We start from the raw sequence: 137,502 nt of genomic DNA, 5'->3' as shown, positions 1-137,502 counted from the left end.
GCCTGTGGCTCTGGAGGGGCAGCCGTGCAGCTCTGTGCTCCCGTGGCTGGGTTCTCAGCCCAGCTTCCTCGGTGCCGAAAAAGCAGGGATGGGGAAGGCAGGAGGAGACCAGAGGCAGGGCCCAGGCGTCTGTTTTCCTGCCATGGGAACATCTCACCCTGCCCTGGGCATCACCTGGGAAACAAAAATCCCCGCAGGAGCTTCCCAGGGCCCCTCAGGCGAGGCCGTCCCAGGGCCCAGGGCAGGGCGTGAGGGTTGACCTGCAACACTCACCAGAAAATAAGAGGGGAAATTAAAATAAACCCCATCAGAGCCTGGTTTGAAAGGACGGGGTCTTGGCAGCTCGGTGGGGATTTGGAAATCCAACCTGTCCTCCTGCTCCAGACCTCGGAGTGCAATTTGGGGCTCCCCTGCCTCGGGATGGGCTCTGCTCCCGGCGGGAATCGCTGCCTCCCTGGCTCTGACAGAGGCTGGACCCGCCACCCAGTCACTAGAAGAGTTTCCCCCCATGTGTCTGATTCCCTGAGGTTTCTTGGGAAGGTTCAGGCAGAAGGAGCCTGCCTGGGGATGGAGGCATGAGGCAGCTTTGCTCTACCCCCACCCCATATCCACAGACCCACACGGCTCCGTCCCAGCTCCTTTTTGGAGCTGAGATGTCCAAATTGCTGAGGCTTAGCGTGAAGCTGAGGCTTAAATGAACCCAGGATGTGTCTCATCAGCCTGGGATGTGTCCCATCAGCCTGGGATGTGTCCCATCAGCCCAGGATGGATGTGTCCCATCAGCCTGGGATGTGTCCCATCAGCCTGGGATGTGTCCCATCAGCCCGGGATGGATGTGTCCCATCAGCCCAGGATGTGCTCTTGGCCCCTGCCCTGCTCCTGCACGGCACCAACGGCAGCACCGAGGGGTTGGGGCCAAGCCCTGCCTTTGAAAACTGGCCAAAAAGGGAAGTTGGAGCCAAAAATGTTCCCCTCCAGCCCATCCATCCTGAGCCAAAAGCGGTGCAATGAGAGTGATGCAGGAATGTGCAGTGGCAGCGAGGGGCTGGGGAGCAGCTGGCAGCAGGGCTTGGCAGGGAGTGCATTTATTGCTGGCTCCGTGCAGGGCCGTGGCCATCAAGCAGCAAATTTTGCTGATTTAATGGAAATTCAAAAATCTCGTTAATACCTCGAATGATACAGAGCATCTCCAGCAAGATGTAAACCAGGGCAGGGTTGGACAGGAGAGAAATGGATTTTTAAAACATTGGGGGTCGTTAAATAATAGTGAAACAAAAAGGTAACGTGGATTCTCTGGTGCTGGAAGGAGGGACCACTTAAAAAATAAAGACCCAATATTAAAATTGAGGGGCAGGATTTCAAGAATGACCTCAATAACTCAACCTTAACACGGAGATTTGTTCCATCAGGGATCTGCACCGACGCTCTGAGCACTGCTGGTCTCTGCAGTGCAAGAGGAGGAGGATCAGAAATCATTTAAAAGGGATTTGATGGGTTCAGGGTGTTCAGTGAGTGGAGAAGTTGGGGTTCAGGTGTTTCAAGGGTGGTGAAGTTGGGACACAGAGAAGGCAATGATTTGTCAGAGCAAAAATGGGGCTCTGGCTGCAGGATGCTCACATTCCCTGTCCCCATCCCGCCGGGGGTACCAAATGTTTGCCCTCTCATTTGGGATCAGAGAATTCTTTCTTCACCTTCCCATCCCCAGGGTTTTGCCTCCAAGCCCTTCCCTGCAGGACTCTGGTGCTCCAACCAAACCCTGCCCTGGTTTCCTCCACGTGGGAGGACTCGGTGTCACTGCGACATGAGTTTGGGGAGCTGGGGGGTGGAATTTTGGGGGAGCTGGGGGGTGGAATTTTGGGGAGCTGGGGGTGGAATTTTGGGGAGCTGGGGGGTGGAATTTCAGGGAGCTGGGGGTGGAATTTTGGGGAGCTGGGGGGTGGAATTTCAGGGAGCTGGGGGTGGAATTTCAGGGAGCTGGGGGTGGAATTTCAGGGAGCTGGGGGTGGAATTTTCTCCCTGGTCTCTGACCCAGGGAATGGCAGATGCCACCACCACTGCCCTGTGTTGGACACGACCCGGACCCGCCGTCCTGCCTCGGTTCTGTGTCTCTGTGATTGTCCCTCCTCTGCTTCTGCTCCCAAAGCCAAGGCACAGAAATCACCATCAGGAGTGAATCCCCTGGGATATGGGAAGCCTTGTCACCCCTGAGAGACTGGGGGTGGCTCAGCTCTGCCCAGCCTGGGAGAAGGAGGTGGAAAATCCCTGTATGGAGCAGGAGCCTGAAGAGGGGAAAGCAGGAGCTGCTGTGGGAAGGCTGGGATTGGCTGAATCTCCTTTCTTGTAGGAAAATCCCAACATCCTGACTGGAAAAAAAATGAAGGAAGAGCAGGTTGCAGCTTTTTCTGCTGCTGCTGGCACGGGCAGTGGTACCAAGGCAGGGCTCTGCAGGACAAGGCAGTGAGGGGAGCAGGGGGGCTGCTGGTCTCCCACCCAGCCTGGAGGAGAAATGAGGTCTCCAGCTGTTGGATGAACCCAGGGAGCCCTAAATATTGGGGGCTGGCAGGGTTGGGGTGTGCTGAGAGGGCTCAGTGTGTGGCACAGCTCTGAGGACACAGCTGGGAACGTGATGCACCAGGTTCGGCTGTCAGGGACCCTATAAAAAACCCAAATACGCCAAAATTAGCAGAAACACCTCATGCCAAAGTCTTCAGAGGTGATGGTGACCCCAAGGAACCCCCACAGCAGCGCCTGGCACGGGGAGGGCACAGCCTGGGGAGGCCAAGATCCGTGGCAAGGTCGGCTCTGGCCGCTGGGAACCGTCCCAAAACCTCGTCCCCCCTCCCCACACCAAGTGGCCGAAGGGACACGAGCCGTGACGTGGCCGTGGGTTGAGAGGTCGAGCCTCCACAGATCCCCCCCGCACCTCCACAAATCCCCCCCGCGCCTCCACAGATCCCCCCCGCGCCTCCACAAATCCCCCCCGCGCCTCAGGTCCCCCAAGGAAGGAGCGGGGATGAGGCTGCTCTGACAGAGTGTGGGTGAGGAAAACAGCAGCGGGTTATTAAATCCCAGGAACTCCGGGGTGCCACGAGCAGGCTGAGCCTTTCAGCTGGCAGATGAGCTCCGGGGGATGCCCCTTCGCTCCTCTCGGCCGATAAAGAGCAGGTAACGAGCAAACTCTCTCCATTAGGGATAAATTTGCAAGTGTATTGGGAGCTGCTGACGGGCGATACCATCGGGGCTGACAGAGATCTCAGCGGCTCGGCTCTGCCGCCGGGAATGCTGCTCCCGCTGCGGAGCATCCCAGAGCCCGGCACGGGACTGGCAGGCACGACATTCCACCCCTCAGAACCTTTCGGGGGGTCTGGCCCTACTCTGTGGTTTTTTTCTCAATTTTTGAGGGTCCCTTGTTCGCCCTGGACCATCCGCTGGATAAATTACAGGAGAGGATCTCCACTGGGTTTTACTGGGTGGATGGACAAGCATCTGGTCCAGTTTGTCCCAAAGGTGATGCTTGATGTGGTTTTTGCTTCCAAATCCCCCCTGGGATGGGGGGTCCCTTCCCCATCCACCTCCCGGCTCCCGGGGGGTGAGGAGGAGGAGGGAGGTGGGATGGTGCCTTTGGAGTCTCCCCAAGGGAGGGCGTCTGGAAATGGATCCCTGGATCAATGCCTGATGTTAATTCTCTTTTTTGGGGGGCCAAACTTGAGGATTTTAATGACATTTCTCAAGTGGAAGGCAGCGATCCTGATATTCCCTGATATTCCTACCCTGATATTCCCAGGGGAGCTCCTGCACAGGAGGCTCCTGCTGGATCCCCCAAAGCCACTCACCCACACAGGGGCAGCCGGAAAAAAAGAGAAAGTGGAAAAGAAATCATCCAAATCAGGGCACTTATTCAAGGAATGCTGATTTCAAACCAGCTCGCTTTTCCTGGAGAAAACCTGGATGCATCTCCCCAAAGCCGACACAGCCTTTTCCACCCCAAATCCACGCCCCCCAGTCAACCCTCTGCCTCCAGCACCTCCGAGGGAAACACAGAGGATTTATTTGCTCTGGGTTTTGACGCTGCCCCGCTGGTGGGTGCTGGGGGTGAGCTGGGCCCTTCAGCCTCGGGGAGGGGGGGTCACAGCACCGTCACCCTCCTGGAAAAGGGACCTCAGGGGGACATTTGGGGAACTCGGGGGCTCAGAGATCCCTCCCGAGCTCCTGCCCGGGGCTTTCCCGGGCTGTTTGTGGAGGGTTTGTGTTTGCCCCGGCCATGGATTCACTCCAGCGGGGTCCCGGGGGCCGGGGGTGGGCCGGGGCAGCCCCTGGGCAGCGTCACCGTCACCGGGCAGAGACTCCCTTGGTGCCTCCTGTCCCTCGGAACGGGACGGAACGGGCAGGAAGGGAAGGGGGGACTAACGAGGGAAACAAAGGCGCTGCTGGGGTTGGGCTTGGGCAGAGCTGTGACACCCGCGGGTCCCTTCGCTCCCTCCTCTGCCTCCCTTTGCTCTTCCTTCTCCTCGTTTCCTTTTTCCCTTTTCTTTTTCTTTTTTTTCTTTACTTTTTCCTCTTTTTTCTCTTTTTCTCCCCCCCCTTTTTTCCCTTCTCCTTTAAGTTTTCTTTTCTTTTCCCTTTTTCTTTCCCCTTTTCCTATATTTATCTTTTTATTTTCTCCCTTTTTCCTCATATTTCTTTTTTCTTTTATCTTTTTTTCTTCTTTCTTCCTTTTTTCTTACGTATTTTTCTGTCCTATTTTTATTTTTAATTTTATTATTTTTATTTTTTCTTCTGAATCTCCTTTTCCTTTTCTTCCTTTTCCCTTTCTCCCTTTTCCTTGTCTGCCTTTTCCTTTGCTTCTTCTGCCTTTTTCTTTTCTTCCTTTTCCTTTGCTTCTTCTGCCTTTTTCTTTTCTTCCTTTTCCTTTGCTTCTTCTGCCTTTTTCTTTTCTTCCTTTTCCTTTGCTTCTTCTGCCTTTTTCTTTTCATTTTCTTCCTTTTCCTTTTTTCCTTTTTTCCTTTTCTCCCTTTTCCTTTTCTTCTTTTGCCTTTTCCTTTTCATTTTCTCCTGCCTTTTCCCTTTCTTCCTTTTCATTTTCTTCCTTTTCCTTTTTTTCTTCTTCTGCCTTTTCCTTTTCTTCTTCTACCTTTTCCTTTTCTTCTTCTGCCTTTTCCTTTTCTTCTTCTACCTTTTCCTTTTCTTCTTCTGCCTTTTCCTTTTCTTCTTCTGCCTTTTCCTTTTCTGCCTTTTGCTTTTTTTCTTCCTCCTTCTTTTTCTTTTCTCTTCCTTTTCTCTTTTCTCATTTCTCTTGACACTTACCTCTTTCCTCTCTTTTTTTCTTCTCTGTTTTTCCCCCTCTCCTCTTTCTCCTTTTTTCCTTCTCAACCCATTTTACCCCCCAACCCCTTTCCCAGCCAGCAATGAAATCCTCCCGAGAGAAACCACCCCTTTAACCCCGACCCCCCCCAACCTTCTTCCCCCGTGTGTGCCGCCACATTTCATCCTCCCTCCTCCGGGGAGAAGCCCCGGGGAACGGGCAGCTCCCAGCGCGGGGAATAACGCCGGGAATAACGCGGGAATAACCCCCCATTCCCGCAGCCCTCCCTGCAAACCTGCCCGCGAGCTCCCGCCGGTCACGTCGCCATCAAAGTGATGTGCCAGCAATATCCAACACGCGGCTAAAGCCACTCGTGGGAGTTTCAATACAATCGATCCGGGAGGATCAATGGGCTGCGCTGGCCCCAGCCCCACTTGGGGGGCAGGAAAAACACCCAGGGCTGCGGAACGGGGGCGGTGGGAGGGGGAGCTGATTACAAATCTATCCCATACTCGCCGTGATTAATTGCTGCTTTACCAGAAGGAACAGCTCGGGGTGGGGGTCATTTTTAAAGGGAACGCTGGGGGTGGGGGGGGGCTTTCTCTGCTGCGTTTGGATGGGAGGAAGCTCCAGCCCTTCTTCCCATGGATTTCCCTCCCGGCAGGACAGGAGGCACAGCCCAGGGTGGCCGTTCGATCCCTCCAGCAGAGATCTGGGGGTCGGAAAGGTGGGAAAAGCCCCCTCCCAGCTGCTCGGGGGATGCTGAGCCCCATCCAGCCGGGATCCCTGGTGTCCCAGCGCTGGGACTCCATCAAAAAGCCGGCCCAGCTCCCAGCCAGGGCATCACCTGGTGCTCGGTCACCCGGTCGGATTCAGGTTTCTGGCTGCTCCTCACTCCAAAAACCCTCCCCCGGGCAGCCCCTTCCCTCCCGCCGGGCTCTGCGTCCCCCCCGGCGCTCGGGGGGTCTCGGTCCCGCCCTGCCCTCCCCGGAGGGGCCCGGCTCAAATTAAAACATCATCCATCGTTACAGTGGCAGCGCATAATCCCTGGCAGATCAGTGCAATTACTGCGGGAGACGCCTGGGGACCCCAACTAATAACGCCGGAGCGGTGTATTAAGAGTCACTGGCTTAGCGCCGGCCCCACGCGTGGGGGCCGTGGGGGGACCCCCGGGGGACAGGGGGGGCCTGGAGGGGCCGGGGGTGCCGGTGGTGCGGCTGGGTGGGGGCGATGGGGGGTTTTTCCTGCTCCTGCCCGTGTTTGTGGAGCGGTGATGGGGCAGTGATGGGGGAGTCACGGGGCACTGATGGGACACGCGAGAGGGTGACAGTGGAGCAGCCGTGGGGCAGGGTTGGGGCAGGGTTGGGGCGGTGTTGGGGCAGGGTTGGGGCAGGGTTGGGGCAGGGTTGGGGCAGGTTGGGGCAGTGTTGGGGCAGGTTGGGGTGGTGTTGGGGCAGGGTTGGGGCAGGTTTGGGGCAGGTTGGGAGAGGTTTGGGGCAGGGTTGGGGCAGTGTTGGGGCAGGTTTGGGGCAGTGTTGGGGCAGGGTTGGGGCAGGGTTGGGGCAGGGTTGGGGCAGGGTTGGGGCGGTGTTGGGGCAGGTTTGGGGCAGTTTTGAGGCAGGGACGGGGAAGAGATGGGGCAGAGATTGGGCAGTGATGGGGCAGAGATGGGGCTGTAGAGAGGGTGGCGATGAGCAGCCATGGGGCAGTGATGGGGAAACGATAGAACAGTGGTGGGGCAGCGGGACATCTGTGGGACACTGATGGGGCAGTTTTGGGGCAGTGATAGGGCTGTGATGGAGCTGTGATGGAGCTGTGATGAGACAATTTTGGGGCAGTGATGGGGCAGTTTTGGGGCAGTGATAGGGCTGTGACAGAGCAGTGATGAGACAGTTTTGGGGCAGTGATGGGGCAGTTTGGGGGCAGTGATGGGGCAATTTTTGTGCAATTTTTGGGCAGTGATGGGGCAGAGATTGGGCGGCGATGGGGCAGTGGTGGAGCTGTGATGGGGCACTGTGGGGCAGTGATGGGGCAGTGATGGAACGGCCATGGGGCAGAGACGGGGCAGCGTTGGGACAATAATGGGGTGCTGTGTGGCAGTGATGTGACAGCGACGGGGCACTGACAGAGCACCGAAAGGCAGGGATGGAGCTGGGATGGAACACGCGGAGCTCCCGGGCCGGGCAGTGCCATTCCCGCCTTCCCCCTGCCCCCCCCGCGGGACGTGCATGGACCGCTCCACCCCGCGCGCCCGGAGCGGCCGGACCGGCCCATTGCACCGAGCGGGGGGGGCAGGGCCGAGCCATTGGGCAGCGGCGGGGGGGGCGGGCGGTACCACCGGCACCGCCCCGGGGGGGGGAACGCCCGACCATCCGCAGGGGGGCGCCAGAGCGGCGGGGACGGACCATGGCGGCTGCGGGGGGGGAAGGGCGGGGAGGAACAAACCATTCCCGGCGGCGGGGGTGGGAGGGAGCAGCGCTCTGGAATGGGGGGGTCTGGGACCCCCCCTCAGCTGTCACCGTGTGCCAGGGACACACCTGAGGGGCCAGGCTGGGGCACCACGGGGCCACCCCAGCCCCGAGCAGCCCCCAGACCCTCAGAGCTGCAGAGTGGGGGCCTGTCACTGTCATGGAATCCTGGGATGGTTTGGGTTGGGAGGGACCTCAAAGCCCATCCAGTGCCACCCCTGCCATGGGCAGGGACACCTTTCACTAGCCCAGGTGGCTCCAACCTGGCTTTGGACACCTCCAGGGATGGGGCAGCCACAGCTGCTCTGGGAATTCCATCCCAGCCCCTCCCCACCCTCACAGCCAACAATCCCTTCCCAATATCCCACCTAACCCTGCCCTCTGGTACTGGGAAGCCATTCCCTGTGTCCTGTCCCTCCATCCCTTGTCCCCAGTCCCTCTCCAGCTCTCCTGGAGCCCCTTTAGGCCCTGCCAGGGGCTCTCAGCTCTCCATGGATCCTTCTCTCCTCCAGGTGAACCCCCCCAGCTCTCCCAGCCTGGCTCCAGAGCAGAGGGGCTCCAGCCCTTGGAGCATCTCCGTGGCCTCCTCTGGACTCTCTCCAGCAGCTCCACGTCCCTGTGCTGTTGTTCCCCAGGGCTGGAGGCAGCTCTGCAGGGGGGTCTCACCTGAGGGGGCAGAGGGGCAGAATCCCCCCCTCCCCTGCTGCCCCTCTGTGGGACCAGCCCAGGGCAGGGGGGGTTTCTGGGTGCCAGCACACGTGGTCAGGGTGTGTGGAGCTTCTCATCCCCTGCACCCCAAATCCTTCTGCTCAGGGCTGCTCTCCATGAGTTCCTCTCCCAGTCCGTGCTCGTGGCTGGGATTGCCCAGATCCCTCCTCAGTGCATGGAATTCAGGCTGGGTGTGTGCCTGCTGGAACTGAGGGATAACCTGGAGCAGCCGCTGTCCCTGTCAGGCCATCCCAGAGGGTTCTGGAGACACGAACCTGGGACACTGCAACCTGCAGGATTACAGACTGTGCTGGTTCTCACTGCACCACAGGGCAAGAAATCCAGCAGCCAACTGAGGATCGACTCAGCCAAACCCCGAGGGGCCTTCCCATCTCACACCCGATAAATGCAGATTTAATCAGGAAATGCAGAAAACTCTCAGGCTGTTTTCCCCCACTGCTTTTCCCCTCTCTCCAGCACATGTTCCGTGGCTCATGATGGCTCTGGGCCCTCTCTGGGCACAGTTTCTGCTGAGGGAACCTCAGGAACAACACAAGCTCCAATGAAATACACGTCGTTGATGTGTCTGTTCCTCATCCCAGCCCAGAGTGCAGATCCAGGAGCTGCTGAAGGCAGGAACAGGCTGATGGGAATCACTGAGCCCGAGGTGATGCTGAAGGGACATCCCTGCTGCTGCTTTCCTGCACGAATGAGCAAGGACAGAGTGGAAGGCACAGGATCCACAACCACGGGGGTCACGGGGGTGTCGCTCATCCCAGATTCCCATCACAGGCTTCGTGTCCAGCATTACTTGGTTCTCACAGAATCACAGAATCCTGGAATATCCTGAGCTTCCTGTGGGAAGGGACCCACAAGGATCATCCAGTCCAACACCTGGCCCTGCCCAGGACACCCCAACAATCCCCCCCTGTCCCTCAGAGCATTGTCCAAACGCTCCTGGAGCTCTGGCAGCCTTGGGGCCGTGCCCACTGCCCTGGGGAGCCTGGGCAGTGCCCCAGCACCCTGTGGGGGAAGAACCTTTCCCTGGGATCCATCCCAACCCACCCACCACCAAATCCAACCTCAAACTCCCCCTTTCCCCTCTGGTTCTGCCTCTGGGGCTCTCGTGCCAGAACTGAGCACCAGCATCCCCGACTCCAAGGAACATTTATTTCGGGAGATTGGGGTTTTCCGGCTGCACCCCCCCCCCCATCCCTAGATCCTCCCTCTCTCCCAGGAGGCAACGACCTTCCCCCGCCGCTGCCGTCCCTCGCGGCGCTGCCGGCCCTGCCCGACTCCGGCACTTCATTAGCACCAATTTGCTGCCGTCACACTAAGTAGCTGTGACTCGGGAGGAGAGTGAGGACGAGGAGCAGCCGGGAGCGCTCCCGGGGCTCCTCTGCCCGGCCCTGCACCTCTCCTGGCAGCTGCTGCAGTCCCGGGCCGTGCTGGCAGCCTGAGCCCCGAGCAGCTCGTGACAGTTGTGATCTCCACCGGAGCAATAAAAGCGGCCAATCCTGGCCCGAAAAACAAAAAAAAAAATCTAAAAAAGGAGGAAATAGGACAAAAAAGGGGAAGCAACTTTCCAGGAGATGTGAGGGCACAGCTGGGGCTGAGCCTGGTTCCCCGGGGGCTGTGGAGAGCAGAGGGAGCCACCAGGTCCCCTTTTATGAAAGTGTCTGGAAAAGCAAGTGAAAAATGAAACCTCTGCAGAAAAGAAGGTGATTTTAACAACGAACTCACCTTTTTAAGTCATCTGAGACTGTCTGTGTGTCCCTGAGAGGGGTCTGGTGCAGCTGGCTCAGCCCGGGGCCGGGAGCAGCTCCCCCGGCAAGGGCAGGGCAGGTGTGGGGGGATGGAGCCGAGCACGGCTGGAGCCACCACAGCTTCTTTGTGTCCCTTCCCCCGCCCTCGGACCAGACAAACTCCTCTGCTTTCCGGGCTGAAAAATGCCTGGAAATGCCACCCATGAAAAATCAGACAAAGCCGGAGAAGTGCAAGAGAGAAACGAGGTGTCCTGGGGGCTGGAGTCACTGCTCTGCTGCTCTCCAGCAGCCTCTGCTGATCCCGGCTCGGGAAGAGATGGGACCCCCCTCTCAGGAAGGACCATTGCCACCCGAGCAGAGGACAGAGGACCTGTGCTTCCATTTCCAGCCCTTTCCCTCCACCTGCCAGCCCCTGGAAGCCCCCGGACTGTTGGAATGTGCCCGGGAGGTCGGCGTGGGCCATAAGGTGGCTCAGAGGTGCTCCCTGGAACGAGCCACCGAAGCCCTCGGCCGGGGAAGGAAAATGCACATAACGAGCGCTTTGTCTCAGCTCATCTCCTCATTTGCAGCGTTCAGAGGAAGATTTAATTTGCTGGGCTCGGGGAAGCTGCTCCCCCTGCAGCACTGGCTGCATACCAATGACCAGGGGCTCTCCCCGGCCTCGGCACTCAAACTCCAGCAGCAGCCAGGGGGGAGCAGGGCCCCGTGTCCCTGTGCCCCCAGGAGGGAGCAGGGCCCCGTGGCACAGGGACACGCGTGGCACCGGCAGCTCTGGCCAGGGCAGGGCCACTCCAGGCCGGCAGGAATGTGAGGCTGCAGCTCTGCAGGCACATCACAGCTCCCAACCACTCTCTCGGCCTCTGACCTGTGTTTTTACTCCAGAGCTGTCAGGTGCTGTGGGACCACGGTAGTCAAAGCTCCCCACAGGTTTTGGAGCCCCAAAGGTGTATTTTTTTTACATCGTGTGCTGCTGAAATTTGAGGAATCACAGGGATGGGCAGTGAGGGGACAGGCTCTGCCCCAGTTGTTCTGTGGTTGACACCATGACCCCTTTGCCCTGTGTGTTTGTCAGTGTTTGGGATCAAATGGGGTCTCAGCAAAAACAAAAAAAAAAAAAAGGGGGGAGAGAAGAAAGTGGGGTTTGGTTTTTGAACACTCTGCCTGCCCTGTGCACTGCTGACTGTCCTGTCAGCACTGTGTCCTCCCTGCTGGAGGAGACCCAAATTTCTGCTGGAGATGCTAATTTGTGGCAGATCTCTTTGGGCTCTTTTCCTGCAATGCAAAGAGAAGTCAAACCAACCTCTCACTGTTGCCTCAGCGCCCCAACCAGCTCCAGTGTGGACCAAAGGATTTCTGTTTTGCAGATGAAAGCCCCTGATCTCTGCTCCTCAGGATCAGACTCTGTGTGGGGCTCTGGGCTCATCCCTGTTTGCCCAGAGCTGCAGCTCCCAAACCTTCCAGAATATTGGGACAGGGGCTGAACCAGCAACAGGCACTGCAAACCCTACACCCACCCCCCTGCTTGGTGAGAGTGAGATCACAGGACCGTGGGATCGCTGGAAAACACCTTTAGGATCAAGTCCAACCACCACCACCATGGTCACCACTAAACCACATCCTCAAGTGCCACATCCACACAACACTTCCAGGGATGGTGACTCCACCACTTCCCTTGGCACCTTGTTCCAATGATTTACAACCCTTCCCATGAAGAAATTTTCCCTAATACCAAATCTAGACCTCCCCTGGTGCAACTTGAGGTCGTTTCCTCCTGTTCTGTCACTTGTTACCTGGGACAAAAGATTGATCCCCACCTGGCTACAACCTCCTCTCAGATCCCTCTGCCCCTCCAAGGAGAGGGGGAAGCTGAGGCAGCCCACGGGCTGGACCCACGTTGAAGTCAAGGAGAGAAACCAGCTTTGCTCGGGGCCGTTTTCCCACCCAGTGCCCACCAGTGGAACGAGCCCATCCCACCTCTGCACCACAGAAACCCGTCCTGACCCGGACAACCACCTCCAGGCTCCCCCTCTGCACCCCTTTGAGCCCCTAAATGCTCCCCGGGTCCCCTTCCACCCCCGGAAGATGATTTGACAAGGAGAAAAAGAGAAAAGCCGGTGGGGTTTGTGTTTTTTTTCCTTCCTCCCCCTACCCTCGCTTACAGCCGGCACGCTGGCTCCGAGAGCCCCTGGCTGTCTTTTGTGATTTCAACAAATCACCAGCACTTAAGCAAAGTGGGCAGAAAATTACAGGTTGTATTGCAAGTGAATGGAGAGGGAGAGCGCGCCGGGGCCGAGAAAACAGAGGTTTGCGGGTATAACAGAGAAAGCAGGGGCTGGCGGGGCTGGGAGCCGGCAAAGCCATCGGGTATTAGTTAAATGCTTCGCGGAGTTCACGCTGCGAGGCATAATCGCAGCTTCTGAGCAGCAGCCATTTGATTGTGTCTATTATGGTCCCTCCTGAAATGATTCGGGAGATGTTTCGCTCGGAGCTGTCAAGGTTAAGCCAAGGAAAAGGCGCTCCCTCTGACGGGAGGCTCCGGGGAGCAGAAACCCTCCGCAGAACTGGGTGGGATGCCTCTGCTCCCGGGGCTCTGTCCTCCTGCTTTTCCCCTCGAGGTTTTCCTCCTTGCCTTTGCTCCCCGTGGTTTTTCCACAGCTGGATCGGCTGCGCAAGGGTTGGGATATGGCTTGGATGGTAGGCGGAAGGAAGGGGGTCCGGGGGGTTGCTGTCCCATCCCGCCGTGTCTGCCGTCCCCTCCTCGTCCCTTCGGGGCTCCTCGGCTGGTTTTGGAGGCGGAATGAGCTGGGGAGAGATGGGGGGAGGAGAAAACCTCCCTTGTGGGAGAGCTCGACCCCTCACTGGCCAACAGAGCGTCACCCTGGCCACGGGAGACCTCAGTGCACCCCTCCCACTGTCGGTCCTGGTCCCCCCGGGATCTCCCGTGCCCTGGAGGAGCAGCACAAGCTTTGGGGGGGGGGGGTTGGAATCGTGTCCCCATCCCCAGGGTCCGCGGCCGAGCCCAGAGACCCGGGAAGGACGAGACAGAAAAACAAAAGCGTTGAGCCAGGGATGGGTCGTTTGGATCTTAGAACTTGTGGGGGGAAAAAAAAGGGATTTTGAAGCACAAAGAAACCCCCTCACCCAGCGCTGGCCTGGGCGGGGGTCGGAGCCGTGCCCTGCTGCCCCCACCCCAGCGCCTGCAGGGACACGGGGACGGGCCCCCCTCTCCAGCTTTCCCGGGAAAGCAGCGCCCAGGGGAGGGGGAATAGGAAAAAGATCCTCCGCTGGGGGGTTGATGGCCCCGTAAATAGATCGGAGCAGCGTCACTATCGATCCCGGCCGCGCGGAGCTGTAATTAGATTGAGCCGGGGGAGAGGGCTGGGGGGCTGCGTCAGCACAAACCGAAATTAATAAATAAACAAAACGAGCGCAGGAAATGTGCGAGGGGGCCGAAAATAACGGGGGGATGGGGGGCGTGGAGCGGGGAGTCACCCGCGTGTGAGCAACGCCCGGCACCGGGTTTGCTGCGGGAGCCCAGTTTTGGCAGCAAGGCCCTGGTGGTTCGTGTTTGCCTCGGAGCTCTGAGTTATTAATGGGAGACTGGCTGGTAATAATCACTCCTAAAAATGGGATGGGGGCGGGGAGGGGGGGAGGAATGCGAGGTTGGAAAGCTGGAACGCGGGGTCTGAGGCTGCCTGGGGAGTGGGTGCCGAGGGGCAGCCTGGATCCCGGGGGGTTTGCCGGCGGGGTCACGTCCCCCGCAGGTCCCGCGGGGCGTGGGGGGGATGTTTGCACACCCCTAAAGCCGGCCGTGTGTCCCGGGGGATGTTTGCACACCCCTAAAGCCGGCCGTGTGTCCCGGGGAATGTTTGCACACCCTTAAAACCGGCCGTGTGTCCCGGGGGATGTCTGCACACCCCTAAAGCCGGCCGTGTGTCCCGGGGGATGTTCACACACCCCTCCAGCCCGCCGTGTGTCCCGGGGGATGTTCACACACCCCTCCAGCTCGCTGTGTGTCCCCGGGGGATGTTTGCACCCACCTCCAGCCCACCGTGTGTCCCGGGGGATGTTCACACACCCCTCCAGCCCGCCGTGTGTCCCGGGGGGTGTTTGCAGACACCTCCAGCCCACCGTGTGTCCCGGGGGATGTCTGCACACCCCTCCAGCCCGCCGTGTGTCCCGGGGGATGTCTGCACACCCCTCCAGCCCGCCGTGTGTCCCGGGGGATGTTCACACACCCCTCCAGCCTGCCGTGTGTCCCGGGGGATGTTCACACACCCCTAAAGCCGGCCGTGTGTCCCGGGGGATGTTCACACACCCCTCCAGCCTGCCGTTTGTCCCGGGGGATGTTCACACACCCCTCCAGCCCGCCGTGTGTCCCGGGGGATGTCTGCACACCCCTCCAGCCCGCCGTGTGTCCCCGGAGATGTTTGCAGACCCCCCCAGCCCGCCGTGTGTCCCGGGGCAGAGATCCCCCCCGGAGTGGAGCCGTGCTCGGGGAGCCCCGTGAGGAGCCCGCGAGGTTCCAGCAGTGCCACCAGCACCAGGCTGGGGTTGAACGTGCTGGGGGGACCCCGGGGGGGGCTCTGGGGGGACCCCGGGAGGATTCCGGGAGGGCACGTGGTGGGTGGGCAAGGGGCAGCCCAGGGGGAGGATGGGCTGCTCCAAAGGTGCACGTGCAGTGGTGTGGGGGGGACTTTTTTCACTTTGTTGTTCGATTTGGGGGGTGGAGTGTGGGCGGGTCTTTGGTTTTGTGGGTTTTCTTTTCTTTTTTTTTTTTTTTTTTTTTGAATTCATGTCTGGGAAAAAAAAAAAAAAAGTCAAATTTTCTATAAAGGCTTTTTTTTGTTTGTTCTTTTTGCAAGCATCTGATGGTCATAGGGTAGGTTTCCACATTCTCTGCTGGCTGTTTGAGTAAGGTACCCCTGGGACAGGGTCCCCCCCGGCACCACCAGGGCTCAGACTGTCCCTTTGTCCCTAAGGATGGTGGTTTGCAGCCAAACCTGTCTGGGGGAGGAGAAGGGGAGGGGAAGGTTCTCCACTAAGCAGGGACAGCTGATTTGGACTGAGTGGGGTTGGTTGTGCCCAGCTTGGTGCCTCCTGTCCCCTGTCCCAGCAGCAGTGGGACCAGTGACTCCACGTGGGGACAGGGCAGGGGCCAAGCCCAGCAGCTGGGGAAAGTGTTGGATGAATTCCCTGCTTCCCTGAGCTCTAGTTCTCCCCGGCTGTGGGTGGAAGGGGTGGATATCATCCTTCCCTGTTAGTTCAGGGGGGGTGAAGAACACTTGCAGTGGAGGCAGCTGAAGGCAAATCAGAGAAGCCCTTGCTTGTTTTCCAGTGAGGAAGAAATGACTTCAGCACCCTCCTGTTCCTCCTGGACCACAACCTACCTCCCCTTCCCCTCAGCTGGCTGTAGGGGTGTGTTTGGGAGCAGGAAGGTCGTTGGCCCCAGGGGAATCCCTGCCCCTGGGACATGAGATGCCACCATGAGCTTTCAGCCCTGGCCTCTGGCCCCTCCAAGGCCTGGGCACCAGGTCAAAGAGGCTCCTGGAAGTGCCTGAGAGAAGCAGCCTCAGACAGCACCCAGACAGCAAATATCTCAGGACCTGTGCCCTCCTTGTAAAATCCTTTGGAAGGTCTGAACCAAGAAACCCCAAAGGCTGAAAAAGTGCTGCTGCCCTGGGCAAGAGTGGGACTGCCTTTGGAAAGTCTTTAGCCCGTGGTTTGCTCAGTCTTTTCTGAGCTTTCCAGGAGGAAATGTTTTGTCCCCAGCCTCGCAGGGCCAGATCCATGCCCTGCCTTGCCCGTGGCATCTCACCCTCCTGCAGTGCCCACACAGGTCTGGTTGAGTCCTGCACAGTCCCTGAGCACCCTGATTGAACCCTGGCAGCTTCAAGGCTGGCCCTGCTTCGAGCAGGGACTGGATCAGCCACCTCCACCATTCTGGAATTTTCTAGGAAAATACCTTTTCTCACCTCTTCCACCAACAGTGTGCTTGATATTCCCACAATCAAAATTCATGTATTTGTCAGTACTTGCCTCCCTCCCTCCCTTCATGCAGCCTGGTGGGGCCAGGGGGGCTTTCCTGCCTCTCACAGTCCATCCCTGTGTGACAGCCCCTCTGTGCTGACCTTAAGCCAAACCTGTAGGGTTTGAATTCAGTGCTGACACATGTGCCAAAGGATCTGTGGCAAAGGCACGCAGAGAAGATGGAATTCCCTGGAGCTTCAATGGTTCAGGCTGTTCTCCAGCCTCCAGAGTCAGGAAAACCCCTTCCCAGAGCAGGTGGAACCACGAAACTGCAATTAGTCCTTCCAGGCTGATGGGACACGGAGGCTGCAGACAGACCTTTCCATGACATCCCTGTGTCCCTCCTGCATTCCAGAGCTGGGATGTGATGGCCAAGGGACACCCATTCCCTGAGTCCCCAGTGAGATCCTCAGAGGTGACAAGGAGGCAAGGGAGACCATTCCAGGGTGCAGCAAGGGATGGAGGCCCCTGGGCAACCCCAAAACTTAGGGATGGAGCAGGTCCCAGCAGCCAGAGCAGTCCAGGAGCTTCCTCAGTCTCTAATCTCAGGGTCAGCTGAACATGCTGAGACTTTAAGCTTTTCCTGGGCACCTGATGGGCTTCCCCCAGGCTTTTGTCACGCCGGTGTCACCAAATGACGCTCAGAAGGCTCAGAAGGCGCAGGGGAGGAAGAGGAGGGAGGTGGCCTGGGGCGTGGTGGGCAAGGAGCCAGCAAGTTCCCTGGTTTTCGGGAGGTCCCTGCAAGCGGGCCGGGGCGGTGGGCGCCGATTAACGGCCCTGTTCTCTCTTTTGAACCCCCCCCAGCTTGCAAACGCAAGGAGCAGGAGCAGCAGAAGGACAGGAGCCTGCAGCCCAAGAAGCAGCGGCTGGTCTTCACGGACCTCCAGCGCCGCACCCTGATCGCCATCTTCAAGGAGAACAAGCGCCCGTCCAAGGAGATGCAGATGACCATCTCCCAGCAGCTGGGCCTGGAGCTCAACACCGTCAGCAACTTCTTCATGAACGCCCGCCGGCGGTGCATGAACCGCTGGCAGGAGGAGCCAGGCGCCAACCCCGGAGTCCCCTCGTCTTCTACAAGCACTTTCTCCAAAGCATGATGTCCCCCTGGCCCTCCCCGCCCCTTTCTGGACACCCCCCTCATGACAAAGCCAACCCCAGACTCACACACGTGTCCCGAGCCGGCCGGGGTGGGTGCTTTTGGGTACTGGGGGTCCATCGGCCTCCCTGACCCTCGGGTGGGCGTCGTCCACGGGCGTGGGGCCTCGTGCCACGTCCTGCTGCCTCGTCCTCCCGGCTCCTTGGGCAGGGACAGGGTTTGCCACCAGGTCAGCTCCGTCCCCGGGAGGGCTCAGAGGAAACCCGTGTGGAGCGAGGGATGACGTGGAGTGGAGAGAGAGAGGGAGAGAGAGGGAGAGAGAGAGGGAGGTGCTGTTTGGAAGCATCCCTGGTCCTTGGGGATCACAGACCCTTCTCTTCACCTGCCCACGAGGGTTTTTGGAGAGAGAGGCGCACCCTGATCCCCCAACCGACCTTGACCTCGGTCACAGCCACCCTGGTGGCTCCCACAGTGGAGGGGTAGAGCTGGGGGACATACAAGAAGTGGCCTCATGGGCTGGGCTGTGGCCCAGCCCCGCTGAACCAGGCCCGTGGTTGGGATGAGGATGAGCAGGACAACGCTCCTTCCGTGCCTGGAGCGTGACCAGGCTCCTGCCAGCTCTCTGGCTGCTGAAGCTTTTTACCCCCCTGAGGTTCCCCAAGGCAGTCAGACCCTCCCTACCACCAACACGTGGCACTTCCCTCCCTGGAGGGTTGTTTGAGGCCATCCCACCTCCTCCACGGGCACCTTCCCCTCATCCTCCCCGGGACGCCCCAAGAGCACCCACCCCCCGGCCCCCCACGCACACCCCCCCGACCCCCTGAGAGCCCCCCCATCCCAGATCCCTCCCGGAGAACCTCCCTGGCCAAGGAGTCGCCTCCACGGACCCGAACGTCCCCCCAGGCTGCCCCGCGTCGCCTGGCGCCCAAGCAGGTCAGAGAAGCACATTTTAGCTACAGAAATCGGGTATTTGGAATTAATAATTGTCCGGAAGGAGACGGGAGGAGAGACTTGGAGCGAAGGATCTGATCTCTCCCTGGCGATTGGCTCCACCTTTCGCCGCTGGATTTCTGGTTTCGCTTTTGGGGTGAGGATCGGACACGGACAAAGCGGATCTGCTGCCTTTGTGTCTCGCCCCATCCGCCCCTCCACACACACTGTGGCCCCTTCCCGTCCCCCCCTTCTTCATCTCTGTTACCAAAGAAATCGCAAAACCAAAAACCCAACAACAACAACGAAACCAACGAAACCAAATTTCCCTCCCGGGAACCAACGTCGGCGTTCGGTGGGAAAAGAAAAATCCGAGGGATCTGGTGGCAAAATCCAGCCCTGGGTGTGAGAAGGGGGGGAAAAAACTCCCCCGATGAGATCGAAAGGGAAAAAAAACAACCCTCCAAAACCAAAAAAGGAATAACAACAGAAACCACAACCAAACAAGCTCGACTCCAAGATCGGCAACTCACCAAAAAGACAGCAGATTTTTTTTTTTTTTTTTGTGCCAATTAACAACCTGCCTTAAATCGCGAATTTCTGGAGCAAAAGGTACTTAAGCTTCAAAGGGATCGTTTCCTCCGAGCTCTCGATGGTGACTTGTGCCATATAAAAAAGCAATCACGAGGCCAAACCCTCGCAATCAGCCCTTGTCCCACCCCCCGTGGGCTCCTTGCCAGCCTGGGGGTCCTTGGGAGGAGCAGGAGGTGCCGCTGCCCGGGACAGGGAAGGGCTGGGAGAGGCTTGGGGATGGACGGGGAGGCAAGGTCCCCTCCTTCCCCCACCAGTTGGGGAAAAAAAAAACCACCAACAAACCAAAAACCAAATCCTCCAAAACCAACCGTCAATTAAAAAAAAAAAGAAAAAAAAAGAAAAAAAAAAGGGACACTCTTGAATTTATGCGGGTAAAACAGTCCCATCTGTGTTCTAGCGCTCCGGTTTCTTCGATTCACTTTACTTTGCGAGTGATCAGTTGTGTCACAGGAAGGCACCTTGTTGAAAAGAAGGAAAAAAAAAAAAAGAGAAAAAGAAAACGAAAGGGTACGTGTTCACCAAAAAAAACCACCACAAAACCCAAACGAAAAACCAAAAAAACGACGACGACGACAACAAAAAAAAACCCAAACGAAAAAAAACAAAACCAAAAACAAAAAGCACCCCCACCAAAAAAAAAAAAAAAAAAAAAAAAAAAAAGAGGAAAGAAAGGACAAAAGGATGAAGAGAGAAAGAAAAAAAACCCCAAACAAACCCTGCACACGAAGCCCTGCCCGGCGGGGTCGGAGGACGTCGGTAACCAAAGAGCTCCTGGGGTAGGTGGGCGGTGGAGGGGCCGGGGGTGTCCGATGGACACGGTCACACCAAACTGAACCCATCATGGATTGCTGGAGAGAGAGGGCGGGAGAGAGGGGTGGAGAGAGGGAGAGGCGGGAAGGGGCCGGTGCCGCAGCGTGTTTTGCCACCCACATCCCAAAAAAACTGACGGCAAAGCCAATCCCACCCCCCCTTCCCCGGGATCCCGCTCCCCCCGCCGCTGAGTTTTTTCCCCTGATGTTGTTTCTTCTTGTCTTGTCGTGACGTGGTGACGATGGCGGTGGATTCCTGAACCCCATCGAGTAGTATTCAAGGGCTGAAAAGCCAGGAAGGGGGCCTTGGTTTGGGAAGTGAAAAAAAAAAAACACCAAAAACAAAAAAACACACACGGGAGAAAAAAAAAATAATGGGAAAAAAAGGAAAAGAAAGAAAAAGGAAAAAAAAAAAAAAAGGAAAAGAAAAAAAAAAAGAGTAAATGCCACAGGCCCTCAAGGATGCAAAGACATTTCTAGTGAGAACCCGAGACTAAAGGCTACCTCACTTGAGTTTTCAATTTTTGTGATTTGAAAATCACGTCTGATACCAAAGATTTTGTTGCCTTGTCTGGTCTGTGCTGGAAACGCCACTTTCCCTGCTCCCCAAAACCCCGGCCGAGAGCCCCCTGCCACCCCCAACCCCCCCCCCAGCCCCGAGAGTCCCCAGAGAGCGAGGGAGGAGGCGAGCGAGCGGCTCCGGGATGGCAGCGTGGTAGATGAGTGCCTTTTTCTTGTACCAAAGGTGTGTGGCCATTTCTTTGCTCCTCTGCTTCGACCCTAAAGACTCACTGTTACCTCAGCTCTCCGAAGGGACGGGATTCCAACAGCTCTTGTAGTCTTTGGGTGTTGGGATGAAGGAAAGGACCCCACCCCGTGTCCTGATGGAAGAGGAAGAACATCCCCCTCGCCGCCCGCTGCGGGAAAGGTGCTGGTCCCCCGGCGTGTCCCCCCTCTCAGATGTCCCCGTGTCCCCCAGCCTGGGACCCCCATCGAGCCCCCCTTGCCCCAGGAGCACTGCCCCGCTGTCTGGGGACACTGTTCCCTGGAAAAGGCTTTGCTCCATGTCTTTCTCCAGCCCAGCTCCACGAGGGGACAACACGAGTGTCCTCGGGGGGTGTTTGTTCCCTGCTCAGCTCAGACCTGGGCTTTGCTTTCCCCTTTTGGCAGCACAGGGAAGGGTTTGTGGCCTTTCTGTTTGGAGAGACAAAGGCAGGAGCGGTGGGGAAGCCTCACCCTGGGCTTTCTCCAAACCCTTCCTGTAGGGAATGCTCTGGAGCTGTGGGACCTTTCGGCAGGAGCCTTTTCCGTGCCCTCAGAGGGTGGTTTTGGCTCGCTGGGGAAGGTCAGCACAGCCAGGTCTGCTCCACTCTGACTCTTGGCGTTGGCCAAAGGCAGCAGGAGGACCCACTGGAGAAGATGCTCTTCCAGATCAGCCTCCAGAATTCAGGGAACCCTGGGGCTGAGCAGCACCCCCCGCTCCAGGCTCCGGCCAAGGCGGCTCCTCTGGGGCTGGACCAAACTCGCCCAGGGCCAGCCCTGGTGTGACTCTTGGGGTTGGCACAACAGCAGGGCCAGGAGCTGCAGTGGGTGACCCTCGTGGGTCCCTTCCAACCCAGGAGATTGTGTGATTCAATCATTTTAGGGTTCTAACCCCCCCTGGTGAGAGCAAACCCGCCTGGGACCCCCCCCAGGGTCCTCTGTACCGCTGGGCAACCTGAGAGGGCAGGTCAGAGCCACCCTGACCCCGTCCCCTCCCTGTCCCCCCCTGCCCCCCCTCCACACTATTGCCTTGGCCAGGTCTTGCCCGACCCCCTGGCCACGCCACCCCCCTTCTGCCCCATTCCCACACGGCTTGTGATACCAAAGATGTTCTCTATGCAGGAGAAAGCCTTCTTTTCCACCCAGCACAGACCTTACAAGCCTTTGACAATGTTCTCTGAAATACCTCAAAATATTTAATGTATAGTTTATGTGATAAAAAAAAAAAAAAATTACTTAGCTAGTTTTTGGAATTTGTGACTTGAAGCTTTATACTGTTAAATTATAATTTTGCAGAAGACGGCATGTTCTTATTTCTTTGACGCGTTCAATGGGAGACATATTGAATGTTAAGGAAATGAAAGCTGGATAGTTTCAAGATTTAAAAAAAAAAAAAAAGAGAGAGAAAGAGAGAGAGAGAAAGAGAGAGAGAGAAAGATTAAAAAAAAAAAAAAAGGACCCTTGGAGTTTACAGATTTCATATTTAAACAAGTCCTTTTAAAAAAAAAAAAAGAAAAAAAAAAGAAAAACTAATAATGATGACGATACCTTTGCGTTCAGATGTGTTACTTTTCTCTGAGTCATGTCGTACAAGAGTATTTATTATATGTGTTCTGTGTTCAAATGTAATTTAAAGAAGACAAAAAAAAAAAAAAAAGACCAAAAAAAAAAAAAGACAAGATGAGAATTTGATTTATGCATGAAAAAAATATACTCTTTCTTGAAGTAATGTAATAATTATTCGGGGAGGGGTGGTCGGGTGGGAGGGGAGGGGACAAACTGTGCTTTTTTTTTTTTTTTTTTTTTTTTTTTTTTGGTCCACGAGTTTTCGGTTGATGAAGATTTCTCTGCATGGATCACAGCTCTCTCTTTTCCCACTCACAGCCGCGGGGAAGTCGTTGTTTACCCCCTTTGGTTTCTTCCTTCGCCTCCTTCTCTTCCTTCCCTCCCCCGGGAGCCGCAGCAGCAGCAGCAGCAGCAGGGGGGGGAGGCAGGGGTTGCTCGGGGGGACCCCCGGCCAGGGTGGGGTGCAAGGCACACCCCGGATCCCACCCCTCACCCTGGGCCTGGCTCCTCACCCCTGCTTTGTCTTTGGGGTTTTTTGTTTGGTTTGGTGTTTGGTTTTTGGGGTGTTTTTTTTTGCTTTATGCAGCTCTGGGGCTCAAACCCCAAGTGCAGACGAGAGAAGGAGAGAGACAATCAGCCCCCACGACCCGAGCTGGCCAAGCCTGGGGCTCCTCGTGTGCTCTGGGACAAGGGAAACGGCCCCAGGCACCCCAAACCTTCCCTCAGGGCTGGGACCTCGCCGGGGGCTGACCCCAAATCCCCCTCCCTTGGGGAGACCTCCTAGACCTCCCCCTGCCCTCGCCCTGCCTGCAGGGAGGTGCTGCTGCACCCACACCCCTCTGCACCCCAGGAGGGACCCATTTCTGAGGTTTTTCTCCCCAGGAACGTGGTTTGGGTCAGAGGCACACCCAGCACAGTGTCTGCCCCTGCCAGGCTTCCCCTGCCACCCAGCCTGGCTCTCACCTGCTCTGGCTGAAGAGGAAGGAGAGTGCAGCCCGTGGGGGAGGTCCTGGAGGACCCCAGCCCGCTGTCAGCTCTCGGGGGACTTTGGAAGGTCTTTGGAGCTTTCTGCAGGTGCCCAGAGTCCATCCCCCGAATGGCTGCATCCCCTGCTCCTTCCTCCTCCTGCTCCTCATCCTCTCCCCAGTCAAAGATGGGAGGAGAGCAGCAGGAAGGAGTCACAGCCCTGGAGGTCAGGAGGGTGATGGGGGCAGTGGTTCAGTTCACTGCCATTCCCAGAGCATCCACCCGAAAATTCCTCAGCCCTCTCCAGCCTCTTCCCCGCTCCATCCTTTCCCTCCATCACTAGGGGTGGATCCAAAGTCCAGCCCCCTGTGAGGAAGGAGATCTCAGCATCTCCAGGCCCTGCCAAAGTGGCCCCCAGAAGCCAAGGGGGTGCTTTTCCGTCTCTTTTCCGATGCCGTGTCCCTGCACCCTTTGCCTTCGTGGGCAGCCCCGAGAGGCTCAGTCCCAGCTGGGGGTGGGAGACGTGGACACCCTGACTGAGGACGTGGGTTTTAGGAAGAGATGGTGCTGATTCCAGCAGCACCACTCACCTCCTGACCAGCCCTCCTGTCCTCTGGGAGCCTTTGCATCCCATTTCCTCCCGCAAGACCTTCTCGAGCACAGGAAGCTTTTGGTGCTTGGAGGCCAAGACCTCGACTCCAGCTGCAAGAAGGTCTCACCAGGCTTGGATACAACCCACAGCCACAAGTCCAGGGGCCTTACAGAGACCAGTTGGTTTCCATCCTGGGGAGCCATGGCTCAGGACACCCCAAGAAGCCAAGATCTGAGCTCTCCCCCCTGTCCTGCCCACACCAGACCCGGCCGTGCCTGCTGCCCACACCCACCAAAACGCCTTGAGGAGCAACTTGCAACGATACCAAAGATTTTTTTTTCCCCTGCAGGTAATGACAATCTGAGTTCTGTCCTAAAGACAATTCTCTTGACCAGGGTTGCACCCAAAGGGCATTTTTGTGCTGTGGGGAGCAGGAGCCAAACCGGGGCCCGGGGACACCCCCGAGGGTGATGGAGGATGAGGAAGAGGAGGAGAGCTGGGCTCTCCCACTGAGACCCGCTGGTTCAGCCTGGCCACTGTCTCCTACTTCAGCTGTGGAAGTTTTCAGGGATTTGGGTCATTTCATTGCCTCTGACACCTCCCAGTCCCCCCAGTTCTACCTTGGGTGGAAGTTTTCCATCGACGGCTTTTAAGCTCTGAAGACCCACATCCAGCAGTGGGGCAGCTCTGCCCCATCCCACGGGGCAAGCAGGAGGAACAGGGGCTCTTGGGGATGCCCAGCTGGGTTTTAACCATTATTTCCCTGCTATGGCACATCCAGAGCTGAGCTTTTCCTGCCCTAACCACATCAGCATCCAGAGGTTTGGGAGCCAAGAAACAGCTTCACCCAAAAAAATCACCACTCACCCCTTTTCCTGAACATCTGGGTGGGGAAGGCTCCTAGTTACCTCTCCCCCAGCCCTCTTTGGGCACCATTGGGTTGTCCCCATGCCCAGCACACCCCAGAACCGAGTCAGCTCCTTTCCCTTGTCTCAGAGGACACCAGAGATGGGGTTGGACCTGCAGGCGCTGCCACGTGGAATCCGGTTCCTCTCGTGTCGTTCTTTGGGGTGTTTTTAAAGAGAGGAAATGAAAAATGTAAAGAACAGATATTGGGGTTTAGTGTGGGTTTTTTTGTTTGTTTGTTTTTGTTCTTTTTCTTTTTTTCCCCCTTCACTTTTTAAAGGCAAGGAAGAGCTCAGACAGAATTAACCCCAGCCAGGGAGAACCCCCAGCCTCTGGTCTGCCAGCCCAGCCCCCCTCCAGAAAATGTGGCTCATTTTTCTGTATAGCAATAGGTGACACTTGCCCTCACCCCACACGGTCTGAGGGCCACACATCTCTGAGTTTTTAAATGACTTTTTCCTTCTAATTCAATTAATTTAATTTTTTAATTTTTTTTTTTTTTTGCTGCTGCTGCTGCTTCATTGTTACTCTCATGGGATGGGTTTTACTCTACAGCAAAATGCAATTGTTACTCCTCTGTGTCTTGCAACTATATTTGTTTAAGCTATTTACAAAGGTTAAAAAAGAAAAAAAAATAAAATAAAAAAGAGTCTTATGTGTCAGGCACTTTATCCAAACTGTGCTCTGTGCTCTGGAGTTTGTTCCTCGTTCTTTGCAATGACTCATGCAGGGGAAGTTATCAGGAAATTTAACTCCAGCCTGTCAACAGGTTTTAAAAGAGAGAAAAAAAATTAATCTCTATTTGTTCATCCTCTACTGGTCATGACTGTGTTGTGTATTTCTGCAGCTTTCTGTTTCTTCAATAAATTATTTTCTAGTCATTCACCCTGGCGTGTGTGTGTGTCCCACAGGGGGGTCACTTCCCTCCTGATGCCCCATTTTGACCACCTCAGCTCCTCTCCCTAAACCTGCCCTGGCAGCACCAGGATGGAGGTTTGGGGATCGTGCCCAGGCAGCTGGGAAAAGTTCCTCCCCATTTTCCACCTCTTGGTTGCAGGGGTGAGAGCTTTCCTAGAGGAGAGACTTTTATTTCTTGGCACCGTCCAGACCCTCCTGGCCAGAGCCCAAGGAAAACACTTTAATTCTCACAAACTCAGTGCAGACGAGGCCAAAGCACTTGTTAAACAAACCCATCGAGTCATGTGTGCTGCAGGCAGGGCCAAGTCCCCGTGGCTGATTGAATTTGGTGTCATTTTCCCCAAATGTCTTGTCCTCCTGTGCATTTTACCACGGCACAAGCACCAGTCACACACACACACAGAGGGACCACAGGACCTTTCTGTGCAGCTTTTGCCCTTTGTGGCGTAGCAGAGATTTACAGGAGAGGAGAGAAAAGCTAAAATCCTTTATTTTAAAAAATAAGAACAATAAAAAGGGTGACCCAGTCACCAGTCAGTTGCTCACACACAACTTCTCCAGCAGAATGTGCAGGAATGTGCCCCGTGCCCGGCGGGCAGAGCTGACCCATGGCCCCCTCAGTGCTTCAGCCTCCCCCAGGAGTTCTTTTTGGGGCTTTGCAGGGGCCACAACCTGTGGCCACAAGTTGTCCCCAAAGGGGGAACGGTGTGGAGCTGGCACATGGTGCCCCTTGTGCAGGGATGGCAAAGGCAAGGAGGTGGGAAGGGTGGGAAAGGTGGGGAGGGACGAGGAGAGGCTGCAGGAGCCTGGTTTGGCTGGGGGAGGAAAACCTGCAGGGGATCCACCAACCACACATGGATCCTCCTCCAGAAAACAGGAGGCATTTCAAAACCACACTGCTCAGGTCTGAGCAACCTGGGCTAGTGGGAGGAGTCCCTGCCCGAGGCAGGGCGTGGAGAGAGATGAGCTTTAAGATCCTCCAACCCCAACCACTCAGGGAGTCTGGGATCCTGTGGTCTGTGGGGTTGATGCTCGTGAAAGCCACGTGGTAGAAACCAACCCTGCATGGGGCACAGGAGACAAAGGTCTGAAGCTCAGCCCACGCTGGGGGTGAGCAGGGTGAGGGGCTGCACCCACCACCCACCAGGGCATTTAATTAATTCAGAGGTGGGATAATGACTCGGGGGCAGCCCCCTCGCTGTCTGTGGCCCCAGCCAGGAGCAGGAGCAGCCTCAGCCAGGAGGAAGGCCCAGCTCTGGGGGGCTCAGTGGAGGGGAGGGGGCTGAGGTGCCAGCCAGGGGGTCACAGGGTGAGGGGACCAGCCTGGTGGCAGCACTCAGTGGCTTTCACAGCTTGGCAGCCTCCTGCCAAGCCCATGCACACACTGGGTGGGGGTGACCTCAGAGGTCCCTTCCAGCCCTAATGAAGTGATTCTGTGAGGTGGAGCCACTGCAGGACACAGCCCAGGGCTCAGCTGGGCCAGCCCCTCTGCAGCCACGGGGGCTGCAAAACCATCCAATGAGACTAAAAGGTGGCCCAGAAGAGGAGAGAACCAGCCAGCTGTGTGCCTGTGACACTCCTCCATGTCCCAGCAGGGTGGGAGGTCGGTGCCAGCCAGGGCAGCTACACCGAGGGGCTGGCGGGGGGTGACATGGCCAGGGTCCCCTCTGGGATGCTGCTGCGGGTGGCCCTGGCCTTCAGGCTGTCCCCAGGGCTGGCCCTGGTCTTCAGGCTGTCCCCAGGGCTGGCCCTGACCCTCAGGCTGTCCCCAGGGCTGGCCCTGACCCTCAGGCTGTCCCCCCTGGTGATGAGCCCAGCGTAGCCCTCCTGGTGGGAGAAGGCGTAGCTGGAGCGGCGGCAGAAGGAGCCCCGAGGGACGTGGGCCTTCAGCTCCACCGAGGGCTCCGGCTCCTTCTTGGCCTTCAAGTGGATCTTCTGCAAGGAGGGGGGAGATCAGGGCTGAGGGCACCTCCCAGGTGAGCCCTCACCCCGAGGGGGGACACGCAGGGAGCACAGGGGGCACCTCCACCGGGACACGGTTTGGCTCCCAGCTCCAGCACGACCTGATTTTGGGGATGGTGGGTGGGGTGAGGAATGTGGGGACTCTCCCAGGGGTCTGCAGAGCTCGTGGAGCTCTGGAGCATGATCTCAATCCCTGCACCCCTCTGGGACTCTTTGTAGCACCAGAAAGGTGTAACCCAGGTGGGGATGAGCTCTACCAAGGCTGGGGTGGCACCAAGACCTCCAGCAGAGCCCAGAGCCTCATGGGAGGTCCTGGAGGCCAGTTCCCTACTGCAGCCAAAAGCAGACCCTCTCCAAGAGTTGGGGCAGGTCTCTTTGCCCAGGGCCTCCTGCTGGGCCCTGGAATAATCTGGGAAGAGGGCCCTGGAGTCAGAGTTGGCGCCAGCGTCATGGAAGACCACCACGACTGGTGCCAGCACGGAAAGGTGACATCCCACCACTGCAATCCAGGCTTCCTGGGGGACCTCACCCTTCCCATCAGCAATCCCAGACACCAAGAGCAGTGGGAGGCATCCCCCCCATGCCAGCCCCTCCCAGCCCTCACCTGCTGGGTGGTGGCTTTGCCCACGGTGGCACAGAACGCGTGGACGGTGAGTGAGGGGAGGGTGTTCACCACCAGGGACAGCAGGACCACCAGCAGGACGTAGGGGTCAGTGAAGGCATTCCAGCTGGCATCTGTCAGCACGAGAATTTGGGGGGGATGTTTGAGTAGGGAAGGGGGAGAGGGCAGAGGGAACAACTGCTGGGGGACAGGAGCCCACCCGTGGAGGTGCTGGGGGCTCTGAAGAAGAGATGGCACCTAAAGTGGAGTCAAACATCAAGATGGCAAGATTGGGAAGTGGCAAAAAGGAGACGATCCACAGAGTGGGAAACAGGTCATAGCACCAAGGCCAGGCTGGGCTCTCCTGGCTGGGGAAGGGCATCCCCAGGGCAGCTCACCTGGGAAGCAGAAGATGGCAGGGGCTATCCTGAAGGCATCAATACTTTGGGTCAGGAAGGAGAAGAGGCAGAAGAACAGCAGGCTGGCTGTGACCATCAGGAAGGACAAGACTGTCCAGAACTTGGTGTCCAGGACGATCTGGGGGGACAGGAGCAGAGCACGCAGTGTCTCATGGGGGCCGTGGTGGCCCTTTTGTCCCAGATTCCTCCTCCATCCCAAGGTGATCATCCCCCAGCCATGAAGCCACTGGGGAAGGTGTCAGAGCCCAGAGCTGCAGACCCTAAACATCTGCTGTGGGGACCCTAAACATCTGGGTTTGGGGAGGAGCAGATCCACACTCACCTCCACGAGGACCGAGAGCAGCGCCGACACGGCCACGGTGACGGAGAAGGACTCGTAGTCCCCGACAGCTTTGCTGCCAACGTGGTCCTCGAAGGCCCAGAGGGCGATGTAGAAGCTGGTGAGTGAAGTGCCAACCCCGTGCAGGAGGGTGACCCCGAAGACACGGTAGTTGAAGAGCTCGTCCTGCTGCCCAGTCACGTAGAGCTCAGGGAACTCCAGGCTCTTCTTGGCACTCACGTCCTGCCAGGAGGGCGCCGGGCATCACAGAGGGGCTGCAGGGACTGGGGGAGCAGGATGGGGCCACCCCACCCCACATCCCCCCCGGGGGAGCTGCAGGGGGTCCCTCTCCCAGCGGCTCTGGGGTGGTGGGGAACAGGCACCCCAGGACTGGGGAGCTCCACGTGCCCCTCGAGCTGCCAGTACCACACCAAGGGTGGTGCAGATGGGGTGCAAGGACTGCCGGCTCATTGCCACCCCCCAGGGATGCAGCCTTGGGCACAGGGAGGAGCCCAGTAAATCCATACCTGCTCCAGGAGGCCCACAGACAGCACGGGGTAGGAAGTGTAGAAAATGTTGTAGAGTGCGAGGAACCAGCCCTCAAACAGGGGCTGGAAGGGAAGAGGAAGCAGCTGTGAGCTCAGAGGTGCTTTGGAAAGGCTCAGAAAGGAAGCTCAAGCCCCAGGGGTGAGTCCAAGAGACACATCCAAACATGGAAATTCCCATGGGCTTGGCCCAGGTTCTGCATCAGCCCCACAGACAACGTGCTGTGGGGCAGGTAGAGGTGGGGGCTGGAGCTCTGCAGTGCTGCCCAAGTGCCACTGATGGCCTTGGGGAGAAAAGCTCCTATTTCGGAAGAAACCACGTGGGATCTTTCCCTGCGTCTGTCCAAGGCTGAGCTGCAGCTCACAGGGACATCCTGAACCTCCCCAGGGTGCTTCTCCCAGTCCAGCCAGGTAAAAAGCAGACAACCAGTTACAGCTCACCCAGGTAACCCCAAAAAATCAGACATGGCAAAGGAGAGAGAGGACCAGGGTGCTCACACTGTGGTGAAGCTTTTTTGCAAGACACAGGAGGCACCTCTGGCACAGCACAGTGTGTGTGGAACTGCTTGGAAAAGCGTATGAGGCAAAAATGAGAAAATGTAGCAGGATTTGTTCTTTGACTAGACCTTGCTGGATTTACCCTCTTAGTTCTAGACTTGCCATATACTGAGAATGCATAGAATTGTTTGGTTGGGAAGGTTGGAAGGACCTTTAAAGCCCATCCAGCACAACCTTCCCATCACAGGCAGGGACATCTTGCCCTAGATCAGGTCGCTCCCAGCCCTGTTCAACCCGGCCTCGGACACTTTCCTTGGTGGAGCGTCCACCAGGCCCCGTCCCCGCGGGGGATCCTGGGTGACCCCCCCAAACCTCTGCAGCCCTCACCTGAGCCGTGAACCCGCTGTGGAAGGCGAACCAGACCTGGGCCATGAGTCCAGCGAAGGTCTTGTAGAAGAAGAGGCGGAGGAACTTGCAGACGCGCAGGTAGGCCCAGCGGCCGTGCACGAGCAGCAGGCGCTGCAGGTGCGAGAACTGGGCCAGGGCGTAGTCGCTGCACTGCACGGCCTGCAGGCCCTCCAGCCCGCTCAGCCCCACGCCGACGTCCGCGGCTGGGGGGACACGTGGGGAGGGTTTGGGGGAGCTGGGGGCTGGATTTTCACACTGATCCCCACCCCAGTGTCTGCAGCTGGGAGGGGGAAACGCACGTGGGGAGGGGATTGGGGAGCTGGGGGCTGGATTTCCCCACTGATCCCCGTCCCGATGTCTGCAGTTGGTGGGGGGGAAATGCATGTAGGGAGGGTTTTGGGGGAGCTGGGGGCTGGATTTTCACACTGATCCCCATCCCGATGTCTGCCAGGGTTTTGGGGCGCTGGTGGTTGGATTTCCCTGCTGATCCCCACCCTGATATTCACAGCTGAGAGGGCAAAATGCTCGTGGGGAGGGTTTTGGGGGGCTGGGGGCTGGATTTCCCTGCTGATCCCAACCCCAGTGTCTGCAGCTGGGAGGGGGAAATGCTCGTGGGGAGGGGATTGGGGAGCTGGGGGCTGGATTTCCCCGCTGATCCCCATCCCGATGTCTGCAGTTGGTGGGGGGGAAATGCACGTGGGGAGGGTTTTGGGGGAGCTGGTGGTTGGATTTCCCTGCTGATCCCAACCCTGATATTCGCGGCTGAGGGGGGGGAAATGCACATGGGAAGTTTTTGGGGGAGCTGGGGGCTTGATTTCCACGCTGATCCCCACCCCGATATCCACAGCTGAGAGGGCAAAATGCACGTTGGGAGGGTTTTGGGGAGCTGAGGGCTGGATTTCCCTACCGATCCCCACCCCGATGTCTGCAGTTGGTGGGGGGGAAATGCACTCACTTTTGATCATGTTGACGTCGTTGGCCCCGTCCCCAATGGCCAGGGTGACGGCCTTCTTGTGCTTCTTCACCAGCTGAACAATGAGGGCCTTCTGCTTGGGGGTCACCCTGCAGCAGATCACTGCCTGGCAGCTGGTGGCCAAGTCCACAAAGGCCTTCTCCACCAGGCTCCCCTGCTCCTGGGAGCCCCCAGTCCTGCCACGGGGCAGCCACCGCCACGGCCACCCCTTCTTCTCCTTCAGCACCTCTCCCTTGTGCAGGATTTTGTCCTTAGGGGAGAGCACACGTGGCTGGGACCTCACCCCCAGCCTTCAGAGCCTGGGGGCCCCCAGCTCCTCCAGGATGCTCTTACATCTTGTAAATACCACAAAAAAAGTGGCTCTGGTTTTCTCCAAGCTTACCACACAGCAGACACTGTGACCACGGGACCAGTATGGCCCAGTTTGACCAGAAGAGCCACCCGTGGCTGTGCCATCCCAGAGGACTTGGCTGGGCAGGTGTTCCCCTCTCCACTCTTCATTCCCCAGCCCCAAATGGGCTTTTCCCACCCCTTGGGCAGGAGGGACATCATGTCCTCCACCTGCAGGTGCCACCCAGGGCAGAAACAACCCTCTGCCAGCACAGCCAGGGAGCAGAGAGGAGCATCCAGGTGCCACCTTACCAGGAAGTCCCCGCTGATGATGATGGCTCTCCTCCTGTGGCACGAAGCCTCTGGGCACTGCTGGGACAGGGGGCTGCTGCCTGGGCCTTCCCCACTGCCACTGAGGTTGTTGTTGCTCGCCCAGTAAGCCTGGAGGATCTCACTGTGTGAGGAAGGGGTGGTTGGAGCTGAGCTGAGGGCACCAGGCAGGCTGCCTGGCTTGAACTGAGACCCACGGTGGGCCTTTGGCATCTCAGAGCCAGGGAGAGGGGACTGGTACCCAGCAGTGGGAACAGGGGGGTAGAGAGGGAACCCCAGGGGCTCACTGATATCAGAAATCAGCCTCTCTGCCTGTGGCTGGAGAGAAGCTTGAACCTTTCCTGCTCCAAGCCTGCCAAGGAGGAGCTGCTGTGACAGGGGGAGGCCTGGGAAAGCCTCGGCAGGTGGGACCGTGGACACGCAGGCTGGGACAGGGGAGCAGAAGCATCTCTGGCTGAGTTCAGCTCTGCCTCCCCTGCCCTGGTTCCTGAGCCCTCAGGTGTCCCGTGCAGGGACAGTGAACCAGGAGGTCACAGTTCCTCACCTGATCTCCTTCTCCTCCAGGATCTCGGTGTCGTCTGTCAGCAGTCTGCAGGCGTAGCCGATGTTCGTGGCAGTCTCTGCAGCACACGGGGTCAGTGGTGCTGCTCCCCCACCCAGGGCACCCCCAGCCCTCGGGCCCAGCAGCTGCTGGGGGCTCTGCTCCAGCCCCAGCCATCCCAGCGGGGGCTTCCCCTGCCTCAGTTTTCCATGGGCAACCTGGTCTGTGGGAGACCTGATCCCAGTGGGACTCTGCTGCTGTATGAAGGGAGCAGCAGAACCCAGTTCCTTCCCACTCCCAGGATCCCTTCTCCTCTCTGGTCACAGAACCAACTGGGTTGGAAAAGACCTCTGAGATCATCGAGTCCAACCTCTGACCCAACACCTCATTGTCTACTCGATCGTGGCCCTGATGCCACATCCAGCCTGTCCTTAAACACCTCCAGGGACAGTCCTGGAGAGGGGAGGAGCTGATATTTGTTTGTGGAGTCTGTGGCTGCCTTCACTGACCTCGTTTGTCTCCTGTCAGCACCCACACTTTGATGTTGCCCAGTTTCAGCAGCTGGATGGTCTCAGGGACTCCATCCTGCAGCTTGTCCTCGATGGCCGTGGCCCCGAGCAGCTGGAAGGAGGGAGAAGGGGTATCATGGCACCAGGCAGGGCAAGAGGAGCTGGGAATTACCCCTGGATGAAGGAGGGTGAATGGGTGTCATGGTTTGGGGCAGGGCAAGAGAAGGAGCTGGGAATTACCCCTGGATCCAACCAGCAGCCCTTGCTGTGGGTGGACATGACCTGACAGGTACCTACCCCAGTGTCTATGGGCACAGAGTCACACCTGGGGGGATTTCCACCTGTCCTCCCACCCAGGGGGTGGGTGTTGGGCTGGACACTTCACCCCCTCATCCCAGAGAGCTGAACCCCACCCTCCTGCCCTCTGGGGCCGCTGCAGACGGGTCCTCCCAGCCCGTGTCCTCCTCCCACCTGCAGGTTCTGCTCCATCTCCTCGTACAGCCTGTCCAGCTCCTGGGCACGGCCCTGCAGCAGCACAGCGGCCTCGTGGTGCCTCCTGCCCCACTCCTGGTACTCGGCCTCGCCCACCTCCTTGCTGGCCAGGCACAGTGTCCTCAGGGTCTCCTCTGCAAAGAGCTGCAGGGAGGAGACATCAGGACTCCCATGGTAACCATGGGTAGAGCCAGGGACAGTCCAGGACCTGAGGGTCTCTCTCTGGGCTCTGACTCCCTCCCCCATCCTAAAGCACCCCCACGAGCATCCCTGCAGTGCAGCTGGTCCGTGCAGAACACCAGAGGTGGGTTTGGTGCCCTCTTACCCCCTGTCCCAAAGCAGGTGAGGCTCCCAGAGCAGAGGGAAGAAAGTACCAAAATCCTGAAGCCAGAGGGAGAAAGAGCAGCTCGGGACACTCTGGGACACCCAGCCCAAAGGCAGCAGGAGGGAGAGCAGTGCTGGGGGGGACTCACATCCAGGGCCCTCTCGGTGAAGGCCTCGCTGCGGCCCCGTCTCCGCAGCCGCTCCAGGACGACGGTGTCGGCTCCCTTGGTGTACAGCCGGATGCTGCCCTGGGGGTCTCGCACTGGGAGGGGGGGGAAGCACAGCTTAGGCCCCCTCAGAGGCAGCTCCCACCCACCACCCCTGAACAAGGGCCCCGCTGAGCCCTGTCGTCCCCAAGAAGGCACCGCGGGGCTCGCTGGTGCTTTTCCACGGGAAGCACGGGAGTTTCCTGGGGCCTTCATTGCCACGAGGCAGGATCAGGCCTCAGGGACTGTCAGTTCCTCACACACCTCCTCTGGGCCCTGGATTTACTTGTTTTGTCTTGGTCAAACCCTTCTCAGATGCCTTCACCGAGGTATCAGGTGAGCAGAACCTCAGGGGTGACCAGGGTGATCCTCAGGAGCCCCAGTGCCAGTTTGGGTCACAGAATCACAGAATCATTTTGGTTGGAAAAGACCCCTGAGATCATCGAGTCTGACCAGTGACCCAACACCACTGTGCCACCCAGACCATGGCACTGATGCCACGTCCAGTCTGTCCTTACACACCTCCAGGGACGGTGCCTCCACCCCCTCCCTGGGCAGCCCCTTCCAATGCTCAGTCACCCCAGTGCTCAGTCACATCCATCCCAGTGCCATCCCTTGCAGGGCTGAGGATGGAAGGGACCCTCCATGTCCCCACAGGGGCTCCCTGAGACCCCCCAGCCCCCTCACCCAGGACAGACATCCTCTTGCGGTCGCTGTTGAAGTCCAGCATGGCCAGCACTTGGTAGGTCCTCGTCCTCCCCAGCTCACTGATGGTGATGGTGTCCTGTGTTCGGGCCAGAAACACGTACCCCAAGCTCCTGGCTGCCAACACCAGGGCTTCCTCATCCGGGGAGGCTGCCTGGTAAACCAGCTGGCCTGCAGAGAGGAGGGAAGGCTGGACATGGAGACTCCCGGGCAGACAATGCCTGGGCTTCTTGTCCAGCACCAGCATGAGTGGGGGAAATCCCAAAGTCCAAGATAACAGGCCAGGGAAACTCAATCCTACTTGTCTCTTCTGGAGAAGGACTTTGGACAAGGGCCTGGAGGGACAGGACACAGGGAATGGCTTCCCACTGCCAGAGGGCAGGGTTAGGTGGGATATTGGGAAGGAATTGTTGGCTGTGAGGGTGGGGAGGCCCTGGCACAGGTTGCCCAGAGCAGCTGTGGCTGCCCCATCCCTGGAAGTGTCCAAGGCCAGGACAGGGCTTGGAGCAACCTGGGCTGGTGGAAGGTGTCCCTGCCCATGGCAGGGGGTGGGGCTGGATGGGCTTTAATGTCCCTTCCAACCCAAACCAGTCTGGGATTCCATGATCCCTTCCACTCATTGCCCCAGACAGGACAAATGTCCAGACAGGGACGGATTGTCCCCCTGTGCTTCTCTTCCCCCTGGTGAGCTTTAGAACCCATCCAAAGGCACATGTCCATGACAAAGGGACAGTGGCACGAGCCACCCCCAGGCTCTCACCCCCCCTGCTCCCCACAGCTGAGCTCTGCTGGGCTCTGCAAAGAGCCACCCCAGCCTCGGTGCCCCGAGGGGCAGCTCGGCCCCACTCCGAGCACTCAACCCACCGCCCCTCTCCTCCACCATGACCGTGTGGCACAGGGCCAGCAGCCTCAGGAACTCCCTCAGCACGGGGTCACTGTCCCTCTGGGCGGCTTCCAACAGCATCACGTCCACCTTCTGCTCCCCGTGGTGGTCCCAGGCCGACCCCGACCCCTGCGGGAGGCACAGGTGGAGATGGGGCCCAGGGGATGTGACACAGCGAGGCTGAGCTGGCCCAGAGCCAGCCCTGCACTGCCCACACCCGGAGTGTGACCAGGTTGGGAATGAAAAAACCAAAATATGAGAACTGTGTTATTTTCCAACCCCCCCTTTCCCTGTCCTTCCCTGGCAGCTGAGGACGGGCAGGGATCATTGCCTGCTCCAGCCTGAGGGAGCACAGCCCACTCTCAGAGCCTGGGACACACAGGGCTGGGGTGACACTTGGTGTTCTGGGGCAGGGGGAGTTACTCACTGGTGGCTGTTTGTTCTCATGGCCTGTGCCTGGACCTGCCAAAATAAAAACACTTCAGTTAATCGGGAGTGTCACCAGCGGGGCTTGGAGCAGCTTCTCCAGAGGGGTTCCTGCTCCTGGGGGCCAACAAACGGCCGAAGGGCAGAGCTTTGGGATCGGGGTCAGGCTCCACCGGGATATCCAGGCCTGATCTTTCTGGCTTTGGGGCTGTTCAGAGTTTTGATACGATTTTAATGTTAAAAATTCAGCTCTACTTTCCCCTGCATTTCCTGGGAGATTGGCCAGAGGCTGCCGGGAGCAGGAAGGTGCTGCTCCAAGTGGTGCACCCTGACACATCAGAGAGGGCAAAATTGGGGTTATTCCTGCTTTAAAACTTTGCTAGATTTTTTTTCCCCTCCTTTCTTTTTGCTTTTATCACTGTCCATTTGTCTCAAGCACCTGAGACAAACTTTCCCTTATCTCAGGAAAAAGAGCTCTGTGCTAAAGCTCTGGCTCACTCCACCACTAAATTTCACTCGTTAAGCACCAAGACAGCTCCCAAAAATGAGCCAAGAGCTCAAGTAAGTGTGGCAAGAATAGAAGGGACTTGGAAATTGTCAAGTTTTTAAGGGGAAAACCAGGCAGAGTCATTAAAAATATCAATTAAAAAAATTAAAATAAAAAGAAAAATGAAGGGCAATTTCACACATTCACTCTAATTAAACAACTTAAATGGAATGATAATTTCTTTGCCTCCTCCATAGGTCACCTGAAAGCCTCCAGGTGCCCAGATTTGGAAACCAAGCTGGAGATTCACCAGAAAATGATGCAAAGAAGAAAAGCAACATCTTTTCTCCACAAGACCTTAACGGAAAATAAAAATCCGTGGGCTTCTCTGGCCCTTCTCCTGCTACTCTTCTGCCTGGAGCTGATGATTCCAGGTGGGATCCCCCTCACCCAGGCTCTGTGTTTGCAGCTGGGTTGGGCTCCTCTCCCAGGCTCCTTTTTTTATCAGGGGAAATCTCACTGATCTCAGCTGAGTTTGGGCCATGAAGCCTCTCCACTGCCAGAGGGCAGAGCTGTGCCCTGGTTCCATGTGCTGGGAACACCAGGCCAGTGGGACCTGGGCCGTGGTGGCACCGGTGACGTGGGACATCAGAACGAGCTGAGTCCCTGCAGCATCATCTGTCTCCATGCTGGACCACCACGGTCACTCCACGTGCCCTGGGCTCCCTGGCCAGGCAGGAGGAGTGGGAAAGAACCAGTTCCAGGCCCACACAACCCCTCCAAACTCGCTCCCAGCCGAGGTTACCGTAGATGGTGCCGTTGACACAGCACTTCTTGAAGGTCATGATGTTCTGTGTCAGGGTGCCAGTCTTGTCTGAGAAGATGTACTCGATCTGGCCCAGCTGGTCGTTGAGGCTGGTGCTCCTGGCCTTGGCTGGGATGTCCTTCACAGCATAATACATCTCCAGGTCCCAGTTGATAAAGAAGCTGTTCACCAGGTAGATGAATTCCAGCCTGGGGAGAAGAAAACAGGGAGAAGGAGACTGTGTTCCTCACATCCCAGGGGCACCTGGGCACCTGACCCGGGAAGGAAGGGCAGGGGGGAACTCCCCACCTGGGTCTGGCTGCTCTGGGCTGGGGGAGACAAGAGGGTTTCTGAAGCTCAGGGCCAGGTTTCCAGAAGGTTCATCACCCACCCAGGCAGCTGGGCTCCCCTCTGGAATTCTGGCCCTTGATGACAGAATTCACAGATCTGGAGATTCAGTGAAGGGCCAGAAAGTTTGGAAAATGCTTTTTTTTCCCAGCACAAACTGTGATCGTTGCCTGCTCACGGCGACTGTGCCCTTCTCTCCCCCGCCCTGGGAAGCAGCACCTTCACCAGCCTCCCCCTCGGCCTGCCAGTGATTCCCAACATCAGAGCAGATCCCTATCCTGGTTTTCCTCGGGGAATACCTCAAAGCACATCCTCAATGTTTGTAGGGTACACACCCACCCACCCTCCCCCTCTCCTGGATAAGGGAACACTTGGGAATGAGGTGCCCCAGGCCACACCCTGACCTTCAGTGCAGCCCCAGTTTGGGGCTGTGACCCCAGTTTGGGGCTGTGACCCCAGTGGCACGTGGTGGGCGAGGGCAGGGGGTGGGGTCCCGAGCCCTGGTCACCTCCCAGCTCCGTGATCCTTACGTGATGTACATGGACATGGGAATGATGACGCTCAGGAGGATGGTGAAGCCCCAGAAGGTGAGGAAGGCCTGCTGGGCAGGGCTGGTGTTCCTGTAGACAGCAGCCAGGTAGCTGTGCTTCTCCTGGAACGTCCGGGCCCAGAACCCAGAGGCAACGGCGAGGCCGAGGGACGTGACCAACAGCAGCAGGAAGATCTGGGGAGGGAAAACGGGATGGGAACGTCCCAGGATGGGAATGTCCCGGGATGAGAACATCCCACCACAGAGGCCACCGCTTTTCTAGGACCAACGTTGCTTTGAGCACCCTGGTCCAGTGGAAGGTGTCCCTGCCCATGGCAGGGGGTTGGAATGAGATGGGCTTTAAGGTCCCTTCCAACCCGAACCGTTCTCTGATTCTGTGAATGTGTCAAACTTAAGGTATTTCAGGCAAAATATTGCAAGCTGAAGAAAATCAGCATCACCCAAGCAAGCGGCCTCTCATGAGGAGGCAGGTGAGCAGCCCCAGGAGGCTGGTGGAGCAGGGCAGAGGTGTTGGCACCACACTCACCACCACCACCAGCCGGTCCATCATGCGGTCCAGCTTGGTTTTCTTCCGCTTGATCTTCCCGCAGTTCCTCATGATTTTGGAATCAAATCCTGGACAGGGAATGTTTTAGAAGTAAAAACGCGAGTCCACAGCCCCCCAGAAGGTTGGCTTGCAGCTGAGTGACGGGGGTTTCCTCCACAGCAACATCTCCCCTCCTCTGGAGGCTTTGGAGGACCATTCTCCGAGCAGTGCTGCTGACACCACATCTCCCCCACAGCCAAACCCTCAGTGCCTTGACCTACGACGTGCAGAGGACCCAGGGCGTGGTGCAGGTGAGATATCACCTGGCAGAGGTTTGATGCCACCACACCGTGTCCCTGCCAGCGAGCCCGACACCAGCGAGGCTCGGGACAAACATCTGGGGCTTGGCTGAGGCAGCAGCTCCTCCACCTTGTCTCTGCTGGGAACGGGACCTGCTGGTGCCAGAAGTGCTTGGGCAGCTCTTGTTTTGTGCCCCTGTGCCCGGGGGTGCTCTCACCAGCGTAGATCACCAGCCCGTAGCAGACGTCGGTGTTGCGGATCCTGCAGCCCCTCAGCAGGATCCTCTCGCTGTCCAGGGAGTGGGTCTGTCCCCTCCACTCCAGGGTGCCCGTGAAGCTGTGCATGCGGCTGTTGGGCTCCTCACAGGTCACCCTCCCTGCAGGAGAGGGCACAGCTCAGGGGCAAGCACAAGGACCTTCCAAAGAGGGGTCTGGGGGCCTCTCGGGGAGATTCAGGCTTTGCCAGGGCATCTCTTGGGATGCAGCCTCAGGAATGCCAATAATGCCTCTGCCAACTCCAGCAGCTTTTATTCTCCTGTCTCTAGTGCCATAACAGACAGTGCCAAGGCAGAGGGCTTGGCTTTAGAAAACATGATGCTGCACTGGCAGGCCTTAAGCTGAGTCTCAAGGCTCTCAAAATTAAGGCACTTTCTCCTTTCCCAGCTTAAATTCCCGGGAATGAGTGCGGGATACAGCTGCAGGAATTGGAAGGCTGCTGTAGCTTTGACTTCCCAACACAGCTTCTCCAGTGTAATTTTCTCCATCCTCCTCACATCAGAAACAGTGAACCTGTACTGGCTTGTCTGAATTAGGTCAGTGACTAAGGGCACATTTCTCTCCTTCTGGTGCCTTCACAGCCCAGTTGAAGCAGCCAAGTGGAGCTGATTTGGAGGCTCAAATTCGGGTGAGGCTGGAAGTGCTGGGAGTCACTCAGTGCAGGATCTGCACTGGGATAGGAACTAGAGGAGGGACCAACACAGCACCCCCAGAGCCTCTGAGAGGGGAGACTGAATCCTGGGGAGGAGCAGAGGAAAAAAAGCCTGGGGTCTGAGCTCAGGTTTGGGAACCAATATATTGATTCCAAGTGGGAAAATCAAGATCCAGGGCAGGGGGAAAGGTGCACAACCCTGATGGGCCCATCACAGAGCCACTCAGCCGGGGAAGCACCTCCACCCAAGGTCTTGGTGTCCTGGCAGGCAGGAGGAACTGATGCATGGACTGACAGGGACAAGGGATCGGGGATCACTTCCCAAGGCTGAACCCATCCCATCCCAGTGGGATGGTCCTGGACACTCACCATCGAAGGCAGCCATGCTCTCCTCGCTGCCCAGCTCCTGGTGGGTGACCAGAAGGGCTTGCCTGAACTTCAGGTTTGTTTCCCTGTGAACAAGAGCCAGGGAAAATAAAACAACCCTGTGGGGTGACAGAGCCATTAATCCTGCTGTGAGAGCCGTGGGACAGAGGTGGCCATTAATTACCAGGTGATTGCAGGAGTGATGGCAATGAAATGCCAGATGGGGACTTATTGTGCCAGACTTGGGGCACCTGTGCAGGAAGAGCCCTGGCCTGGGGTCTCTGCCTTTAAATCATCCTGCAGATGGAGGGACAGGGAGCCACTGTGCTCCTGCAGCTGGGAGGGACTGAGACATGGAGACACAGCCACAAGCCACTCTGTGGAAACCTCACGAGGGGTTTCAGACTCCCATTTTCAAAATTTGGGGCTCAAATTCCATTTCTAGGGTGCCTGTGGGTTTGGGGTTTTGGAGGATCCCCCACATGCTTTGGTTTCTGCTGAGCCCTCACAGGGTGTCCATCGCTGGGGGGTCCCCAAGACCGGGGACTTCAGCCTCTGCCCCTCTCCCCCCATGGCCCTGTCTGCTCCTCACTGCATGGCCACAATGTCCCCTGTCCACTCCTCCCCCCATGGCCATGTTGTTCCCTGTCCCCTCCTCACTCCATGGCCACGGGGTGCCCTTTCCCCTCCTCCCCCATGGCCACAATGTCCCCTGTCCCTTCCTTCCCCCATGGCCACAATGTCCCCGGTCCCCTCCTCACTCCATGGCCATAGTGTCCTCTGTCCCCTCCTCACTCCATGGCCACGGTGTCCCCTGTCCCCTCCTCCCCCCATGGCAATGGAATGCCCTGTCCCCTTTTCCCCTCATTGCCACGGGGTCCCTTGTCCCCTCCTCACTCCATGACCACGATGTCCCCTGTCTCCTCTCACTCCATGTTTTTGGTGTCCCCTGTCCCCTCTCACTCCATGTTTTTGGTGTCCCCTGTCCCCTCCTCACTCCATGTTTTTGGTGTCCCCTGTTCCCTCCTCACCCGTCGATGTCCGCCGTCTCCACGTAGCACAGGCTGCTGGGCTCGGAGCTGCACAGCAGGAGCACGTCAGCCTTGAGGAGCCCAAAGGAGGAGAGAGGAGCCGGGTGAGCCCTCCCTGCTCACCACCAACCCCCCCGTGCCCAGCCAGCCCCGGGCTCACCGGGACCACGCTGTCCTTGCGCAGCCGGACGATGTCCCCGACGCGGATGTGGCACCACTTCTGCTGCTGGAACCTGCGGGGATTTGGGGAGGGGGGGAATGTTTGTCCCTGCAGAGCAGGGGTTGGACACCCTGGGTGTTTCTGCCCATGCCTGCCCCAGATTCCTGTGGGAATGGGGTCTCCGGGTTCCTGTGCTGCAGGAGCGAGGGGTGGCTGAGCACTGAGGGTGGCACAGGAGCCACCTGTCACATCCCTCTACCCACAGGTGACGGGGACTTTCAGCCCCTGGACTGGTGCTGAGCAGGGACACGACTCTGTGGGTTAGATCTGGTGACCTGGAGGGGTTCTGTGGCCAAGGGAACCCCGCTGCCAGCACAGCCCAGGGGGGCTCTCCTAGACCTGCTGTCCATGACCGGAATGGGATCGTCCCTACGGGGGAACAGTTGGACCTGCAGCAGGTTTGGGAGCCAATGGGAGTGTGCAGAGCCAGGGACAGTCCCAGCAAAACCCTTCCCAGCTGCTCAAGGATTCTCAGCCCTTCAGATGATCCACAGTGTGGAAAACACGGGCACAGCTCCCCAGAGCCCCTCACCTCTTCCCACAGAGGATTTCACAGGACCTGCTGTTGATGCTCCTGTCGCTTTGGTGACGGCCCTGCACAGAGGGGAGAGAGAGAGGGAGGCCAAAGCAAAGGGATGGGCCATGCCAGGCTGCCCTGTCCCAAAAAACAACCCCCTCAATGCCACCACCTGCCTCCTCAGCCCCAGGGCAGGACCTGCCTTCTGAGCTGTCTGGAGTTGTGTTCTGATTAATAAAAGGGCTGAATTCCCCCCCCCCCAGGTGCTTCAGAGGACCAGCCTGGCAATACAGCCAGTGGTTAAGGTGTTGAAGATGACAGAAATGGGGGTCTAGACCCCCGAAAAAGCACCCAGCTGGTCACATCCTTCCCAAGGGAGGATCAAAGCATCGTGGATGTGGTGCAGTTGTTGATACCTCAAGAACTATGGACAACAGCAACTCCTGAGTTTCTCAGCTCACCTGACAGCAAGGGGCCCCTCTCTGCTCCTGTCCCCCAGGCCCCACATCCCACCCCACATCCCACCCCACACCCCACACCCCACATCCCACATGCCACCCCCACTCACGATGTCATCGATCAGGTCCCGCAGGCCCCGGATGACGAGGAGGCAGCTCAGGGGGAGCAGCAGAGTGTACCAGGGCACCGTGGAGATCTCGGGGAAGGTCTAGAGGAGGAGAATGTTACACCACTGACACGACTTTCACCCCACCTTGGGACTCCTGTGGTGGCTGAGAAACCCCCTCACTCCCCAGCCAGGGCCTGAGGGTGGCAGGGACCTGCCTGGGAACCATCGGATCAGCATCTCTGCCTGCAGAGACCTGGATGGCTGCATTCCTACCCCCTTTTGAAGGGAAATGTGTGGAATGTGTCGTGGGTCTCTGGAGGGTTGGATTTCTGTTTTGGTCTGTGTGAGCTCTGGCTACATCCAAGCCCAGTGAATGTCACTGAATCCCAGAATGGTTTGGGTTGGAAGGGACCTCAAAGCTCATCCAGTGCCACCCCCTGCCATGGGCAGGGACACCTCCCACCAGCCCAGGTGGCTCCAAGCACCCTCCAACCTGGCCTTGGACACTTCCAGGGATCCAGGGGTAGCCACAGCTGCTCTGGGAAACCTGTGCCAGGGCCTCCCCATCCTCACAGCCAACAATTCCTGCCCAATATCCCATCTCACCCTGCCCTCTGGCACTGGGAATCCACTTCCCCTTACCCTGTCCCTCCCTTGTCCCCAGTCCCTCTCCAGCTCTCCTGGAGCCCCTTTAGGCCCTGCAAGGGGCTCTCAGCTCTCCCTGGAGCCTTCTCTCCTCCAGGTGAACCCCCCCAGCTCTCCCAGCCTGGCTCCAGAGCAGAGGGGCTCCAGCCCTTGGAGCATCTCTGGGGCCTCCTCTGGACTCTCTCCAGCAGCTCCACATCCCACTGACGTTGGGAAAATTTAATTTAAAGTAACCAAACAACACGGGTTAAACCCCTCAGAGTTCACGAAAGACACTGGACACCAGGGAAAAGCAACATCCCTGGAGAGCTTTTAGACCTGAGTTCCCCCCTTTAAGCTCCAGAGAACCCTCCTCCCCCACACCCCCCTGGTGTCCCTGTCACCTGCAGGAGGATGACGAAGACGAAGTAGACGTTGGCCATCCTGTGGAACTGCTCGTAGAGGTTCAGGGGCAGGAAGGTGAGCAGGTTGTACTTGGCTGTTTTGATGGCATTGCCCTGCAGGGGAAAGGCAGGTCACAAATCAAGGATCTGCTTTGTGAATCCCCAAAACATTCCGGTGTTTGTGGGACTTTTCCTGGGGTAAGAGGTGCCTTAAAAAATAACCAAAGCCACGGGGAAAAAATAAGGGGGATTTATTAGAGCAAAGGGCCACATAAATTTGAAACAAAATAATTGCTTTTTGATCATCTAAAGCCCAGCTGACTGACCCCAAACAGATGGCCATTATTTAGCTAAAATAAAAAAAAAAATCTGATTTTGTTCAATTAAAACTTTTTGAAAAATCTTTTTATTTGACCATCAGACTGAAAAGTTTCCTTCACAGAGTTGTGGTCCTTGTCTGACAGTTTTAGGGGCACCTGAGAGGGAGGGAGCAGGTCCTCACTGAGGACTATGGATGGGACTCTCCACCCCACTGGAGACCCTTCTGGAGTATCTCTGTCATGTCCCCCCCACCCACCACAGGCTCAGGAGTGAGGGAACGGCCCAGGCTGGGCTGGGCTGGCTCACCCTGTACTTCTTCCTGCTCAGGCAGAAGGCAAATTTCTTCTTGGACTGTGCATGGTACCGTCGGTCGTTGGCCCTCACCTGCCACGTGAAGGCTGGGAAAGCAAGAGGACACCCCCAGCTCCCACCAGAGCCAGGACACCCCCAGCTCCCACCAGAGCCAGACCCCCAGCTCCCACCAGAGCCAGACCCCCAGCTCCCACCAGAACCAGGACACCCCCCCAGAGCCAGGACACTCCCAGCTCCCACCAGAACCAGGACACCCCCAGCTCCCACCAGAGCCAGGACACCCCCAGCTCCCACCACAGCCAGGACACCCCCAGCTCCCACCAGAGCCAGGACACCCCCCAGCTCCCACCAGAGCCAGGACACCCCCAGCTCCTCCCAGAGGGCACCAGGACCAGCGATGGTCCCACTGGGCTCGTGGTGACCCACTGGTGGGGTGGGAATTCCAGTTTGAGGGGTGCTGCTGGAGGCACAGCTGGGACAGGAGTGGGGGACAGGGCCAGGACAGGAGAGCAGAAGCTTCCAGAAGTGCAGGACCACTGGAAAACACCCCGCTCCCACCCCAAGCCTTGGGCTCACCCTTTGGGCTCAGGGTTTGGTTTGTCAGGGACTGCAGGATGAGTCCCCCCAAGCACAGTCTGTTCTGAAGTCCTGCTGGTTCCTCTCCTGATTTCATCTTTGCCATCCCAATGTTTTGCTGTCCCAAATTTTACCATCCCAGTATTTCGCAGACCCTGCCAAGCAGGGGACATTCCCAGCCGTGTTCCCAGTGCCTTCCCCACAGCTGGACATTCCATCCTCACCTCAGATCTGCCTCTTGCCCACCTCACAGCCCTGTCCCACGCTCAGATTTCTCACAAACCATCTAAAAAAGCCCAAGATAAGATCCCCAACCCCCCCCGGTTGCACACTGACCTGGCAGCTCCTTCTTCCCCCGTGGGCAGCCCGTGCCTGGGTCCTGCTCAGCCATGGTGGCCCCAGTGCCAGGAGCTGGGAACAAGGACAACCCCAGAGGTGTGAAATGTGTGCAGGGACAGCAGGATCCCACCAGGATCCCTCCCAAAGCTGGGCCCTCCACCCCTCCAGGGCAGGACACCAGGCAGAGAGGACACTATTCCCAGCAGCCTTTACCCAGCCCCTGGGACAGCTCAAAGACATTTTTCCCTCTGAGGGAGTTCTGGGCAATCACTGGAAGCTGTGGGTGAGGAACTGGAGCCCTCCCTGTCCTGCCCTCACAGCCCAGCACCCGTCAGGCTGAGGGAGCAGCCACCTCCATCAATGCCAACGTTCCCCTGAGCTCAGTGACCTTCCTGCAGGGATGGTGGGGAAGATTAATTAATGCTTGTGAAGAGCTTTGTGATCCTTACATGAAAGGAGCCAGTGAGGGATAAAGCATTAATTACCTTATTATTAAATAATCCCACCAGAAGTCTGTCCCTGCCATTATTGCTTATCCCACTCCTTTGATCACCACTTTATTCCCCGTTCTTTTACTGAAGTATCTCCTTCCCTCTTGCTCCTCGTGGATGTTGGTTTGCCCCAACACACTCACAGGTGCCACCAGCTGGACACCCATCCTCATCCAGGTCACCTCATCCTGGCTCCCATCCCAGCTCCAAGAGACCCTGAGCTCCAACCTGGGCAGCACCTCTGCCCCTGCAGCCCAGAAAAACCTTGGATCCACGACATCATCCTTCCTTACCACCAAGGACTCGTGTGCCACCGTCCCTGGATCCCAAATGACACCCAGGCTTGGGTTGGGTTGGGAGGGACCTTAAAGCCCACCCAGTGCCACCCCCTGCCATGGGCAGGGACACCTCCCACTAGCCCAGGTTGCTCCAAGCCCCGTCCAACCTGGCCTTGGGCACTCCCAGGGATGGGGCAGCCACAACTTCCCTGGGCAAATTTGACCCCCAATATTTGGGGCCCATCCTTGTTTTGGCAGCACAGCTGAGGAGGAAGGAGCTGCTGTGTGTGGTGGGACACTCCTGCTACGTCTCACAGCTCCCACTACCATTTGTCCCACGGATAGGAGGGAGTGGGAAGCACAGGGGTGCCTGGAGGGATGAGATTTCTCCCAGGAGGAAAACCCACAGAAGCCCCTCGGTGCCCTGATTGGCCCTTCCCCTTTGCTTTGCTGAGGCAAAATAGGATTTGGCCCAGGGTCAGGTGCAAATCTCCACATCTTCCTCCCTGCTGTGACCCCACTGGTGCCCTTGTCCCAGGGGCACTGTCAGCTGGGGACACCTTTCCCTGCAGACAGACTGTCCTGGACTGGGTCTGGTTGGAAAGGGCCAAAGGGGGCACAACAAATCCCTCCCTCCCCAGCTCCTGGCAGGCACATTTCCCTGCCTCCTCCTGCCAGAGGGATGGGCTCCCCTGACCACAGCAGGAGCCTCCTCCTCAGGGGCCATAAATGGGATCCAGGCTCAGGGGAGACACCTGCTCCATGGAGAGCATCCAACAGGAGACCAGAGGAACCTCAGGGTGTCCAGTCACTTGCTCCCAGCCCTCCCAGCCAGCCAGTGCCCCGTGGTTTGTCCTGGTGGAGGTGACAATCCCTGCCCTGACCCCAGCCCTGGGAGTGTCCAAGGCCAGGTTGGATGGAGCTTGGAGCACCCTGGACTGGTGGAAGGTGCCCCTGCCCATGGTAGGGGGTGGGAACCAGCTGAGCTCCCTCCCAACCCAAACCATTCCAAGGTTCTAACCTGGAGCACTCAGGACAGAGCCAGGGGGGGCAGTTGGGGTCAGCCCCGAGCCTGGACCTCTGGGCAAGCTTGTGATGATGAGGCAGGTCCAGATTCAAGCTTGCAAGTCCACAGCCAGGATGACAAAGGAGACAAAGGGCAGGGTGAGAGGGTGAGACAGAGCCCATCCTTTGGGACAGGACAGCCCCAAGGGGCAGGGACAGGGCTGGGCCCATGGCCAGGCAGGGGTGTGTGGCCAAGCTGGAGACAGATCCACCTACCTGGGGGCTTGGTCTAGAACTGACCCTGGGCTGAGCTTCCCAAGCCCACAGTGATGGGTGAGGGGTCCCAGTGAGGCTGCTCAGGGCCATTAACTCCTGTTCATGCCCTCGGGGTCCTGGCCCTGGGCTCAGAGCATCTCCTGACCTTGCCCCCTTCTCCAGGACACCAGCCCTGGAGGTGAGGCTGGCAGTGATCAGTGCCAAGGTGTTTTCCTGGGCTCTCTCCTTCCAGACCAGCAGTGGTGGTCAAAGGGTGGGGCCCTGTCCTGCTTCTCAGAGACACACCCGGAGACCTGGGTTTGTCTGTGGTTGTCCCAGTGCCCCCTGTGCTCAGGATCTGGCCTGGAGCTGGTGATCCATCACATCCCCACTGTGCCTGGCATCTCTGAGCCCCATTGTACCCAGCAAGGCTCCAAAGTGTCCCTGTTCCCAAACAGTGCCAAACAAAAGTGTGGCTTATTAAGCACCTGCACTTGGCAGATGTGGGACACTCCAGGGGCTGAGAGCTGTGCAAAGGCAGCCAGGAAAAAAATGCCTCTTGTGGGGCCCAGAGCGGGGGGGAAGGGAGGGGAAAAGGGTGATCTAAAGCACTTGAAAAATAATTTCACGGAGGTATCCAAGAAACCTCAGTTCCAAGAAGGCTCTCGACAAACCTCACTCATCGCCTCAGTAATTAGAAATAAAACCTGCACTCTGGGGAGGCAGGAACAGCCTGGGAGTGGGTGCCAGGGCCCCCTGCCAGCCCCAGCCCTGCGGGCCCACGGCCAGACCCTGCCTGGGGCTTCCCAGGACACCCTCTGAGCACTGCCCCACAGCTCAGAGCCCAGCAGTGATTTCCTAACCCATGGGCTGTTCCACCAACCCAACACCAGGATGATCCAGCTGGTCCATCCAGCCCGGCAGGGAATGTCCCATCCTGCCAATCTCTGAGGTTTCCAGCTGCAAAACAGCCCCACGGTGCTGCTGGGTGCTAACAGGACCCAAAGAAGGGCTTCCTCCCCCCAGCAGTGCAGTTCTGGGCCGTTGGGGGTTTGCAGGGCTGAACAAAAATCAGGTTTAAGCAGGGCTGGGCGCTGAGCCACGAGGGTTTGGCCCAGGCTGGGGAAACACGTGGAGATTTATGTCCCTCACTGACCCGACCCCGCTGCCAACGGGGCTTCTGGGGCCGTGCTGTTCCTGAAGGCACTGGCTCAATGTGGGGCTGTTGCCCGGTGCAGGAATTAGTTGGGTTCCCTGGGAGCACCCGGGAGATCCGGCACGGCCGGGGGGTCCCTGCTCACCTCTGTGCCCTCCTGCTCCTTCCCAGACAAAATCCAGGAGGGTCGGGACCAGCCTGACCCTCGTCCCTGTCCCGGTGCTGGCACAGGATCCCGTAACCATCCCCGGGAGCGCTGCTGTTGTTTACCTGATCCCAGTGCCCCGTGGGACCCCCTCACCGCCAACCCCGCTCCAGCAGCGCCCCGGGCCAGCCCGTGTCACCCATCGCGACATCCGACAGTGACACAGGACACGCCGAGCGGGTGGGTGGGGGCCTCCCCCGCCCTCGTCACGCCGGAAACGCCCCCGCGCTTGGTGCATCACGGCTCATTAAAAGCCTCTCGGGGTTTATTTCCCCACTCCGAGGACGTGCCCGAGCCATGAGTTTCCCTCCGCTCGCCCTGTTTTTCCACCTGCTTTGATGTGGTTTCAGGTGAAAAGGCGGCTCCGCCGATCCCAAGATGTGCCGACATCCCGATCCCCGCTCCCAGCATCCCGATCCCCGCTCCCAGCATCCCGATCCCCGCTCCCAGCATCCCGTGCCCGGCATCCTTAGGGTGGACCGCCCTGGGTACCCCCCTTCTCCACGGGGTCCACGGGGAGAGGCGCAGCTCTCCGGGGAGCCCCAGATCTGCCCACCGTGACCCCTCGCTGCCCCGGGGGGGTGTGGGTGGCTCGGTGCCACCCTGCTCTGCTCCCCCCGGGGTCCCGGTACCTGCAGCGATCCCCGGCTCCGGGCAGCGCCGAGCTCCTGCCAGCTCGCCCCGGGCGGGACTGCTGCCACCCGTCCTGCCCCACGCGGGGACAGCCCACGCCACACCTCCAGCCCTGGCTCCGCAGAGACCTGCCCGCCCTCCCTCCCTGCCCGTCCCTGTCCCTGCCCGGGCACCCCCGGCTGCCCCTCCTCGCTGCCCGCGTTTATCGTCTCTGTTCCGAACACCTCGAGCCGCTCCCGTGGGATCTGCCGGGGCTCGGGGCCGCTCGGGGTGTCCCTGTCACCGTCCTGCTGCACAGTCGGGGGGTCCCAAATGGGGCCAGGGCACGGGTGGGCACGGGCACCGCAGGGCGGGGGGCAGCGGGTTTGGGCACCCCCGGGGCCGAGCTGCTCTCGCCGGGGAGCGCTGGGCTCTCGGGGGCTCTCGGGGGCTCTCGGGGGCTCTCGGGGGCTCCCAGGGCCTGGCGCAGCTCTGCGGGGCTCGGGCAGAGCCCTGAGGAGCGAGGAAGGAGAGAGGAAGAGGCCGAAGGCACCAACGAGCCCCAGAGCCTTCGAGCACCGGGAACCGGCCGGGGACAGAGGCCACCTCGCTGGCGACAAACCAGCGAGGCCAGAGCCAGCCCGGTGCCTGCCCTGTGCCCTGCACTCATCCTGCACCCCCGCAGTGGCTCTGCCTCCCCCGTCATTACATTAATTGCCGGCCGTAATTAACCACAGACACCCGGGGGCGATTCCCCAGCGCGGCCCCACAGTCCATAAAGCATTTACTGCTCAGCCAGGAATGGCTCCTTCCAGCCCCAGAAACAGCACCTGCCGTGTCTCTGTGTTCCCAAATGTGTCCCCTGTCCCCATACGTGTCCTTGTGCCCCCATGTCCCCATGTGTGTCCCCACGGCTCTGGGTCCTCATGTCTGCAAACACGCCCCCTGTCCCCCTGTCCCCATGTTCGTGTCCTCATGTTCCCAGAAGTGTCCCCACATGTTTTCCCATGTCCCCGTGTCCTCACACATGTCTCTCCATGTCCCCTGTCCCGATGTCCCTGTATGTGTCCTCATATCCCCAATAAGTGTTCCCATTTCCCCATATATGTTCTCATGCCCCCATAAGTGTCCCTGTGTCCCCATATGTGTCCCTGTGTCCCCATATGTGTTCTCATGCCCCCATAAGTGTCCCTATGTCCCCATATGTGTTCTCATGTCCCCATAAGTGTCCCCGTTCCCCCACATGTCTTCCCATGGCTCCAAACATGTCCACATATCCCCATAAGTGTCCCCACATCCCCAGATGTGTTCTCGTGTCCCTATGTCCCCATGTCCCCATACATGTCCTCATGTCCCCATAAGTGTCCCCACATCCCCAGATGTGTTCTCATGTCCCCATAAGTGTCCCCATGTCCCCATACATGTCACTATGGCCCTGTGTCCCCATAGGTCATCATGTCCCCCCGTTCCCATGTCCCCATATGTGTTCCCATGTCCCTGTGTCCCCATGTCCCTGTGTCCCCATGTCCCCACAGTGCCTGGGTGACACTGGCAGCACCTGACCTACAGCAGTGGGGGCAGATTTGGGCACATCCCCATCCTGGGGCTGCTCCTCACCTCCTGGAAAAGGAGGGAAAAGCCCCTCCCAAGGGGCTGGTGACAGTGACACACGTTTGGAGACAAAGCACGGTGGCTGCTGAGGGGGGTCCAGCTCCAGGGGACGGGCCTGGGGCACAAGGGGCAGGAGGGGACTGAAGGGGGTCCAGCTCCAGGGGATGGATTTGGGGCACAAGGGGCAGGAGGGGACGTTTGTCTGGAGAGAGAGGGCAAGGCCAGAGTGGGGCTGGGCTGGGGAGTCCTGGAGTCAGGACTGGTTGAGGTTGGGAGGGACCTTAAAGCTCACCCAGTTCCACCCCCTGCCATGGGCAGGGACACCTCCCACTACTCCAGGTTGCTCCCAGCTCCTTCTCCCTTCCCTCTCCCCAAGTCCCTCCCTGCCCACGGCCCCTTCCTGCTCCCACGGCGATCCCTGTGGATCCAGCAGGGCTGGTGTCCAGCCCTGGAGCAGCACCCAGGAGGGAATTCAGCATCTTGGCCCTCACCTGCCACCTCCCACCCTCTGCTCCCCCTGCAGCACCAGAACCTGCCAACCCCCCTCAGACCAAGGTGGCACCCCCGGGAAGGGCCAGTGGCCACCAGGGCATAGCAGCGACAGGCCCGGCCCCAAACTCAGTCACTCTGCCTCCTGCAGCAGCAGACTGGATTTGGAGGATGGAAAGGGATTTCCACAGCCCACCCCTGTGTCCCTCCTCCCTCTGCAGGGGCACGGAGGGGGTGGCTTTGGGCACCCGGAACACCAGAGAGTGGCCGAGGTCACCCTGGCAACAGAGGCCAGGAGGTGACATTTCACCAATCAATCACCCCTGCAATTAGTGACCCCCCGGGCAATTAAGGGAGCGCCGGGAGGCCGGGCAGAGGATGCTCCTGGGGCGCCACAGTGGCTGTCCTGGTGTGTCCCCTCTCCTGCCACTCCAGTGGCTGTCCCAGTGAATCCATTCCCTCTCCTTCCATCACAGTGGCTGTCCTGGTGTGTCCCTTCTGTCACCACAGTGGCTGTCCTGGTGTGTCCCCTCTCCTGCTGCTCCAGTGGCTATCCCAGTGAATCCATTCCCTCTCCTGCCACTCCAATGGCTGTCCCAGTTTGACCCTCTCTGGGCACCCCAGTGGCTGTCCCAGTGCAGGCATCACCCCTACAACCACCACAATAACTGTCCCAGCCTGTCCCCGTCCCTGCCACCCCAAAGGCTGTCCCAGTGAATCCCTTCCCTCTCCTGCCACCCCAAAGGCTGTCCCAGTGAATCCATTCCCTCTCCTGCCACCCCAAAGGCTGTCCCAGTGAATCCCTTCCCTCTCCTGCCACCCCAAAGGCTGTCTCAGTGAATCCCTTCCCTCTCCTGCCACCCCAAAGGCTGTCCCAGTGAATCCCTTCCCTCTCCTGCCACCCCAAAGGCTGTCCCAGCGTGTCCCCTCTCCGGGTGCAGGAGACCCTTGGTGGGAGCTGCCCCGTGGCAGCCCCTGCCCCCTCACAGGGCAGAGTTAAACCTGGAGCCTGGTTTTCCCCCCTCCTCAGGCTGCTCCAGGTGCCCCGTTCCGAGCGGCCGAGCAGCTACAAAGCCCCGTTTGTTCGGGAGAAAATAATAATAATAATTTAGGAGCGTTTCCCTGCGGGACAGGGGTTGTTTCTCAGCCTGGGAGCAGCCTCGGGTGCAGCCCACGGCCTCCTCCAGGCTGGCACCTCCCAGGCTCCCACTGATGTCCCAAACTCCGTTCTGGAGGCGGCGGCAGGAGCGAGCGGTGCCCCAGTACCCACCTCCATCACCGAGAACTCCCCTCCCAAAACCTGCACAACCAGTCCCTGCTGCCCTTCTCCCTGCTCCTTCCACCCTCCTCTTCCACCTCCTCCCCTGTTCCAGGCCACCCTGCAGCCACCTCAGGCCAGGGGAGGGGACAGGGCTGGTCACTGGTGCTGACCCTGTTTCTCGCCTCTGCTGCCCAGTGTGGCCAGTTCCTCTCTCTCACTGGTGGCTGGAGGGTGCAGGAGGATCCCAGTCCCTGCAGTGACACAAGTGTCACCCACCTCACCCTGTGGTGGGTTTAGGGCTGGGGACAAGGACCCCAATGTCTGGGGAGTGTCACAGACCCCCTGCCCTGCACTTCGGGGGCACAGGGCCATGGAGGGGCACAGGGTGATCCATGGAAGGGCACAGAGTCATGGAGGGGCACAAGGTGATCCATGGAGGGGCACAGGGTGATCCACAGAGGGGCACAGGGCCATGGAGGGGCACAAGGTGATCCATGGAGGGGCACAGGGTGATCCACAGAGGGGCACAGGGTGATCCATGGAAGAGCACAGAGTCATGGAGGGGCACAGGGTGATCCATGGAGGGGCACAGGGTGATCCATGGAGGGGCACAGGGCCATGGAGGGGCACAGGGTGAACCATGGAAGGGCACAAGGTGATCCATGGAGGGGCACGGGGCCATTGGGGGGGGCACATGGCCATGGAGGGGCAGAGGGTGATCCATGGAGGGGCAGAGGGCCATGGGGGGGGCACAGGGTGATCCATGGAAGGGCACAGGGCCATTGGGGGGGGCACAGGGCCATTGGGGGGGCACAGGTATCCCCCGTTGCCACCCAGGAGAATCCCTGTCCCCACTGGCAGTGGCAGATGTGCCTCACCACGCCAACATCACCACATGAGGAGCTTTGCTGCCTGCACACAGGACCCTGACACGTGTTGGACACTCATCCCTTCATCCCCTGCCTCAGCCCTCAGCCCTCACCCTCCCGGAGGGTCCGGACAAACCGGGATAAAAAGGTTTTTAGAGAGAGGGTCAATGGCCACGGTCACCTCTGAGCTGTGCCAGGAGGTTCAGTGGCAGGGACTGACACACAGACACCCCTGGGATGCCCCTTGCTGGGGGAAGGTGCTGCAGGACAAGGCAGAGCCCACCCCAAGCCCTGGAGCACAAAGGCACACAAAGGGGGCAAAGGTTTCAGAGAGCAGGAAAGCCCCTCACTGGGGTTCTGGTGGCAGCTCTGGCAGTGCCCCTGGGAGACAGGACCTCCCAGGGAAAAACAAGGGTCACAGAGCTCTGAGGCAGATCCTGAGCACACATCTGGGGCACTGGTCCCTGAATCCCAGCCTGGTTTGGGTTGGGAAGGACCTTAAACTTCATCCAGTGCCACCCTCTGCCATGGGCAGGGACACCTCCCACTAGCCCAGGTTGCTCCAAGCCCTGTCCAGTCTTGTGTCCATCTGTCCCTCCACATGTCTGGGCTGCTCCCCTGGGATCAGGGCTCTCATAATCCTAAAAGCTCCCCCTGCCTCCACCCTGGGCCCCGAGGAGCCTCGGAGGGTCCCTGTCACCCTCCAGGCTCCAAAACAACAACAAAGCCAAGTGCTCTGGGCACCCCGGGGGCTCCCAGGTGTCACCTCGGGGTGTCACCCCCTGCCAGCACCCCTGCATGGCAGCAGGTGACCTGCAAAGGGGGGACACGGCGGGGGAGAGGGAGCAGCCACCCCCAGGGGATGGGATGGCACCTGGAGGTTGATGCCACAGCACCCAGTGCCCCAAAGGCCCGGGGAGGTGGCAGAGAACAGGAGTCAGGCGTGACTTTTACAGCCTCCCGAGCACCCCCTGCCATCAGCAGCACGTTAAATAAAACACATTGCCAGTGAGGTCATCTAATGGGCCATTATTTCTTTATTTGAACTTTTTACCTTCACCTCTTCCTCTGTGCTGAGTCAGCTCCTTGGCTTGGCACTTTAATTCCTGCCCCATTTGGGAGATTGATTCGGGCTCTGGGGGGATGCAGAGGCTCCATCCCAGCTCCAGGACAGAGGCAGGAGGAGCCAGGACCTGCCCTGCTCTTGGGGCACCTCTGGGGGCAGGAAGGGTTTGCACAGAGGGAGGGAATGGCTGTGGCACCCCCGGGCACCTCCTCCTTGGGCACTCCAAGCTGGGATGGGCACCAGTTTCACCCCTTGTCCTCAGGCCCCTCTGCTCCCCCCGGTGCTGGTGGGTCATGGAGGGGCAGAGAGCTGGGAAAGGTGTGGGATCTGCTCCAGAGCCACTGGGGGGACAGGGAGGGATTAACAGCAGCTGCAAGTTGAAGGGATCATGGAATCCTGGAATGGTTTGGGTCGGAAGGGACCTTAAAGCTCATCCAGTGCCATCCCCTGCCATGGGCAGGGACACCTTCCACTAGCCCAGGTTGCTCCAAGCCCCGTCCAACCTGGCCTTGGACACTTACAGGGATGGGGCAGCCACAGCTTCTCTGGGAAACCTGGGACAGCCCCTCCCCACCCTCACAGCCAAGAATCCCTTCCCAATCTCCCATCTCACCCTGCCCTCTGGCACTGGGAAGCCATTCCCCTTGTCCTGTCCCTCTATCCCTTGTCCCAAGTCCCTCTCCAGCTCTCCTGGAGCCCCTTTAGGCCCTGCAAGGGGCTCTCAGCTCTCCATGGATCCTTCTCTCCTCCAGGTGAACCCCCCCAGCTCTCCCAGCCTGGCTCCAGAGCAGAGGGGCTCCAGCCCTTGGAGCATCTCTGTGGCCTCCTCTGGACTCTCTCCAGCAGCTCCACGTCCCTGTGCTGTTGTTCCCCAGGGCTGGAGGCAGCTCTGCAGGGGGGTCTCACCTGAGGGGGCAGAGGGGCAGAATCCCCCCTCCCCTGCTGCCCACACTGTGGGACCAGTCCAGGGCTGGGGTTTCTGGGTGCCAGCACACACGGCCGGGGCATTTGGAGCTTCTCATCCCCTGCACCCCAAGTCCTCCCCAGGGCTGCTCTCCGTGAGTTCCTCTCCCAGTCCATGCTCGTGGCTGCACCTGCCCCAACCCCATTGCTCTGGGACAGCTGAACCCTCTTCTCCAGCCCAGGCTGTTCCAGGGAAGCCTGTCCAGGCCCCCCCCAGCTCCAGGATGGCTCCAGCACCCCCAACCCCAACCTGTCCGCAGGCAGAGCAGTCCCACACGCAGGAACGTGCATCTAGTCAACACCCTTTTATTAAAAACAATTACAAAAAGTTACAGGTTACAGTCGTTCTGTACAACCCAAACAGCTCTTGCCCACCACAAAGCCCCGGGCTGGCAGTGCCAGGGTGCCCATGGGGGTCCCTGGGGAGGCCACGGCAGGACCTGCTCTGCCACCCCCACGGCGTGGCTGGACGTGGTTCTGCTTCCCCACAGAACAGGCAACCTCCCCACACACCAACCCCAGAAGCCTCATTTCAGGGGGTCCCAGCTGGGTAAGGAAGGGGAAATCTCCTGGCCTGGCAGGATTCCTGCCTGGAGGAACATCCTGCCTCCCCCGAGCCCAGGCAGTGGGATCAAGCCAAGCAACCAGCTCCTGCCTCGGGGGGTCCATGTTAGAATGTTCCAGCTTTTCCAGGGCAGGAGCTGCTGTGGGAGGCCTGGAGAGAGGGGGCTGCCTGTCAAGGAACGGGGGAACCTCGAGGCAAGAGCCAGGTCTGAAATGAGTGGTTGCTCCAGGTACATTCCATGGCTGCAGCCAGGGGTGAAGATAAATGGGGGATAAACATGGGAAAGGAGGCAGAAGCAGGAACAAACCTTCCCTCCCTGGTCAGGAAGCACTGAACTATGTCTCTCCCACAGCCTGGGCAGGAACAGCACCATTCCCAGCAGGACATGGGAGAGGGGGACAGGCCAAGCTGTCCCAGGGCTGCAGGGCTGGATGTGGAGCACTGGGGCAGGGAGCTGCATTCCCAAAACCTGGGGTAAGGAACAGGAGCACAGATGGGCTCAGCAGCAACAGGAACCTTCACAGCCCCCACTTCTCCTGGTGGCTCCAGGAGGATTTGGCAGAACAGCCCCCTCCTCGCTCCGAGGGCAGCAGTGGGATGGGAGACCCTGCTGGGTGTGCCCACAACAGCCCCTGCAGCCCAGGAGGGGCTGGGGCAGATCTGCCACCCCTGCCCAGGGCACAGAGCCCAGGCCATGCTCCCCAGGGGTGGGACAGGCCAGCAGGGCGTGCTGGGGACACTCACTACGTCCCCAAACCCTGAGCCCAGCGGGGTACAAAGGAGTGAGCAGGACCCAGCTCTGACAGGAACCAAACCCCAGCAGGTCCCAGGCCCCTCTGCCCCCAGAGGGACACAATCAGCCCATGGCAGGGACATGGGGACCACAGCAGCCCCCAGGGGACCCAACTCCAGTGCCACCAGGGTGGTGAGGGGGTCACTGCTCTGACAACAGGGCAAAACTGCTGCCTGAGCCCAGCTGAGAGACCCCATCCATGGGGACTGTCCCACTGAGCTCTGCTGTCCCCTGACAGCCCCAGTCTGGGTGCAGGGACCACCAGTGCCACCCAGTCTGCCCCAGTCACACCAGGGTGACAGTCACACTCTCAGCAGCTGCTTTTCTGCAGGGGTCAGACAGGCAACAATGGGGTCCTTTGCTCTTCTCAAACCACCCAACATGTAAACCAGTTTAAAAGGAGGATTTTTCCCTATTGCTTTTGCTCCTGCCTGCACAGAGTCCCTGCCTGAGGGACAGGCTGTGGGGAGTCCTGCAGAGGGCCGAGGCCACCCTCAGGTGCAATCTGAGCTGCACCCAAGTCCCCCCAAAACCTTGATCCCTGCACAGCTCGCTGGGGACCTGCTGGGAGCTCAGGGCTGGGGAGGGACAGGGGGCCTGCTCTCCTGCCTGGCTCTGGGAGCTCTTTGTCCCTGTGTCACCACACGGCTCCCTGAGCTCTGGGCAAGGTGTGACACCCGTGGCTGCCCTGCAGAACCAGGTGCCAGCCAGCCCTCCCCTGGGTCACAGCACGTGGCAATTCCCCAGTCCCCCCTCGTTCCTCTCCCACCTCCTGCTCAGAGCCTCCCCCTCCTGCAGCTCCACAGGGTCTCTTCCCAGGTGCCTGAGCCTCAGCTCCTGCCTCCCAGCCACACACCAACTCTGCAATCCACTCACTCACAGCTTCCTGCACGACCTCCTTCCACCTCCCCCATCTCCAAACACTGTGGGAACCACCCAGCTCTGGAGCTCAGAGGCAACTGAAGCTACACTTGGAAAAAAAACAAACGTACGAGATCTACCTTTAACTGAACCAAAAAGATCCTTCTGCACATATCCAACCTACCTCTACAAGCCTCTCCTAGGAACCAACGAGTTCTCCCTGGTTGTGCTACTCAAAACCACCTTGCTGGGCCCACAAGGCAGCTGCTGGAGCCGAGAGTGCCCCGGGGGGAGCACGAGGAGGGTCCCAGAGCCCTGCCCGGGCAGGGGGTGTGAGCTGAGCCGTGCCCACAGCAGTGCAGGGGTCCCATGGATGCTGGGAGGGCCGGGGAATGCTGAGCATGCTGCTGTGCACGGGTGGACAGTGTCACTCTGAGCAATTATTGCACTGCTTCACGGAGGCGCAGGAGGAGCAGGACAGGGACGGGGCGAGTCATCGCTTCACCTTCGCGTCTTCGCGGATCTTCCACACCATCAGCTCCATGCAGGCCCGGGCGTCCTCGCTGGAGTCGTGGCCTTCCACTGGGGACACAGAGACAAGGCTGGCATGTGGAATCATTCAGGCTGGAAAAGCCCTCCAAGCCCAACCCTGGACCAAACCCCGCTGTGCCCACTAATCCACACCACAACGGGCCACCTCTGCCTGCTTTCTGAACACTTCCAGGGATGGCAATCCCACCACTGCCCTGGGCAGCCTGGGCCAATTCTTGACCACTCTTTCAGCGAAGAAATTTTTCCCAATATCCAACCTGAACCTTCCCTGGTGCCTCAAGTTTTGAGGCCGTTTCCTCTTATCCTGTCCCTTGTTCCCTGGGAGCAGAGCCCAACCCCCCCCAAATCCCCCCTCCTGTCAGGGAGTTCAGAGAGGGAGAAGGTCCCCCCTGAGCCTCCTTTTCTCCAGGCTGGGCCCCCCCAATTCCCTCAGAAGTTCTTCAGACCCTTCTCCTGGTGCTCCAGCCCATTCCCCAGCTCCATTCCCTTCCCTGGACACTCTCCAGCCCCTCAATGTCCCTCTTGTCCTGAGGGGCCCAGAGCTGCCCCCAGGATTGGAGGTGTGGCCTCAGCAGCGCCAGCACAGGGGGACAGTCACTGCCCTGGTCAGGGAGGACAGAAAGGAACAGGCCACACTTCAAACAGGAAGGTCAATCTGAGTTGACCACAGAGAGGAGGGAGGGCAGGACCTGACCTTGGCAGAGCCACCCCCAGCCTTCTCACCCCCACTGGTGCCCCCCTGGCCCAGGGAAGGACCCAGAGAGCGCCGCTGCCCCTGGCACAGGGCTCACACTGCACAGGGCAGAGACTCCACATGGGGAACACTCCCAGGCACTGCCAGGGGAAAAAAGATTAGGAGCAGGAGGATGGGAGCAGAGGCAGGCAGAGCCAAGGAGCCTGGAGGCAGGAGGAGCCCCCCAGCCTCACCGTTGTCCTGGATGATGCGCTTGAGGTAGTCGGCCATGAGCGTGCGCAGGGCCCGCTTGTAGGGCAGCCCCAGGCGGTGGGGGAACACGATGGCTGTGTCCACCACGGTGCCGTGGATCAGCTGCAGGAGGGAGGGAGCACCAGGGAGAGGGGGTTACTGTCCCACTCCCACACGGACAGACGCTCCTCAGCACTGACCGACCTCCCGGCCAGGCCCCGGGGCCGCCAGCAACTCCCAACCCAACCAGTCCTGCAGGAAGGGTGATTCCCCCTTGGAGAGTGCTGTGCCAGGCAGACACCTGCCCCCAGAGCCCTGCCCATCCCACATCCAAGGCAGCAGAGATTCAGGGCTGACTCAGTTCATGGAACTCAACAGGACAGGTCAGTCCTTAATATCCTGGCCAAGCTGGAATAACTCTCAGAGTCTTTCACAATGAAGAACTAAACTGGGGAATCAGTTGACCTCACAACCTTGTAACAGCCTTTCAACTGCTTCTCAAGATGAAGCAGCTTGACCTAGTGAGTGGCAGCCTGACCCAGAGAGTGCCATCCCTGCCCATGGCAGGGGCTTGGAACCAGATGATCTTTAAGGTCCCTTCCAACCCAAACCATCCTGGGATGATGCTAAGATGTGGACAGAAGTGGGGAAGATGAGCAAGACAGAACTGCACCTGACCCAGTGCACATCACCTGCTGCTACAGAGCAGGCCTGACCTTCAGGGTGCAAACAACCCGAAATCCTCCCGTCCCTCAGCAGTGAGTCACCAGGAAGCTTTTAACCAGCACCAGCTCAGCCAGGATGAGGTGGGACAGGGAGATCCTATCACTGAATCACATCAGAGAATGGCTTGGGTAGGAAGGGACTTCCAACCCTCTGCCATGGGCAGGGACACCTTCCACTAGCCCAGGTTGCTCCAAGCCCTGTCCAACCTGGCCTTAGACACTTACAGGGATGGGGCAGCCACAGCTGCTCTGGGCAACCTGTGCCAGGGCCTCACCACCCTCACAGCCAACAATTCCTGCCCAATATCCCATCTCACCCTGCCCTCTGGCACTGGGAAGCCATTCCCCCTTGTCCTGTCCCTCCATCCCTTGTCCCCAGTCCCTCTCCAGCTCTTGGAGCCCCTTTAGGCCCTGCAATGGGCTCTCAGATCTTTCTGGATCCTTCTCTCCTCCAGGTGAACCCCCCCAGCTCTCCCAGCCTGGCTCCAGAGCAGAGGGGCTCCAGCCCCCTAATCTGATGCTGCAGCTGTGAAGTGACATCCTGCTGGAGGAACTGAGGTCCATGTGCTCCCTGCCCTGCACCAAGGGCCTGGGATGGCCAGGAGGCACCACCTGCCCAAGTCCACAATCACAGGGTAGGCTGGCTTTTTTCACACTAATTTCTAACTCTCAGGCTAAGACAAGAGCAATCCTTTCCTGCCAAGAACTGTGTTCAGTGAGAGCTAAAGGGAGGTGGATGAAGGCAATCCCACATCTTGAGCACAGGAATAAAATGCAGGGTCTAAAAGATAAACTTGCATCTGACCAAGAGACGGCTCTGCAAGTCTCGACACGGGATGACTCCTACAGGACCCTGATAATCCCATCTCCCTGCCTGCCTCAACTCTTCTGAGGCACCAGCTAATACTGCAGGACAACCTGTAGCTCCATCACTAACAGCTCCACAGCCCAGCTCCAAAAAAAATGCCCGAGAACAGCCGCACTCGAACAGAAACAACCTGCCACGCTCTCCGAGTGTAAAACTGCCAACGGTATGGATAATCTGTCCTGGGCTGCACTCAGCTCTGGCACCATCCCAGGCACAATGGTAATTACTTATGTAGATCAGGAAGGCTGAGGAAAGGGGATAATAAAGCTTTAAATAAAACTTGAAGTGCTATCACCATTTGGAGCTGGCCACGGCCATTAGCGAGATGTCGACTTTACTGCCACAGCCATTAAAACCTGACATCCCACTGCCTGTCAGGCCCTGCTGGATGGCTCTGGGCTCCTTCCCTTGGCAGTGCTGAGAGGAAATCATGCCTCTAAGAGGCCAAGGCAGTCATCTCGAGCTGATAAAACTGTGAATGATGTTTTTGTGATGATGATGAAGTCTCTCCCGGGCTGGGATAAAGGGTGCCACGGAGAGGTAAAGTGTTTTACAGGCATTTAAAACCTCCTGCTTCCAACCCAGAGCTGTGAGCTGGCAGTCACAGCTGCAGCAGCAGGGGGGCTGTGGGATGAAGGATGGCTGGAGGAAGTTCTGGCCTGTGAGCACAGAGCAAAGACTCAGCTCCTGCCTCCCACACGCTTTCTCAGTGGCCCTGGACAAGGCCCTGGGATCCATGTGCAGGGGGTAAGGGGAGGGGACAGACCTTCCTGGCAGGACAGCAGGATAGCTGAGGGATGTGCAGACCAGGCTGACGAGGGCCAGGCAGGAAACGAGACAGAGAAGGGGTCAAAATAGTGACCCAAAGTGCTCAAAGTAACCCCACAAATCCCAGCAAAGCAGGCAGAGAGCAGAGAACAAACGTGGCAGAGGTGAAAGGCAAATGATTTCAGATCAGTCACAGAATACATGGAATGGTTTGAGTTGGAAGGGACCTTAAAGCTCATCTCATTCCATGGGCAGGGACACCTTCCACCAGACCAGGCTGCTCCGAGCCCATCCAACCCTGTCACCTCCAGACAGGTCTGTCACCCTGGGCAGCACCAGCACTAAAAGCTGGGCTGACACCACGAGTGACACACGACCCCTCCCCTGCTCTGCCACCACAGACAGGAGCCCACCAGCTCAGAGATCAGATCTGCCCTTGGAAATGAACACCTCCTAAACTGCAAGGAGGCACTGAACAGCCCCAGGGGAGAGGGGAAGGCAGGACACCGAGTTACCTTTAGTGCAAACAGGTCGCTCTCCAAGCTGTGCCCTATCAGGATGGTGTCTGCACTGAACATGTTCAGGAGCACGGCCTGGACGTCCCGCAGGGTGATGCTCGTGTTCTCCAGGTCCTCCTCTGTCACACCTGAGAATCTGCAGAGCAAGAGGAGGGAGCTGGGAGGGAGGAGACACCTCAAGGCCCCACAGCACCTCAGCTGTTAGGAAGTGGTGGTCAGTGGTTTCAAGGAGCACTCCCAGCCATCCCTCCAGGTTCTGGCAGAGCACAGAGCTCTGTCCCAAGGAAGAACCACCCTTGCCTGGTGTTCCAGTCCTTCTCTGGTGTTCCAGTCCTTACCTGGTGTTATAATCCACCACCTTGGAGTCTGGTTTGACGAAGGTGTCGTACACCACCTTCAGGTCCGAGTTGATCACAGTTACTCTTGTCAGCTCCAGCCCTTGCTTCGTGTAGCACTGCAAGGAACAGGGCAGGAGTGAAGGGCAGCACACACCAACCCCCTGGGGACCCCCCTGGTCATCCTGAAAGCCTCCCCTGCAGCAGGTTCTGAAGGTCAAGGGGGAGCAGGAACAAGGAACTGAGGATGAGGCAGAGGCTGTGACTGCCCTTTAGCCCCCTGACACGGTTTTGGCCAAATGGAACTCCCCCAAGTGCTGCAGTTCCCAAAATGCAGCAGAGAGTGCAGAGAGACCAGGCAGCAAACACTGCTCAGGGTGGGCCAGTCAGCCACGGGTCCCCAGATCAATCACAGCAATTCCTAATTTGCATGAACAGGACCAATCTGATTTAGAGTCCACAGGAGAACGGAGAGAAGAAGGTCAGGAAACAGAGCTTGGCCTTCCCCAGAAAGCTTCATGGACCCACCATTTCACAGTCTAAGGCGTAGATCCCAGGGTACCCATCAGTTGTAGGCAGCTTCTCAAAAGTCTTCACAAAGCCATCCAGGCTCTCCTTCCTCCCATCATGGACATGTTGCTTAAAGGAATAAAAAAAAAGGATTTGTTGATGATAAAAACAAGAACCCAAAAAGTCCACTTGAGAAAAAATGTTTTTTTAATCATTTCTAAAGGTTAACAGGGAGTAAGTTTTGCCTACAGTGGGTCTGCAAAGTTCACCACAGCAGCAAACACGGCCATGTGCAACCCCAGCTCCAGATCAGGGCTGGTGGACAAGGAGCTTTCAGTCTGGAGTAGAATTAGTCAGGAAGGGACATGCTGAGGTCTTACAGTGATCTAACTCCAGCTCCTGGTTCCCGTGGCCACGACGTGCCCAGGTGCAGGATTCTGATCCCAGGAACCCCTGTGTGAGCAGGAGCATCAGGGGCAGATGCCATGAGAAACCGGTGTAACTGAGCACCAGAAAACGTCAAAGTGTGCATAAAATCAAAGCCACTGTGTTCCAAACCCAGCCAGCTCACACAAAAACAGGAGCTACAGCCCACAGCACTTGAGGCAACAGAGGGTATTTCCAACCACTCCTGTTATTCCCAGCTAAAGCTCTAAAGGTCAACAAGATCCAGCAGGAAAACTCAGGGAGTGATTTCACAATCAGCTTAAGCCAATGCAAGACTGAGCTGCTGTTGCAACAGGTACTCCCACACTGCTCCCCAGCCACTGATCCCACCCCTGGGGATCCTGGAAGCCCTCCCTGCAGCAGGAATTCTGAACTGGATGGAGTTTGAAGGGGAGGCAGGACCTGAGGGCACGGCCCAGGCTGGGGCTGCCCTTTTGCCCTGACATGGTGTGAAGGCAGACTGGGGTGCAGCACCACACCCAGAGGTGTTGCCCTCCCTCCCTCACCCCCCAGTGGCTCTTGGTTGTGTTTCAGTTTTGTCTGTCCCTAAATCTCAGTGTATTTGTGCACAATCACAGCAGCCTGGGCACAGCCTCCTGCACTGTGCTTAGGATCATGGAATCCCAGAAGATCCAAGACCCCAAAGATTACCAAGTCAGCCCAGCCCCACCACTGTGGCCACCACTAACCCCTGTCCCCAAGGGCCACATCCACATGTTTTTTGAACAGTCAGGGATGGTGACTCCACCACTGCCCTGGGCAGCCTGTTCAATGCCTGACCATCTCTTCCATGAAGGAATTTTCCCTAATCTCCCACCTGACCCTCCCTGGCACAGCTTGGGGCCGTTCCCTCTCCTCCTGTCCCTTGTTCCCTGGCAGCAGAGCCCGACCCCCCCCAACTCCCCCCTCCTGTCAGGGGGTTGCAGAGCCAGAATGTCCCCCCTGAGCCTCCTTTTCTCCAGGCTGAGCCCCCCCAGCTCCCTCAGCCCCTCCTGCTGCTCCAGCCCCTTCCCCAGCTCCGTTCCCTTCCCTGCACACGCTCCAGCCCCTCCATGTCCCTCTTGTCCTGAGGGGCCCAGAACTGCCCCCAGGGTTCAAGGTGGTGCCTCAGCAGTGCCAGCACAGGGCAGAGCTTCCCACAGACCTCACCCCAGCAGGAATCAAACTGTGCTGGTTTGTCTCAGGACCAAGGGTTGGAGAGGTGAGGAACTGAGGCCCCTGTGAAGCTGCAGTGTGTAGGCAGAGGGGTAACCAGAGCAGGATTTGCATATTTTCCTGCACAGGTCACTGCTGCAGGTGCAGCCAGAGACAGGAACTGCACCATTTGGAGTTAATGAGGTGGCTGGGCCAACTCTGAGGCCAACTCTGCCTGGATCCAAAGCCAGCACTGCTCAAAGGCCTCGTGGTTCGCTCCTTCCCAGGAGCAAGAGGCCACACTTGGCCATTCTGCATCCATGGCATGGATCCCACTGTTCTGCTGAGGGAATGGGCAGAGCAGCTCACCAGCCAGGAGACAGTAAACACTTCTCTCCCTGGCACCCTGAGCCCTCCCCTTCCTTTGCAATACAACAACACTGGGCAGTGATGGAAAGAAAAAAAACCAATTAGGTGTTTTTCTATGCTGTAGTTGTTGTTCTGCAACGTCCCAGCTCCTCCTGGCTGGGAGGAGGGCAGAGAAGCTGCTCCTGTTTTTCAGACCAGAGGAAGCAGCAGGCTCGGGAGTCACAAAGGGCCACTCCGGGCTCCCCGGGAGCAGCACAGCTCCATCCTGCCACCTCCTGCCTCCCTGCCTAACTGCAGGACACCCGGCCAGGCACAGCCACAGCCTTTGGGAAGACACACACGTGCTTTCCCAGGTCCAGTTACTGAGAACAGCGTCCCATTACAAACAGTTTCTGGTTTCAGTGCCCTCCTTCCAAGCTGGAAGATGCTGTGCTCCCCAGCATCCCACCATCTCTCTGTGCACTGCCCCTGAGCAGGCTGTGGATCCAGCCTTAAACCTACCAAAGGATGCTGGGAAAACTGGGGGCTTAGAAAAAGGAGGGAGAGGGACTTTTTATACTGGTATGGAGTGACAGGGCAAGGGGGAATGGCTTCCCACTGCCAGAGGGCAGGGGGAGATGGGATACTGGGATGGAATCCTGCCCTGGGAGGGTGGGGAGGCCCTGGCACGGGTTGCCCAGAGGAGCTGTGTTTTTATAGCCCCACCAAATCCTCCTGTCATCCCTGCTGGAGGGGGGGGTTTTTTGAACACTGACTAAAAAAAGAACCTCATTTTACATTAAACAAGAAGAGAAGTAGCAGGCTGAGCCCATCCATGCTTCCAGCTGTGCAGGGCAGGCTTTTATGGTGCCCAGACAGAAAACTCTTCCTATTTTAACAAACCTTGACTTTCCCACCTCTGGCTTTTGGTTCTCCCCTGCATGGCAGCTCCAAATATAAAAATGCCACTAAAACAAGTGACAAGGAGCATCCCCAGAGAGCTGAGGGAGAGGCAAAAGAGAGATTTGCTCCCTTCAGCCCATGGTTTGAGAGGACTGGTGATGCCAGGCTGGGAACCAACTCTCCTGCTGCCTGAGGAAAGCAAAAAACACCTGTGCAAAGGTATCCAAAACAATGCTCAGCTTTATCCAAGGACAAAACTCCACTCCTGAGCAGGATTTTCATTCTGTTTTCTAGTGCTGGGCTCCCTCCTCAGGAGAAGTGATATTTATGAGTTACAACAGGCTCCTTGGGAAGGTTCCTCCCCTGACTGCAACAAAGGGAAGGCAGCAAGCAAAGCTTAGAAAAGACATAACCTACAGCAGAAAATTACCTTTAGCATGGGAATCTGGGAAAGGAAAAGATGGGAAAAAGGTTTTGGCACACTGTTGTCAAGGCTCTGAGACTGCTCCTCAGAAGGAAATCTCTTATTTCTCATTTCTGTGACTCCCTGAAGAACAGGATCTTCTGTGCACCCCTCAAGGAGAGGAGCTTTTTGGGCAGCTGAGGATCAATGGAATCACCTCACTCCACACAGCTGAGTGCCAAACACTGGATTTTCCTACCTTTGCAGAGCAAAAAATATTTAAGTGGCACTTGTTTTCCTCCCTTAAGGGAAGGCACTGCTCTTCCAAAGGCTTAAACAAGTGTTTCCCAGCCACTGCCACTGTCAGCAGAGCACAAATGCCACTGAGAATAAAAAGGTTCTGCTCAATGACTTACTTTAGCAACCTGGCAGCCTGGTGAGCCCACAGCTCCTGAGCAGCAGCTGTAATGAGTTTCCCATCCACCTGGCACTGCAAGAGCAAGAGATTCAGAGTCAAAAAGTCTCGTTACCAAGAGGCCTGAACTTCAGCTCTCACTGAGAGATACCCTGGAAGAGCACAGCAACACTGAGGTGTCAGACACAGGGGGGAAATAACTCTGGATTCACAGGCAGCAATCTGAGGAGTTCAAGCCTCTCGTGCTCAGCCAGACAAACTCCAGAAGCCACCTGGATAATGTGATGGAAAACCAGAGCAGAGCTCAAACTAGGTTAGTGTCTCACTGCAAATGAATTCAACCAAGGGCAGCAAACTCTCCTGGGAGGGACAGACCTTTAGAGCTCCCAGCCAGCCTCCTAGAAGGCTGATTTTTTTTTTTCAAAAGGCACAGGAAGGTTCAATTTTTCTTCTACTTCTTTTAAACACAGATGAACCACCTCTGCTGCACCCCCAGTGTCACGGTTTGGGGACTGTCCCACTGCACAGCAGCTCTTTGCAAGGCCATTGCAGCAGCAGCAGGGCCACCAGTGACAGGGCCAGGAAGTGCCAAGCCCCCAAATGAGGACTGCTGTGTGTTTGGAGCTGGGCACAGCCCCCCTGGCAGGGACTGACCTCTCTGCTTGCGCAGCCTCCCCCAGTGATGGACACACTCCTCCTTGCGGATGCAGTTCCCCGAGGCTGAGACCATGTACTCGGTGCCACAGCGACAGCAGATCCTGCAGGAGGCTTGGGGAGAGCAGAGAAACAACAGTCAGGTCACCAGAAACCCCTCAGCCAAAGCACAGCCAGGTCACACTCACTCAGACTCATTCAAACAGCAGCGAAACGTCTTCTGTTAGAAAGGATTCCAAATGTTGTTCCCAACTCCCACAGAGCCACAGCAATCCCTCTGAAAATCCTCTCCCGCAGCATCTGCCCCTCTAAACGCTTCCCAGAGGTGAATCACAGGACTCTCTGCTGGGTTTGGTGCACAGCAGCAGCTGCACCACAGCTCCATCAGCATTTGCTGCACTGTTTCCCCGTCCACAGCAAATTACGTTGGACTCTAACACAGTTATTTTAAGAAACAGGATAAATAAGTCATTCTTTGGACATCAGGGCTAATGAGGCCTGGTTTCCAGGGGATCTGTGCCTTGTCACTTCCAAATGACATTTCAGTCCTTCCAGGGCACAGCTTTCCTGCAAGGATTACCAGCACCCACAGATGGGAACACTCCCAGCAGAGCCTGGCTACAGGTCAGGGACTGTTCTCTCCTGCCAGCTGTGCTTGTGCTGCCCAAACTTTGGAGAAGGGGGATGCAAAAAGCCATTGTAAAGTAGTGGACTCTCATCCTTCTGATCTCCAACAATTCCTTGAGTCTCAGTTGTGACCATTTCAGCTGTCATCACATTCCCAGCCCACTGGTGCCCACTGACCATGGTCACAGCATGAACAGACCTGCAACGGCTCCAGTTAAACAAGGAGGAATTCAAACATCCTGCAACATCTGCAGGAAACTCCAGGAACATGAGCTCAGGATCACAGAAAAGAGCTGGCTGGTTACCTGGAGAAAAGGGCTCTAACAAATACAGCACTTGAGAGTGTTAATGCAGGAGGGCTTTAGTCCAGGTTGCTTCAGCAACCACAGGACAAATGTAGACACAAGGTGTTAACATGGATGAGCACTTAACACACTCCAGAGAGGTCTCTCCAAAGAGATGCTCAGAGGAGCGTGGAAAGGCACCTCCAAAGAGATCCTCACTCTGGGTTTTATCCCTGCTGCAGCACAAACTGCTTTAATCAGTGTCTGGGGAGCAGAAACTCTGCCAGGAGTTCAGAAAATTCAGACAGAGAAGGAGCCCATCCCATCCTGAGGAAACCTGTGGGATCAAGGCCAGGCTGGACGGGGCTTGGAGCCACCTGGGCTGGTGGAAGGTGTCTCTGCCCATGGCAGGGGGTGGCACTGGATGGGCTTTAAGGTCCCTTCCAACCCAAACCATGCTGTGATTTTATGATCATTTTTTCCAGTTGCAGCAGAAAACACTGCAATCCAGCCCAGCAGGGCAGGCCCCACTGCCAAACCAGCCTGGCCCAGTGCTGGTCCACAGCCCCACATAGCAGCAGCTCATAGACAGAGAGAGAGAAGAGAATCCTTCCCCTGGAAGAGCTGAACATCCTCAGGTGTGGAACAGGAGCTGCTTTCCAACCACTTCCCTTGCATTTATTGCCTTGGAGTCCAAACCTGAGTGAGCAAGTGCAGAACGTGTCCCTGCAGGGGGGGACAAAGGCAGCTGGTCCAGGGGGACAACCTGCCCAGTTCCTGTCCTTTAGCAGCACAGAATCATGGAATTGCTAAGGCTGGAAAAGACCTTTAAGATCTTTGAGTCCACCATCAACCCAGCATGGTCACCACTAAAACATGTCCCCAAGGGCCACATCCACATGCTGTTTGAACACTTCCAGGGATGGTGACTCCACCACTGCCCTGGGCAGCCTGTGCCAGTGCCTGACCACCCTTTCCATAGAGAAATATTCCCTAATATCCAGCCTAAATCTCCCCTGGCACAGCTTGAGGCAGTTTCCTCTGTTCCTGTTACCTGGGGAATTAGAAATTAAAAAGCTCACTCAGCCTCACAGCCCCAAAGTGTAAACCTTGGGTCAAAAATAACATTCCCAAGCTGGAGAAACTCATCCTCCAGGAACACAGCAGGGTTCTGCAGCCACACTCCTCTCCCCCATGACCTGTGGAGAGGGCTCACAGCCAAGGAGACCCACCACAGCAGGGGCAAAGGGCTCCCTGCTGAGAGCTCTACACAAGCAGCAGAGGTGTCTGCTGGGTGCTGGAGCAAACACAGAGGGTGGCAGAGCCAGCAGGACTCACAGTCCAGCACTTTCTTCTCCTCTGCAGTGAAGAGGACGGCCCGGCCGGCCTTGTCCGGGTGAGGCATCGGGTACCCGTTCTCCTTCAGCTGCTCCTCACTCATCAGGTAGTCCTTGAGGCGCCGGTACAGGGCAGCTCCTGCACACACAGACAGTGCTCAAGTCACACCTCTGAAGTTTCTCTTACTGCTTTTGGTGTTATCAAGGTATCCCCACTGAATTCTGAACGTGCTTCCGCCGGCGCTGCCTAAAATCGAAGGAATAATTCTCCGGACAGGGTTAGTACTGAAAGGTAAAAAAAAGCAGCTCTTTAATAAGAAGTCTTCGGTGCACAAAGATGGCATATGCACACCCACACACACAGGTTTTACAAACCTAGAGCATCACCTAACTGTGATATCTAACTGTTACCTCACAGGGACACACCCAGCCCGAAAACTGCCTGTCCCCCAGGTCCTCCCCCAGGCACACCTCCCAGGATTGGGCTGGTGGTCCCAAGACCCCACATCTCCACCAATAATGTTTGCCCTGCTTGGGTCTCTTTCAAGGATTCTGGGCCTTCTCTGACAGTTTAGACTAAGGTTGTATCAAGGAATGTGCTGACTGTGTTCTTCAGTCACAACAAGACTGGATGTTCTTGCTGGAATCTCTACCCATTGAAATCCTTGAGAAGAACACTAAACAGTATTTCTGGAATTTGGGGCAAAAGGTTAATTAGCTAAAAGTCCTATTCTGAAGTGTTGGAAAGCTGTGCTAATATCTGTATAATGTGTGTTTTAAGGCATCACAGGATTGACAGGGAAATAGGTGTCGGGTGGGATTTTTTAAAATCTGGTCATTGGTGCACAAGCTGATTTTTAACCACTTTGAACAAGCAGCATTAAGCCTGGAAAGGACAGCTGAAACAGAATTCTTCCAAAAGGCCCATTTTCAGACCTATTTGTTACCAACAGAGCCACAGAATGGTTGGGTAGGAAGGGACCTTAGAGATCATCCTGTTCCACCCCTGCCATGGGCAGGGACACCTTCCACTAGCCCAGGTTGCTCCAACCCCCTCCAACCTGGCCTTGGACACTTCCAGGGATGGGGCAGCCACAGCTGCTCTGGGCAACCTGTGCCAGGGCCTCCCCACCCTCACAGCCAACAATTCCTTCCCAATCTCCCATCTCACCCTGCCCTCTACCAGTTTAAAGCCATTCCCCCTTGTCCTACTACTAAATGTGAGACTTCTGCCACATTAATGCTTTCACTGATAATCAGTAACAGCCCACAGAACACCCTCAAAGGCCACCCACAGCTCCCTAAAAACTTCATTATCTGCAGCTTTCTTTCTACTGCTGATTTCAGGCTGCTCGTTTCATTTCACAGAATAATTATAACTTTTTTCCCCTCTGCTCAATATTTCCTCTCTCTGCTGTATAAACCCTTCCAATACTGCTGGGTGCCCTTTGATGTTGCTTAGCTGAGCTATACTGCCCCTTTTAAGCTTTCTCCCTGTCAATTCCTTCTGCTCCGTGGCCTCCCCATCTCTCCTCTGATCTCCTCAACAATTTGCCTACATCTCTTGGCAACCAAAACACCCATAACTGATTTGAGCCAACGTGAACAGTGCTCGTGGCACAGCCCTTTGGCTACGATACGACCTTCCTGTGACATTGGCAGCAGCGGAACCGAGCCCTGCAGAGCAGCTGCAGATCTGTAAGTTTGCCTTTTAATCTGACAGGCACAGTGTAAAGTACTGCTGCAGGGCAAGAAAGTTAAACTCAAATAACACCCAAAACACCAGAGGCAGCTCTGAGTGGTTATTGATGCTCCATCAAAGCCGGGCTGGGAGCAGCAGCGACCTGGCAGCGGAAGGAGGAAGCGAGGAGGGCACTGGTCAGTGGTGTCACCCCCCCCGAGGGACTCTGTGCTGCAGTCAGGCAATAAAACCTCACACTGCCCCCAGATAAACCCCAGCACTCCAAATCACAGAACCCTAGAATGTTCTGGGCTGGGAGGGACCCACAAGGATCATCCAGTCCAACTCCTGGCCCTGCACAGACACCCCAACACTCCCCCCCGTCCCTCAGAGCGTTGTCCAAACCCTCCTGGAGCTCTGGCAGCCTTGGGGCCGTGCCCACTGCCCTGGGGAGCCTGGGCAGTGCCCCAGCACCCTGTGGGGGAAGAACCTTTCCCTGAGATCCATCCCAACCCCCCTGGCACAGCTCCAGCCCTTCCCTGGGTCCTGTCCCTGGTCCCAGAGCAGAGCTCAGTCCCTGCCCCTCCGCCTCCCCTCGGCAGGAGCTGCAGACCCCGAGGAGTCTCCCCTCAGTCTCCTCTGCTCCAGCTGAACCAGCCGAGTGCCCTCAGCTGCTCCTCAGACCCTTCTCCTCCAGACCCTTCCCCAGCTCCGTGTCCCTCCTTTGGACACTCCAACAGCTTCAGATCCCTCTGACACTGTGGCCCCAAACAGCCCCCAGGACTGGGGTGAGCTGCGTGGGGTGAACACACCAGCCTGATCCTGCTCCCCCAGTCACAGTAACACCTCCAGCTCCACCCTACACGTTACAGCCCCACAGGAGCAGGGTCTTACCTGTCAAATCCTCAGCTCTCAGGCTCCCTGAGCGGTTCAGGGTGAAGCTTGTCTTGGCAGCGAGCTTCCCCCCCAGCACAGCCTCGTGGGACACCACCTTCTTGTTACTCGTCTCTGCAGAAAGAAGGAAGCAGCAAAAGAGGACAGAGATCAGGTACCAGCAAGTGACTTCAGTCCTAGTTTGGGGCACTACACATGGGCAAGAGGAACTCTGTGTTTATCCTCTTGGATTCTTGCTTTGCTCCAGAAGTGGGTTCTGTGTGTAAGGTGCTGGCCCAGCATTTTCATCCCAGCGCTACGGCGAGTTTTCAGTTCTCACTGTCAGGCCACAGCAACTCATTTTAAGGGCAGCAAGGACACTTTTACAGTTTTTCCAGAACCTCGTAGCTCTACCTGCTCACCCTGCACTGACCAAAAGCAAGACAGGACCAAGCACAGAAACAACTTGACCCCACCATGTGCTGCGTGGTGGCATCACCCACCCACAGGAGCAGCTTTGTTGCTGGGGCCCTGCAGACCAGCCTCCCACGCTGAATGTTTCAACCTCTTTCAGAAAGGAGCTTCAGAGCTCTGGGATGTGCTCAGCACATCAGACAATGGCAGAGAGGGGCTTTTTACTAATCATTAGCTGGCAGCCCTCTCACAAAGGCCAGCCTCCCAAGTTCAGCCGTTCTGACTAATGGCCAGGAACGTAATGAAGACAGAGGGGAGAAAAGGGAAGAGACTGGGGGAAGAAAAAATTCACAGGAACAGCACAAATTGATTGTTTAATGTACCCTCTCGAGAGCCAATAATGAAATGTCTTAACCCTCTTCGTTTCTCTCTTGAAGCTTAATGTGTGTAACAGATTTCTGGGGTGATGGACGAGTCTATCACTTTGAAGGCATCATGTGAAAGTTACTCCATTAGCAGGGCTTTTCATTTTAAAGAACTTGTGCTAAAAAAAAAAAAAAGGGATCCGTGTGGCATTATCTCCATTTAGGTTCAGAGAGCCAACAAAGCCTTGCAGGACTCGCCTCTTGAAGGCCCATTAGAGCTGGCCAGGCTATAAAAAGCTGAGCTGGAGCTGTTTGCCTTTCAGCACAGCTGAGAAATGGGGGCTGCCTTTGCCACACGTTTGTCTCCGTGGTTTCTGACCCAAGCAGGGCCCCAGTTATTAAAGCCCAAGTGTGGTACCCACTGTTGGTGCTGGATGGGGAGTTGGGCACGAGGCTCCTGAGCTTCTTCAGGGTGTTGACGGCCACGTTCAGGTAGATGTTGCGACTGGTGCTGCGTTCATAGGCCACCTTCTCCTCTGACAGAGCCTGGGAACAGCACAGCCCATCACCACACACTCTCCTCCCTCTCTTCCCAGGATCCCACAGTGGTTGGGGTTGGAAGGGACCTTAAAGATCATTTTCCACCCCCTGCCCCGGGCAGGGACACCTCCCACTATCCCAGGCTGCTCCAAGCCCTGTCCAACCTGGCCCTGGGCACTTCCAGGGAAGGGGCAGCCACAGCTGCTCTTGCTTTTGGGGAAAAGAAATGTTTGGCTCTTAAAATACAGACTCCAAGTACGACAGCAAAAAAAAAAAAACAAACAAACTGCCTGGCAAGGAATTGAGTCATGAATACATGGCACAAATAGGCACTGGGTTTGGGGCCTGCTCAGGTGAGCCAGAGAAAAAAAATAATGGGTTTTAAGCAAAGTGCTGAAAAAAGCATTTTCATGGGAAACTCGCCCTGAGGGATTAACAAAGCAGTTCTGGAACTGCCTGGGAAAGGCTGTGCTCCCCACTGTGGTGCAGCACAAGATCTTAACTGTTAAGAAAAATAAGTTTGGCAAATGGTGGCTCCTCGGATGCAACAGGAACGTTTTCCCCAGGGAGCTGTGAGGGTGAAATCCCACCTGCTCTGCTTACAGAACACCCCACACAATGACCTGTGTTTTCCCAACTCACACTAATGGCCAAAGTTTTCCAATAAAATGTATGACTGCCTCAACTCTGCTTTTGGAACTCCCACTATACTCTTCCTGCTGCCTGAAGGCTCCGTAAAAGTCTCCTGAAAAGCCCTCACAGGGAGCAAGGAACAACTCCCAACCAATTCCATGTATCCCAGACACTTCCCCGTGCTCAGTACTCGGATTCCAGGAGGTGTTTCCTGCTGTACCAGAGCAACAGCTCTTTCTGTCCAGCTGGACCACAATGCACATTCCCCTTGCATTCCTCTTCTGGGCTTATTAAAACACATCAGATGAAGGGAAAGATGGGACTTCCCATTGGAACCCCCACTGGAATTCCACTTTCTGTTGCCCAGTCTGGAATTATTTAAGGCCAGTTTCCTCTAGAGAACTGTGTGAGCATAGAAGAGTTTTCCCAGAACCACAGAATGCTTTGGGTTGGATGTTAGAGATCATCCAGTTCCCACTCCCAAGTCTTTGCAGGCACAAATCCAAGCCAGTTTTCTGGATCTGCTACAGTTTTAGAAGGTCTTGGCCTTTATTCCCTGAGAAGCAAGGGGCTGTACAGACCTTGTCAAAGGCTTCCTGGGAGGAGGAGCAGAACTTCAGGCACTCATCGATGAAGAGATTGAGATATCTTTGCCGAATGTTGGTTGGGACTTTAGCACCAAATTCTGTGGGAATAACAGGCCTCTGTAAGCTGGGGCTCTGGAGATGAGACACAGAGAGAGAGAGAGGCTGGTCAGGCTTTAGGAAGTTGCTCCGAGTCTCTCCCATTTCCTGCTGTTATTAATACTGCTGTGACTTCCTTTCTGAAAACCTGCCCAAAAGCTAAGCATAACTTGCAGCATTTTTGGGGCTAAAAATACCCCTTGGAGATCCTGTGCCACCTGCAGCATCTGAACCACCAAAACCAAGCGTGGTTTGTTCTGCAGCTCACCCGGGGGGCCAAGGACTGCAGGGGCCTCAGTCCCAGCCCTGGGTGCACACACAGCATTCCAGAGTGGGAAAATGCTGACATTCCCACCAGGAGGGTCAGCAGGATGGTCCCAGTTCTGAACTGCAGCTGTGACACGTGACACCAGCTAGGGGGGTTGTGACAGACCTGGGTTTTGGTCCAGGAGGCCCCTCCTGACAGGCTGGCAGCCAGCAAGACCCTCCCACCTCCCGGGGCATTCCTGGAACTTTACTGCCCTGGGGTTTTCCTTCCTTGTTTAATGCCAGTCACGACATTCCTGAAAGGATTTCCCCCTTCAGCAGAATGACAAGTTCCTCAGGCACAGCCACCTGCATGTCAGACCAAGTTATGACCCCCCACTGCAGCTTTCCATTTAACACCAGTTTGTTCCCCAAATCTCTTTCTCAGAGAGGAAGTTGTACATTCACCTCTAAAACTCCCAACTGTTCTCCATCCCCCCCCTGAGAGACATCCACAAACCAAACCATCTGCTGCAATCTGGAGTAAAAACAGCTCCCTGGAAGATGTGAGCACGTTCCAAGGGGAGCAACTGGTCCCACCTCAATGGGAAAAGTGCTCATTTCCCCCAGGACATTTCCACTTTGATGCCCTGTTCAAGGGGATTTGGTCCTTTCCATTAAATACAAATTTTCTCAATCTCTAATATGATACCCTTAAGCACCTCTGTAACACTGGTAAATATTTTATCCTTTCAGTTGTTTCTTCTATTTTTAATCAGCTGAGAGTTCTATGTTACTGTGGCTGCTGTTTGAGTGGGGAGAGAAGAAAATGGCTTTTCACTCTCATAGAAATAATCAGAGCATGTTATCACATATCTTGACACCAGATATCACCAGTAAGAATATCCTGGCACCAACCAGGTTCCTGCCATCAGGAATTCTACTCTGAATTGTCTCAGTGTGTAACAGGCTTCCATGGGGAAAGGAGGGACTTGTAGAATCATGGAATGGTTTGGGTGGGAAGGGACCTTAAACCTTCTGCCACGGGCAGGGACATGTTCCACCATCCCAGGGTGCTCCTTTGATCCAACCTGGCCTTGGACACTTCCAGGGATGGGGCAGCCACAGCTGCTCTGGGCAGCCTGGGACAGGGCCTGCCCACCCTCACAGCCAAGAATTCCTTCCTAATATCCCATCTAACCCTGCCTTCCTTTTCCTCCTTCATCTTAAGGCCATTCCCCCTTCTCCTGTCACTCTGTTAAGTGACTTCTTTGCTGAGGAACTCAGAGCAAAAGTACCCAGAGGCTGGGCAGGCATCCCAATGAAAAACAAACAAACAAATAGTTTTTCCCCCTAAATATTTACAGCAGCACGAAGTTCAGTGGTCACATTTTACTGCCTAGGTCACAGTGGGACATTATTCCCAACCACTTGCCTCAGCCTGGCCCACAGAGCCCGGGAAGGCCACGAATCCATCGTGTCCTTTGAACTCCAGAGGCTCTGTCTGAGTCCCTGCCCCAAACAGCTGCACCCCTGGGCAGTGAGCACAAGAGAAGGCTCAGACTGAGCAGGAGGGATCAATACCCAAAGAGATCAGAGCAGCACTTAAGCACCTCTGTCTTTTTAAGCTCCTGCCCCCAAGGGTGTTTCATTTTTTGTACGATGCCATCGAGGGAAACCACAGGAAGAAACAAACCCATTTAACCAACCCAATCAAAACCCCACTTCCAGGGAGTGCTAAGTTTGGAACAGTCTGATCAAACACACCCCCCTCAACGAGGAATGAGAGGAGAAGAATCCAAATCTCCCTTACCTGCAAGGAGGGAACGTGGGCTACCCTTTTGGGCACGATGGTGCTGGTGGTCTTGGAAGCCATCCCAGCTAAGGTGCAAGCCTTGAGAGGGAGGGTGGGGGCTTCAGAGTCATTGGAAGGTGTGACACTCCTGCCAGCAACAGCTGTCTTGCTGCTCCCAAGGCCTGCAGGGGACAGAAAACAGCCAGGTACAAATCCTGCCACGGGCTCCGGGCTGCCAGAGGGAACCCACTATCACAGGCCAACGCTGCCAGCTGGGGTTTTTATCAAATCCAAGTCTCCAAAGGGATACAAATTGGGTAATTTTACCACCTCCCAGGCAGGGATGAAGGAACCTCCTGCCAGGAAAGGTGCCTCATTTCTGTTTGTTCTGGGGTAACTGAGTCAGCAGAGTTTAAAGAGGTGACTGTCGCTGCAAGGCACTGACTGAGTCACGTCAGCTCTGACTACAAAGGGACAGCACCAAGCATTAATTAGCACTTCCCATCTGCTCTGTGCCTCCTCTGAAGGCTTAGATGGAAGGGGGAACGAGGAGCAAACCCAACCCAAGGAAGAAAGAGAAAAAGGAAAGGCTGAGGTGAGGGAGGCAGGGTGAGAGATGGGGCTGGACCTCCAGCCCGCTGCTTTTCGGAACAGGATGGAACTCCTCAGAGAAAGGCCTCCCACTGGTCACTGTCAGCAAAGATTCAAGTCTCAACACATCTCCTGATAGCTTCACATCTGCCCTGGAGACAATTAAACCCAAGGCAGTGTGTTTTACCAGGGGGAGGACAGGACAGCGATCCCAACCACCACTTACTTTGTTTGGCTGCTGCGGTGAGGGCGGCATTTGGCACGTGGGCAATCCTCCTCTTTTCTCCTGGCAAAGAGAGAGAGGCCTTCTGAACCAGCTGTGCTGCCTGCTGCTGAGCCAGCTGGATCCTCTGGTAGCACACCTCCTGGGCCGTGGGGGGACGGTAGGGCCGCACCACGGGCCTGCTCGGGGCCTCTGCCTGCACACACAAAGCGCCGTCAGAGCCTCCCCCCGCCGGCCCCATCCCCGCCCCACACGGCCTCTGCTCCTCACCCCCTCTCCTGGCACCCACAGGGCTCTGGGAGGAGAAGATGCCAACTGTCCTCCCGAGCAAAACAGTCAGAGTCACCCCTCCACAGCCGTGGCATTGATGATTCACCCCCGGGGAGGCCTCCCGGCAGGTTCCTCGCTTGGCAGGTGGTGTTTGAACTGCTTTTAATGCTGTGATGTTCCCCATCGCTGTGCCTAACCCACTTCTGGGCCCTGCCAACACTCTCAGGCTTGCACTGGAACATAAATGCAGCAAATGTAGCCCTGTGCTGCCTGCTTTGGTTTGTGCTGCAATGAAAAAGTGACAATTGGCCTCCACTCCCCTCTGTACATGATGCTGAGCTTCACAGCTCTCTCCCTGCACATCCACCTCTCTGCACCCTCCTTCCAGGTCTCCAGTCTGGAGCTACCTAAAAGCCTCACAAATATGTATTTATGGGATTAGAGCACTACACGAGCTGAGCTCTGCATTTCCAACAGGCTCTGTCCCTGCCCACTTCTGGAGGCACCTCAGCACCAACAGGTTCCACGTGCTCTTCCTTTGATGCCCAAATTTAGGCTGCAGGAAAAGTGCCAGAAATGATGTCAGGAAAGAGAGAAGTTTTCTAGCAGCAGAAGTAGTACAAACTTCTCCACACTACTTAATAACCTTTGAAATGTGAGGAACAGGCCTTGCCTCCTGGAATCCCTTCAAGAGAAGGGTCAATGTAACACAGCAAATTGGGGGCAGGCTGGCACCTCCTGCATTCCTGGTCTCTGATGCTGCCACCAGCTTCTGGATACCAAACTGAGTGCAGTCAGACATTAATTATAATGACAGACCTGTGAGCAGGACAGGCCACTCATTTCGTGCCTCACCCCCAATTCCTCTGGGCCGTCATTTCCCCCAGCCCAGCTCGGCTCCCTCCCCTCCTGCTGCTCAGGGCCTGAGCTACAAATCACTGAGCAAACACTGCACTTGGAGGGACATGGCAAAGCACAGGGCTCGGTTCTGTGAGGAAAAGCAGCAGTTCAGGTCTGACAGCACCTGCTGGCCAGAGGAGCTGAGACACTCCAGGGAATGCAGGTGCCAGAGCTGCCCCCGGAGCTCACCAGATTGGCTCTGTTTGCCCAGGCAGAGCCTGTGCTGGGGCTCCCACCTTTGGAAAGCATTTTGGGATCAGCTGTCACATTAAGAAAATATATTTAAAGGTTTGTACATGGCTAAAAGGCGCCTCTTTACGATAAATGTTTGAGTTAATGAATTTCCAAGCCATTTGCTTCAGTCTCTTATCTCTTCACTTGGGAAGAAAGGGCCCTTATCAAACCACACGAACTGGCTGAAGATATGTAGTTAAATAAAACACATTGTATTGACCTCAGGGCTTCAAATTATTAAAAGCAAAAAAAAACCCCTCTTTCCTAGGCAGAGAGGAAAGGAAGAACAATTAATTTGGACTACCCAGCTCAAATCAGTGTGTAAGTCTCCACTCTTATCCTGCTGGAACATAAAACTAATCTGTGCTCAGCACCTGGAGGGAAAAACATTAAACCCGCAGAGAAAACATGAATTAAAATCCCAGGGAGAAAGGAATGAAAAAATCAGAATGTCTTCCTTGCCTTTTTCTTTTTCTTTTTCTTTTTTTTTTTGTTTTAATTCTTCTCCTCTGTATTTTTACAGTTGGGAAAGAAGAGGATCCATACAGATACTGCTGATACTCTTGGCTGATTCAGAACAGATGTCAGGCAATAGTTTTAAACATCTGACAAAATTCCTGCAGCTTTTAGCTCCACAAGACACAGAAAAGCAGCATCAGGCACAGAGTGACCCTGTGTCCAGCTAATTTTTATCTAAGTCACTGAATGAAGCTCTACTGGAAAAAAATGAACATCTCAACCTATCCCAAAGGGTTACAAACTGCAGAATCCATTCACTCTTCCACAGCTTACAAATTTTATTAGAGTTTTGCTGCCATTTTTAACAGGTGCCTAAACATGGGGTTTATTTAGGGATTAGAAGGCGAGGAAATAAAACTAACACAGACTGATTCCAGCACAAACAACTCACATGCCCCTGCCTGGCCCTGGGACTGAACCTTTGTGCAGGGTCAGGACAGAAAATCCTCACTTGAGAGAATCTAAACTTCTGCTTCTAAATGTGCACTTACATTTCCTTGTTTGACAAGATGAGAGATCCTTCTTTTCTGGCCAGGAAACAAGGTAGTTAAATTATCTTCTGCCTTTTCTTCATTGGTTTCCTCTTTGGATGGCTGGAAAAGAAAAGAACAAGCTCCCAAACCCGAGCAGACCTGAAGATCCCTCTCACCAGGGAGATGTGAAAAGTCTCCTTTGGGGTTAACCTGACAGGTGGAAGGTGAGAACATGTGCTCAGCTGCTGAACCTCTGCAAGAAACCTTGGTTTGACCCCAGGAGCCACCAAGAAAGCCAAGGAACAGCAGCAGGACAGTCCCCACTCCACGAGCTGTGCCCAGGGCAGGACTGACACAACTCTGGACAGCCCTTACCTGCCACAGGAGACCTGAACCCCCCTCTCCTGCCAGCCACTCACACATCTCACCTCTGCTGGCATTCCTATAAAATCCAGGGGTGTTTGGGGTGGGTTTTTTTGAAGAACCTGGGATCTGACTCATTTCTGCCCCGGGCAGGTCCTCACAACCTGCTGGACACCAGAGCACGGTGCCCCCACTCCACCTCTAGGGAAAGGGTTCTCTGCAGGTCTATCCACACTGAAATGGCAGAAAGGGAGGTGACAAAGGCCCCACCTGCACCCCCAGAGCCCCAGCAGGAAGGAGCAGCCCCTCTCCAGCCACAGGTGCTCCGAGCTCACCCCTCAGAGCTGCTCCTGGACAGGGGGAACAGCTTCAAAACCTGCTTTGAATTCGACTTGGCTGTTCATTTATACACAACACACCTCACAAGCTTATTTTCAAAACTCCAGCTGCTCTCCAGGTAATCTCACTTGCAGTTTTCCAACACAACCCCTGGCAAAGCTCTGAGATGAGCCTGAGAACCCCTGGAATTCAGAGACAGAGCCCAAGGCTGGATTTGGGATGAGCTCAGACTCCACTTGGGATGAGCTTGTGTCCAGCAGCACAAGGACACTCAGGGTGAGCACTTCCCACTGAACCACCTGGCCCTCCAGGAACTCCAGAGCCTGTTAATTCACTTACATCCCTAATGAACTCTCTCACAAAGCCATTCTTCCTGGTGGAAAAGCACCACACTGCCCTGTGCCTGCAGAATCATGGAATCCTGGAATATCCTGAGTGGGAAGGGACCCCCGAGGATCATCCAGTCCAACTCCTGGTCCTGCCCAGGACACCCCAACAATCCCACCCTGTGACTGAGAGTGTTCTTCCTGGGGGAAGAATCTTTTCCTGATATCCATCCCAACCCTCTCCTGACTCACTACTGAGACCAAACAACACAGGCTCCACCCACAAAATTATTCCATCATCAAAAAACAACTCCCCATGACCAATCCCCCCTGCCAGGGACCCTCTCACAGGCCCCCATCTCCCAAGTGAGGGTCCCTCCGTGGCAGGGTGTGTTCCTCCCTTCCCAGAGCAGCGAGAAATTCAATCCCAGTGCAGGGAGGGAGAGGAACAGGACCTGCAAGGGAGCCACACATGGCTGCTGCCAGCTGAGCTCTGCCACTCTGGACCACAATTAACTGCTTGCAGTGAGTGGCAGCTCCTGGTCCAGCACTTTCTGAAGTCAGGGATTAGTAATTCCCACCACAGATATTGTGCCCTTCAACTACTTTCACTTAAACTGAGAAAAAAAGAGAAAAAAAAGCGCCCAAAATAGAGGTTTTTTTCCTAGCTGGGAATACTAAACAGTAGAATTTTAAACAAGCAATGCTTAACAGTTGAGAAGAAAAGCATCATACAGAACTGGTTTATAGTTTCTTCTGTCCAGGAGTTCTGTGTGAGTGCAAAAAAGGCCCAAACCATTCCATGACTCTCCCAGGTACCACAGCTGACCCAGCAGCCTCAGCACTCCTGTGCTGCAGCCACAAGGATAAAACCAGACACAAGCTGGGGGGGTTTCCTCAATGTTGCCAAGTTTGTCACCTTTTAGTTCCATAAAGCTCTTTCCAATCCAAGTCCCTGGACACCAAAACCATCACCCCCAGAACCTGAGCATGCTGGGTCTGACAGCAGCTCCCAACCCCTGTCAGGGCCCGGGAGCTGCGCCGGGATCGAGGTCTTGTCCCCCTGCCCTGTCAGACTGGATGTCAGAAGATGAGGGACAATTTTTATGTGCCCCTAATTCCCTGCCTCAGATGCTGAGGGGGGGATCACTGCCAGAGGCTGCTTTGTAGCCATTTACACTTAAGATCATGGAATTAAGGTTGGAAAAGATCTCTAAGATCACCAAGTCCAGCCACCAGCCCAGCCCCACCACTGTGGTCACCACTAACCCATGGCCCCAAGGGCCACATCCACAGGTTGTCTGAACACTTGCAGGGATGGTCACTCCACCCTGGGCAGCCTCTTTCAATGCTTGACAACCCTTTCTGTGAAGAAATTTTCCCCAGTATCCAGCCTGAGCCTCCCCTGGCACAACTTAGGGTTGCTCCCTCTCCTCCTGCCCCTTGTTCCCTGGCAGCAGAGCCCGACCCCCCCCCAGCTCCCTGTCAGGGGGTTGCAGAGCCAGAAGGTCCCCCCTGAGCCTCCTTTGCTCCAGGCTGAGCCCCCCCAGCTCCCTCAGCTGCTCCTGCTGCTCCAGCCCCTTCCCAGCTCCGTTCCCTTCCCTGCACACGCTCCAGCCCCTCAGTGTCTCTCTCACTGTGAGGGCTCCCTTTGGTTTTGATATTCAAAAATGAGGGTCTTTCATCCTCCAGGGACCACCTCAGTCAAAGCCTTTTTATGTAAATACTCTCTTTTTACCTCCTTACTCTGAATCCTCTTGTACCACTGGAAGAAACTTTACCCTCCACTTCTTGTTTGCACCACCCACAAGGTACCCAGAGACCCTCCTAAACTATGTGCAGTATGAATTAAAAATAGGAAACAGGAATCTGGGGAGTCCCCAGAGTGTCCAGTGACAAGTATATGGACTTACTTGCACCAATATACTGTCCAGGTGTTACCCCTGTGTTCCTTAAACTCTGCTGCAAGAAGAAGGCATTGCCCACACTGGCAAATTCAGCTTTGAAAGGCCCAAAACTTGCTCTCTGAAGCCCTTTCTCCAGCCACCCGGGCCACCACTGTCCTCAGGCCAGGTGGAGACAGAAGGAACTGATAACCCTGACAGCTAAAGGCTGTTCCCCACAAAAGGGAACTGGATCCTTACATTTCCCAGCAGGTAAATTCAGGTGCAAACTCTTCCGAGCACTCAGCCATGACAAGGATGAGATTCTTCCAACCCATGGAGTCTCTTCAGCTCCTTGAAATGAGCAGCACCACTAAACCAAAGCAGAACCCTTCCAGCTCTGGAGGGAGGAGAAGCCACCCCCCCCGGCCAGCGTTACCTGCTTCCCCAGCCTTCCCTTGTCTTCGGTCTTCACATCCGTGGACTCGTTAAAAATCCGGAGACACTCCTCCATGGGGTCTGACTCGAAGTCCACGTCCTTCTCCAGGATGGAGTAGTCGATGTCGTCGGAGGTGGAGGACGATGACGGGGACCTGGACAGCCTGGAGCGCTTCACTTGCCGGGCCCTGTCCCTGCTGCTCCCCGAGCCCGAGCCCGAGTCCCCCCCGTCCGAGCCCGAGCTGGGGGCGCGCAGGGAGGAGGCCAAAGCCCGGCCCTCGGCCTCGTCCTCCCCGCTCTCGTCCCCAAACAGGTCCACGTGGCTCAAGCTCCGCTGCTTCCGGCCCTTCTTCGCCTCCCCTCTTCCCGCAGGACTGACCTTTTCCTTCTTCCTCTCCACTCCCGCACTCTTGGGCCCTTTCTCCTTGTTCTTCCGAGGGGAAACCGAGGTTTCCTTCCCATTTTTCACCTCCCCTGATTTGCTCTGGGGGTCCTTCCTGCTGCTCCCCCCTTTCTCTGTGCTCGAGCCCTTGCTCACACCCTCACTCTTGCTTTTTCCTGAGCTGCTGCTGCTGGACTTGGACTTTTCCTTCTTGAGCACATCCGCTCTTTCTGACTTCTGCTTTTCAGGTTTCTTTAAGTTCCCATCTGTTTTCACTTTGACACTTTTATCTTTGCAGTTTTTCTCTTCATTCTTGGTTTTCAGTTTTTCTTCTTTCTTGACTACTTTGCTTTTTTCTGTATTTTTACTCTTCTCCTTCTTCCCAGCCTCACCGAGGCCTGGTGTCTTACTAAGGTCCGATTTCTTCTTTTTTGTTTTGTCTTTTGAGTCTTTGTTTTTATTTTCAGTCTCCTGGCTGTTCTTACCAGAGCACAGTTTCACCGCTTTTGTGCTCTTGTCTGGTAAGTTTTTGGCAAGGTTTTTCTGGGAGCTGGGAGGGTCCTCCCTGCCACGCTGGGCCGCTCCTTTGCTCTCCTGGGCTTTGCTATCCAGTTTGGTGCTCGGCTCTTTGCTGGAGAGCTCGTTTGACTCACTCTCAGAACCAGCTTTGGATGGTGAACTGCCAGAAGCTGTTTTATATTCCACATCAGCCTCATCCTCGGAGGAGGAGAACCTGGCAAACACCTCGTAGTCATCGGGGTCTTCACAGAGCTTCTTGGGTGAAGGAGAGTAGGATTCCTCATAATCAGCCACCCTCTCCCTTTTGGACCCCTTGGGCTCCTTGCTCGTGGCTTTGCTCAAAAGCCTGGCTGAGTAATTGGAAAGGGGGTCGTATTCCAAGTCTGTGGAAGGCTTGGAGTCATCAATCACGTACTTGTTGTTAGTGACAGTGCTGCTGTACTTTTTACTCTGCACCACAGCCTTGGGAATGTATTCCAGAGCGCTCCCTTTGGATCGGGACGAGTCCAGGGTGTATTTACTCGACCGGCCAGCAGCAGTGAGAGGGGTGGGGTTGTAGTCTGAGTTATTGTTGAAGTTGTAGCTCCCTGGATTGTACTCCAAGGAGGCAAAGGAATCACTCTGAGTCCCAGCAGCCGACACGGGCGAGTTTGAGAGGAGCGAGGAGCCCTCCGAGGCCCCAAACTCCTTCGTGGTTTCCAGCAGCTCCTCGTACTTCTTCTGCTCTCTCTCCACCTCATTTTTCACAGCCTCGATGGCCTTGTTGACCAGCTCCAGCTCCAGAATTCCGGGTGTCACGTCTGTGAGGTCAGCCAGGGTGCCATCCTCCGTCTCCAGCGAGGCCCTGGGAAGCTCTGGGTTGTAGGGATCATACCCTCGCTCTGTAAAAAAAGGAATTAAACATCATTTACTGCCAGCAGTTCAAGTAAGATTTTCTTTAGCGTAAAATCCAAAAGAGGTCTTTGTAAGGTCTGCTCTTATCAAAACCCAACCTTGCATGACAACCAAAAGCACCACAGAATAAATAAACATTGGATACCAAAAGCCACCAGTGATGTGCTGGGGCCTAGACTAGACTAGACAGTACAAACTACTCCCAGGATTAAAGATCCATTAACAAAGTGCTTTTACTACTCATGGAAATCTGTATAAATTAAATATTCTTCAGGGCACCAAAGAATAATCACAGTATTAGGTCCAAGAGGAGCTGAGTGTGCACAGAATTATCTGCTTAATTCGACGGAGCAACCAAGGTGGAAAGAGGATTCCAGCAAGAAACTCTGGATCAGGTTCTCACTTCTCAATGCCAATGCCCAGAGCCCACCAAAAGCCTCCAAGATTCCTCAAATCTCGAAGTTCTCACAGCAGCTGCAGGGAAACCAGCCTTATTTGGACTGGATTTGGAGCACTGCTGGTAAGGAAAAACCTCAACAGGCACAGTTCAACCCCACGGGACAACCTCCAAACAGGAACACTGAACACCCAGAACCTGCCCCTTTTCTGGCACTCCCCTTCCACACAAGTCCTGAGGGTGTGCTTTGGCCACACTGCACAGCTCTACAGAGAGGTTCTGGTGATGATCCACCCTATGGAACCACGTGGGAATGCCAAAGGAACCTGCCCAAGGGACAACTGCCCGACTGGAAAGCCCATCCCAGCTCACCCTGTAACGTTCACCCTCCAAAGGACACAGGAGCAGTTGTCCCAGCCAGAAATGCTCTGCCACCAGCCCAGACTCTCCTTTCCAACTCGTGGTGAAAAGGAGTGGGGCTGGATGAGCTTTAAGGTCCCTTCCAACCCAAACCATTCCATGATTTTTATAAAAACCACATTTAGCAAGCTGACAGAAGCTACAGGTACATTAACAGCTGCTTCTTGACTCTGAACTGTTTTCAATTATCAGAGTGCCTCTGGATGCCAATATCCCAGAGGAGCCTTTTGTTCTTTCCTACAAGGATAGCAGTAAAACTGCCTTTCCAACATGGATATGCAGAAGAACCAAACAATAGGCAGAGAGATAAAAGACAGAACATAAAAATCCTCTCAGGTTTTTAAGAGGGATGACAGAATTTCTTGTAAGTCAGAAAGTGTTAAAGGAGCCGTTTCTCCCGTTCCCACAAGACTGAGGGCTTTGAGGGGGTTGTTTTGGGTTTTTTGGGGGTGGGTTTGGGTTTTTCTGAGAGAGGATCCACACATGCACAGCTTCCTTTGGCAACAAGAACCTGTCTAGCAGTTGGTAGAACCGGCCCCTGAGGAAGCAGAGTAAGAGAGGTTAAAACAAAGGCAGTGGTTTCAGAAAATACTTTTTACCCCCTTGGGTTTGCCAAGTTTCTTTCCAAAGCAATTAGCTCCTGATTGAACAGGGACTCTGGGCAATCACAGTGTGATGCCCCCGCCTTCTGAGGGACTGCCAGAGCCGTGCTCAGAGCCAGGAACGTGGGGAAGGAGGAACAAGGGGGTATTTCTACAGCCAGTTCCCCTCCAGCTGCTGCAAAGAGCTTTAGTGATGACACCAAGAGCATTTCCAAACCCAGTGTGTGTCCTTCCCCTTTCTGACACCCAGCACAGCTCACACATGGGAGGAGAGGGAGGGAGGAGGTGGCAAACCAGAGCAGTGGACACTGGACAGGCTGATTCCAGAGCCCTGTCAGAAACCAGGGAGAAATGAAGGTAACAAGGAAAAACCATGAGCAAACCCAGAGGCAAAGAGCAGCAGCATCAAGGTGAGTGTAGGTCCAGATTATCAGAATTATGAGGTATAAATACCAGCCTAAGGGTTGATAAGGAGCAGAGAGCCCTCCATACCCAACCCCTCATCTCTCACCACTCTGTGAAACATCAGCTCCATGGGGGCAGAGAAGACCAGCTGAGGAGTCAGCTATTACCCTCTGAATCAAGACTGAGACCTAAAATTGAGCACAGACATTTCAAGGGAACAGCTGAAAGCCTGGCAGTTTGTGCACAGCCGAGTATGAGGTGCCCTGTAAGGAGAGAACACAGAGTCTGCATCTAAAGCCTTGCCAAAATGAGACAGAAACAAACCCAAACTGCACAAAAGGCATCTTGTCCACGCAGAAAACCAAACTGTTTTAAATGTATCAGGATCAGGTAAAGCAGAAGACAACCCAAGCACAGAGCTGGTGTCTGAGCCTCTGCAGGACAAAACTAATGGCCCGTTTTGTGTGGAGGAGATGAAAACACACATTAGGAGCTCGGGACACGCAGCAGCTTTGAGATGGGCCAGCAAAGAGCTCTCGTGGAGGAGTGGAGGAGGCCTGATGGATCCCCCAGCACTGCTGATCAAAGGCTGCCTGGCCATGAAAGACTCTCTAAGTGGCTCCACGAAGCTCATCAGCACCGGCACCTCTGGCCACGGTGCATTTGCAGATAATGCAGGAGGGGGAGTTATTTATATAAACACAGAAACAGGGAGAGCCATCAAGCCTCCAAAGTCAGAGAAATCAACCTGCTGTCTCAAATCAGACCTGCCTAATTACACTCCCAGGAACCCAGGAGAGGGAAGGATCTCTCGGTGCCCAAGCCCAGACCCACCCACACATCCCCTTTGTACCACTGGGATCCCAGACTCAAAGGAGTCTGTTCACCTTTTGCTTTTATTCCTCTTCATTTCACTGATCTGGACACTCAGGATGTAAAGGGAGATTAAGTACAGGATGAACTGCACTGGGTTTGCTGCTGTGATGGGTGAGATGTTTGCAGTTCCTGCTGGAGCCAAAGGAGGGAGAGGCACCATATACTGAAATAATGCTTTTTGGAGGGATGTTTTACATGAACGTGTGCCAGGGGGGTTGGGATGGATCTCAGGGAAAGGTTCTTCCCCCACAGGGTGCTGGGGCACTGCCCAGGCTCCCCAGGGCAGTGGGCACGGCCCCAAGGCTGCCAGAGCTCCAGGAGCGTTTGGACAACGCTCTGAGGGACAGGGTGGGATTGTTGGGGTGTCTGGGCAGGGTCAGGGGTTGGACTGGATGATCCTTGTGGGCCCCTCCCAGCTCAGGAGATTCTGTGGGATTCTGTAAAAGAGAGTCCACACTGTCCTTTGGGAATCACGAGATAATGAGACCTGAGATGGCAGCTCTGACAGGACTGTGAGAACTGCCATCAGGGCACTCTGTAAGGTACAAACTATTTTAATAAATTAACGTACTTCAGACATACGAAACAACTCTCCTGAGACACACAGAGGTGAAGTTACCACCAACACTGCACAAAACAAGCCATTACCAATTTCCACAGGACCTCAGTGAAGGTTTTCTCTAACCCAGCACTACTTCAGAGCACATCAAACCGAGCTGTGCCCGAATCAGCCCCTTCAGCACAGAGAACGTGGAGCACAAAACAAGATTCTGCCCAAAACACAGGGCTGCCTGCACTTTTTCCTGGTTACTGCTGTGTTGGTTGTGGGACACAAGGCCTCAGTTCTGAGGTGGAGCTGGTTATTACAGAGCTTCTCTAATCCAGCAGCTCCTCCCTGGTCCTCCTAGTTTGGGCAACAGGCACGGGCAGTAAACAAAGCTGACATTAGGGAAGAATGGGAGGACAAGGTCAGCAGTGTGATGGTAAAACTTACTCTACAGTGAATCATTCTGGAGAAAAAGATGTCTCTTTTTTTTTTCCTCCAGCACCCACCACAACACATACCTGAGATGTTTTAAATACAGAAAAGCCACTGACCCTGCTGGTCAGTGCAAACCTGCAGGGCAGAATGTGGGACACAGAATCATGGAATGCTTTGGGTTGGAAGGGACCTTAAAGCTCATCTCATTCCACCCTCTGCCGTGGGCAGGGACACCTTCCACCAGCCCAGGTTGCTCCAAGCTCTATCCAACCTGGCTTTGGACATTCCCAGGGATGGAGCAGCCACAGCTGTTCTGGGCAACTGAGTGACAACCAACTACCTCCCTTCCAGACCTGACAGAGCTGCTGCTGCCAGGCAACAAGGTGGCAAAAATTAGAAACTTGCAAATTTACAGCAATTAGGAATTCAAAACAAAAGGCTTTGCTGGTCAAGCTGCAGAGGGACCAGCACAGGCCAAAAGACAGCAAACATTTCTTGACAATATTTTATGATGAGAAGGACATGGAGGGGCTGGAGCGTGTCCAGGGAAGGGAACGGAGCTGGGAAGGGGCTGGAGCAGCAGGAGCAGCTGAGGGAGCTGGGGGGGCTCAGCCTGGAGAAAAGGAGGCTCAGGGGGGACATTCTGGCTCTGCAACCCCCTGACAGGGAGCTGGGGGGGGGTCGGGCTCTGCTGCCAGGGAACAAGGGGCAGGATGAGAGGGAACAGACCCAAGTTGTACCAGGGGAGGTGTAGGTTGGATATTGGGGAAAATGTTTTCACAGAAAGGGTTGTAAAGCACTGGCACAGCTGCCCAGGGCAGTGGTGGAGTCACCACCCCTGGGAGTGTTCAAAAAACACGTGGGGGTGGCCCTGGGGGACAGGGGGCAGTGGTGGCTGTGGTGCTGCTGCTGGTTCACTGTTGGACTTGGTGACCTCAAGGGTCTTTTCCAGCCTGAAAGATTCTGTGATTCTGTGATTTTCAAGACCTGCCACTGCCAAAGTCACCCATTTCCCTGGATCACCTGCAGCTGGCAACAAAAGCTGCATTCATAGGGAGGTGGGGAAGGTAAAAGCTGTTTGGAGACTCTTTAGAGAGGTGGGGAAAAAAAAAAGGCATTTTTATTTCACGTCATCAGAAGAGCTTTGTTGGTTTAACAGCTCCCTGTGTTTACTGTGCCAGCACTCAGCAAATGGACAACCTCTGCAACTACACAAAAATTAGCACCACTGGAAAAGTATTTTATGCTTTTCATTTAATGTTTCACAGAAGAGACAGTGGTTCCTCCAGAACAAAATGTTTCAGAAAGGCTTTACCAGCAGGCTGAGTTCTGTTCCTCTTCAGAACTAAAGAGTGCAAAAGAACTGGCAGCTCTTGGCACAAAGCTCATTTGCCAGTACCCAAAGCAAATTTCCAACAATTAATTTAACAATAATATGCAACCACTTGGAAATAATTAATGCTGAGATTTAAAATAGTACATTTCAAGTAATTGTCCAGAGGAAATGGGTTAGGAGGGCAGGGAAGGGGAGTTAAGAGAAATGTTTCTTCAACTTTAAATATAACCTTTAGTCCTAAGAATTTGTTTTGCCCCTTCTTTCTCTTTTTAAGTAGTAAATTTAATTCTTAAAATTAAATATTACAAGCAGAGATAGCCCTGTGCTGATCAAGAGACATCAGGAAGCAAGGTTTGAACCCCACTCCTCAGATTTGTTACTCCAAGGGAGGTGTTTTAATGCCACAGCATCAAAGTACATCATGAACCTCTACAGTCATTTCTTTAGTGGAAAAAGGGACTCAAATGTGAGAAAAGAAAGGCTGAAAAAAGCTGCACAGTCATCTCTCACAGGGTATTTTTAACCCCGCTCTCAGGCAGGGTTGGTTTCTCCAGGTGCTGGTGCTGCCAACGGTGCCACCTGAGCCCGTGGGCTGAGCAGGGGCTTCCCAGAGGTGCCACAACCAGCACAGGGAGGGGGGGGTCCCACCAAGGGACAAGAGCAGCCAGACATCCCCCCTGTACCATCCACAGGCTGTTTGCTCAGCTCAGCCACCCCAGCCTCCTGCCAGGGGGGAATCATGGAATGATGGAATGGTTTGGGTTGGAAGGGACCTTAGAGATCATCCTGTTCCACCCCCTGCCATGGGCAGGGACACTTTCCACTAGCCCAGGTTGCTCCAAGCCCCGTCCAGCCTGGCCTTGGACACTTCCAGGGATGGGGCAGCCACAGCTGCTCTGGGAAACCTGTGCCAGGGCCTCCCCACCCTCACAGGGAACAATTCCTTCCCAATATCCCATCCAACCCTGCCCTCTGGCACTGGGAAGCCATTCCCCCTTGTCCTGACGCTCCAGGCCCTTGTCCCAAGTCCCTCTCCAGCTCTCCTGAGACACAGACCTGCCTGCCTGGGGTCATCCCAGCAGGGAACAGCTCCAGCTGGGCCGTGTCCTTCCCAAGCAACTCCACGGGAAACCCCTTCAGCAGGAGAATGTCAGGGCACATCCCACAGGGCAGCTCAGGCACCAACACACCAGGACACAGCACACACCTCCCCATTCTAGTCAAGAAAACACAACTTTGGGCAATTTTGCCTCTGGCACTGCCAGACAAATATCTAAAAGGTCCTCAAGCCACTGAACGTGGCAGCTTCACCCTGTGGCAGCTTCACCCTGTGCGTGGCTTCAGAGACATCCTGGAGGGCAGCTGGGACTGTCACTGCCTCCCACAGCCCCACCAGGGACATCCAAGGATGGAAAAGCCACCACAGGACAGTCTGGCCCACCCCAAACCACCATCTCCATCCCTCCATCCCCAGCACCGACAGTCCCACCCTCCGGTGGGAAACAGCGGCCGGCAAAGAACGTCGAGGCCTGTGACAAATGGAATGTTGTCCTAAAGGGAATCACTCCACTGGCACACTTCTCCCATGGCTTAGCAAAGAACTGGGAACCAGAACTGGTGCATCTGCCAGAGAGCAAAGGCTGGCACCCCAAATCCACCCCAACCCCATGGCTGGTCACACACAGGCACTGTTTGAAAATCCATGAGACATTCATCTGGATATTCAATGTTTGGATTCTTTGGAGATCTTTCCATTCCCCCTCTCATCCCAGCTTTAAAGTCATTCCTCAAAATACAAAAAAAGTTGATATTGTTGGGAAAAAAAAAAAAGAAATCGAGAGACTTGCTTTTTCTGTTTCTGAGAAAAAGACATGGAAACACTTCCACATTCCCTGTGTAACTGCTGGATAAAACTAAGGGTCTGCTCCAAAATCTGATTAGCAGAGCATTAGCAGAGCAAATCTTCTTTAAAAAGAAGGAGGAAAAAAAAGAAATATTTAAGTATTTCAAGTTATCTGGTGTCTTCTCTCTATTCAACTCCACCTTGAAAACTTACTTTGACCAGCACAGTCAAAAGCAGCTACACCCACCAGTGCTTTAATTTTCCAGCCTTTCTCTGGTGTGCTCAAGATAAGTTATCTGCTTAACACCTGTCTTGTTTCTTTAGCTATTTCAGGGGGAAAAAAACCCTAAAGAACAACTATTTCAATACTATTTCAACTGGACACCTTGAAATACAAAGTCAAAAGTTAAAGAAAAGTACCTTTCAAGCTGTATTACATTTAAAAAAAAAACAACCTTCAGCTGTGCTTTATGAAGGGTTAAAAGGAAAACTTAAGCTGGTTTTGAAACCTGTCTGGCTTTGCACAACCCAAAAGCCGGAATTAAAACTTTGCAGCTCCTTTAGGACCGGGACACCTGCAACTGCCCAGCGATGCCAACACCCTCAGCACGATCCCCTCTGCAGTAAAAGCCCGAGATCCGCAGGGAAATGAAAACCCTCGTGCAACCAAATCCCCCCAGGGCGAGCTGAGCTGCCGGCACAGTCCATCCCTTCCAGAGGCAGCAGCCTGAGGACCCCGGGCCGTTCAATGAACGGCACCACGTGAAAGCCCCCCGGGAGCAGCAGCTCCTCCAGCCGCGCCCCCCGAAACACGAGTTCCCTGGGCCAAGAACGCCGGGAAGAGTTACCTGAGCTCCCCGCGGTCAACAAACACTGCAGGTATTTGTTCATGCCGGCCCTGCCCGGTGCCGCCGAGACACCCCGGCCAGGGCTGGAGGCTCCCCACGCTGCCCGGGTGCTGACACTGCACCTCGTGGGGAGACTGGGGCAGGCCCCGCCGGCCGAGTCCCGCCTTCGCCCTCCCTCCCTGCCGGCCCGCTCGGGCTCTGAGCGCCTGCGGGGCCTTCCTGACCGGGTTCCTGTTCCCCAGAGCTGCCCCCATCACCCGGGGGAGTCCCTGGCCTGCCCTCCCCGCTCCCCGGCCGCACACACGTGGCTCTGGGCTCGGGGTGGGCCCCGCGAGTGGTTCCCCGACATCCATCCCCCCATCCCAACACCCCCATCCCGGCACCCCGGGCACCCCCAACACCCCGGGCCGTGCCAGCAGGGCAGGGGCTGCGGGACAGGGGGCTGCGGGACAGGGGGCTGCGGGACAGGGGGCTGCGGGGCAGGGGACTGCGGGGCAGGGGACTGCGGGGCAGGGGACTGCGGGGCAGGGGCTGCGGGACAGGGGGCTGCGGGGCAGGGGACTGCGGGGCAGGGGCTGCGGGGCAGGACTGCGGGACAGGGGACTGCGGGGCAGGACTGCGGGACAGGGGGCTGCGGGGCAGGGGCTGCGGGGCAGGGGGCTGCGGGGCAGGGGGCTGCGGGGCAGGGGACTGCGGGGCAGGGGACTGCGGGGCAGGGGCTGCAGGGCAGGGGGCTGCGGGGCAGGGGCTGCGGGACAGGGGGCTGCGGGGCAGGGGACTGCGGGGCAGGGGCTGCGGGGCAGGACTGCGGGACAGGGGACTGCGGGGCAGGACTGCGGGACAGGGGGCTGCGGGGCAGGGGCTGCGGGGCAGGGGGCTGCGGGGCAGGGGGCTGCGGGGCAGGGACTGCGGGGCAGGGGCTGCAGGGCAGGACTGCGGGGCAGGGGTTGCGGGGCAGGGACTGCGGGGCAGGGGTTGCGGGGCAGGGGCTGCGGGGCAGGGACACGGCCCGGCCGTGCCTGTCAGCGCCTGCCCAAAGCCCGCCCTGGCGCCGCCAGCCTCGCCCAGCGCCGGAACGTGGGCTGGGAAAGCCTGGATTAGGGAATCGTGCTTCCCATCAGCACAGCGTGGCAGGGCTTGGCTGGAGATTAAAAAAAAAAACCAACAGAGGAAGTGTTCAAAGGATATTCCACAGTGGAGAGAGATCCTGTGGGAGTGGACGAAGGGCTCCTGTGGGAGCTCCCCAGCACGGGCACAGCTCCGGTGCCCCAGCACCGGGCAGGGGCTGCACCTCCAGCCTCCAAACCCCGCTGGTTTGAGGGAGATTTGCTCCCACCTCCTGCTTTTCAACTGGAGCAAGGAAGTGCCACGTGGGGAGACTCTGACCTGGGGCTCAACCTCCCCACAGCCACAGAAAGAGCAAAAACCCAAGTGTCCTGTCAGCCCAGCCCGAAATCCCGGCATATCACCCAGCTACCCCTGCCCACCCACGGGAATCTGCTGGGACACTTCAGTGACCACAAATCCCAAACTGCTGGGGAGCCACGGCGTGAAAAGACACGTCCTGACCTTACCACCAACTGGTTTTTCAGTCTTCATTTCAAAACTTCAGTTAAAAATAAAATGCACTGGTGACACTTTGGTAATTACTGTCCTAAACACAAAGGTGGGGGGAAAAAGCAGAATTAATGCCCCCATGCAGAGCTCATGGGGTGGAGGACCCCATGAACCCCCTCTTTCCTCTCTCAGGGGTGACACCGAAGGCAGTTCATGCGTTTCCATTTCTCCTCAGTGTCCCTGTAGCAAATACAGTAATAAAAGCTCTTTCCTGAGCTGATCTTGCACAACAGGGAGGAAAATGCATCTGGAAAGACCCTTTTTGTCATCCCTTCTACATGCAGAATGGAGCTGCACTGCAGATGGCAGTCAGAGAAGGGCAATCCCAGATTGAGCTGAGGCTGCTCCCACCAAACCCAGCAGAGCCCCTCAGGAAAGTGCTGTGTGAGGAACCCAACAATGGCCCTGATCCCACAGACACACATGGGTCGGGGGGGATTACAGTTGGGGTTTAACATTTAAAGAGCCTCTTTACTTTTCACCAAGCACCACAGAATCCTGAGCTGGGAGGGACCCACGAGGATCATCCAGTGCAACCCCTGCCCTGCACAGACACCCCAACAATCCCACCCTGTCCCTCAGAGCGTTGTCCAAACCCTCCTGGAGCTCTGGCAGCCTTGGGGCCGTGCCCACTGCCCTGGGGAGCCTGGGCAGTGCCCCAGCACCCTCCGGGGGATCCTCACACTCCCAGCCATCCCAGGGCACTGCTCTCTGGCAGCAGGGAGAGCTGCAGTGCCTCCCCTGAACCACAGACAGGATCCACAGTTCCGCCTGGGGGGATAAACCCAAGGATTTCTCCACACTTCCCCCCAGCCCAGCAGCTGCAGCAGCTCGGGCTGGAAAGCTCCCAGAGCTGCACAGCTCTGTCCCTGCACCACACCAACCCAGCCACACACCTTCCAACCACGGCAGCCAACCTGCAGGGCCCTGTCCAGCCAAACAGAAAATCCACACAGCAACAAAAACACTCCCCGAGCTTTGCACCATGGCAGGAAACTGCGGGGCAGCTCAGGAACCCCAGAGCAGAGCAAAGCACTGAGGGGCTGAAAGCCTGGCTCTTCCCAGCTCCCAGGAACACAAGGATCGGGACCCAGGGAAGGGCTGGAGCTGTGCCAGGGGGGTTGGGATGGATCTCAGGGAAAGGTTCTTCCCCCACAGGGTGCTGGGGCACTGCCCAGGCTCCCCAGGGCAGTGGGCACGGCCCCAAGGCTGCCAGAGCTCCAGGAGCGTTTGGACAACGCTCTGAGGGACAGGGGGGGATTGTTGGGGTGTCTGTGCAGGGCAGGGGTTGGACTGGATGATCCTTGTGGGTGCCTCCCAGCTCTGGACATTCCAGGGTTCCAGGATCAGAGCAGGCAAAAGAACTCAGAGCTCTAGGTCAGGACAAAAGTTTCTGCTCTGGGTTCAGACACATCCACCCCAAACACCTTCCTGACAGCCCTGAAACCCAGCAAACCAAAGAGCTGCTTTCCTTAAGATATTTATGAAGAGCTGTATTATGCCTCTTTTATAAGTCTTTCAGCACACTCAGGACCCAGACTTTAAAGAGAGACCTATTTTTCCCCTCTACAGCTCTTGAAAAGACGCTTTTAGGACTGAAGGCAGTTCTTCCCTCCTCCTTACACCGCTCGCTTTCAAAGCACTTCACACACATTCAATAATCTTTTCATCCTGCTCTGAAGCAGGTGGGTTTTAGTCGTCTCACAGATGGAAAAAGCACTTCAGCCAAGTCAGGATTAGAATTTGCAACCTCCAGGTTCCCAGCCCTGCACAGAAAATTCCCCACCAGCACAAGCTCCAGCCCCTTCCTCAGTGCTCAGCCAGCCTGGGATCTCCACGAGCCTCCAGGGAGCCACATTCTGTGACCACACAGGCAGTAAAACAAGGGAAGAGACTTCCCATGCCAAGTATCCCACATTTCAGACCCCAGTTCACACGTGCCCTACAGACCAGACACATCTCAACAGCTCCCTCCTCACTCCACACCTTTGTCCTGACTGAGCTGCCCCCAGAAAGGAAGGAAAGGGAATGTCTGACACATCCAGAGGGCAGCAGACAGGTAAAACCCAGTCCTCCTGCTCCTGAATGGGCATGGAGGCCTCTTCTCCCAGTGCCTGGGAGCACACAAGCACTGTATGAAAAATATGGATCACCTATTAGGAACACCTGAACTCTTCATGCCTTGGGAAGTCTGGAATGGTGAGGGTGGGACAAAAGAAAGGGGGAACGGTGCTACATCCCCCTAATTCCTCTTTTCACATCCTCTCTGCTCCATCTGGCCCGTGCCCACACCCTCCTCCCTCCACAACCTGCCAAGGCCAGCTCCACTCTCACTTTTCAAAAGCTCCTTTCAACCCTCCAAAGCTGTACCAGGAGTTTTGGGGTTCCTGCCAGTCCTCCAGTGATCCTCACACATCAAAGCCAGCCCCAGCCTGGAATCAATATGCTTAGCAGGCTGCTCCCTTAGATGTTATCCTTTTTTTCTAGCCACTATCCCAGAAAACACAGATCTGAGCTGCAGCTCTTGGTGTAGAGACCCACCTGCTTTGGCAAAAAAATGATGCTTTTAAAGCTTATTTATTGAGTGCTGTGATTAAATGGGTCAAACCTGCCCAAGTGCTACTTCAAAACCAGACAGGCAGTTCCCCTGGCAGGGAGCAAGTCCTGCTGGATGGGGAACCTGCTCCCAGAAGATGGTTGCCTGGTTCTGGCTGGACTACTACACCCTCTAGTGTAAATCCTACAGATCCTGCCAGGCACCAGGAGCTTCAGGCAGGCAGGGAAATGACAGGAGCACCTCAACCTGAATCCTGCTGGGGAAGCTGAGCCAAGCACTGCCTACAGAGCAACTGCCAAGGTGTGTCCTCTGCTCCTACAGGAATCGGGAACCTTCCATGACCTGCTGGAGTCCACTCTAAAATCCAGGGATTGCAGCAGGTCCATTGCTCATCTCCCATTTCTCAACTGCAATCACGGAATCCTGGAATGGTCTGGGTTGGAAAGGACCTTAGAGAGCATCTCATCCCACCCCCTGCCATGGACAGGGACACCTCCCACTAGCCCAGGGTGCTCCAAGCCCTGTCCAACCTGGCCTTGGACACTTCCAGGGATCCAGGGGCAGCCACAGCTTCTCTGGGAAACCTGGGACAGGCCCTCACCATCCTCAACAATTCCTTCCCAATATCCCATCTATCCCTGCCCTCTGGCACTGGGAAGCCATTCCCCTTGTCCTGTCCCTCCATCCCTTGTCCCCAGTCCCTCTCCAGCTCTCCTGGAGCCCCTTTAGGCCCTGCAAGGGGCTCTCAGCTCTCCCTGGAGCCTTCTCTCCTCCAGGTGAACCCCCCCAGCTCTCCCAGCCTGGCTCCAGAGCAGAGGGGCTCCAGCCCTTGGAGCATCTCCGGGGTCTCCTCTGGACTCTCTCCAGCAGCTCCACGTCCCTGTGCTGTTGTTCCCCAGGGCTGGAGGCAGCTCTGCAGGGGGGAGTCAACACAGAACCAACATTAAAAAATGGCTGGAGCCCAACCCTGAGCTGAGACAGAAGGGACAGATCCCTGTTCCAACAGCCATGCCGTGCACGAGATGCCAAGGCTTTGGGAAGAGGCAGGAACAGGCTGAGTGCAGCGAGGCAGGGGCTGGGATCCTTGGGATCCAGCTCCTTTCACAGGTGGCAGAAACCAGGCCCACGCTACAGCTTTTGTCTGTCACAAGCCAGAGCTGCTCCAAGGGCTGCAGCAGAGTGGATGAGGTTGGATGTCAGGAAAAATTTCTAACTGGAAAAGGTTGATAAGCACTGGCAGAGGCTGCCCAGGGCAGGGGTGGAGTCACCATCCCTTGGAGTGTTCACAGGACGTGTGGATGTGGCACTTCAGGGCGTGGGTTAGTGGTGGCCGTGGTGGAGGTGCTGCACTGACAGCTGCACTGGATCTTGGAGGTCTTTTCCAACCCTTATGATTCCAAGGAAACCACCCTCACTCCCCAGCACTCAGGCTGCTTCTCCTGGCTCTGACATAACCAGGCCAGGCCTAGCAAGACATTGGGGTGATTTTTCTTGCCCTCCACACTCAGCTCTTACCCCAGCACTTCCAGGAGCCACACACACTTTCCAGGGGCACCAGGAGGTTTCACTGAAAACCCGTTTTCACTTCCCCATCTCCACACCCAAACCCAGCCCCAGCTGTTCCCAAGCACCCAGCACAGACTAAAATGAGCCACTCTGGTTCCAAAGCTGACACTCCACAGATATTTAAAGACACACAGGAATAGCACACTGCAAGATAATTATGATATCATCTAAAGGACCATCCTAAAGGGTTCCAGGGAGCTTTTGAAATTCAAAAGAACACTGAAATAGGCAAAACCCTTTGTCTTTCTGATGTGTTACCTGCCTGCAACAGCACTTTTATGCTTCTTTTATTTTAAACTAAACTAGTGGTGGTGCTGAGTTGATCTGGTAACCAGGAGACACAGAAAATTAATCCTTTTCCAAACTCGTGAGCAACCCAAAGAGCACCCAAAAACCCACAAGTTGGGCTTCATTTTGGCAATTTCTGCTTCAGGTTTTAGAGAAAACCGACAGAAATAACAAAGCTTTAACAAAAAGAAAGCCAGCAGGGATCTTCTGGGGAGAAGAAGGCAGGTTTTCCCTCTGAATAAATCAGCAGAGCAGCAAATAATGGGTGTAAGGAGAATGACAGGAGCTGCTGGGAGAAGGCAGAACAATAACTCACTATTGATCCTTGTGAGGCCCTTCCAACCCAGGACAGTCTGTGATTCCCTGATTCACTGGGGGGGTTGTGCCAAGCTGCCTTTGGGGAGCCTGGCAGTGCCCCGTGCCTCCCCCAAACCCCTCAGAGCGGGGTCTGGCTCAGCACAGCCCCCAGGACAGCCCAGCGCGGGACCTCCTCCCTGCACCGGTCAGGACACGGGCACCTCCAGCTCCTCCTGCAGGGATCTAACGGGAGCTGGAGCTGTCAGCACGTTTGGAATTCGGCCCTGACACCTCAGCGCCGAGCGCCCGGAGCGACAAAGAACGGGCTGAGGGCAGCGCGGAGCTCCGGCAGCTCCCGCAGCCGCGCCAGGGACTCGTCCCAGGCCCCGGGACACCCTGGAAAGCTGCTCCATACCGCCCTTTGTGCCACGGGAATAGTGGGAGAGACACCTACTCCAGCCCTTCCTTGGAGGGAACAGGAGATGACAGCGCAGGGCTGAGCACAGGCGGGGGGTCCCATCTGCCCCGCCGGGTGATGCCCCCAGAGCCCACCGGGCTGCGGGGAAACACCCGGTCCGGGGGCACCGGGGGCGTTCAGGGGAGGGGGCGGCGGATCCAGGCCCTGGTGGGTGGCAGGAGAGAGGAGGAGAGCCGGCACGGGCCTGCCCTTGCAGGGGGAGAACAGCGGGGACCGGGATGGGGCTGGGGGGCCGGACCGGGCTGGGGGGCGAGGGGGAAACCGGGAAGGGGCGGCAGGACCCGGGAGAGCCACAGCTCGAGGAAGGGCAGGACGGGGCCGGGGGAAGGGGGTACCTGCGCCGTGTCCGAGCGGGATCCCCGCGCCGGGGTCTCCGGAGGGCCCGCGGGGCGCGGGGGGGCACCGGGGGGTGCCGAAAGTGGCAGTAGGGCCTGCGGCACCCCCCGCCCGACCCCGGCCCGCCGGCGCTGAGGAACGGGCAGTCGATGCCGCGGAAGTAGCCGGTGGACCTGAGCATGCCGCCGGCGGGGCGCGGGGGCCGGGCGGGGCCGGGCGGGCGGAGGGGCCGCGGGCGGGCCCGGGACGCGCTCCCGCCTCACACGGCCGGGACCGGCCCCGCCGCCATCTTGGGAGCGCCGGAGCCGCGCCGAGGACCCCGCGAAGCCACTGCCCGCACAGGGCTGCCCGCGGCGCGCCTGAGCCCAGACCGCGGGACGGGACAGCGGGGCCGGCACCGGGCCCGGAGCGTCCGAGCGGGAAGGGACACGCCGGGATCATCCAGTGCAACCCTGTCCCTGCACAGACACCCCAACAATCCCACCCTGTCCCTCAGAGCGTTGTCCAAACGCTCCTGGAGCTCTGGCAGCCTTGGGGCCGTGCCCACTGCCCTGGGGAGCCTGGGCAGTGCCCCAGCACCCTGTGGGGGAAGAACCTTTCCCTGAGATCCATCCCAACCCCCTGGCACAGCTCCAGCCCTTCCCTGGGTCCCGATCCTTGTGTTCCTGGGAGCTGGGAAGAGCCAGGCTTTCAGCCCCTCAGTGCTCTGCTCTGCTCTGGGGTTCCTGAGCTGCCCCGCAGTTTCCTGCCGTGGTGCAAAGCTCGGGGAGTGTTTTTGTTGCTGTGTGGATTTTCTGTTTGGCTGGACAGGGCCCTGCAGGTTGGCTGCCGTGGTTGGAAGGTGTGTGGCTGGGTTGGGGTGGTGCAGGGACAGAGCTGTGCAGCTCTGGGAGGTTTCCAGCCTGAGCTGCTGCAGCTGCTGGGCTGGGGGCAAGTGTGGAGAAATCCTTGGGTTTATCCCCCCAGGCAGAACTGTGGATCCTGTCTGTGGTTCAGGGGAGGCACTTCAGCTCTCCCTGCTGCCAGAGAGCAGTGCCCTGGGATGGCTGGGAGTGTGAGGATCCCCCAGAGGGTGCTGGGGCACTGCCCAGGCTCCCCAGGGCAGTGGGCACGGCCCCAAGGCTGCCAGAGCTCCAGGAGGGTTTGGACAACGCTCTGAGGGACAGGGTGGGATTGTTGGGGTGTCCTGGGCAGGGCCAGGGGTTGGACTGGATGATCCTTGTGGGTCCCTTCCCACTCAGGAGATTCTGTGGTTCTCTAATCCAGGCTCAGCCAGGTTTGGCCCGTCCCTGGACCCGCTGCCCCGGGCTGAGGAGCCCAGGCCGACACAGGGGATGGCAGCACAGCCCCGTCCTGCTGCAGGCAGAGGGACATCCTGGGTTCCTTGCTCTCTGGCCCTCCGGCTCAGCACTGCCCAGCAGGGACCACCACAGACCGCTGGCCCAGCAGGGACCACCACCCCAGCATGGACAAATGTCCCCAGCACGGACCACAGCCTGAGCTCTGCCGTGGGCCACCACCCTCAGCATGGACCAACACGAACCAACCCCCTCAGCATGGAGCAGCATGGACCACCACAAACCACAGCCCCAGCATGTCCCAGTATCCCCAGCATGGACCATCACTGCCCCCAGCGTGGACCACCATGGCCCACCACCCCACACCCAGCCTGCTGCCCCAGCACAGCCCCTCGGCCTCCAGGACAGCAGCAGGACACGGGACAGGTTTGGGCAGGTGGCCCTGAGCCCAAATAACACCCCTGAGGCCACCCCCAGACCTGGCTGCACACCCCCCATGGGGGCCCAGCCCCTCCTGCCCGGGGGTGTCACCACACCCCGACTGACCAGGGGGACACTGAGGGGGTGACAGAGGTTTGTCTGAGCTGAGCAGGGACTCCGAGCTGATCCCGGAGGGAATCAACCATGTGAGGGGCATCTGCAAACCCTGGGAATCACCTGGTGCTGCCCCTGCCTTGCAGTCCCCACCTTCAGCAGGTTTTGGGATGACAGCAAGGACCAAGCCCTCCAAGGAGAAATCCCATGGGGTGGAGCCGGACAGCCCGGCCCAGGGGGAAGGGATGATCCAGGAGGAGGCTCCTGGCTTGTGCAAGGAGAGGTGGGAAGCTCCAGGGCAGTGCCAGGAGAGCTGGATGATGCAGAGGGAGGTGCACAAGGAGGAGCCAGTCCCCCAGGGAAGGACGAGGGAAAGGTGGCAAAAGTCATATTTCACAGCAGTCTTGGGTGGGGGAAAAAAACACTTTAGTTTCCAAATTTGGCACGTGCTGCTGCCTCCTCCCTGCCCATGGTGTCCCAGCAGAGTCCAGGAGTGGAGGGTGTCAGCAGAGCAACCCACCACTGATGCCCCAGCAGCTGCTGACCCCAAGAAAACCGAATAATCCATAGAAACCTTCTAAAAAGCAGGAAACCCCAGGAGATGAGCTGCCTTCCCTCTGGCAGAAACGTGGCCCAGGCACAAGGTGCTTTACAGGTTCTGGGGAAGGGCTGTGCTGAGACCCCTCATACCCTGCCAGCCCCCTCCTCCCCCCAGAGCAAGCTCATCTTTCCCCCAGAAAAAGAAAGCATTTTTATTTTTATGATGTAGATAAATCTATTTTCCAGAATTTCAGCTGTCATTAGAAAGGACTTGAGAAAGACACACACACAGAGGCACAGAGGGTGTTTCCCTCCCTTTTAATTCTCACCCCGTGCTCCCTCGAGTCACCAACTGCCAGAAATAAAATAAAATGAAATAAATAATAAAATGAAATGAAATTAAAATCTTCATTTCCGCCCAGACCTGGAGGACCCAATGTGGAAAACCTGCCCAACATTGATCCAGGCTGATCTGGGCTGTGCCTTTGCCTGCCCACCCGGGAAGGGGCAGCTTGGTTAACTGGGATTCCCACTCAGCTCCCAGTCAGCAGCACTGGGAAAGGCCCCTGTGCACCCCGAGGCAGCTCCTCTGAGAGCAGGGACCCCCAAACCCACCCCTCCTGCTGGATCCAAGCCCATCTCCCCCAGTCCCACAGGAGTCCCCCCATCCCTGCTAAGACCCCTCTGCAGCCTCCTCAGCTGACAAGGTGCTCCCCAAAACTGAGCTCATCCCCCCCCACTCCTGACCCCTCTCAGAGGAACGAGGGGTTCCCCACCCACGCTGCCCCTCCTGGGCTCACATCCCCCACTCCAGGAGGGGAACAGGGGTGGGACACGTGGCAGGGCTGTCACAGCACCCTGGGTCACCCTGTGGGACGAGGGGCAGCCCCTGGGGACACAGTTTTGGGTCACCCTGTGGGACGAGGGACAGCCCGTGGGGACACAGTTTTGGGTCACCCTGTGGGACGAGGGACAGCCCGTGGGGACACAGTTTTGTCCCTTTCCCCCCTGGGAGAGCCAGGCAGGGGGATGTCACTGCTGGGCCACCCCCATGAGAGCTGCTGGGTGACAAAGGGGGCCTGTCCCCAGTGCCAGGGAGGCATCACTCTGGTGCTGCTGCTGGGTGACAAAGGGGACACCCTCCCGGGGCTGGGGTGACCCCACACCTTGCTGGGCACCCCCCACACCCCCAGGATCCAACCCAGGAATGTGGCTCCAGGGCTGCCCCGGGGGATGCTCCTGGTTCACCCCCCGGAGCAGGATCCACCCCTGGCTCTCCCCAGAACCTCATCCCCACCCTCCTGCTCCCCCAGAACCTCATCCCCACCCTCCTGCTCCCCCACAGCCGAGCCCTGGGTTGAGTTTTCTGGGGAAAATGAGACTAAAAATGGTGGAACCCAGCCAGAGATGCTCCTGTGAGAGGAGCCTCCCCCCGCAGCCCCCACTCCCTCTCCTCATCCTGAGGCACCATCTCCGAGCACCCCGGGGGGGTTTCTGCTCCCTGGGAGGGGGGAGGTCACAGGTTTTCTCTGCATCCACATGGGAAGTTTTCCACTGTCCCAGCACGGCCCCCAAGCGAGGTGCCAGGTGGGGGTTGGGAAGCTGGAGAAGGGAGCAGGGAGGTGGGAGAACAGGGGCACCCCCCAAGCTGCCAGAACCTCCTCCCAGGGGGCCGTGTCCTCGCGGGGCTGGGCTGGTTGAGGAGGTGACACCACTCCTGGAACCCCATCCTGGCACCACCCAACGTGTGACCCACCCTGGCCCACATGGGAGACTCCCCCCCAGCCAGGGGACACCCCACAGTCCCATCCCCATCCTGGGGCATCCCCCCCTGCCCAGCCCCAGCCCACGGGAATGTCCCAGCTCCTCAGGGGGACCCTCCAGCCCCACGGGGTTCTCCTGGTACCCCAAGGGGATGCCTTTCCCCACCAAGGGGGTGCTCTGGCCCCCAAGGGGACACTTCAGCCCCCCAGGGTGCTTTGACCTCCCAAGGGGGCACTCCAGTCCCTCAGGGTGCTCCTCATGTCCCAAAGGGATGATCTGGCCCCCAAGGGGGACACTCCAGCCCCCCAGGATGCTCCTGGGATCCCAAAGGGATGCTCTGGCCCCTGCAAGGAGATGCTTTTCCCCCACTAAGGGAATGGTCCCAGCCACCCAAAGGGATGCTCTGGCCCCCCCGGGGACACTCCAGCCCCCCAGGGTGTTTCTGGCACCCCAAGGGGATGTTTTTCCCCACCAAGGGGATGTCCCCAGCCCCCCAGAGTGCTCCTGGTATCCCAGGGGGACGCTGCAGCCCCTCAGGGCACTCCCAGCCCCCCAGGACTGGTGTCCCATCCCGTCTGGGTGGTCCCAGCTGCTGCTCCAGGCTCTGTCACCGCAGGGCTGTGGCTCCCGTGGGCCTCCCTTGGCCGTCCCAGCCTCCAGGATGGCTCAGGCATAGGATGACAAAGGGAAGCTCACAGGGGGCAGGGGCTGCGGCCCCACACGCCGAGGGGCTCCTGCGGGTGGAGGAGAGACATGAGGGGAAGGCAGGACAGAAGAGCCCAGGGAGCTGCAGGATCCCAAGGAACTAACTGAGGGATCCTGAGGAGCTGGGGGGTCCCAGGGGAATGTGGGACCCCAGGGGAATGTGGGACCCCAGGGAGCTGGGGGATTGCAGGGATCTGCAGAATCCCAGGGAGCTGGGGGATCCCAGGAGAGTGTGGGGATCCCAGGGAATTGGGGGATCATCCAAGGGGAGCCGGGGATCCCCAACCTGCCCCACATTTCCAGGGGGTGAAAACCCACCCATAAGTGTCCCCAGTGTGACCCCACCAGCCCTGGGGACCCCCAGCCCCTGGGGGAGGGGGAGGTGCCAGTGGGGCCACAGCCCAGCAGGGACTGGGGGGGTCTGTGTGTGCCAACCCCGGGGGTGAGGGGCACCAGAGGGGGTGTGTGTGCACGTGTGTGTGTGTGTCTGTACATGTGTGTGTCTGTACACATGTGTGTCTGTACACGTGTGTGATGTGAATGCACATGCACGTGTGTGTGTGTGTCTGTGTCTGTGTGTCTGTGTGTCTGTGTGTCTGTGTCTGTGTGTCTGTGTCTGTGTGTCTGTGTGTCTGTGTCTGTGTCTGTGTGTCTGTGTGTCTGTGTGTCTGTGTCTGTGTCTGTGTGTCTGCAGGCTCACACACGTGTGTGCACACATGTTGGGGGGGGTGTGCACATGTGTGTGGGTGCACAGCACAGAGCTGGGGGGGTCCATCCCGGGGGTGCCCTCTCAGTCCCAGGCTCCCTTCCTGGGACCCAACCCAGCCCAGGGACCCCCAGGGACCCCTGCCACCACCCCTGTCCCCTCCCAGCCAGAAGTGCAGGGTTGGGTGTCCCCCAGGGTGGTGGATGTCCCCCCAAGGTGTTGGGTGTCCCCCCAAGGTGTTGGGTGTCCCCCCAGGGTCATGGGTGTCTCCCCAAGGTGTTGGGTGTCTCCTCAGAGTGGTGGGTGCCCCCCCAGGGTCATGGGTGCCCCTGCCCCCCGTGCCCCCTCCCCGTGCCGCGATGCCCCCTCCGTCTCTCACCAGGGAGGTGCCGCCGGTGTCGGGGTCTCTGCTGCTCGAGGAGAGGGGACACAGATTCTGCTCCCCCAGCTCTGCCACCATCCCTGTCCCCGCCGTCCCTGCTGTCCCCAGGCCTCTGCCTCACTGACCAGGCAGGGCAGAGCCAGGGGCTCCCCTCTCCTTGTCCTTTCCCGTCCCCTTCCCTCCACCCCCACCTCTCCCTGGCATCCCTCTGGCGCCCTCCCCTCTCCCAGCCCGACCACCGATGGGATCCTTCCCCTCTGCCCTTTTATACCGTCTTTGTTCATATGACAAGCACGTGGAAAACCAGAGCAGAGCTCGGAAAAAAGCTCCTTAAGACGCTTTAATTCAGTTTCCTGGATCCCATGACTGAGCTCGGCCTCTGAACGGGGTCTCATGACTGTAACACGCAGGCCCCGGCCATCAAAAGCCTCATTTATGCCCCAAAAGAGACTTAAACCCCTCTTGGCTGGTCACCCACTGTCCCTCACACCTGGCCTGGGCCCCCGGGCCCCCCTGGCTGGGGGCTTCAAACTGCCCTGGGTGACACCTGCCCTGACCCTGCTCCGCCCAGGAGGGACTCTGGGGTCACTCGAGGCCTGGCTCTGCCCTTCCCCTCCAAGGAAAGGACCCTGCAAAGTCCCCTCCAGGCACCAGCCCCATCCAAAACTTCCCCAACTCAGCCCCCTTCCTGCCCTCCAACCACAGCACCAGCGCAGGGGACAGAAGTGCCATCCCAGAGGGGACAGAAGTGCTGCCCTGGTGGGGATAGAAATGCCATCTCAGTGGGAACAGAAGTGCCATCCCAGTGGGAACAGAAGTGCCATCCCAGTAGATTATGGCCCAGTTTGGCCCCACCTTGGGGGATGTGCACCCAGGACCCCCAGCTCCCACCTTTTGGGGACCCTGCACTCTGGGAGGGGTGAGTGCCCCTCTCCCCCTCCTGCTCCAGCTGCTCGTGGCCAGGTAAGGACAGAGCCTGAGCCCTCCTGGGCTGGGAGCAGTGACGGATCCAGACCCAAAAAGCCCCAATCCCTGATCCCATCCACAGCTCCCCACCACGGAGTTCACCCCCAGTCACGTCCATCTCCCCTTTGGGATCCCCCACACCCGAGCCGGCTCTAAGTTTTGGGGCCCAGCCTGAACACTTCTGACCTTTTGCCTTTGTTTTAAACCGAGACACAGCAAACACAAGCTCGGGTCCCCCCTCCCCCGGCGGCCCCGGGCCGTCCCGCCGATGCTGAGCCGCCCGAAGCATCCGCAGCTCGACAGGAAACCGGCGGCGGTAAGAGGATAAAAATGCCCCGGGTGCGAACAGGAGGGCTCTGTGCCGGGATTAGGGAGCCCCGGGCGGCTGCGGCAGCTTTGGCTTCCAGCACGTGCGAGCCCAGAGCTCCCAAACCACCCGGGCACGGCGCGGTGGGATGGGGAAGGGAGGGGGCGGCTGGGGGGATGCGCAGGGAGAAGCCGGACAACGGACAACGCAGGTCCTGGATCCCAAAATCCCCCTGGAAAGGGGAGAGTCCAAACATCCACATCCTCTTCCAGCTCCTGCAGAGCCCCAGCGTTGAGGAAGGGTCTCCCCTCCTCCTCCGGAGCGCCCTGGGGTGGTCTTGGGGGAGGGCGGGGGCGTGTGGGGAGCAAGGGGTCCTGCGCCCCCCTGCCCGGGCCCCCCCGGCTCCCGGCCCCAAACAATGGGGGCATTGGAGTGCGGGAGCGTGGGGGTGCAGTGAGACCCCCCCGCCCGGCCCCGCATTCCCTGAGGAGATTATCCCTCCTCACATGAGCCGGCCGGGAGGAGGGGACACCAGGGGGACAGGGAGGGGGCACTGGCACTGGGGAGCCCAGCAAGGGTCCCCGTGGGCAGGAGAAGGGGCAGAGCAGCTTTGCTGTTTGGGCTGGGGCCAGGGATTCCCCACGGACACGAACTGCAATTCCTGGGGGGATTCACCCAAAAAGCACAAACCTGAGCCTCTGCCCTTCCATGGGGCAAAGTTCCCACCTGCTGGCAGGAGGACACTGTGGGACACCCCACACCTCCCTGGCCAGCATATCCCAGGGATCATTGAGGTCCCCACACAGCCAAGGTAAGAAATAAGGTTTGCTCCTCCCAGGACCCCCCTGTGTCCCTCAGGACCCCCCTGTGTCCCTCGCTGTGCTGGCTCTGGCACGTGGCCAGCTACAGGGATGCCCCCCTGGCACACCCGAGTGTCCCCTGCCACAGCTCCTGGGAGGCTGAGACCATCCTCCCTCTGTCCCTGGGATCCCGTGGGATCCCCTAATGACAAGGGACTGGCAGGGGAACGGGTTCCCATTGTCCCCACTGCAGCCCAGTCCAAGGGGGGCCAAGGGCACCTTCCCCCCACTGGCACGTTGGGGCCTCACAGTGCCCAAAGGAGGGTGACAAGGGTTGGGGATCCAGCCAAGGGCAGTCCAGGGGGGGTGCTGGACAGGGAGAGAGCCCCCCCTGGGGCTGGGTCACAGGGCAGGACCCCCAGGGGTACCCTGGAAAGGGCACACTCATAAAACGTTAAACCTCTGCTCTTTATTCAGTGCCTGGTTCCCCCGGCCCGTTCCCGAGCGAGCGCTCCACACGTTTTCCAGGGGTGACCAGAACACCAGGAGTGCTCGGGGAAGGCTGAGCAGGGCCACACTGGAGGAGGTGTGGGGCAGGAGGGCACCTCCTCTGTGCATCCCCATAGTCCCCGTGGGGACACGGCTCTGCCCCGGCCGTGGGGTGAACTCCGGGCACCGCCAGCGCTGGTCCCGGGAAAGCTCCATGGAGTGGGAACTGCCACCTCCTGTGTCCCACCCCTGGGACAGCGGGGAGGGGGCCGGGCCCCCAGCCCCTCTCCAGCTCGCATTATTGCTATGTCAGAGCAGCAGAGCGGCCGGGAGGGGCTCGGGAGGGGCTCGGGGGGTCGCTGTCCCGGGAGAGGGGACGAGGACGTGTCCGAAGCCAAGGATCCGCCGCCAGAGGGGGGGCTCTCGTGTCTCTGGGAAGAGGGGAGGAGGGAGCTGCCGTGTCTGCCCAGCCGTGCCAGGGGTGCCAGCAGCGCCAGGGCTGGCACCGGGCGGCAGGAGAGCTGTGCTTGTGTCCCAGAGGAAACACCGCCCGTGCTCCCGAGCCCGGAGCCGAGGCCGAACAAAGTCATTGCACCTGGGATGGGGAGGGACACTGGGAGAACGGAGGGACGGGCAGGGCCCCCGCCCGCCCTAGTTGCGCTGGCTGGGCAGCTCCTGGGAGATGAATTTCCGAAGGCGCTCGAGGTACTGGCTGTAGAGTTCGATGTCGTTGTGCCCCGCCCCGTCCACCCAGAGCGGCTCCACCGCCTTGGGGCAGCGCTCGAACAGCGCCAGCCCGTGGGAGAAGTCGATGACCTCGTCCTCCGTGCCGTGGATGATGAGGACGGGAGAGGTGATCTTGGAGATCTTCTCGATGCTGCCAAAAGGGAGGGTGGGGAAGAGAGGAGAGAGGGGTGAGCACGGGGACTGACATTTCCATTCCTGTCCTGCCCCCTCAAGCACATCCCGTGGGAGAGGGACCAGGAAATGCCCTTTGATCACAGGGACAGGGAGGGACAAGGAGCTGCTGCCAAGGACGAGCCCCAGGACAAGATCTGCCCTGGTGTGACAGATGAGGAGCAGCCAGCAGTGACAACATCCCCGGGGGACCTCAGCACTGCTGTAGGACATCCCTCCCCTGCCAGGATCAGCCCTGCTGTTCCCAGCCCGGCCCCAAAGGCCACTCAAGGCCATCAGGACACAGAGCGTGGGCTGGTGGCTCCCCAGGCACAGCTTCCACCTTGGGGACCATCCCCTGGGCCCCCCTGGCCTGGCTGCAAGGGAGAGGAGAAGGAAGAGCTCGTCCCTCAGCACTGCTCCTGCCACCTGCAGAGCGGGAAAACCCCGAAGGAATCACCCCTGGGGGACAGAGGGGTCCTGGGACTTGTAACACTCAACAAGGGGCCAGTGGAACAGCCCCAAAGCTGGTGGGCAACCACACTGGGACAGGGTGGCCAGGAGGTGATGCCAGAGGGGACTGGGGTGCACACATGGCACAGCCCTCGGGGGGGGCACGGTGACCCTGGGGAGGGTTATGACCCCCTGAGGGGAGCAAATGCCGGGCGAGGGTCCCGAAGAGGGTGTTTAAGCCCATCCCAGGAAACACTGGTGTCCAGGACAGAGCTGGGCTGGGCACTGCCCCTCCAGCCCTGGCTGCCCCTCTGCCCAGGGCACTCACTTGGGGAAGGCATCGAACCAGTAGGTCTTCTTGGTGTCGGGGAAGGCAACGCGCATGCCCGAGGTGAGCGGCGAGTGCAGCACGATGGCCGCGCACTCGTAGCGGGAGGCCAAGTCCACCGTGGGCACGGTGCCAATGCTCTGCCCGTACAGGATGATGTTCTCTGGGCTGATCCCGTACCTGGGGGGGCACAGAGCAGGTCAGCACCCACACACCTGAGTCACGGTGCCAGGAGATGACAGACTATGACTGTGGTTGGAAGGGACCCATCGGGATCACCCAGTCCAACTCCCGGCCCTGCACGGGACACCCCAAGAGTCCCACCCTGTGCCTGGTACAGCTCAGGGGTCGCCCTGCTCTGCCACAGCCCCACACGAGGCTCCCAAGGGTGTCTGTCCCCCTGGCTGGGCCCAAGGCAGTTCCCTGCACCCCCAGGAGCAGGGAGAAGCCAGGGCTGAGCTGCCAGGTGAGCTGTGAGGGTGCCAAGGCTCTCCCTCGCCAGGGGCAGGGTTATGGGGGGCTCACAGACCCCGGATCACAGCCCTGTGGGGCAGCTCCCAGCTCTGGATCACGTTGCCAGCCAGGGCAGAGGAGGCAGAGCCCAGCACAGGGCTGCACCCCAAACCCAGTGGGGGGACCGGGGCTGAGCCAGACCGGGAGCACAGCTTGTGCCGAGCTCGTGTCCCGCAGCACCCCCGCCCTCAGGGCCCCCCGGCCGCTCCTCCCGCAGCTTTCCAACCACCCCTTCCTGTTCCGAGCGACCCAGGGTTCCCTCTCTGGGGAGGTTTCCTGTTTTCCAGGCTGCTGGACAGCAGGGTTTTCCTGAGAGCAGCACAGACATCCTCCCTGCCCCGCTCACCGCGTCCGCAGCGCCTGCCACGCGGCGTCGATGTCGGAGTAGAGGTTCCTCTCCGAGGGCTTCCCCGTGCTCACGCCGTAGCCGGAGTAGTCGTAGGAGAAGATGTTGCAGTTGATTCGGGTGCCCAGCCCGATGTAGAAGCTGCTCATCTGCCCCAGGTCCACGGCGTTGCCGTGGGAGAACAGCACCGTGTACCTGACACCGGGGAGACGGGAACGGCGCGTTATCCCGGGATGGAGATCCACGGGAAGCACCGGCCAGCCAAAAACCAAACCCTGGGACACGAAGGGCCAACACCCCTCTGCCCAGCAAGGAAAGCCCTCGTGACACCCCCAGAGACACCCAGACCCTCCTGCTGCCGGGGCCCCAAGCGGGAACTGCAGCCCCCAAGGCAGGAGGATGATTCTCCTCAAGTTTCTGAGTCTATTTTTGGTAAAAAGCTCAGGATTTGGGGCCGTTTGCCCAATGGGGATTTCAAGTAAGAATTCTGACAAGCGGGTTTTTTTTCCTCTCCTGAGCCTGGCAAGACACCAGATGCTGGGAGAGAAGTGGATTGTGGGAGTGACAAGGCACAAGAAATTTCCACCATAAGGGGAAAAACAATGTTAATCATAAAAATTAACACTAATAGTGGATTGATGGAAGCTTGGCTCCTTTCTGCTGGAGGGAGGGAGCAGGACCCACTCCCTGCTGGGCCCCCCAAGCTGCTCTGAGGGGTCTGTGGCCAGGCTGAGCCTCCAGTCCTGGGCTGGATGCCCAGGAAGCCCCAGCAGGAAGGGGCAGGATGAGCTGTGGGGAGGTCAGACACCCAGCAGAACCTGTTATCCCAGGCTTTGGGAGGTCTGGCTCCCCCACAGCCCTGGTTCTCCCCTGCAGCCTGGAATGCTGATCCTTGGGGACACGTTGTTCCCAGGTGTGCAGGGTCAGCTGAGATAACCTGACCTCCCTCTGCACCCCAAACTGTGCCACTGCCCGGGCAGCAGCTGCCCAGTCCCCCCATCCCCAGAGGGGCTCTCAGTCCCACACTCCAGGCTGCCCCTCTCCACCTTCCCAGCTCACAGATCCATGGGGGTGACCAGCAGTGAGATGTGCCCAAACCACTCCTGGGCTTCACTCTCATCACTCTCCTCCTTGAGGAATCCAATGTGCCCATGGATTAGACTGAACAGAGCAGGCTCTGGCTCTCCTGGCTGGCACGGGCTGCTGCCCATCCCCACGGGGGACAAGCAGCCAGTGCAGCCCCTGCAGTGCACCTGGAGTCACATCAGGGAGATCTGCAGGACAGCCTGGGGAATCCCTGCTTTGCCTCTGCTCCTGCTTTAACCCCGTTCCCAGTGCAGCCACAAGCCAGACCGGTCCTGGGAGCTGCCTGACCAGCTGCCTCCACCCCTGTGCAGGGCCAGATCCTCCAGGGGGGAGGGAGGGGAGGGACAGGACCCCCTGGCACAGCCCCAGCCCGGCACTCTGTGCCTCCTGGGGACACTGGGGTGGGACCTGGTGGGTGCTCCCCAGGAACTCTGGGGCTCCAGCACCGCTGAAAGACCTGGTGGGTACTTCCCAAGGACACTGAAGGACCCAGTGGGTGCTCCCCGGGGACCCTTGGGGTTCCAGCCCCCCTGGGAGACCCAAGTGCGTGTTCCCCAGGGACTCTGAGAGACCTGCTTGGTGCTCCCTGATTATCCCGGTATTCCAGCTCCCCTTCCAAGCTCCAGGGGACCGTGAGGTTCCAGCCATCCTAGGAGACCCAAGTGGGTGTTCCCTGGGGACCCTGAGGTTCCAGCCATCCTAGGAGACCCAAGTGGGTGTTCCCCAGGGACCTTGAGGTTCCAGCATTCCTGGGAGACCCAAGTGGGTGTTCCCTGGGGACCTTGAGGTTCCAGCATTCCTGAGAGACCCAGGTGGGTGTTCCCTGGGGACCTTGAGGTTCCAGCATTCCTGGGAGACCCAGGTGGGTGTTCCCTGGGGACCTTGAGGTTCCAGCCATCCTAGGAGACCCAAGTGGATGTTCCCCAGGGACCTTGAGGTTCCAGCCATCCTAGGAGACCCAAGTGGATGTTCCCCAGGGACCTTGAGGTTCCAGCCATCCTAGGAGACCCAAGTGGGTGTTCCCCAGGGACCCTGAGGTTCCAGCATTCCTGGGAGACCCAAGTGGGTGTTCCCCAGGGACCTTGAGGTTCCAGCATTCCTGGGAGACCCAATGAGTGCTCGCCAGGGACCCTGAGCGACCTGCTTGGTGCTCCCTGTGCCCCTGGGTGCTCCCTGGGGTCCCAGCCCCGGGCAGAGCCGCGGTGACTCACCTGGCGCCGGGCACGCAGCGGACGTACATGCAGCCGACGCGGTTGCCGCGGCTGCTCTTGGTGACGAACACCTCGATGTTGTCCAGCTCCCGCTGGGAGTACTGGAAATCCGCCCTCTCCTTCAGGTGCAGCTTCCAGCGGCCGGCGGCGCGCAGGGAGCCGGTGCTGGCGCTGCCCACGGGCTCGGGCTCGGGCACCACGGCGTAGGTGGGCTCGGGGGGCAGGAAGGCGAGCTTGGCCGCGATGCGGCTGGGGCAGGGCGGGCAGCAGAACAGGCAGCACAGCTGGCTCAGCGACAGCCCGTTCATGGTGAGGGGACACGGGCGGCCCCGCCCGCGGCGAGGGAGGATCCCGACGGGACAGAGGCCGGGGATGACGCCCCTGTCTGTCCTCAGCTGGCCCTGGGCACGGCGGGGCCCGGCCGGGCCGGGCGGCGCGGCGGGGATGGCGTGTCCATGCGTCCGTCCGTGGGCAGCGGGGGCCTGCGGGCAGGGGGGGTGGGCACCGAGGGCTCTGCCGCGGCCACCGCACGCGTGACCCACCCCCGTTCTCCTCCCCGGCAGCCACGGGCTCCGCGTCCCCCCCGCAGACACCACCCGCCGCTCACAGCCCCCACGCCCGGCCCACGCAGCCCCCAAAAACAACCCTCCTCCCACACTCGCAGCCCCCGCGGGCAGCCCACCGAGCACAGGCTCACACCCACATCCCCCACACCCACGGCGGCAGTGGGACAAAGGACACAACCCCTCCGGGACCAGCCCTCCCCGGTGCCGGCTCAGGCGTGAGGGAGAGCCGAGCTCCCGAGGAAAAAGGGGAGAGGGGAGAGAAAGGGAAAGGGAGAAAAAAAAAAAAGCAACTATTTTCTGCAAGTTTGGGCACAGGCTCGAGCTGAGGAATGTCAAACCAGCCCACACCCCGAGGAATTCGCTCCATCTGCTTCCCAAGGGCTGGGAAAGGGGAGGAAAGGGTGGAAGGGGGAGGCCTCACACACCAAGCCAGGGGACACCACGGAAATGTTGGGAAGGAAGGGATGGCCCTGCCCCCCGTGCCCCCCCGGCTGGTGACCATCCACAGGGTAGCACCTGGCACGGGGCAGCGCCGTCCCTGCCGGCTCTGTGGGATCGGTGCCATGCACCCCCTGGGTGGGCAGCCCTGCCTGCCCCCTGCCCTCACCCCACAGCCAGCACGGGGGTCCAACCCACACCCCACGACCACCCCATGGCCGTCGTCGGGGCTGGATCCACCCCCCACACACTGACTGTGGGACTGTGGGACCCCCCCACCCCACAGACAATGACTGTGGGACCCCCACCCCACACACACTGACTGTGGGACCCCCCACCCCACACACACTGACTGTGGGACTTTGGGACCCCCCCACCCCACACACACTGACTGTGGGACCCCCCACCCCACACACACTGACTGTGGGACCCCCACCCCACACACACTGACTGTAGGACCACGGCACCCCCACCCCACAGCCAGAAGGGGTGGGAGGGGATCCACACCGCACCCACCCACTGACCCGTGTGGGACCCCCCCTCACCACTGAGCAGGGGGTGCTTCCCCCCCCCACCCCATCACACTGACCAGGGTGGGACTGTGGGACCCCCCCAGACACACACTGACTATTCTGGGACCTCCCAAAAACACACACCGACGAGTCCCCCCCATCCACTGTCCGCTGTGGGACCCTCCAAAAACACACATTGACCGTTGTGGGACCCCCCCCCCTCAAAAACCACCCGCTGACGGCGGTGGAACCCCCCCAAAAACCACCCACTGACCGCTGTGGGACGCCCCCCAAAAAACACCCACTGAGCGGTTCCCTCCCCCTCTGACCGCGGTGGGACCCCCCCCAGACAGCCACTGACCGGTGCTCTCCCTCTCATCGCTGTGAGACCCCCCCCAACCACACACTGACCGCTGCAGGCCCCCCCCAACTGCCTCCCCCTCACTGCCCGGTGCCCCCCCTCACCCCGCAGGCCCCACACTCTCTCCCCCGCTCACCGCGCGGCCTCCCCCCGGCAGCGGGTGCCCCCCCGCCCTGCCCTGCCCTGCCCTGCCCTGCCCTGCCCTGCCCTGCCGGTACCTGCACATCGTCCCCGGGCCCCCCCGGCCCCGCTCGCTGCTCCCGCGGCCGCTGCGGCCTCCCAGGCGGGGGCGGCGCTGGCCCCGCCCCCGGCCGGAAGTGACGCCATCGCTTCGCGCCCCGTTGCCATGGAGACGGCGCGGCCTCATGGCCGGGCCGAGGGGGGGGCAGAAACCGGCTCTTTCCCGGTCACTGAACCCCGCGATGGTTTTGTTTAACTTACACAGCCCCCTGCGGATCGCCCGGGCCAGCCCTCTGCCGCGGCAGGGGCAGCCGGAGCGGGTGACACGGAAGCCGGGGGGGCTTGGGATGTCTCCAGAGAGGGGGAATCCACGCCCTCCCTGGGCAGCTGTTCCAGGGCTCTGAACACCCTCCATGGGAAGAAGTTCCGCCTCGTGTTGAGGTGGGACTTGTTGTGGTTCAGTTTATGGCCATTGCTGCTCGTCCTGTCGCACCTCCAAAAAGGGTCTGGCACTGTCCTCAGAGACCCCTTGGATATATTTGTGTGGATTGATGAGATCCCCTCTCAGATGGGATATTTGTGTAGATATTTGTATGGACCAATGAGATATTTGTGTGGATTGATGAGGTCCTCTCAGATGAGATATTTGTGTGGATATTTGTATGGATTGATGAGATCCCCTCTCAGTCTTCTCCTCTCCAGACTGACCAGGCCCAGCTCCCTCAGTCTTTCCTCAGAAGGGAGCTGCTCCAGACCTTTCACCATCTTAGTGGCTCTGCTGGACCCTCTCCAGCAGCTCCTTGTCTTTCTTAAACTGTAGAGCCCAGACACAGCTGTCCAGATGTGCCTCCCCAGGGCCGAGCAGAGGGGCAGGATCCCCTCCCTGACCTGGACACGCTCTTCCCGATGCACTCTGGGAATCCCACTGGCCTCCTGGCCCCAGGACACACAGCTGGTTGTGGACAACTCATCCTCCACCAGGACCCCCCAGTCCCTCCCCACAGAGCTGCTCTCCAGCAGGTCACCCCAAACCTGTGCTGGCACGTGGGGTTGTTCCTCCCCAGGAGCAGGACCCTACACTTGCCTCTGTTGACCCTCATTAGGTTTCCCTCTGCCCAATTATCCAGACTATTAATGTCCCATGGAAGGGCAGCTCAGCCCTCATGTGGATCAGCCACTGCCCCAGTTCTGTCTCAGCAAACACTGAGGGTCCATTCCACCCCTTCTTCCAGGTCACTGATAAACAAGTTGGACCAGGCTGGGCCCAGAGTTCATGTCTGGGGACCCCCACTGACCACAGGCTCCCAGCTGGATTCTGGATCATCTGGATCAGGACCCCATGAGCTCTGCCATTCCCCCAGTCCTTCACCCACCTCAATGTCCACTCACCCAGCCCACAATTCTCGAGCTTTCCAACTAGGATGTCACAGGAGACAGTGCCAAAGTCTGGCTGAGTCCTGGTGCCAAAGGCTGCCCAGATGCCCCTGCATGGATATAGGGAGGGGGGGAGGCGTTTGGGGCCTGTCCCAAACCCACGTCCCTGTTCCCACTCCAGCCCCATGAACACAACAGGGGCACCACAGGGGGATCTGGGGGAACTCAGGGCCAGGGGGGAAGAATCCCAGACTTTACAGTCAGGGTTGGAAGGGATCTCTGGAGTCCAGCTCCTGGGGGTTGAGATCCCAGGAGTCTGGGTGCTGGGAGTTAGGGATTATCCACAGGGAAACTGAGGCACGGAGCCCCCAGGGCCACCCCGGAGAGCCCAGAGCCAAGTGGGGCCCACACAGAACATCCCTGCCTGTAACAAAGCACCCACAGCATCCAAGCAAACTAGACTGTGTTGTATTTACACTCATGGAGAGGGAGGGAAGAACAGGGAGAAGGTCGGTGGTGAAGCTGGAAGGTGGCTGTGGGCTTTCCCGCCGGATCCATGGGAGCTGCTGCACCTCCCTGGAGCTCGTGGCCCTCAGGAGAACACAAGGCAAGGGCTGGCTGCAATTCCTGCTCCCCCTGAGGGCCATGGATCGTCCTCAGCCAAAAGCTCAACAGCAAACCCAGCCCAGGGGTGTCCAGGGGTAACACCTGCGGCCACTGGCATGCTCTGGATGTGATGTCCACGTTATCCAGGAGCAAAAACCTGAGGAAAAGGCTGGCAAGGGGCAGCCTCGCTCCTCTCTGTGCTGGAGGGGGGTTTGCATGAGCTTTGGAGGTTGGGACCCTCCTGGTAACACTGCAGGATGGCAGTGCCCACAGAGCACACACTGCTCTGGCTGGATCACACTGGGAAACCCAACACCCAGGAGGATCCAACCTTGCTGAAGGATCCCCTTGCTGAAGGATCCCCTTGCTGAAGGATCCCTGCCACAACTGCCACGAGAAAGGCAGGAAAACAGCACTTGGAAGGAAGGATTGGCCATGATCCTCCCCCTGCTGCTCCCTGGGGCTCTGCTCTCCAACACCCAGGCAGACACTTCCCAAGGATGGCACAGCCAGCAGTGGGGCAGAGTTGCTGCTTGTCCCCTGGGACACATCCAGGGTTCTCTGCTTGTGACACCAGAGCCTCACAGCTGCTTCCCTGCTCCCGGTGTTCCCAGGAAGTCCCTGGGTGTGGAGGTGGCTGTTGCTGTGCCCCAGGAGCTGCTGCCCCGCCTCATGCTGCATCCCTGAGCCCTGTGTCTTCCCAGCAGCCCCAGAGCCCTCCAGAGGCTCCTTGTGGGCTGAGGCCAAGCTGGCATTTGGCTTTCCCTAAACCTCCCTACACGTGTGCCAGTGTGGGCACTCCAGAGCCCTTCAGGTGCTTTTTGGGGTGCTTGAGTCCTCTGAGCGTGTTCACTGCACCCCAAAGCTCCCCCTCCGCCTTTCCTGGCACCCCAGAGCCCTCCCTGAGTCTTCCACCAGTCCAGGGAACTCTCTCAGTGGGCCCAGAGCTCTCCAAGCACCTCTCCCTGCTCCCTGGGGCTCTCCATGGGCGTTTCTGAGCCCCTGCCTGTGCCTCCCTGGGACCCTCCTCGTGACTGTTCCCGTGCCCTGCAGCCCCTCCACGTGCCTTTCCCTGGGCCCAGTTCCCTCTGTGCAGCTTTTGGAGCATGAGGGAGGGAGGAGGAGGCAGGAGAGAGGGCAGCTAGGTGGGCTCCCTGAGCTGCCCCCGGGGGAGGAGGGGACCCCGCTGTCACCTGGGGGCAGGGGCAGGTCCAGAAGCAGAGGTGTGGGGACCTGAGCTTTGTGCACAACCCTGATGAGAGCGACTCGTGTAAGGCAGAAGGCAGGGAGAGCAGAGAGAGGGGAGGGGAGAGAGGGGACACAAACCTCGCTGGGGGAATGGCCGAGGTTCTCCAGGGGTGTTGGAGCACAGGAGGCTGGAGCAGGGGTGTCCCTGGCTCCCTCCCTGTGGAGAGAGGCACGAGGCAGTGAGCAGAGCCTCTTCCCAAAGGTCCTGCCCTGCCCACGTCGCTCCAAGCCACGAAATAACTCCCCTGTGCCAGCCCTGCTGCTCAGTCCCCTCAGGGCTTCTCCAGCACAGGGTGGGGAGGGGGATTTGGGGCGTCAGAACCACGGAATCAACTTTGCTGCATCGGAGCCCAAGCACCTCCCGGGGAGCAGACGGCAGCCTGGCTGCCGGGATCCCCCAGCTCCCGGGACTGCAGGAGGTGGGGCAGAGGGAGCAAAGTCCAGAGGCTGCTCAGGGACTCTGGCACCAGTCCCGGGTGGCTCACGGGACTCGGAGCTGCCGGGAAGGGAAAGCCCAGATGCTCACACCACGCAGAGCGCCCGGAGAGAGGCGAGTCCCAAGGTCTTCAGTGCTGGAGTAGCGGGGCAGGACGGCCCCTTTTCCTTTGGGAAGCTGGCTGAGAACACATCGGCTGAGCTGTGGCTGTCGGACAGGCAGGAAGGGAGAGGAGGAACACCGACTGACTGCCCAGGAGGTGCGAGGAGCCCCCATGTCCCGGTGCCGGTCCGTGTGCGCTGCCGGAGTCACCCTCGCACCACCGCTGGGGCCGGGAGGAGGAGGAGAGGAGGAGGAGGAGGGAGGCTGGGAGGAAGGGGAGGAGCACCAGGCCGCCCTGCTGGCTGCAGTTCGAGCTGCTCAGACCCCCTTCACAACTTCTGGATCTTCTCGGCGATAACGATGGGGTTTTCCTTGCGGATCTTCTCGGCAGCCTCTGCCTTGTAGTCGTAGGGGCAGGCGTGCATGTCGGAGTACCGGTGGATGGCACAGAACAGGTTCCCGCAGCGGCAGTCGAAGCCTGAGGGCAGGAAGAGCACAAACAAAGCCACATCAGGCCCCGTCCAGCCGGGCAGGAAGGCGGCAGGGCCCCCCCAGCTCCTTCCTGCCAGGCCAGGAAACGCCAGCAGTGCACACAGAGGGAGGGGGTCACTGTCCCCCCCAGGCCAAAGGGACTCGGTGTGGGGGAAGAACACGGGTGGTTCTTTGCCTTCCCCTGGCTCAGCAGCTCCTCGTGCTCTGGGCAGCCCCAGCTGTCACAGCTCCCAGAGCAGCTGCTCTCTGTGTTCCCCGGGGACAAGGGACATGCCAGGCACTGCAGTGCCAGATTGCTAATCCAGGCCAGGCTCCCCAGGCAGCCCGAGCTGGAGCTGAGCCCTCGGAGCCAGCCCAGCTCCCCAGGGTCACACAGCAGCATCTGCACTGACCGGCAGTGAGCAGCAGGGCAGTCACCACATTGGGATCACTTTTGAGCTATTTGGGCTTCAAAATTCCTAATTTAGTCACTTCACTGGGGGACAATGCTGCCTCCATCAACACAGCACACTGGGAAACTCAGGCAGGGAGCAGGGATGTGCTGCAGGACAGCAGGGAATCGTGCTGGCAGGGAATCCTGCTCTGTCCCTTCTCATCTTTCCAACCACAGCCCACAAACACCTTGCTCCGAGGTGCCAGTTTACTCCTGTTGGAGAAAACTAATTTTATCCTAAATAATGCCCTGAATACACAGAACTTCTCTGCAAGCTGAATCCTAAAGGAGGAAAGTTCTCACAGTTTGAAGTTCTTAAGGAAACACTCATCCAGGAAAACCATCCTCCCTGCAGATCCAAAGGCTGGGCACAGACTACCCTACCCTGTTCCAGGTTTATAAACCCACACTGATTCTAGGACAGCACCCTCGGATCTCCAGGCAAGCTCAGGTTCAAACTTCCCAGCCCAGACTGTGCCAAAGCCTCTTACATCCATGCTAACAGCCAGTCCCTGGCTGCTGGATGCACTGCAGAAGCTCCAGAGGTGAGTGCTCTGCTGGGCCAGCGTGACCTGCACAGCTCCCGAGTTAACTTTTTCCAGGGAAGCACTAAATGCCAGAGATAATTTAGAGGAATGATGTTTTTATGAACAGACCACAGCCAAATTAATTGCTTCACTTTCCAGGGGCAGTTTTCCCATCGATAGCACTGACACCATCCCCGCACCGCCCTCTCCAGCTTTACAGGCTGGATGCCCAGAGCCATCCTGCTCTCAGGAAGCCAACAGTGGAAATCAAGCAGCATTTACAACTGGGGTGAGTCTTGGAGAGGGATTTTCCATTTGGATCCAGCTCGTTCCATGTCCCTATTACGAAAGCTTTACCGCAGACCTGAACAGGAGCCCACTCCAACCCGCTCTGCCTTCACTCTCTGGCAGCTTTTGCCAAGCAGCAGGACCAACCCGAGAGGTGCTGCTGCCTCCAGTTCTGCCATCCTGCATCCCAAGGCTGCCAGGACCCCGGCAGGGAGTGGGGTGTTCCCCAGGCTGCTCCCTCAGCCGGCGCTGCCGCGGGTCAGAGCTCTCCTCCCAGCCCCCGGCAGCACCTCGGCTCGGGGATGGGTTTGTGGGGAACCTCCAGCCACTGCCCCTCTGAACCACCAGAGCACGAACAGAGCTGCCCCCAGGGCTCTCACACCACACTGCTGAGGCCACAGCCAGGTTTGCCCGGGGCCAGGGACTCACCAGTCAGCCCGATCTTCTTCCGGCAGGTGAAGCAGCGATTCTTCTTGGGTTTGGGTTTCTCCGCAGCGGCCTTGCCCTCAGCTGTGTTCTGGGATATCTCAAGCAGGGTATCTGAAACAGAGGCAAGAGTTTTGCTGCCCTTCTTGATAAAACCAAGCATTTGTTTTACTGCAGGAGGTGCTCGAGGCTCTAACTAAATTCTGGGTCTCTGCCAGACCCTCTGTGTGCACCTTGCCCTGGCTGACAGACCCCAGACTGGGAGATCTGCCTCGTTCCACAGAGATCTTACACCTCACACAGCCTCACATTTTCTATTTCAAATGCCTTAAATCCAAGGCTGGAGTGGCCACTGGACAGTCACTACAGCTCAGCTGCTGTACAACAACACTACTGTCAGCTGAGCCCACAGATAATCTTGGCAGGGAAAAAAAAAAAACAGTTAACCCCTTGTAAGTACTACTAATTATTTTTGCTGGCTCTTATGTAAGTGTTCCCCATATGTAGGTCTCAGAATGCTTTACACAGATATCCATCACTGCCTCTAATCTACCAAAGGGAAAACTGAGCTCTGAAAGCCAGATTGTTAAAGGTCACTGATGCTTAGCAGGATTTCCTCCAGTACCTAAGCAGGTTAGAGAAGTCAACAGGAGGGAGGAGCTCTGGCTGCAAACAGATACACACCTGCAGTGCAGGCTGCTCTGAGGAGACAAAACAGTCAGAGACAGCTTTGTGGAGCTGACCCTAAACAGCTTCCTAAAAACCACAGAGTCAGAAGAAAGGGGCAGGCTCTCCCAAGCCTGTTTCCCCACACAGTCTCTCACCTCTCTGTTGTAAATTGTCTCCTGGGCTTGCAGGCCAGGGATTACCAAACCCAAAATGCACAGTCATGTGCAGTGACTAGAGCCAGTTTTTTTAGCAACTAACAGCTCCTGGGATTTTTTTTAGCTTTCAGTACAAGCTGTCAGCTGAACCAAAGGAGGGTGTCTCTGCAGAATCACCTGGTTATGGCATCAGCTGGAGGATGTACCCGCTGGGCAGTGCCCCCTGTGCTCCCCAGTCCCTTCGGGGGGGAAACACCCCCTCGAGGGACAGGTACCCCCACCACAGGGGTGACACCAACCAGGCACTGTCACAAACACGTCCCCTCTCTCCCATAACTCTGGTGGATCCCTGTCCCTCCCTCCCTCAGAGCTGGCAGGGGAGTGCTGCCAGCGACAGGCCGTGGGCCGCTCCGGGCTCGCTGCCATTCCCCGGGAGAGGCGTCATGGAAGATTATCCTCCTGCCAGCGCCGGGGCTGGCAGCTCCTCAGCCCACAGAGCCACCTCTATCAGCCTGCCCTGGGGCACAGCATTTGCTCTCCTGTCTCACAGAGGAGCTGTCTCCTCCTCAGCTCTCTCTCCAGGTGTGTGAGGGGATGCCTGTCCCCTGGGGTCAGTGGCCAGCGCTGCTCAAACCAACTCTGAGATTTGTGTCACTGACACTTGTGCAAAGGCCAAACCGACCTGATGAGGAAGGTGCTGATGAGGCTTCTTCTGTCTTGCTGAACTCCTCTGTCTCAGTGCTGGTTTCCTCTCTGGATATGCTCATGGCTGTCATCTGATGGGTCACAGGAGTCTGAGCACTGGGAGCATTTGCAGCGAACGAACAAAGAGCAAACACAAGGGTTTTCCTTTGATGAACAGTTATGTGGGAGAGACCTCCAGCCCATAAAGTTAATTTCCTTATATTCAGAAGTAGGTCAGGAGTACAGCAGACCTGAGATTTGGGATTGCCCTAGAGATCTGGGATCAAAGTTCTTTACAGGCAGACATGGAATGAACCTGTGATGATTTCAGTTTCCTTTTGTACCCAATTATATCTCACAGCCAAGGCTACAGCTCCAAACAAGTCCAGGAACAGGGCAACAGAGTTATGAGTCAGGACTGTAACGTGACAGAGCTCAGTGCAGCTCTAACATCCTCCCCATCAAACGTGCCCAAGATCTCTAATCCTGCTGTCACAGCTTCCAGACTGGGTCACCAGCAGGTGCTTTCACTTGAAATCCTGAAATATCCCGAGCTGGAAGGGACCAAGTTCATCATCAAGTTCAGCTCCTGGTTCTGCACAGGACAACCCCAAAAATCCCACCACTAAGGACTGAGTAGAAACAGAACAGCTGAACACAGGCAGTGACAGAGCAGCTGCACTGACTCCAAGGGAACCAAGATACCACTTGATTCACTACCAACCCCCTGGCACCTCACTCTACACATCATCATCATCATCATCTTCATCAGGGACATCTCAATCTTCCAGACAAACCAGGGTCACAGTGAGGAGTTTGACCCAGCCCATGTACCCCTTGGCCATGTGACAGGTGACACCCTGTGCCCCGTGGGCCAGAGCTGGATTTTAGCAGGGCTGTAGATCCCCTGCCCCCAGACTATGCCCCTACCTGGCTTTTGCATCCTCAGGTGTGGAGTCTCCCTCTGCAATTGCTTCAGAAGCCATGGGGCTGCTGCTGGGACCACTGGGAGCTACAAGACAAGACCAGTCTTGGTAAAGCCTTTGAAAAACGCCAGCAAGTTCCTCGTGTGCTTGACAGGCAAGGGGAAAGCAGGAGGAGTGTTCAGCAGTCCTTAAGCTCCTGCTCCCTCCTGGAGCTGGGAGAGCACACCCCAGCTGGGATCATTCCCATATCTCTATTCCTACACCCTCCCCTCCGAATTTGTGCCCAGGTCTCTGTGGGGGTAACACATCAGGGCAGTCTGGACCTTGAACCAACATCACTCTGCAGCTTCTCTGAGGTGGAAGAACCAGATCCTCTCCCAGCTTCAGCAGACACAGGTTGGTTTGTGTCAGCTGAGGGTCTAAGTTGGGGGGTCTAAGAAAACTCTCTGCCAGGAAAAGCCGTGTTCCTGATGCATATTTTGGGGGGGATAACTCAAGGAAAGCCACAATTGCACTCAGGAACAAACTGTGGAAGAGCTCTGGGAAGAATTTCTCACTGTGCAAAGCCTGTTCATGGAGCATCTGCACAAACTCCCAGCAAAAAAAGCCCCACAACCCTGCTCACAATGGGGAGAGCATCTTCCTTCTGCTCCCAGCTCTGGGATGTACCAGGAAACAAACTTTTTAGGACATGGATTTTGGTTGTCAACACTGTTAAGGTAAGAAAATTATACAAACCAAGTAGGCCCAGTTCTTCCCAAATAAAATGTCATTGTGGGGATGTATGGGGTTCCCAGCAGTCAGCACATAACTCAGGGAGCAGGGAACAGCTAAAACTGGTGTCACTGTTAGCACAGGTGAAGTTTTACAGTTTGCTGGAAGGGGCTGACTGGGAGAGGGCTTCACAAACTGGTGGGACCGGGAAGGAAACAACTGCCCCCCTTACAGGGAACACAAGTGCTCAAGGGTCCTTGATTTAGAGCCTTGGGTCTCCATGGAAAGGGACAGACATGGCTTTTCTAGGAGGGGGTGAACCTGCTGGTGGCCAGTAGCAGCTGCTGAATAGAGTTTGCATCCAAATCCCCATTTTAAGGCAGATTTCTCAGGAAAAAACCCTCTACCTGGGGGGCTTATCCGGTCACTGCTCTGCTGCCTCTGCAGGAACTCCTTGTAGCACACGGAGCACATCCCGTTGGTGCGGGGGCTGCCATAGAACCCGCAGCCCGTGGTGCACAGCAGGGGCACCTGGGTCTGGTTCGTCTCCTGAGCCATCCTGGCCCCTCCAAGCTGCAACCAGGAATAAAACCGGGACAGCTGTGAGGGCCATTGTTCGCTGCAGCTGCTCAGGAAGGAGCACAAAGGATCCCGAGAGAGCCCAGTTCCTGCACGTGCACCACAGCACAACCCCAGGCCCTCCAGCACAGGGCACTCGGGGCTCCCAAAACCCGTGTCCTGGGGCCCTGGGCCACCCAGAGCTGCCAGGAGCTGCCCAGAGCCAGCCTGGAAAGCCCGACAGGAACTGGCTCCTGGTTCTCCCTCCTGCCCCACGAGGCTCCCGAAATTCCTGGGGACAGACAAGCACATCAGACCTGACCAGTCCCCTCTCCATCAGCACAAGAAGTGCCACCATAGCACTGCTAACGACCCTGGGAGCACCTACATGGAGCTGCCCCTCAAACTCCCAGTCAGTCACATTTTGGGTTTCATTTTGAGCCTGTCTCAGTTTTTCAATTCTCAGGAGGATGACGCAAGCGATGCAAAAAGAACCCACTGACATACGTGGGTAAGGGGAACGTGAGCGTGGTTAGGCTGGAAATAAGGATGAGGGTTTCTTTCCAGCAGCAAGATGTGATTCAGGAACACCTTCCCAAGGAACAGCTGACACAGTGAAACCTAATTTTAAATTTAATAATAATTCCTCTCTGGATCGCGCACAACCCCAGGAACTCGCCCCTTCCAGCCACACACGATGGAGCATTTACAGGGCCAAACCCACCGCAGGGCTCCAAATGAGAACCATGAGGAGCAAACAAAAACCACACACCATCCCAACGCGTGTGTGGACAACGTGGCTGTGGCCGGTCCGGCTGTGACACGGGACAGGGGGGGAGGATGTGAACAGGACCGGCTCGGGCACAAAGCGCTGGCACCGCGAGCCCCCAGCAGCGCTGCCTTTGTGGGGCGCACAAAGTCCCCACCACCTCCCAGCCGCTTCCTTCCCCGCTCCTACAAAACTCGCTCCCTTTACTCCGAGGGGAATAAACAAGAGGAACGCGAAATCATTACCCTGCCAGGAGCGCTCCCGTGGGATGGACCCGCACCAGCCCCGGTCGGGCTCAGCTGGGGACGGGGGGTCTCCGCTGCGCTCCCGGGGGTCCCTCGCCGTGCTCAGAGCGGCGCTGCCATCCCCGCAGCGGGATCACAGCCGGCCTCTCCTCGGGGGGTCCCGGGTGGATCCTCGGGGGGGTCCCGGGGTGGATCCCTCAGGGGTCCCGGGCGGATCCTCGGGGGGTCCCGGGTGGATCCTGGGGGGTCCCGGGATGGATCCGGGGGGGGTTCCCGGGGTGGATCCCTCAGGGGTCCCGGGTGGATCCTCGGGGGTCCCGGGGTGGATCCCTCAGGGGTCCCGGGTGGATCCTCGGGGGGTCCTGGGGTGGATCCTGGGGGGTCCCGGGTGGATCCCTCAGGGGTCCCGGGTGGATCCTGGGGGGGTTCCCGGGGTGGATCCTCGGGGGTCCCCGGCTGCCACACGGACAAACCTTTCCGGAGGAGCCGCTGCCGATGGCGCGTCCCTGCGGAGAGAGCAGGGCCCGGCGCTCAGCGCTCCCCGAGCGCCGCTCGGCCCAGCCGGGCGGGACGGCGCGGCCGAACCCCCCGGAGCCGCTGAACCCCCCCTGTGCCCGGGCAGGACCGGCCGGAACAGCCGGGACCCCCCGCCCGGCCTTGACGACCCTCCCGCTCGCCCCGCTCCGCTGGGCCCCGGCTCGGCCCCCCCGCCCGGCCCGGCCCGGCCCGGCCCGGCCCGCGGCGCCACTCGAGGCCGCGGCTCCGCGGCCTGCGCGGAGCGGGAGCCCCGGGCGGGCCCCGCCGGCCCGGCCCCACTCACCGGCGGCCGAGGAGGAGCGCGGGCGGCCCCGGCCCCGCGCCGGGCCGGCCCCGGGAGGCTCAGGCGGGCGGCGGGCACGGAGCGCTGCCGGGAAACATGGCGGGCGGGCCCCGAGCACCTCCCCCGGGGAGGGCCCGGGACGGGGGGGACGGGACGGGGGTGCGGGGGCACGGGGGGAACGGGACGGGGGTGCGGGGGGACAGGGGGGACGGGACGGGGGTGTGGGGGGACAGGGGAGACGGGACGGGGGTGCGGGGGCACGGGGGGGACGGGACGGGGGTGCGGGGGGACGGGGGGACGGGACGGGGGTGTGGGGGGACAAGGGGGACGGGACGGGGGTGCGGGGGCACGGGGGGACGGGACGGGGGTGCGGGGGGACGGGGGGAACGGGACGGGGGTGTGGGGAGACAAGGGGGACGGGACGGGGGTGTGGGGGGACGGGGGGAACGGGACGGGGGTGTGGGGGGACAAGGGGGACGGGACGGGGGTGCGGGGGCACGGGGGGACGGGACGGGGGTGTGGGGGGACAAGGGGGAAGGGACCGGGGTGTGGGGACACGGGGGGGGACCCCGAGCGGGGACGGGGGCAGGGGGGACCGGCTGTAGGGGAGGGAGCTGAGACACCCCCGGCTGTAGGGGCTGGGGTACAGGGGAGGGGGTGTAGCTGTGCCCCAGCTGTAGGGGAGGGGGCTGGGGTACCCCCGGGTGTAAGGACTGCCATGTAGAGGAGGGGGATGGGGTACGCCCCCGGGTACAGGGGGGGGGGGAGTGTAGGTGTGACAGGGTATAGGGGAGGGGGCTCAGACACCCCCTGGGTATAGGGGAGGGGGCAGGGGTATAGATGTGCCCCAGCTATAGGGGAGGGGGCTATGACAGCCTTAGCTATAGGGACTGGGATATAGGGGAGCAGGCTGGGGTACCTCCCCGCGTACAGGGGAGGAGGTGTGGGTGTGACAGGATATAGGGGAGGGGGCTCAGACACCCCCCTTGGGTACAGGGGCTGGGGTACACGTGTGACCGACTGTAGGGGAGGGGGCTGAGATACCCACTGCTACAGGGATGAGGGTATAGGGGAAGGGGTGTAGCTGTGCCCCCAGCTGTAAGGGAGGGGGCTGGGGTATCCCCAGGTGTAAGGACTGGGGTGTAGGGGAGGGGGCTGTGAACCCCCTCTGGTACAGGGGAGGGTGTGTAGGTGTCTCAGGGTATAGGGGAGGGGGCTCAGATACCCCCCTTTTGAGTATGGGGACTGGGGTACCCCTGGGTATAGGGACTGGGGTGTAAGGAAGGGGGCTGGGACACCCCTGGCTGTAGGGGCAGGGGTATAGGTGTGACCGACTCTAGGGAAGGGGCTGTGACACCCCCAGCTATAAGGGCAGGGGTATAGGTGTGACCCCACTGGCTATAGGGGCAAGGGTATAGGTGTATCCTGGCTACAGGGTCTGTGATGGACACCCCCCCAAGCTATAGAAGCTGGAGTATAGGTGTGACCCAGCTATAGGGGAAGGGCTGAGACACCCTCCCCCTCCCCCCTCGTGAGTATATGGGGTGGGACACAGCCAGACTCCCCTATAGAGAGGGGTCTGGGAGCCCCCGCTGCGGGGCCTGGGTCACAGTCAAACCCAGGCTGTAGGGAGGGGGGCGAAACCCCCCACCCCCCATGCTATAGGGGCTGGGACACAGATATTCCATGGCTGTAGGTACTGGGACAGAGATATTCCATGGCTGTAGGGGCTGGGACACAGATATTCCATGGCTGTAGGGACTGGGACACAGATATTCCATGGCTGTAGGGACTGGGACACAGATATTCCATGGCTGTAGGGGCTGGGACACAGATATTCCATGGCTGTAGGGGCTGGGATGCTGGGGGGGGCTCCAGCTGTGGGGTGAAGGACTGGGGACACGGCTGTAGCTGCTGGGGGAGAGGGTGGGCAGCTCTGCCCCCTCCCCACCCCCAGGGGCAGGACGCAGCTGTAGGACGGGGGCTGGGACCCCCCAGCTCTCCCCATCCATAGGGGATGGGTGGGATTTTCCAGGGCTCTCCGGCTGGAAGGGATTCCTGGCTACAAAGTGTTCCTGCCGCTCTTCCCCAAGGCCTGGATGATGGGGGGTTGTTCACTCAAAGCTTTGCTCGGGGGCTGTGGTGACCCAGGGCAGACCCCGCGGGAGAAAAGGCCCGCTGCCGGCTGTGCCGGGGCTGGGGAGCATCCCGGAGGAAAAACTCCCGGGAAGCCACTGCCAGGAGCTCTGCTTGGGGGGTCTCTGCCATCTCCCTCCCCGGGGGGCTACAAAGAGCTTTGGGTGTGAGCCCGGAGCCCGGGTGGGCTGGGACGCGGGGCTCAGCTCTAGTTTTTGGGGCTCGGCTCTGGGGGGGCCCTGGGGAGAGCCCCTGGCAGCGCAAAGGTCCCCGCGGGGACGGGTCGGGTTGTTTTCCGTGGGGTCCCACCGTGGGCACCCCCGGGCCGTGGCCACCAGGTGGCATCAGGAACCCACGGATGGTGGGCACAGGAACCCCGGGATGATGGGCACAGGAACCCACGGGTGATGGGCACAGATACCCCGGGATGGTGGGCACAGGAACTCACAGATGGTGGGCACAGGAACCCCGGGATGGTGGGCACAGGAACCCTGGGATGATGGGCACAGGAACCCACGGGTGATGGGCACAGATACCCCGGGATGGTGGGCACAGATACCCCGGGATGGTGGGCACAGGTACCCCTGGATGGTGGTCACAGGAACTCACAGATGGTGGGCACAGGAACCCCGGGATGATGGGCACAGATACCCCGGGATGGTGGGCACAGATACCCCTGGATGGTGGGCACAGGAACCCCGGGAAGCTTGGCGCAGGTACCCCTGGATGGTGGGCACAGGTACCTGGGGAAGGTCAGCACAGGAACCCATGGATGGTGGGCACAGGTATTATGGGATGGTGGGCACAGGAACCCCGGGATAGTGGGCACACAGGTACCCAAGGAGGGTGGGCACGGGTACTGGGAATGATGGGCACAGGAACCCATGGGATGGTGGGCACATGGGTACCCATGCACTCGCACCCCACAGCCCTCCCCCCACGTACCCTGCACCCTCCTGGCCTCCCTCCCCCACTGCCAGCCCCATCTCCAGCCGGCCCTGCAGAGCAGAGGGGTCCCTGAACCCCACTTGGCCAAAGGGGGTCACTCAGCTCCGGAGGGTCCCGTGGCTCTCAGGGGTCCCTTGGCAGGGCCCTGGGGCTGCCAGCACCAGCCTGGTGAGCTCTCCATGCCCCCTCCAGTGCTGCCACCCTGCTCCCCAGGCCCTGCAGCTGTGGGGTCAGGGCACCTCTCTGGGGCAGAGCCCCACAGCCCCGGCTGGGCAGGTGGAGCACGGGGGCTGCTCCTGGAGGGGACAGGGAGGTCCCGGACCTCGAGGGCCCCGAGATCCCCCCCGTGGCTGGGGCAGCGCGGCAGGAGCGGGGGACAGGGAGGACAGAGCAGGGCAGGCAGCGCAGCAGGATTTTAAAACACATCTTCCCGTGGCGCTCCGGCGTCGTTTTCGCAGCCAAAGCCGGAGGGAGCTCGTGGCCGATGCAGCCTGGGTTTGTCCTTGCCCCTCTGCGATGTCCCCTCGCCCCCAGACCCGCCGGTCCCCCACCGCTGTCACTCTCACGGCACCGGGACGTGCTGCTGGAGCACCGTGTCCGTCTGTCCTCGAGCCGGGGGAGCGGACAGAGGCGCTGCCTCCTCCCCGTCGGCATCAGCCCTCTCGGAAGCCTCTCCCCGGCCGGGTTATCTAATGGCTGTGGCAGAGCCTTTAAATGTCACCCACTGCAGAGAGGCGGCGAGCGGGAGGGGAGGGCAGCGCGGGTGACACAGGATGGGAGAAACAGGAGCAAAACAGTATCGATTTCCAGCCAATTATCACTGTTATCAAAGCGGCGCAATTAAAGGATGAGGCCGCGCTGCCGAGGACCCGCCTGCCCCTGTGAGGCGAGGCACGGGCTGAGCACACACGGACACACAGACAGAGACAGACACACAGAGACACACACAGACACACACACAGACACACAGACACAGACACATAGACACACACACACACACAGACACACACAGAGACACACACAGACAGACACACACACAGACACACACTCTCACACACAGACACACTCACACACACTCTCCACGCAGGGTCCTGAGCCCAGCCCAGCCTGTTTTCCCCGCCGTTAATCCCCCCCGCCCGCTCCGCTGCCTCACTCTCCGCGCAGCCAAGATGTGCCTCCATCTGGCCCTGGCTGAGCCCAGGGAGGGTGCAGGGCGCTGGGGATGGCTGGCAAAGCACTGCCCGCGACTCCTGCCCCACAGGGGGATGGAGCCGCAGGAACTTGGCTCGTTTCTCATCCTCAGGGTCCTCTAAAATGTTTTGTCTCCACGTGCCCATCCCTCCTTCTCCCTGCTCCTCCCTGCTGCCCCAGTGCACAGGGACTGGCTCCGACCCCGCTGCACCCCCGGGGCTCTCCCAGGTTGCCAGCTGGGCACTTCCCCTACAGCTGTTTGGCTTCTTACACTCTTGTAGGATGAGCGTCAGTCACACAGCTCCCAGTGACACCAAATACATCCCTGTCACTTGGCTGGTTCAGCTGGAGCAGAGGAGACTGAGGGGAGACTCCTCGGGGGCTGCAGCTCCTGCCGAGGGGAGGCGGAGGGGCAGGGACTGAGCTCTGCTCTGGGACCAGGGACAGGACCCAGGGAAGGGCTGGAGCTGTGCCAGGGGGGTTGGGATGGATCTCAGGGAAAGGTTCTTCCCCCACAGGGTGCTGGGGCACTGCCCAGGCTCCCCAGGGCAGTGGGCACGGCCCCAAGGCTGCCAGAGCTCCAGGGGCGTTTGGACAACGCTCTGAGGGACAGGGTGGGATTGTTGGGGTGTCTGGGCAGGGCCGGGGGTTGGACTGGATGGACCTTGTGGGTCCCTCCCACTCAGCACATTCCAGGATTCTGTGATTCTATGATCCCATGACTGGTGGGTGGTGTTTGGGAGCACCCAAGAGGCCAGCAGGGACCAGACCCGCAGCCCAAAATTTGGCCCAGGGCAATAACATGGACTCCCCATGGGCCACACACTGTGCCACAGCACAGGGATCTGCTGAGGCCCTGGCACAGGTTGCCCAGAGCAGCTGTGGCTGCCCCATCCCTGGAAGTGTCCAAGGCCAGGTTGGACGGGGCTTGGAGCACCCTGGGCTAGTGGAAGGTGTCCCTGTCCGTGGCAGAGGGTGGGGCTGGATGGGCTTTAAGGTCCCTTCCAACCCAAACCATTTTGGGATTCTACAAGTACCCGTAGGTGGCATCGAGCTGTGGCAGTGTGGTTCCAGCATGGGGAGGATGAAACACCTCCATGTCCAGAAGCAAATCCAAATCCAGGGTCAATCCCTGGTTGAGCAGACCCCAAATCCTTCCCTTCCTGGCCTGGAGCCTCGTCCCCAAGGGCTGTGCTCCCCACACCCATGGCACAGCTCGAGGGCAGTGCCTCCAGCACCACCTCCAGAGATGCCCCACAAACAGCCAGGAAGGCAGGAGAACGTCTGGGCTGTGGTCACATTGCCTTGAGAACTGGCCAAGTTGCCCTTGGGAGGGAATTTGTATGGGACACCACAGAGGCTGATGACAGCAGGAGCCCTGTGCTCCTCACCTGGCCTTGGCCACGCTCCTCTGCAGCTCAGGAGCCCTGTGCCAGCTCTGAGCATCGCCCCTTCCCCAGGGGATGAGCGGGGCCTGAGCCCTGACACCCTGCCCGGGCACTGGCCATCACCCCTCCCTCTCCCTGGATGCCAGCCCTGCTCTGCCCCCCCTTGCACAGCTAACACATTAACCCAGTGCTGCGCCGGCCCCGCTCCTGCCTGCCTGACACACATCCGGGCAGCACAGAGGGGTAGGGGGGCAGCAAATCCTTTTAAAAGGCTCAGTGGGTTAGAAACCCCCTTGCAATTACCACCTTCTCCTCGTCTGACACACACAAAGGACTCTCCGGGGCGCTGGGCATGTTCCCGACAAACCCAGCGCGGCCGCGGGAGCCGGGAGGGGAGGACGGACGCAGGAGCCTTTTCAGACACCGCTATTTGGTTGCAAACTGCTTAATTTCCTGAACAAAATGATATTTTTGTTGTTGTTGTTGTTTTGATGGGAAGGACAGCACTTTTTTGGCATGGTACAATCCCGGGGCTATTCATCCGTCGCCACAGCAACGAGCTCCATCAATGGCCAGCCGAGATTGCGGGTGATTAGAGACAACGTGTAAAAGGTGGAAGACGCTGGGCACCTTGCAAACCTCATCTTCCCAAATGACTTGAATTATCCTCATTATTTCTCCCCGGCCAATTCTCTCCCCGGTCCGCGGGAGACGTCGCTGTTATATAAACACGGGAAGAGCCAAGTTATGAGAGCGGGCGGATGAGAAGGGAACAATCCCTTCTGGGGGGGACTGACCTGGAAAGCTCCTGACATGGAGGATGAAACCCTTGGGGTGCTCAGGGAGCTCTTCCTGCGCCTGGAAGGGCCGCAGAGCAGTGGGGCCACACTGCTGTGGGGCAGTGGGGAGCATGGCCAAGACTGGGGTGGAGTGACCACGACCCCTGCTTGTCCCCGGTGCTGCAGGACCCCACACCCTCCTCTGGCTCTGCCCTGGGCTGTGCTGCTCTTGGAGCACTTCAGCCCATCACAGCCACCTGTTTTGGGGGTAAAGCAGAGAGAAGCAGGTCACTGGAGCCTGGCAGAGGTGTGACACGTCCCGGCTGAGGGGCTCCCCGTGGTGGCAGTCCTGGAACGTGGCAGCCCTGAAACTTTAATGCCCCCCTGCAATATTCATGGTGCTTCTGAAGGCGAGAATGGCACAGAGCAGCCTGAATATTTCATGGGTGGCTCTGCACTGGGATTTTGGGGAGGGTTTCCTCCACTGCCACTACATTCCCACCCTGCCATGGAGCCTGAGCCATCATGGGTGGAAAAACAGTGATGACATCCCGATCTGCAGCCAAAGAGTCCCACAAAAATAACCCAGGGGTGTTTCGGCTCCTGGCCAAGCTGGGAGGAGAGGTCGTGTCCTTCTGGGCATGTCTCTGCTCCAGGGGGATCAGAAGACCCCAGGGGACAGGCTGGGGGTCTCCAGGGTGACCCCCCAAACTGGCTTTGGTGGATGTCCCACCCCGTGGGTCCCAAAGCACCATGTGGGGGGCTGGAGTGCCCACCCTGGGCTGGGCTCTGCTGGGGTCATTACAAGGACAGCAGCTGCCCCCAGTCCTGTCCTCACCGGTCATTACAGGGCAGTCCCCTCGCTGGAGGGGACTTTGCCAGGGCCATGTGGTGGTACAGGAGGTGACGGCCACAGGGTGGCTGGGATCCAGCTCAGCTCTCTGTTGGGACATCCCCACCATGAGCCAGGTGCTCACAGCCAGTGTCACACAGGATCCTGATCCAAATCAAGCCAGCCCAGGAGGGCACGAGGTCCCCAGACCCCCGGTGACGCGGCAGTAGGGAGGTGGTGCTGAGAACACTCTGCTCCAGTGCAGCCCCGCTCCTGGAGCCCTCCCTGAGCTCCCTGCCTGTCCTCCAGCAGCTCTGGGGGGCTGCTCGGGGCAGGGGCTGCCTCTGAAGCCCCCTTAGCAGGAGCCCTGCAGTCAGCAGAGCCCCCCTTGCTGGGAACAGGGCTCCAGTGATGCCCTGGAGCCTCCCCCTCTGCCCGGGCAGAGCCCAGCACGGTGCCCGTCCCTGCCTCACTCCGTGCCTCAGTTTCCCCCCGTCCCCTGGGGGTGAGCCCAGCCCTCCCCCGGCCATTTTCCAGGGCCACAGGCAAGAGAACGGGACATCAGTGGGCTCCTGAGCTCCACCCAGGGACAGACCCCAGCCCTGGGCACGCTGATGGGAAGGGCAGGGGGAGGCTGGGTGTGGGTGCTCCCCCCCGGGCTCAGCACCCGGCAGGATCAGCTTTGCTTCCCTCCTGGAAGGATGCCGGGACCTGCCCTTGGAGCAGGGGACCAAGGACTGCTGTCACCTCCCCTGGATGGCTCCCAGGGAGCAGGGACACGAGGGACAGCTCTGCCCTGGTGTGGGAAGGTGGCTGTCCCTGAGGCAGGGGGTGGTCCTGCAGGGTGGGACCCTCTGCTGTGTGTTGACCCCACGTTTCTCTGCTGCTGAAGCCACTGTTGCTGTCCCCCAGCATTGCACATGATGTGAGGTGCTGGCACCTCTGAGCTGGGACATTTGTTCCCTTCAGGGGTTCATGTGCTGGCTCCTGGACTGGGCTCATGCCCCTGACATCAGACCCCACCATCCCAGGTCCTCCTGCTCAGGGATCCTGCCCACCCCCAGCTCCCTGAGCTCCTGTTTGGGTCCCATCTGCTCCCCAGCAGCCCCAGCGCCCCAGGGCAGGGGGGGAACGGCTGAAACCACAACAGGCTGTTTGCAGGGAGCCACGGCTCTGATCAGGCTTGATTGGAGCCAATAATTAACAACAGGAGAGGAGATCAATGAGGGAAGTGGCTGCGCTGCAGCCAGGGATGGGGACTGGGCTGGGAACTGGGCTGGAGACTGGGATGGAGACTGGGTTGGGGACTGGGCTGGAGACTGGGCTGGAGACTGGGCTGGAGACTAGGCTGGGGACTGGGATGGGGACTGGGATGGGGACTGGGATGGGGACTGGGCTGGGAACTGGGTTGGGGACTGGGCTGGGGACTGGGTTGGGGACTGAGTTGGGGACTGGACTGGGGACTGGCCTGGGGACTGGCCTGGGGACTGAGTTGGGGACTGGCCTGGGGACTGGGCTGAGGCCAGTGCAGCCTGGCTCTGACACCCCCTGGCACCGCAATGCCGGGTCTCTACTCCCATCCCGCATTCCCAGAGGAGGAGGATGGGAGACTCACCTTCAAGGGCTCAGCCAGGCCCCACAGGGAACCAGCCCACCAGCAGGCTGGGGGTGACAGCGGGGAGAGGGAACCCCCCTCGTCCCGCAGACCCCCCGGGCCACGCGTGTGTGTGACAGAGCCGCGGCCGCCGCCGCAGGGCCGGGGAGCTCCAGGGGTGGGAGAAGGAGTTAATTCCTACACCGAAAAGCTCTTTGCCGGCCTCCCGTCTCTAATGGAAGAGTCATGTCGGATTAGCGGGCGGGTGCGCGAGGCGCCGAGCGAGCGCCCTGCCTGCGGGCGCCCGGCCCCGGGGACGGCGGCCCAGCCATGCGGAATGGCAGATCTGGGCCACTGGGCCAGCGCCGCGGGGAGCCCGTCCCGCACAGCCCCGCACAGCCCCGCACAGCCCCGCACAGCCCCGCTCAGCCCCGCACAGCCCCGCACAGCCCCGCAGCCGGGGGTGCCCGCGATGCTCTCCCCCTGCTCCCAGCCGGGGTTCGGGGGGAAGGACGCCCCGGCCCCGCTCTGCTGCCGCCGCGACCCCACAGCCGAGCGGTGCCCGGGCGATGGAAAAGTGGGTCAGGCACATCGGACACCGTGTGTTCTCCTCCCCTTCCGCGCTCCTTATCGCAGCCCCGACGGTAAATAAACCAGCCCGTCTCCCCAGCAACCCAGGCGGGCGCCGGGCCGGGCCGGGAGCGGAGTCCAAGGTGAGCCGTGGTGGCGGCCGCGGGAGCCAGCCCGGCCATCCCAGGGCATGAGCGGGAACCCCCGGCCCCTGGGCACGGCCTGGCAGCCAGGCAGCACCATCCTGGGCTGTGCTGGGGCGGGAATGCTGGGGAAAGGCCCGTCTCGGTGTGATGCTGCCTCTGCAAAGGGCACTGAGTCCCCCCAGGTTGCTCGCTCGTTCTGGCAGAGCCCAAGATGGGAAAACTCTAGAAAATGGGAATATTTTCCACCAAGAGGCACAGGGAGGTGTTTGAGGCACCTTGTGTCCGAGCTGGGCTCCCTTGGGATCTGTCAGCAGGAGCATCCCTGACCCACTGACCCCTAAAAACGGGGCATCCCAGAGGGACCCCACCCTGTGCCCTCCCACAGAGCATCCCCCTCCACAGGTAACCCCAGCGGCTCCCCCGGGGCAGGGCTGGGCCACCACCACCCCCCTCCAGCTGCTTAAATCAAGCAGAGCCCTTTGTTTTCTGCTTTCATATTATTTAATTGTCCTCTCCTCACTTGCACTGCAGGGGCAGTGGCTAAGCCCAGGGCTCTGCTAAGCCGGGATCGTATTAAAAGAACAGAGAGGAAGAGAGTTTCTGGTGCTAAGCTGCTTGTGGTAACAAAGATGGATTTAAGGAAACTGCTCCCATAGCGATATTATTGCCCAAAAGCACCCAGCCCAGGGGAAGGCAGCTGAGGATGCAGGGAAGGGCCCTGGGATGGTTCCTATTGGGGTGCACTGGCACCAGCACCGGCGCTGCAGGGCTGGGGGGGTCTCGTGTGGGGCCACCCATGGGGTCTCAGCCAGGGCTGGGACCCATAACCAGAGCCGAGACCCTCAGCCAGGGCTGGGAGCGGCCCCTTGGTGCTGGGCAGGGTGGGTGGCTCACCTGGGCTTTGGCTGCATTAAAAGCTAAGTCCTCCAGCACGGCTTTTTCCAGAGCAGCAGCCAAAAAGGTGCTTACGGGGCCGAGGTGGGAGCCTGCCAAGCCCTAATTAGGGCCGCTCAGCAGTGCCGGCGCTAATCCCAACCTTTCGCCTCTGGAGACCGGGGTTTAACCACAGCCAGGGATGAGAGTGCTGGGCTTGGGCTGTCCTGTGAGAGGGGAAAAACCTCCCTTCCCTCCCCAAACTGTGGCAGGCCAAGAGCTGCCGAGCCTCCCCATCCCATCAGTGCTTGACATCCCCAAAAAGCGGGATGTGGAGTGACCGGAGCCCAGGCTCGGGGAGAGGCCGGAGCAGCCCCCCGGGCACTCTCCTCTCCCTGCTCTTTCTCTCGCCTTCTCTCTG

General features: G+C 58.3%; 6 protein-coding genes across 6 annotated transcripts in view; 1 reads left to right on the top strand and 5 right to left on the bottom strand.

Annotated features, from left to right (window-relative positions):
* Positions 1-17,415, top strand: part of ONECUT3 (one cut homeobox 3) — a 24,121-nt gene extending 6,706 nt beyond the window's left edge. Inside the window, exon 2 of the mRNA XM_051810703.1 lies at positions 17,079-17,415. Within this exon, the coding sequence (XP_051666663.1) occupies positions 17,079-17,371 (293 nt within the window). The 3' untranslated portion in view covers positions 17,372-17,415. The remainder of the gene's footprint in view (positions 1-17,078) is intronic.
* An 8,597-nt stretch (positions 17,416-26,012) lies between these two features.
* ATP8B3 (ATPase phospholipid transporting 8B3) lies at positions 26,013-49,175 on the bottom strand. Its single transcript, XM_051810797.1, has 28 exons — positions 49,128-49,175; positions 45,103-45,177; positions 44,185-44,276; positions 43,558-43,671; positions 42,530-42,628; positions 41,977-42,038; positions 41,385-41,457; positions 41,225-41,295; positions 40,197-40,279; positions 39,118-39,276; positions 38,601-38,689; positions 38,055-38,248; positions 37,177-37,385; positions 35,886-35,920; positions 35,440-35,587; positions 34,558-34,746; positions 33,814-33,926; positions 33,320-33,484; positions 32,849-32,960; positions 32,343-32,418; positions 31,781-31,922; positions 31,121-31,388; positions 30,145-30,368; positions 29,242-29,325; positions 28,718-28,957; positions 28,375-28,513; positions 27,980-28,110; positions 26,013-27,348 (listed from the first exon to the last, which is right to left on the bottom strand). Exons 2-28 carry the CDS (start codon positions 45,155-45,157, stop codon positions 27,037-27,039), a joined length of 3,678 nt encoding a protein of 1,225 aa, XP_051666757.1. The 5' UTR covers positions 45,158-45,177; positions 49,128-49,175; the 3' UTR covers positions 26,013-27,036.
* Positions 49,176-55,656: 6,481 nt separating this feature from the next.
* On the bottom strand, positions 55,657-100,069 carry REXO1 (RNA exonuclease 1 homolog). Its single transcript, XM_051810575.1, is given in 17 exon segments — positions 55,657-58,167; positions 59,065-59,185; positions 61,939-62,077; positions 62,280-62,395; positions 62,805-62,915; positions 66,438-66,511; positions 67,091-67,204; positions 69,340-69,477; positions 71,914-72,027; positions 73,094-73,217; positions 74,426-74,563; positions 76,587-76,750; positions 77,386-77,578; positions 79,797-79,898; positions 83,129-84,909; positions 99,770-99,833; positions 99,835-100,069. Coding segments are annotated over 17 exon segments (3,699 nt in total). The 5' UTR covers positions 99,952-100,069; the 3' UTR covers positions 55,657-58,078.
* Positions 100,070-108,221: 8,152 nt separating this feature from the next.
* On the bottom strand, positions 108,222-115,297 carry ABHD17A (abhydrolase domain containing 17A, depalmitoylase). The gene is made up of 5 exons (XM_051810745.1): positions 115,191-115,297; positions 113,096-113,577; positions 110,799-110,993; positions 109,940-110,119; positions 108,222-109,138 (listed from the first exon to the last, which is right to left on the bottom strand). The coding sequence occupies exons 2-5, from the start codon at positions 113,401-113,403 to the stop codon at positions 108,913-108,915; spliced, it is 909 nt and encodes a 302-aa protein (XP_051666705.1). The 5' UTR covers positions 113,404-113,577; positions 115,191-115,297; the 3' UTR covers positions 108,222-108,912.
* Positions 115,298-116,972: 1,675 nt separating this feature from the next.
* LOC127481452 (AN1-type zinc finger protein 5-like) lies at positions 116,973-125,973 on the bottom strand. Its single transcript, XM_051810773.1, has 6 exons — positions 125,805-125,973; positions 124,640-124,805; positions 123,523-123,604; positions 122,591-122,709; positions 121,088-121,198; positions 116,973-119,396 (listed from the first exon to the last, which is right to left on the bottom strand). Exons 2-6 carry the CDS (start codon positions 124,788-124,790, stop codon positions 119,248-119,250), a joined length of 612 nt encoding a protein of 203 aa, XP_051666733.1. The 5' UTR covers positions 124,791-124,805; positions 125,805-125,973; the 3' UTR covers positions 116,973-119,247.
* LOC127481302 (basic proline-rich protein-like) lies at positions 125,855-127,344 on the bottom strand. The gene is made up of 4 exons (XM_051810444.1): positions 127,289-127,344; positions 126,625-126,742; positions 126,120-126,310; positions 125,855-125,984 (listed from the first exon to the last, which is right to left on the bottom strand). The coding sequence occupies exons 1-4, from the start codon at positions 127,342-127,344 to the stop codon at positions 125,855-125,857; spliced, it is 495 nt and encodes a 164-aa protein (XP_051666404.1).
* Positions 127,345-137,502: the final 10,158 nt, after the last annotated feature.

This window comes from Manacus candei, unplaced genomic scaffold, assembly GCF_025592945.1.
Source record: "Manacus candei isolate 608988 ecotype Guabito, Panama unplaced genomic scaffold, ASM2559294v1 h1tg000078l, whole genome shotgun sequence".
Classification (NCBI taxonomy): domain Eukaryota; kingdom Metazoa; phylum Chordata; class Aves; order Passeriformes; family Pipridae; genus Manacus; species Manacus candei.
Note: the sequence above shows the minus strand (reverse complement) of the source record. Positions and strands in the feature narration are given on the sequence as shown.

What these genes read in the sequence shown, in the direction of transcription:
- ATP8B3 (XM_051810797.1), bottom strand. Translation starts at nt 45,157, where the DNA reads ATGGCTGAGCAGGACCCAGGCACGGGCTGCCCACGGGGGAAGAAGGAG. An exon ending in TGTCAACGGCACCATCTACG is followed by an intron (nt 35,921 to 37,176) that starts GTAACCTCGGCT and finishes TTATTTTGGCAG; the next exon opens with GTCCAGGCACAGGCCATGAG. An exon ending in AGATGGAGCAGAACCTGCAG is followed by an intron (nt 32,961 to 33,319) that starts GTGGGAGGAGGA and finishes CCCTCCTTCCAG; the next exon opens with CTGCTCGGGGCCACGGCCAT.
- ABHD17A (XM_051810745.1), bottom strand. Translation starts at nt 113,403, where the DNA reads ATGAACGGGCTGTCGCTGAGCCAGCTGTGCTGCCTGTTCTGCTGCCCG. An exon ending in CGCTGCGTGCCCGGCGCCAG is followed by an intron (nt 110,994 to 113,095) that starts GTGAGTCACCGC and finishes CCCCGGTGTCAG; the next exon opens with GTACACGGTGCTGTTCTCCC. An exon ending in TGGCAGGCGCTGCGGACGCG is followed by an intron (nt 110,120 to 110,798) that starts GTGAGCGGGGCA and finishes GTGCCCCCCCAG; the next exon opens with GTACGGGATCAGCCCAGAGA.
- LOC127481452 (XM_051810773.1), bottom strand. Translation starts at nt 124,790, where the DNA reads ATGGCTCAGGAGACGAACCAGACCCAGGTGCCCCTGCTGTGCACCACG. An exon ending in CCTGAGGATGCAAAAGCCAG is followed by an intron (nt 122,710 to 123,522) that starts GTAGGGGCATAG and finishes AAATGCTCCCAG; the next exon opens with TGCTCAGACTCCTGTGACCC. An exon ending in ATCAGCACCTTCCTCATCAG is followed by an intron (nt 121,199 to 122,590) that starts GTCGGTTTGGCC and finishes CCTCTGTTTCAG; the next exon opens with ATACCCTGCTTGAGATATCC.
- LOC127481302 (XM_051810444.1), bottom strand. Translation starts at nt 127,344, where the DNA reads ATGGCAGTCCTTACACCCGGGGGTACCCCAGCCCCCTCCCCTACAGCT. An exon ending in GCGCTCCTCCTCGGCCGCCG is followed by an intron (nt 126,311 to 126,624) that starts GTGAGTGGGGCC and finishes CTCTCTCCGCAG; the next exon opens with GGACGCGCCATCGGCAGCGG. An exon ending in CTGAGGGATCCACCCCGGGA is followed by an intron (nt 125,985 to 126,119) that starts CCCCCGAGGATC and finishes CCACCCCGGGAC; the next exon opens with CCCCCCGAGGATCCACCCGG.